The 144,179-nt window shown below is 48.1% G+C and overlaps 3 protein-coding genes across 3 annotated transcripts in view; all 3 read left to right on the top strand.

Moving 5' to 3' along the window:
• Positions 1-4,111: 4,111 nt before the first annotated feature.
• On the top strand, positions 4,112-22,304 carry LOC120944466 (protein mono-ADP-ribosyltransferase PARP14-like). Its single transcript, XM_040358524.1, has 5 exons — positions 4,112-4,454; positions 8,145-8,269; positions 15,767-15,800; positions 19,648-19,836; positions 22,141-22,304. Exons 1-5 carry the CDS (start codon positions 4,265-4,267, stop codon positions 22,302-22,304), a joined length of 702 nt encoding a protein of 233 aa, XP_040214458.1. The 5' UTR covers positions 4,112-4,264.
• LOC120944285 (protein mono-ADP-ribosyltransferase PARP14-like) lies at positions 19,651-82,369 on the top strand. Its single transcript, XM_040358310.1, has 14 exons — positions 19,651-19,836; positions 22,141-22,377; positions 25,525-27,779; positions 38,466-38,702; positions 41,799-42,020; positions 50,623-50,689; positions 52,253-52,402; positions 53,885-53,947; positions 58,390-58,566; positions 71,724-71,927; positions 74,365-75,000; positions 78,258-78,397; positions 79,300-79,474; positions 81,860-82,369. The coding sequence occupies exons 2-14, from the start codon at positions 22,329-22,331 to the stop codon at positions 82,147-82,149; spliced, it is 4,665 nt and encodes a 1,554-aa protein (XP_040214244.1). The 5' UTR covers positions 19,651-19,836; positions 22,141-22,328; the 3' UTR covers positions 82,150-82,369.
• A 26,219-nt stretch (positions 82,370-108,588) lies between these two features.
• The window catches only part of LOC120944290 (protein mono-ADP-ribosyltransferase PARP14-like), a 77,041-nt gene continuing 41,450 nt past the window's right edge, over positions 108,589-144,179 (top strand). The window contains exons 1-7 of the mRNA XM_040358315.1: positions 108,589-108,889; positions 110,491-110,624; positions 113,060-113,093; positions 118,993-119,199; positions 124,454-124,690; positions 138,508-140,753; positions 141,957-142,193. Coding sequence (XP_040214249.1) covers positions 108,700-108,889; positions 110,491-110,624; positions 113,060-113,093; positions 118,993-119,199; positions 124,454-124,690; positions 138,508-140,753; positions 141,957-142,193 — 3,285 coding nt within the window. The 5' untranslated portion in view covers positions 108,589-108,699. The remainder of the gene's footprint in view (positions 108,890-110,490; positions 110,625-113,059; positions 113,094-118,992; positions 119,200-124,453; positions 124,691-138,507; positions 140,754-141,956; positions 142,194-144,179) is intronic.

Here is a 144,179-nt window from a genome sequence, read left to right on the forward strand (position 1 = left end):
TAAAATCCATACCAGACCGAAGGGACTGGTATCGTCCGATGGGGGAACCCCACGCCATTTTTTTTTTCATTTTGGCAGGGGGTGCCCCTTCATCCTCAGCGCACAAGTCTCACCGCAAGTCGGATCATGATGATCAACTTCTGTTCAAATCAATGGGCTCCCATAGGAAACCATTGATTTTGAATAGAGCCAGAGAAACGCGGCTGAAAGATAGCGCCGATAAACGTACATTGACGGCATTGCAAAAAGCTGATAAAATCGCAATTTTAAAGCAGCGTTTTCCTGCAAGCAATACGACGTTCAGAACAACTTTTTTGAGCGTCCTGTGTGCATGGAGCCTTAGGGCCGGATTCACAAAGAGTTACGCCGGCGTATCAGTAGATACGCCAACGTAACTCGGAATCTAAGCCCGTCGTAAGTTTAAGTGTATGCTCAAACTGAGATACACTTAAACCTAGCTAAGATACGATGGCCTGCGCCGTCGTATTTTAGGGTGTAATTTTTCCGCTGGCCGCTAGGTGGCGCTTACGTTGATTTCGGCGTAGAATATGTAAATTACTAGATACGCTGATTCACGAACGTACGCTTGCCTGTCGCAGTAAAGATACGCTGTTTCCGTAAGAGATACGCCGCGTAAAGATAAAGCTGCCCCCTAGGTGGCGTAGCCAATGTTAAGTATGGCCGTCGTTCCCGCGTCAAAATTTGAAAATTTTACGTCGTTTGCGTAAGTCGTCCGTGAATGGGGCTGGACGTAATTTACGTTCACGTCGAAACCAATACGTCCTTGCGGCGTACTTTGGAGCAATGCACACTGGGATATGTACACGGACGGCGCATGCGCCGTTCGTAAAAAACGTCAATCACGTCGGGTCACCAATAATTTACATAAAACACGCCCCCTCATCCTCATTTGAATTAGGCGCGCTTACGCCGGCCCCATTTACGCTACCCTGCCGTAACTTAGGAGGCAAGTGCTTTGTGAATACAGCACTTGCCTCTCTGACTTACGGCAGCGTAGCGTAAATACGATACGCTACGCCGCCGTAAAAATGCACGGATCTACGTGAATCCGGGCCTTAGTGTAGGTACATTTCCAGGCTTGGCTGGGTCGGGTGAGAGACTCAGGGAGAGCTGGATGACTCAGCAGCAGCTTCTCTGGTAACTCCCCTTGCTGTCTGGATACTTGGAGAAGAAGGTTCCAGAAGCGGTTGGGAGGGGTTCAGGAGGAGCTAGTCGGAGTGTTCTGAGGGCCCAGACCAATCCCCAACTTGGGTTAGCAGGGGGCCAGCCCCATCAAATACTCTGTATCAGCCCAGCTGGGCAGGAGAGTTTGGGTGGAAGCTGGAGATGGAGTGTTCGGCTGTTGTGGCCTTGGAGGTAGGGTTGCCACTTCTTCTTCAAGCCAAACTTGAACACAGTAAATGTATTGGTTTTGGTATACACTATAGCAGGGATATGTAATTAACAGACCTACAGCTGTTGCAGAACTACAAGTCCCATGAGGCATAGCAAGATTCTGACAGCCACAAGCATGACACCCAGAGGCAGAGGCATGATGGGACTTGTAGTTTTGCAACAGCTGGATGTCTGCTAATTTCATATCTCTGCCCTATAGGATTCTAACAGATCTGGCACACCTTTGGGTACGCCAAAGAGAAGAGTAATGTGGCGCACACCTTCCTGTCAAGCCCTGTTCCGAGAAACATTCCTGTCTGAATAATGTGTCCGGGTTTCAGGTAGACTGAAACCTGGACACATGATTCAAAACCCAGACTGTCCGGGTGAATCCCGGACAGGTCACAACCTTGCGTGAAGGGAGCTCCCCAGTCTGCGGGGGGAGGCGGGTGACCTTGGGCCTGGGTGCGGACAGGACCCTCTTCAAGACACACAGAGGTGTCCTGACCAGGAGGCATGGGAGCAAGGCAAAGACAGCGGGAGAACAGTACCGGGCAATTCTCCAGGAGGAAAGGAACAGCCAAGAGGGCTGGTGAGTGTTCACATAGTCAGGAGGACTGTGAGGCATGCCTGGGAGAACTGGGATGGAGCAGTCTGGGATGGATGTAGAGCCAGTCAGGAGGACTGTGGTGTCATGGACAGTAGTAAGAGGCAGCTGCAGCCAGGAGGGCTGGCAGGGCCTAAAGAGGTGGTACTGGGAGCAGTACAGTAGCCACAGATAGGACAGCGAGCACCAAGGACTTCTATTTTTGCTACACATCAGGGGCCCGCGGTCCCTGCCTGCAAAGGGCATTCAGATTCAGCTGAGACTGTGCTGAACCTGCAACCCCCACCATGACGTTTTTGAGCTGTAAATGGCTGAGCCGTTTTTAAGCTGCAAATAAAAAGAAAACCCGAGGACCAGTGCGTTCTGGAGCTTCAGCGTTAGAGCTGTAAAGACGTCAGACGCCAGCAAAAGGTGTTAAACGCGATTTAACGAGGCTTAACGCTATGGGGAGCCCATTGTTTTGAATTGAGGTTGCACCAGAAGTCGGATCCGACTTGCAGGGCGACTTGTGTGCTGAGAATCTTGAAGGGGAACCCCCCCACAAAAATAAAAAATAAAATTGGCGTGAGGTTCCCCTCAGGACGATACCAGACCCTTCGGTCTGGTATGCATCTTAAGGGGAACCCCCCACACCAAAAACAATGGCGTGGGGGTTCCCCCAGGATCCACACAAAACCCTTATCCAAGTACGCAGCCTGGCAGGTCAGGAATGGGGGGGCGAGCGAGCGCCCCCTCTCCTAGACCATACCATGCCCTTAACATGGGGGGTTAGTGTTTTGGGGCAGGGCGGCATTAAGTCCCCCATCCCAAAGCACCTTGTCCCCATTTTGATGAGGACAAGGGCCTCTTCCCGACAACCCTGGCTGGTGGTTGTCGGGATCTGAGGGCGGGGGGGCTTATTGAAATCTGGGAGCCCCCTTTAATAAGGGGGCCACCAGATCCCGGGGCATGATGTGATTAAAGTGGGCTCCCAGATTCCGATAAACCCCCTCGCCCACAGACCCTGACAACCAATGGCCAGGGTTGTCGGGAAGAGGCCCTTGTCCTCCTCAACATGGGGACAAGGTGGTTTGGGGTGGGGGACGCAATGCCGCCCTGCCCCAAAACACTAACCCCCCATGTTAAGGGCATGGTATGGTCTAGGAGAGGGGGCGCTCACTCGCCCCCCCTTTCCTGACCTGCCGGGCTGCGTACTTGGATAAGGGTCTTGTGTGGATCCTGGGGGAACCCCCACGCCATTGTTTTTGGTGTGGGGGGTTCCCCTTAAGATCCATACCAGACCGAAGGGTCTGGTATCGTCCTGGGGGGACCTCACGCCAATTTTTTTTAACATTTTTGTGGGGGGGTTCCCCTTCAAGATTCTCAGCACACAAGTCGCCCCGCAAGTCGGATCATCTTGATCCGACTTCTGGTGCAACCTCTATTCAAAACAATGGGCTCCCCATAGCGTTAAGCCTCGTTAAATCACAGTGCCCCCCTGCCCCAAAGCACCAACCTCCCCCATGTTGAGGGCATGTGGCTTGGTATGGTCTTTTCTGACCAGCCGTGCTGCATGCTCGGATATGGGTCTGGTATGGGTCCTGGGGCAATTTTTTTGGGTGTGGGGGGTTCCCTTTGAGATCCTGGGGGGGAACCTCACGCAAAACATTTTTTAACATTTTCGCGGGGTTCCCCTTCAAGATTCTCAGCACACAAGTCGCCCCACAAGTCGATCATCTTGATCCGACCTCTTATCAAATCAATGGGCTCCCATAGGGAACCATTGATTTTGAATAGAGAAAGAAAAACGCGGCTGAAAGCTAGCGCAGCGAAACGTGCCTTGAATTCAATGCAAAAACGCGAAAATAAATTGCATTAAAAAACGCCGCTTTTTTCCTGGCGTCTGTACTAGCTTTACAGCCCGTTTTTTAAAACGTCCGTGGGCATGAGGTCTTAGAAGTTACAATCTTTGTATTTCCTCTTTCTGAGGATGGAGGAGGAATTTCTGTACCAATATTGGGTTAAATCCTCCACCTGTCCAATCAGCCCTGAGGGAGGAGACAACCCAATGGGGTCGTAGGACTGACACACACCAGCTGGAACTTTTCCTGGAACTCTCTCCAGCAGAAAGTTATCTGATCTGCCAAACCGAAAGTGAAAGGGTCTTCAGAGTTCTTTCTTCACAAATATCCGGTCCTCAACCAGAAAAACACCGACCTCCACACCCTGCCTGGCTGTACTACCGCGCCTTCCGCTAACCGACCCCACTGAGTGTCACCCACCATGGGGGACAGCAAGTACCTGCACCCTGTGGCCCTAACCTGGAGCCAAGAGACAGAAAAACTGAAAAAGCTCAAAAATAAACTGCAGATTTATTTCGGGAAACAGAGCAAATCAGACGGAGGAGAGTGCGAGATCCGAGACACCGACTGCACCCGGGGGTACATCCTCATACACTTCAAGGAGGAGAAAGGTAGGTACTGGGGTGGGGAAATTATATTATACTACTAGGGGGAGGCACTTAATTACTGAGGACTGGAGGCAGGGCCGTCTTTAATATGGTTTGGGCCCAGGGCAAACATTTTTTTTGGGCCCCCCTCCAGCTTATTTTGGGCCTGACTGGTTCACATGTATGTTTTGGCGGTCCTCATTTGTGCAGGTACAGCAGCCCATTGATTTGAATAGGCTGCCATGCCTTTGTTTCCTGCAGAAAAAAGGTGCATTCAGCATTTTAAAAATACAGTTGCCTTGAAATCCATTCTGCTTTTGCACCATGCTACTTACCTGCAGTTCTTGCACACACAAACGCACTGTGTTTTTATAAGCGTGACCTAAACGTCTAAAAATGCAGCAAGTTTGACAGTGCGGGAACTGCAGATAAGTCACAGCAGACAGCAGAATGGACAGACAGTGCTGTATTTCAGTGCTTGATGGGCATAGGCATGCCGTGTGCGCAGCCTATTACATGAGGCATGCGCTTTTCTTTGCAGGAAACGCAGGCATGGCGGCTCATTCAAATGAATGGGCTGCTGTGCCTGCGCAAATGTGGGCCGCCAAAACACATACATGTGAACCAGCCAGGCCCAAAATAAGCCCGTCAAGCAGTTAAATACAGACAGTAATGTCATCTGCTCTGAGGCTTTACTCAGCCTGCACTGCAGGTCTGGTCTGTTATTTAAAGAGTTCCTCTATTTTACACATGGCATGGCATGGGGTCCCATGGTGCTAAAGCAGAATGGACAGACAGTGCTGTGACCCCCATGCCATGCCATGTGTAAAATAGAGGAACTTTTTAAAACACTGACCAGACCTGCAGTGAATCATCAAATATTATAAACTTTGGGCACACTCTACAGAAAACTTCTATATACAATATAGATTAGCAAACAGTGACATACCTTGAGGAGCAGGACATGAAGAAGTCAGCCTCAGGAAGAGCAAACTGGGGATGTTATAAAATCACATTCTAATTCACTTTTATATGCAAGCAGCACCCAGTGGCAGGAAGGGAGAAGAGCACGTCTAAAGGGAAGCCAGGGGTGCTGTACATTTTAAAACACTGGGAAGGGAAGCAGTACTGTCACTGGCTGCGTGCCGCTAATGATTTTCAGCCTGATTTGTGGGCAGCACAGGGGCTTAACGGGAGGCAGGGCCGCCATCAGGAATTATGAGGCCACTTACACAGCTTCAGGCATGGGCCCCCTGGAGCAGAGAACAGGGATGGGGGGTGCTGCCGCCTGAAATTAATAAAGCAGGGGGGGGGCTGCCGCAAATTTAGAAGCGGGGGGCCATTTACAAAAAAAAAGAAAGAAAGAAATAAAGAAAAATATATATAAAAAAGGGGTGTAGCCATCCGGGGCCCTGGGGACCTCTGGGCCCTTTAATAAAAAGAAAAAAAGAAATAAAAAATATATATAAAAAATATATTTTAAAAAGGGGGTTGCCATCTGGGGCCCTGGGGACCTCTGGGCCCTTTAATATTTTTTTTTTAATAAAAATAAATTACAAAAAAAAGGGGGTTGCCATCCAGGACCTCTGGGCCCTTTAATAAAAAATATATATAAAGAAACATTTATAAAAAAAAGGGGGGGGTTGCCATCCTGGGCCCTTAAATAAAAAATAAATAAAAAAATATATAAACAAAAATAAAAAAATAAACATTTATAAAAAAGATAAAGGGTGTTTGCCACATGGGGCCCTGGGGAACTCTGAGCCCTTTAATAAAAAAAAAAAATATATATATATATATATATATATATATATATATATATATAAAAAGAAAAAAAAGAAATAAAATATATAAAAAAAATGTTTTTTATAAAAAAATAAGGGGGGTTGCCATCCGGGGCCTCTGGGTCCTATAATAATAATAATAATAATAAACATTATATATATATATAAATAAAAAGATTTTTTTTATAAAAAAAGGGGGGTTGTCATCCGGGGCCCTGGGGAACTATGGGCCCCTGGGGACCCCCAGACCTCTAAAAAAAATTGCCCCTTTAATAAAAAATAAAATAAAAATATATTAAAAAATTGTCCGTTTAATAAAAATATATAATTTTTTTTTTTAATTTAAAAATAAATAAAAAAAAGAGGGGGTTGCCATCTGGGGCCCTGGGGTCCTCCGGGCCCCTGGGGGCCTCCGGACCCCTAAAAAAAAAAAAAAAAAAAAAAAAAATTTTTTTTTTTTTTTTTTTTTTTAAAGGGGGTTGCTTTGGGCCCCCAACAGTGACAGGGCCCAGGGCACCTGCCCCATTTGCCCTGCGGTAAAGACGGCCCTGACTGGAGGGAGATCCTCATACACTACAAGGAGGAGGGAGGTAAGTACTGAGGACTGGAGGGGATCCTCATACACTACAAGGAGGAGGGAGGTAAGTACTGAGGACTGGAGGGGATCCTCATACACTACAAGGAGGAGGCAGGTAAGTACTGAGGACTGGAGGGGATCCTCATACACTACAAGGAGGAGGGAGGTAAGTACTGAGGACTGGAGGGGGATCCTCATACACTACAAGGAGGAGGGAGGTAAGTACTGAGGACTGGAGGAGATCCTCATACACTACAAGGAGGAGGGAGGTAAGTACTGAGGACTGGAGGGGGATCCTCATACACTACAAGGAGGAGGGAGGTAAGTACTGAGGACTGGAGGGGATCCTCATACACTACAAGGAGGAAGGTAAGTACTGAGGACTGGAGGGGATCCTCATACACTACAAGGAGGAGGGAGGTAAGTACTGAGGACTGGAGGAGATCCTCATACACTACAAGGAGGAGGGAGGTAAGTACTGAGGACTGGAGGGGGATCCTCATACACTACAAGGAGGAGGGAGGTAAGTATTGAGGACTGGAGGAGATCCTCATACACTACAAGGAGAAGGGAGGTAAGTACTGAGGACTGGAGGAGATCCTCATACACTACAAGGAGAAGGGAGGTAAGTACTGAGGACTGGGGGGGGGGGGATCCTCATACACTACAAGGAGGAGGGAGGTAAGTACTGAGAACTGGAGGGGGATCCTCATACACTACAAGGAGGAGGGAGGTAAGTACTGAGGACTGGAGGGGATCCTCATACACTACAAGGAGGAGGGAGGTAAGTACTGAGGACTGGAGGGGGATCCTCATATACTACAAGGAGGGCAAAGGTAAGTACTGGGGACTGGAGGGGATCCTCATACAATACAAGAAGTAGGGAGGTAAGTACTGAGGACTGGAGGGGGATCCTCATACACTACAAGGAGGAGGGAGGTAAGTACTGAGGACAGAAGGGGATCCTCATACACTACAAGGAGGAGGGAGGTAAGTACTGAGGACTGGAGGGGATCCTCATACACTACAAGGAGGAGGGAGGTAAGTACTGAGGACTGGAGGGAGATCCTCATACACTACAAGGAGGAGGGAGGTAAGTACTGAGGACTGGGGGGGATCCTCATACACTACAAAGAGGAGGGAGGTAAGTACTGAGGACTGGAGGGAGATCCTCATACACTACAAGGGGGAGGGAGGTAAGTACTGAGGACTGGAGGGGATCCTCATACACTACAAGGGGGAGGGAGGTAAGTAAAAGTAATTCTGAATGCTGACATGTTTCCCCCCCTGGGGACAGAATTATCTGGATGGTAGAATAGAATATACAATAATCTGTAATCTTCTCTATTACAGCACGGGATCGGGTTCTGCAGAGGAAAACTCATGAAGTGAAATTACCGGATGGAACAACATTACAGCTGGAAGTCCGATTACCGGAAGACATACGAAGGAGAGAGACCCCCCCACCCGAGGTTGGGGTAAGTGTTGGGGTACAGAGAAGGGGGGAGGGGCTCACAGGGGTGCAAAGATTTTCAGTCTCTGCCGATATTCATGTCACCTCCAGTCTCTGCGCTCCCATCCCCCATCTGTATGAGAGATAAATGACTTTTATTATGGCCCCATGTAGGGAAGGGGCTCATTCTGTATATCAGTCAGAGGGGGGCGCTCATTTCCTGAGCACATTGTACACCAACCAAGATCCCACATACCACCTGTAACGGCACCCCAAATGCAAAAGGGGTTAAAGCCGTTTAGGACATTCCCTTTCCGAACACAAGGCAGCTACCGACACGCCACAGTCAGGCGAACGAGACCCATAAGGATAATTCACCCCATTAACGAGACACGGCTCTGTTTGAGGTTCAAGCAGGAATAACTTTATTGGAAGGAAGTCCCTTTTTTATACACTTGAGAATACTGAACAATGACCCGGATTCACCCACAACATCACACACCGGTTACCTAACGAGCCCCCAATACACATTATTCTCAATACATCTCTTAGCAGACAAAATGACTCTGACCTAATTTACATGAGCTAATTAACTACAGCTGATGACCCATACACATGACCTTTACGTTTCCCAGACATGCTGTCTGCTAACTTACAATACACATTATCATAAATACACCTTCACACAATTACAGGGTCAATTAGCACAAGCCACGATTAGATGCAGGGCAGCCACACTAGAAGGAGTCACTATTCTAATATGGCAAATTATCCTGGGAGATATTGTGAATAATCATCACTTTCCAATCTCAGGTAGTCCAAGATATCATTTCTCAGTCATCCTATGCCCCTAGTGGACATAGGATGATTTTAGACATAAGAGGGTCCGGGGAAGCTGAAGCAAGGGTATCTTCTACTTTTCCCCGTTACACCACCCTACTGACACCGGATTCCGCCCTCCCCCCCCCCCCTATATACACAGCAATGTATTGCAGGAAGAATGTCAGAGCGATGTAACGATCAGAAAGAAGTTCCTCCATGCGGCCCCATCACTTCCCTAAAGCCTCGTACACACGACCGAGAATCTCGTCATAATAGAAACGTCGTTTTCCTCAATGAGATTCTAGTCAAGCTTTCCTTGCATACACACTGTCGAGACAAAATCTCGTCGTTCTCAAACGCGGTGACGTACAACACTTACGACGGCACTATAAAGGGGAAGTTCCTTTCCACTGGCGCCACCCTTGGGGCTGCTTTTGCTAATCTCATGTTACTGCATGTTAGTAAAAGCTTGGTGAGAGACGATCAGGGCCACCATCAGGGGGGTACAGGCAGTACACCTGTAAGGGGCCCGGATGGCAACCCCCTTTAAAAAAAAAAAGGTCCGGAGGCCCCCAGGACGCCGGATGGCAACCCCCCTTTTTTTATTTTATTTTTTATAAAAAAAATATATATTTTTTTAATATATTTTAATTTTATTTTTTATTAAAGGGACATTTTTTTTATTTTTATTTTTTAGGGGTCCCAGGGCTTTTTTTTATATAATTTTTTTTATATATAATATTATTATTATTATTATTATTATTATTATTATTATCCCCAGGGCCCTGGATGGCAACCCCCCCTTTTTTTTTATAAATGTTTATTTTTATAATTTTTTTTATTTTTTTTTTTTTTTTTTTTAAAGGGCCCAGAGGTCTCGGATGGCAACCCCCCCCTTTTTTTTTGTAATTTTTTTTTTTTTTTATAAAAAAAATTATTAAAGGGCCCAGAGGTGCCCAGGGCCCCAGATGGCAACCCCCCTTTTTTAAAAAAAATAAATATCTATTATTTCTTTTTATTAAAGGGCCCAGAGGTCCCCAGGGCCCCGGATGGCTACCCCTCTTTTTTTTATATATATTTTTCTTTATTTCTTCTTTTTTTTTGTAAAGGGCCCCCCCCACTTCTCAATTCGCGGGAGCCCCCCCTCCCCGCTTCTGAATTTCAGGCGGCGGCAGCACCCCCCCAGTTCTCTGCTCCAGGGAGGGTGCCCATGCCTGAAGCTGTGTAAGGGGCCTCATAATTCCTGATGGTGGCCCTGGAGACGATTTGCGCTTTTCAGTCTGTTACAGCGCGACGAATGTGCTATCTCCGTTATGAACGCTACTTTTATCAAAGGTGCGCCCTCGTCTCATACTTTATTCTGAGCATGCGCGAGTTTCTAAGCATACACACGAACGTGTTTCTCGTCGTAAACCAGCCCGACGAGAAACACGACGAGGAAATAGAGGGCATGTTCTCCAGGGGCGGACTGACAACTCATGGGGCCCCCGGGCAACAGGAGATCATGGGGCCCCCTGTATCCCTGCCCACACTCAAGCTACACCCACACACATCATGGGGGCACACAGCGGGGCCTAGGGGCATTGAGCAGGGCCTAGGGCCATGGGGGCAGATAGCTGGGCATGGGGCAGGCACAGAGAAGGGCATGGGGCAGACATCAGGGCATGGGGGCACAGAGAAGGGCATGGGGCAGACAGCAGGGCATGGGGTCACAGAGCAGGGCATGGGGCAGACATAAGGGCATGGGGGCACAGAGCAGACAGCAGAGCATGGGGGCTCAGGACACATCACAGGGCCAAAAGGAGGGAACTGGGCACACAGTGGGACATATAGTAGGGCATTGGGCACACAGTAGGACACATCATGGTGCACACCGTAGAGCACATCATGGGGCACACAGTAGGGCATATCACGGGGCACACAGTAGGTCATGGGGGCACATAGAAGGGCATGGGGGCAGGCATCAGAGCATGGGGGCACACATCGGGGCATGGGGCACACATCAGGGCAAGGGGGCACAGAGCAGGGCAAGGGGGCACACAGAATATGAGGCAAAGAGCAGGGCATGTGGGCACAGAGATGGGCAGACATCAGAGCATGGGGCATATATCAGGGCATGTGGCAGAGAGCAAAGTATTGGCAGATATCAGGGCATAAGGCAGAGAACAGGGTATGGGCAGATAGCAGGGCATGGGACAGACAGAGAGCAGGGTATGTGCAGATAGCAGGGTATGGGGCAGAGAGAGAGTGAGAGCAGGGTATGGGGCAGAGAGAGAGCAGGGTATGGGGCAGAGAGAGCAGGTTATGGGGCAGAAAGAGAGCAGGGTATGGGGCAGAGTGATAGCGGGGTATGGGGCAGAGTGATAGCGGGGTATGGGGCAGAGTGATAGCAGGGTATGGGGCAGAGTGAGAGCAGGGTATGGGGCAGAGTGAGAGCAGGGTATGGGGCAGAGTGAGCCGAGTCCGCCCCCCCACCCCCCTTTCGGTTCGCACCAGAACCTGCGAACAGACCAAACTTTAGAACCCTGTTAAACTGTATGGGACTCGAATGTTTGAAATCTAAAGTGATAATTTTAAAGGCTAATATGCAAGTTATTGTCATAAAAAGTGTTTGGGGACCCGGGTCCTGCCCCAGGGGAGTGTTTGGGGACCCGGGTCCTGCCCCAGGGGACATGTATAGTTTTTTCGGGAGCAGTGATTTTAATGATGCTTAAGGTGAAACAATAAAAGTGAAATATTCCTTTAAATTTTGTACCTAGGGGGGGGGGTGTATAGTATGCCTGTGAAGTAGCGCTTGTTTCCCATGATTAGAACAGTCCCTGCACAAAATAACATTTCTGAAGGAAAAAAAGTCATTTAAAAAAAAAATGCTATTCATGAATTGTCGGCTCCCGGAAATACAGAGAAGAGTAATTCATAAAAATAAAAAAAATGTGTGGGGGTCCCCCCAAATTCAATTACCAGGCCCTTCAGGTCTGGTACGGATATTAAGGGGAACCCTGCGTCAAATTAAAAAAAAAAATTACGTGGGGTTCCCCCCAAGTATCCATTCCAGGCCCTTCAGGTCTGTTATGGATTTTAAGGGGAACTCCACCTTAAATTTTAAAAAAATGGCGTGGAGTTCCCCCCAAAAATCCACACCAGACCCTTTATCCGAGCACGTAACCTGGCCGGCCGCAGGAAAAGAGGGGGGGGACAAGAGAGCGTATTTTTAACTTTTTTTTGCATTGATACATGTCCCCTGGTGCAGGACCCGGGTCCCCAAACACTCCCCTGGGGCAGGACCCAGGTCCCTAAACACTTTTTAGGACAATAACTTGCATATTGGCCTTTTAAATTATCACTTTAGATTTCTCCCATAGACTTTAGCAGGCTTTTCGAATTTTCCGCGAACACCCCAAATTGTTCGCTGTTCGGCGAACAGGCAATGTTTGACTCGAAGCTCATCCCTAATCACCATCACAATATACAGTGCCTTGCAAAATTATTCAGCCCCCCTTGGCATTTTTCGTGATTTGTTGCCTCACAACCTGGAATAAACACGCTTTGTTTGAAGATTTGCATCATTTAATTTACAGAACACGCCCACAACTTTGAATATTTTTAATTTTTTTTTATTGTGAAGCAAACAACAAATAGGACAAAATAACAGAAAAAGTCAATGTGCATAAGTATTCACGCCCCTGAAGTCAATACTTTGTAGGGCCACCTTTTGCGGCTCCAAGTCTCTTTGGATAAGTCTCTATGGGCCAGATTCTCGTAGAATTACGTTGCTCCACGGCAGCGTAACGTATGTGATTTACGTTACACCGCCGCAGGTTTACAGCGTAATTGCCTGATTCTCAGAACTCTTACCTGTAAACTTGCGGCGGTGTAACGTAAATCCGATCGGCGCAAGTCCGCCTAATTCAAATGGGGCGGACACCATTTAAATTAGGCGTGTTCCCGCGCCAAACGTACTGCGCATGCTTCGTCGGGTAAATTACCCGACGTGCATTGCGCTAAATGACGTCGCACGGACGTCATTTGCTTAGACGTGAACGTAAATGGCGTTCAGCGCCATTCACGGACGACTTACGCAAACGACGTTGTTTTTTAAATTTCGACGCGGGAACGACGGCCATACTTAACATGGCTTAGGACAACTAGGGCTCAGCCCTAATTTTACGTGGCGTAACTCGACGGAAACTACGTAAAGTTAGATCGACGGGCAGCGCGGACTTTCGGGGATCGCCGTAACTATTCATTTGCATATTCTACGTCGACCCCAATGGCCTCGCCACCTAGCGGCCGGCCTAGAATTGCATCCTTAAGATCCGACGGTGTAATTCAATTACACATGTCGGATCTTAGGGCTAGCTATGCGTAACTGATTCTAAGAATCAGTCGCATAGTTAGGACGGCCCTAACACATTCTCTTTTGTGAATCTGGCCCTAAGATCTTGCCCCATCTTACCAATGGGATTTTTGGTATCTATGTAATGACAGGTCATGTGACACTTAGATTGCACACAGGTGGACGTCATTTCACTAATTATGTGACTTCTGAAGGGAATTGGTGGCACCAGAGCTTTTTATGGGCTTCATAACAAAGGGGGTGAATACTTGCGCACGTGCCAATTATCATTTTTTTTATTTCTGAAAAATAGTTTTATGTACTGTATATATTTTTCTAATTTTACTTCACCAACTTAAACTATTGTGTTCTGATCATCACATAGAATTCAGATTAAAAAAAAAACATGAAACTAAAGACTGTAATGTAACAAAATAGGTAAAAAGCCAAGGGGGTGAATACTTTTGCAAGGCACTGTAAATTGTTTGTTGGGAGAAAAACAAGTGTCAGATACTTCGGCCCAGATTCACAAAAGAGATACGATGGCGCATCTCCAGATACGTCGTCGTATCTCTGCGTAGCGCCGTCGTATCTATGCGTCTGATTCTTAGAATCAGTTACGCATAGATATTCATTAGGTCCGACAGGCGTAAGTCTCTTAACTGCAATTTTTTTTTGCCCGCTAGGTGGCGCTTCCGTCGATTTCCCCGTCGAGTATGCAAATTAGCTAGATACGCAAATTCCTGAACGTACGCGCGGCCGACGCAGTAAAGTTACGACGTTTACGTTAGGCTTTTCCCGGCGTAAAGTGGTCTCTGAGGCGCAGCCAATGTTAAGTATGGCCGTCGTTCCCGCGTCGAAAATTTAAAAAATTATGTCGTTTGCGTAAGTCGTCCGTGAATGGTGCTGGACGTAATTTACGTCCACGTCAAAACCAATGACGTCCTTGCGACATCATTTAGAGCAATGCACGCTGGGATATTTTAGGGACGGCGCATGCGCAGTACCTTCGGTGCGGGGACGCGCTTCATGTAAATGAAGCGCCCCCTACCCGCCGAATTTGAAGTCCGCCGGGTGATTTACGCTACGCCGCTGCAACTTTACACGCAAGTGCTTTGTGAATAAAGCACTTGCTTGAAAAACTTGCGGCGTAACGTAAATCTGATTTACGTTACGCCCGCCCAAATTTACGCCCATCTACGTGAATCTGCCCCTTCATATATAGAGCTGTCAGTGGATGGTAGACATGTGCAGCACATTTAGTTCCGAATTCGTTTTTTAACAAATTTTGACAAATTTTCTAATTCCGAAATCTCTGAATTTTCGGAAATTCTGAATTTTGGAAATTCGGAATTTTGGAAATTCGGAATTTCAGAATTTTGGAAATTTCAGAAATTGGAATTTTGGAATATTTAAATTTCGGAAATTTGGAAATTCGAGATTAGGAAATTCCAAATTTCGAGAAAATTCTAAATTCCAAATTAGAAAATCGGAGATTTGAAAATGAGAAAATCAGAAATTCCAAAATTCAAAGATCCGAAAATTCATAACTTCAAAAATTCGGAATTCGGAAATGCGAAATTGGAAAGTTTGGATTTTTGAATTTCCAAATTCTAAATTTTCCAATTTCCGAAATTCCGAATTTCGCATTTTTTAATTTCCGAATTCCGAAATTTTCGAATTTTACGAAAAATGCAAAAAAAAAATTATGTAACGAAAACGAACAAATTTTTCGGGAGTGCACATGTCTAGTGGATGGGTTGTGGACCCCAAGCCAAAAGAGGTGTAAACTTAAAGGGGTTGTAAAAGTAAAAGTGAAAAAACTTCAGGCAATACCTGCCCTCCCCGGCCCCCCGTTATACTTACCTGACCCCTCGAAAGTCCCACGCTCGGCCCCGACATCCTCTTCGCCGCTCAGCCTGGCCGTTGATTGGCTAGAGCAGATGGATTTGAAAGCAGCGCAGCCATTGGCTGGCGCTGCTGTCAATCGCATCCAATGATGTGGCGTGCCGGGGGTGGGGCCGAGTGATACAGCGAGCTGCGGGAGCGTGCCCGCAAGGGCTCCACACCGAGCGAGCATGAATGTGTGGAGTTCTTGCGGGGAGGACCAGAGACAGCCGCTGAGGGACCCCAGAAAACGTGGATCGGGGGGCCACTCTGTGCATAACGAGCCGCACAGTGGAGGTAAGTATAACATGTTTGTTATTTTAAAAAAGAAAAAAAAAATCTTTACAAACCCTTTTAACTTCTAATAAGATATATTGGACCCCCAAGAAGGCTCCGGGTTTGGGAAATAAAAGAAGAAGCTATACACACAAATGCAATGATTGTGATTTGGTGTTTTTATTTTAATTTTTTTTGCAGGCTTCTAAAACCGAGAAGAGCCGGAACCTCCCAGGTAACTGAACAATATTGAGTTTACAGAGAAGTAAACTGCAACATATAAGCCTTTCTCTACCAGGGTTCCTGCAGAGGTTGCATGGGGTTCAGGGATGGACTGGCCATTGGGACTACTGGGAGTTTCCCAGTTGGCCGATGGCTCAGTGGGCCGGCTTCAGTGACAGCAGACCACCGCGCTCCTCTGGCTCTCCCTCCCCGCAGCGCTCACCTCCTCTCCCTCCCCGCAGCGCTCACCTCCTCTCCCTCCCCGCAGCGCTCACCTCCTCTCCCTCCCCGCAGCGCTCACCTCCTCTCCCTCCCCGCAGCGCTCACCTCCTCTCCCTCCCCGCAGCGCTCACCTCCTCTCCCTCTGCGCAGCGCTCACCTCCTCTCCCTCTGCGCAGCGCTCACCTCCTCTCCCTGGCTAGTTCACATGAATACAGACATGCTCCTCGGGAGTCGCACTTAGAAGCTCATCATACGATCCGGGAGGACGGCGGCCACACACAGCTGTGACATAAGCTTCCTCGACATTCGTTCCCCTGGTCTTTCCTTCCCCTGCTCTCCAACCTGCTGTCTGCTGCCGCGGAGAATCTATATGGAGAGCGGGGAAAGGAAAGACCAGGAGAACGAGTGCAGAGGAAGCTTAGGTCACAGCTGTGTGTGGCCGCCGTCCTTCCGTTTATTTTGGCCGCCATGGGAGAGACCTGTCAAAGTGGGCCAGTCTGGATGAAGTCTAGGGCCACTTTGTCCCAGTCCAGCCCTGATGGGGTTCCTTGAGTTATGAGTAGTGATGGATGGATCTCCCACCCGATAGTGCCCATATAGTTCTGACACTAAAACTTATAACTTTTTCCACTCACTACCAGCTCAAGGAAGCCCTTCTCTCAGTGACCACCAATGTGGGGAGGCTAATGTACCATGAGCTGTAGCTATAATCAATTTTAGCAGGGCTTCCCTGGGACCAGAATATTATTTCAAGGGTTTTTCCATGGTAAAAGGGTTAACAAAGGCTGATTTATATACTTGGACAATTTGGGCCGGATTCAGGTAGATCGGCACATTTTTAGGCGGCCGTAGCGCATCACATATGCGCTACGCCGACGTAAAGCAGAGAGCCAAGCATCAAAATCACAATGCAAATGCTCCCAACGTTGCGCCGGCATAGCGTAAAATCGTTGGCGTAAGCCCACCTAATTCAAAGTAGGTGGAAGGTGGGCGTGATCCATTTAAATGAAGCGTGACCCCATGCAAATGATGGGCCGAACGAACGGCGCATGCGCCGTCCCGTGGACGTATCCCAGTGCGCATGCTCCGACTCACGTCGAATATACTCCCTAAGATACGACGGCTCAATGCCTACGACGTGAACGTAACCTACGCCCAGCCCTATTCACGTACTACTACGTAAACGACGTAAAATGCGACGGCTGTTCCCTGGCCCATACCTTTGCATGACTTACACCTGCTTTGAGGCTTAACTTTACGCCGGACGTACGACTTGCGTAAACAGCGTATATTAATGCGCAGGGCACAAGTACGTTCGTGAATCGGCGTATCTCACTCATTTGCATATGGGAATCGAAATTCCCATATGCCTCCAGCGTAAATATGCGCCCAAGATACGCCGGCGTAGGAAAGTTACGTCGGTCGAAAGAAGCCTATTTTCAGGCGTATCTAGTTCTATGAGCACAGCGCACAGATACGGCGGCGCACATTTACACTTACGCGGCATATCTGTAGATACGTCGGCATAAGTGTTTTGTTAATCCGGCCCTTTCACTTAGAGGTGTACTGACTTTTGTTGCCAGCGGTTTAGACATGAATGGCTGTGTGTTGAGTTATTTTGAGGGGACAGAAAATTTACACTGTTATACACGCTCACTACACAACATTGTAGATACAAATAGCTAGATTCAGGTACATGTGTGTATCTTTACGGCGGCGTAGCATATCGTATTTACGCTACGCCGCCGTAAGTCAGAGAGGCAAGTGCTGTATTCACAAAGCACTTGCCTCCTAAGTTACGGCGGTGTAGCGTAAATGGGGCCGGCGTAAGCGCGCCTAATTCAAATGAGGATGAGGGGGTGTGTTTTATGTAAATGGGTGGTGACCCGACGTGATTGCGCCGTCCGTGTACATATCCCAGTGTGCATTGCTCCAAAGTACGCCGCAAGGACGTATTGGTTTCGACGTGAACGTAAATTACGTCCAGCCCCATTCACGGACGACTTGCGCAAACAACGTAAAAATTTCAAATTTCGACGCGGGAACGACGGCCATACTTAACATTGGCTACGCCACCTAGGGGGCAGCTTTATCTTTACGCCGGTGTACCTCTTACGGAAACGGCGTATCTTTACTGCGACGGGCGCACGTACGTTCGTGAATCGGCGTATCTAGTCATTTACATATTCTACGCCGAACTCAACGGAAGCGCCACCTAGCGGCCAGCGGAAAAATTGCACCCTAAGATACGACGGCGTAGGAGACTTACGCGCTCGTATCTTAGCCTAATTTAAGCGTATCTGGTTTCCAGAATACGCTTGAATTTACGTAACCCTACCTGAATACAGCTATAAGTGTAATTTCTTCAGTGTTGTCACATGAAAAGATACAAGAAAAGATTTACACAAATGTCACTGAGGGGTGTTCTTACTTTTGTGAGATACTGTAGATATAGATGTAGTAATAATAATAATTTATTATTATTTATTTATTTGTATTATTAAAAAACATAACAAAAACAACATAATAAATGTAATATAAATAAAAATAGTAATATAAAAAATAAAGATAATAATAATATATTAAATAGACAATTAATAAATAATATTAATTCTAATAAATAATTATTATGAATAATAATAATAATACTACATTAATAATAAATGACACAACAAAATTATTCTTATTATTATAAATTTACACTGTTATACAAGCTGTACACTCACTACTTTACATTGTAGATACAAAGGACCAGATTCTCAGAAGAGTTATGCCGGAGTATCTACTGATACACCGGCGTAATTCGAATTTCCCGCCGTCGTATCATTGTTATGTATTCACAAAACAAGATACGACGGATTTAGGCGAGGATCCGACTGGTGTAAATCACTTACACCGTCGGATCCTAAATGCAATACAACGCCGACCGCTAGGTGGCGTTTACGTTCAGGTCTCATTTGTTTATGCAAATGAGCCTGATACGCCAATTCCTGAACGAATTCACGTCGTTTGCGTAAGCGTAAGGTTACCCCTGCTATATGAGGGGTAACCTTACGCCAGTCCGCCGTATGCCATGTTAAGTATGGCGTCGGGTCCGCGTCGTCTTTTCCCGTCGGGTACGTCGTTTTCCTAAGTCGTTCTTGAATACGACTTTACGTCAATGACGCACACGTCGACGTCATTGACGTTTTCCGTCGAGAACTGGAGCATGCGCACTGGGCTATTTTAAGCCCGGCGCATGCGCAGTTCGACCGGCACGGGGGCGCGCTTAATTTAAATAGAAGCCGCCCCCTTTGAATTACGCAGGGATACGCCGGGCCTTTTACACTACGCCGCCGCAAACTACGGAGCAAGTGTTTGGGGAATACAGCACTTGCTCCTGTAAGTTGGGGCGGCGTAGTGTAAATAGCTTAGGCGGCGCCACCGCAGGATCTTAGAGAATCTGGCCCAAAGTGTAATTTCTTCAGTGTTGTCACATGAAGATACAAGAAATGTGACTGAGGTTGTACTTTTGTGGGTTACTGTATATGGACATAATTGGAAAGATAAGCATGGGTGGTTGGAAATATTTGGGATAGAGCAATAATATGTAGATGTTTTAATGCAGATTTATAATTTGTTTCCACTTTTCCTCACAGAGAAAGAAGAGGCGTCACCCAGCCGCTCGTCCTCTCTGGTTCTGATTGAGAACGTCCCGGACAGCTTCACTCCGGATATGATAAACCTCCTGGTGGGGAATATCAGTGAGAGATCCATGGACACGGACTTCTACATAGAGAATATTCCAGAGATCCAATCAGCTGTCATCACCTTCACATGTGATATAGGTCAGACCCCCGACAAAGACAACGATTTCCAGACCAGAGTACAACAAAAATGGCGCTACTGTCCATAACAACTTATCAAATTCCATATTTTATCTTCTCAGTGCGGGTTAGAGAGCCAAAGATGATATGTGATTGGTTGGTATGGGCTGCAGGAATATTTATCTTTTCCCTCCGTTTCACATTAATCAGACTGACTTGATGTGAGGGGAGTTTCAGGGCCAACATTTGGAGAAGGACCCTCCTATGAACTGGTCACTGTCTCTTTAACACACTAGTTACTCCTGTCAAGACGCACATAGCAGGTACTTATGGAGCCATGGATACGTAATATGCTAATGATGGTAAAGCAATGCATATTATCAGGACTGTCTTAATGAGAGGGCACATCTGGGCACTGCCCAGGGGCCCCAGCTGCATGGGGGGGCCCCTGCACTTTCTCTAAAGCAGCTGGTCCTTGAGCCCACGCTGCCCCGAAATTGGGGGTCCCATGATGGCACTGAGAGTGATGAATACACAGGGGAGACTGGCTGGCTTGCTGGGGGGATAGAGTGATAAGGGGGATATCTGGGGTGTAGAGAGGTCAGAGTGCTGAGAGGATATCTGGGATGTAGAGGGGTCAGGGTGCTGGGGGGGATATCTGGGGTGTAGAGGGGTCAGGGTGCTGGGTGGATATCTGGGGTGTAGAGGGGTCAGGGTGCTGGGGGGGATATCTGGGGTGTAGAGGGGTCAGGGTGCTGGGTGGATATCTGGGGTGTAGAGGGGTCAGGGTGCTGGGGGGGATATTTTTTGGTGTAGAGGGGTCAGACTGCTGGGGGGATATCTAGGGTGTAGAGGGGTCAGAGTGCTGGGGGGATATCAGGGGTGTAGAGGGGTCAGAGTGCTGGGGGGATATCAGGGGTGTAGAGGGGTCAGAGTGCTGGGGGGATATCTGGGGTGTAGAGGGGTCAGAGTGCTGGGGGGATATCTGGGGTGTAGAGGGGTCAGGGTGCTGGGGGGATATCTGGGGTGTAGAGGGATCAGAGTGCTGGGGGGATATCTGGGGTGTAGAGGGATCAGAGTGCTGGGGGGATATCTGGGGTGTAGAGGGGTCAGAGTGCTGGGGGGATATCTGGGATATAGAGGGGTCAGAGTGCTGGGGGGATATCTGGGGTGTAGAGGGGTCAGAGTGCTGGGAGGATATCTGGGGTGTAGAGGGGTCAGAGTGCTGGGGGGATATCTGGGGTGTAGAGGGGTCAGAGTGCTGGGGGAATATATGGGTTGTAGAGGGGTCAGAGTCCTGGGGGGATATCTGGGGTGTAGAGGGGTCAGAGTGCTGGGGGGGATATCTGGGGTGTAGAGGGGTCAGAGTGCTGGGGGGGATATCTGGGGTGTAGAGGGGTCAGAGTGCTGGGGGGGGGATATCTGGGGTGTAGAAGAGTCAGAGTGCTGGGGGGATATCTGAGGTGTAGAGGGGCAAAGGTGCTGGGGGGATATCTGAGGTGTAGAGGGATCAGAGAGCTGGGGGGATATCTGGGGTGTAGAGGGATCAGAGAGCTGGGGGGATATCTGGGGTGTAGAGGGATCAGAGTGCTGGGGGGATATCTGGGGTGTAGAGGGATCAGAGAGCTGGGGGGATATCTGGGGTGTAGAGGGGTCAGAGTGCTGGGGGGATATCTGGGGTGTAGAGGGGTCAGAGTGCTGGGGGATATCTGGGGTGTAGAGGGGTCAGAGTGCTGGGGGGATATCTGGGGTGTAGAGGGGTCAGAGTGCTGGGGGGATATCTGGGGTGTAGAGGGATCAGAGTGCTGGGGGGATATCTGGGGTGTAGAGGGATCAGAGTGCTGGGGGGATATCTGGGGTGTAGAGGGGTCAGAGTGCTGGGGGGATATCTGGGGTGTAGAGGGGTCAGAGTGCTGGGGGGATATCTGATGTGTAGAGGGGTCAGGGTGCTGGGGGGGGGGATATCTGGGATGTAGAGGGGTCAGAGTGTCGTATCGCTACAACTGATAGCCAAGCAGTGCCAACCCAGGCAGGTGGTAGACATGATTATAGATAAGAGGGTGATGGACTTTGTCCATTTTATGATGCCTATCTGGTCCAGTAATGGGGCCTCTTCAAGGCTGTATTCACAAAGCACTTGCCTCCTAACTTACGGCGGCGTAGCGTAAATGGGGCCGGCGTAAGCGCGCCTAATTCAAATGAGGATGAGGGGGCGTGTATTAATGGTTCTTTCAGTAAATGGCAGCAAAGCCAGGATGCCAGGCTTGGCTGGGGAGATGTATGTATCCACTTATTCACTGCGATGTGATGTCTCTATTTTCACAGATATTGACGACTTCATTGGAAAGTTCTCAAGGAACCCGAGAGTAAAACAGCAGAAAATAATGGCAAAGAGTCTGGAGGAAACCAGAAGTGTCCGAGTGGAGGGGATCCACCCCGACACCCCGGAGGACATGGTCACACTTTACTTCGAGAGCGCAAAGAACTGAGGAGGGGATGTAGAAGATGTGGCGATGTTATCAGATGAAGGATCCGCGCTGGTCACATTTCACCAGGCAGGAGGTGAGAGGGATCGACGGGGTGAGAGGGATGGACGGGGTGAGAGGGATGGACTGGGTGAGAGGGATGGACTGGGTGAGAGGGATGGACTGGGTGAGAGGGATGGACGGGGTGAGAGGGATGGACGAGGTGAGAGGGATAGACGGGGTGAGAGGGATAGACGGGGTGAGAGGGATAGACAGGGTGAGAGGGATGGACGGGGTGAGAGGGATGGACGGGGTGAGAGGGATGGACGGGGTGAGAGGGATGGACGGGGTGAGAGGGATGGACGGGGGTGAGAGGGATGGACGGGGGTGAGAGGGATGGACGGGGTGAGAGGGATGGACGGGGTGAGAGGGATGGACGGGGTGAGAGGGATGGACGGGGTGAGAGGGATGGACGGGGTGAGAGGGATGGACGGGGTGAGAGGGATGGACGGGGTGAGAGGGATAGACGGGGTGAGCGGGAGATACGGGGTGAGCGGGAGATACGAGGTGAGCGGGAGATACGAGGTGAGCGGGAGATACGAGGTGAGCGGGAGATACGAGGTGAGAGGGAGATACGAGGTGAGAGGGAGATACGAGGTGAGAGGGAGATACGAGGTGAGAGGGAGATACGAGGTGAGAGGGAGATACGAGGTGAGAGGGAGATACGAGGTGAGAGGGAGATACGAGGTGAGAGGGAGATACGAGGTGGCGTATCTCTTACGGAGGCCGCAGATGAAGGAGAATCTTGTCTTCTGGTTCTGTTGGACCTGAGCGCAGCCTTCGACACAGTAGACCACAAGCTTTTATTGACTCGGCTAGCTGAAGTAGCCAGAGTCGCAGAAGGCGATTTATCTTGGTTCTCCTCTTTTTTGGAAAACCGATCTCAAATAGTGACTTCTGAGAAACGCACATTATCGTGCGGAGTCCCTCAAGGATCCCCCCTGTCGCCGGTGTTATGGACGGGGTGAGCGGGATGGACGGGGCGAGAGGGATGGACGGGGCGAGAGGGATGGACGGGGCGAGAGGGATGGACGGGGCGAGAGGGATGGACGGGGCGAGAGGGATGGACGGGCGAGAGGGATGGACGAGGCGAGAGGGATGGACGAGGCTAGATGAGAGGGATAGGCGAGATGAGAGGGATAGACTGGCCATTGGGACTACAGGGAGTTTCCCTGGGGGCCGATGGCTCAGTGGGCCAGCATCAGTGACAGCGGACCGCCGCCCGCCTCAGCTCCTCTTTCCCGCAACACTCACCTCCTCTCCCTCCCTGCAGCGCTCACCTGGGGGGAACAGAGAAGCAGGGGGATGACAGAGGAACATGGGGGAGGGGACAGACAGCTGACTCAACAGCTATGGCCTGGGAGTTTCTCACTTCTGCCTAATTTTGTCCCATAAGGGGGGTCACCGAACTGATTCTTTGCCCCGGGTGAAATAATGTCTAGCTTCCCCACTGGTACTGCCTATAAGAGTACCAGTACCAGCCGTTCTACTCTAATAAAGTAGAATGGCTAGTGGCTAGGGGGAGAGGGGGCTTGGGTGGCCGGGGGGGTGCGGGAGTTGTCTGGCCGCCATGGGAGAGACCCGTCAAAGTGGGCCAGTCTGGATGAAGTCCAGGGCCAAATTTATGTCCCAGTCCAGCCCCTGGCGAGGGGGATAGACGAGGCGAGGGGGATAGATGAGGCGAGGGGGATAGACGAGGCGAGGGGGATAGACGAGGCGAGCGGGATAGACGAGGCGAGGGGGATAGACGAGGCGAGGAGGATAGACGAGGCGAGGGGGATAGACAAGGCGAGGGGGATAGACGAGGTGAGAGGGATGGATGATGAGGGTTCTGGGGGTGGTGGATGCTAAAAGCTACTATATCTACAGCTCATGATACATTAGTGGTCAGTGGGAAGAATGCTCCTTACAGAAAATATAGATCTAAAAAGATCAATGGCATCGGTAGTAATTATTTGCTGCGCAAATTACGGTGTGACAAAAAGTATTGTTATGACCGCTATTTTATTCTCTAGGGTGTTAGAAAAAAAAATGTATAATGTTTGGGGGTTCTAAGTAATTTTCTAGCAAAAAAAATGTTTTTTAACTTGTAAACAACACATCTGAAAAAGTGGCTTGGTCCTTAAAGCGGAGGTTCACCCTTAGAGGGCACTTTTCCCCCTTAGATTCCTGCTCGTTGTGTCTAGGGGAATCGGCTATTTGTTTTAAAATATGAGCAGTACTTACCCGTTTACGAGATGCATCTTCTCCGTCGCTTCCGGGTATGGGCTTCGGGAATGGGCGTTCCTTCTTGATTGACAGTCTTCCGAGAGGCTTCCGACGGTCGCATCCATCGCGTCACGATTTTCCAAAAGAAGCCGAACGTCGGTGCGCAGGCGCAGTATAGAGCCGCACCGACGTTCGGCTTCTTTCGGCTACGAGTGACGCGATGGATGCGACCGTCGGAAGCCTCTCGGAAGACTGTCAATCAAGAAGGAACGCCCGCTCCCGAAGACCCATACCCGGAAGCGACGGAAGAAGATGCAGCTCGAAAACGGGTAAGTACGGCTCATATTTTAATACAAATAGCCGATTCCCCTAGACCGAACGAGCAGGAATCTAAGGGGAGAAAAATGTTTTTTTTTTAAATGGGTGAACTCCCGCTTTAAAGGGGTTGTAAAGGTAAAAAAAAAAAATTTCCCTTAGTGCAGTCCTCCTTCACTTACCTCATCCTTCCATTTTGCTTTTAAATGTTCTTATTTCTTCTGAGAAATCCTCACTTCCTGTTCTTCTGTCTGTAACTCCACACAGTAATGCAAGGCTTTCTCCCTGGTGTAGAGAAAGCCTCTTGAGGGGGGAGGGGGCGAGCAGGATTGTCAGGACAAGAGGCTTTCTCCACGCCAGGGAGAAAGCCTCGCATTACGGTGTGGAGTTACAGACAGAAGAACAGGAAGTGAGGATTTCTCAGAAGAAATAAGGACATTTAAAAGCAAAATGGAAGGATGAGGTAAGTGAAGGAGGACTGCACTGAGGTAAAGGAAGCTATTAAGGGAATTTTTTTTATTTTTACCTTTACAACCCCTTTAAGTGGTTAATTATATTCTATTTGCTGCTATGGGGACAATCACTCATTCTGATGTATCCCTGTGTTCTGCTACCTCCCATATCTTCTAACTAACAAGCACTATATTTCTCTTTACTGCAGTCCTGAAGACGGTGATGACAAAGCGGCATGTGCTCAATAATAAGACAATATCGGTGTACCCATATTACCCATCCATTGGACATTGCTTGTATGGAAAGGACGGCCCTCGTATAGAAATACCCGATTCGGTAGAAATCCTCATCAGTCCACATATACTGGCATTTATTTTGAAGGATGAACAGATAAAACAAAATGTTGAAAAAGCAATGGCAGATGTTTCCTGTGATATCACATGGCCGAATGTGGACCACCCCACTCCTGTCATCAAACTGTCTTTGCCCAGTACCCTCTCCAGTCATCTCCGAACCTTGGCAAAGATCGTTCCAACATGGAGCGATAACGTCTACAAAACATTTAAAGCTTTTATTTCAAAGTATAAAGCCGCAGAGTGCGACCTGAAGCCACCAGTGTGGGAAGCCATCAAAGAAAAGATGTCTAGCCCCCAATATGATGGAGTCCTCATAAAACCTGACTTAGCTGTGGAGAAGGCTTTCATTGTGGGTATTTCAGAAGATGTTGAGAAGATTGAGCCAATATTCAGAAAACTGGTAGAAGAAACCACCAGACAGCTGAGCAGAGTGGAAGAAGAAGTGCCTCTTGAGCCCGAAGTTTATAAATTAATGGAGGCTCATGGTCTGGAGAAAAGCATCCTGGAAGATTCTCCACATGTGAAGATTAGTTACGATGGAACTTCTAAGGCCGTTAATCTCTGTGGGCCAAGAGATGAAGTTCACACTGCCAAATGTGAAATTCTCAATACTCAGCAAAGCCTGAAGTCCAAATCCATTCCCCTCGATCCACACATCATCCAGTTTCTGAAGGCAGCGGACAATCAAGAATTGTCATGTAGTCTTCTTATGAAAACCAACATAAAAGCAGCTTTTCATGTGGAAGATAATGCAGTCATGTTAATTGGTTACTCCGATAAAGAGCTGAGAAATGGTGAAGAAGCCATGAAGAAGGAATTGGCCTGTAAGAGGATTTCTGTTGAGGATAAAAGTGTCACTAAGAGTCCGGAGTGGAGAAATCTGAAGAGCTTCCTGAAGAAGAAGTTTAATGCCGATGGGATGACAGTTTCCATAGAGGAGTTCCCGGTGAGGGACGGAGCTGAGGTGGTTATCACTGGTCTATCCTCACCTGCAGAAGAAACCTACCAGCAGATCCATGACTTTGTGGAGAAGAACACTTTGGTGGAGAAGGACATCAAGCTGAAATCAATGGCGGTGTTGCAGTTTATAGAGGAAAATAGGAAACCGGAATGGAATGGAATAATACAGAATGTGAAGGTTGCGAAGAAACAGAACTTCATCTCCTTGTCTGGCCCAAAGTTCTATGTAGAGGAGGCAGAAACCAGCATAGGAAAATTGATTTCCAAAATATATCCTCACACCCTATACATTAATAAACCCGGGGCCAAAAAATCCTTTATTCAAAATGAAGACATGTATGTTACTACAGTATGGAACAAACACAACTGTGTGATGCACTTACAGAAGGAGGTAGATGTCAGGATTTCCCATCAAATTGAACCCCATTGCCAAGTCAGCCTCCAGAATGGAGCCACAATGGTTATATATAAAGGGGACCTCTACAAACACAATGCTGATGTCATCATAATTGCCTCAAATGAGAATTTAAAGCCCACTGGGGGACCAGCACTGGCTTTGGTGAAAGCTGCAGGACCCGGTCTTCAGAAGGAATGTGATCACATTGTTCAGAAGAAAGGGGCGCTAAAGCCGGGAGAGTGTGTCATGACAGATGTGAGTAATTTACCGTGTAAGAAGGTAATTCATGCAGTTGCACCCAAAGTGGATAAAAGAGGAAATTCAAAATGTGATCGTCTTCTACGGAAAGTGATAACCGAGAGCTTGGAGAAGGCTGCAGAGATTGGCCAAAGTTCGGTTGCACTTTCTATTGGTGACTTTGTTATTTCTGGGTGTCCCTTGGACCTGTGTGCCCAAAACATTGTAAAATCCATAAAATCCCTCACAGAAAACCAAGAAGGAAGAGCCAACACCATCAAAAACATCCATCTTGTGGACAGTGACGAAGGCGTTCTAAAGACTATCACCGAATTCTTAAATGAAGAGTTTGAAGATAAACATGTCCAGGTTCCTTTCAAACATGGAACGAAAAAGCAAAAGAAGACGACTCCTAAGGAAGAAAAAATGATAAACAAACCCAACGACCAAATGGTGACCACCAAGGAAGGGTTGAACATCAATATAAAACAAGGAAATATTGAAGATGCAACGGTAAGTTCTATGCAGTTCAGGTTTCCTCATCATATTAAACATCCAAGGTAAAGAAATATTAACCTCCGTATCAAATGGGTGGCTATGTATAGGCAGTAGATCAGGCATGTCAAACTCGGATGAAACAGTGGGCTGAACTGTGACTCAATCTTTAACCCCTTCAATACCGGGGCTTTAATACCCACCTCCATGCCGGGCCTATTTTGGCACTTCTCTCCTACATGTACAAATCATCATTCTTTTGCTAGAAAATTACTCAGAACCCCCAAACATTATATATGTTTTTTTTTAGCAGACACCCTAGGGTGGGGATATGCAATTAGCGGACCTCCAGCTGTTGCAGAACTACAAATCCCATGAGGCATAGCAAGACTCTGGCAGCCACAATCATGACACCCAGAGTCAGAGGCATGATGGGACTTGTAGTTTTGCAACAGCTGGAGGTCCGCTAATTGCATATCCCTGCCCTAGGGAATAAAATGGCGGTCATTGCAACTTTTTATCTTGCACGGTATTTGCGCAATCATTTTTCAAACGCCTTTTTCTTTTGGAAAAAAAATGGTTTCATGAATTAAAAAATAACAAAACAGTAAAGTTAGCCCATTTTTTTTGTAAAATATGAAAGATGATGTTACGCCGAGTAAATAGATACCTAACCTGTCACGCTTTAAAATTGCGCACACTCATGGAATGGCGCCAAACTTCGTTACTTTAAAAATCTCCATGGGCGACGCTTTAAAAATTTTACAGGTTACCAGTTTAGAGTTACAGAGGAGGTGCTAGTGCTAGAATTGTTGCACACGCTCTAACGCATGCGGCGACACCTCACATGTGTGGTTTGAACGACGTTTTCATACGTGGGCGGGACTTATGCGTGTGTTCGCTTCTGAGCGCGAGCTACCGGGGACAGGGGCGTTTTCATTTTTTATTTATTTATTTTTTACTTATTTATTTATTCTTTACACTTTTGTTTACATTTTTTTTTCGATCGCTTTTAATCCTATTACAAGGAATGTAAACAGTGTGTGACAGGTCCTCTTTAAGGAGAGATGCGGGGTCAATAAGACCTTTCCCTCCCCCCACATCTCTCTCCTCCAGGCTGGAAAGCATGAGATCGTGAAAAGAAATTCACAGATCTCCTTCTTACTAGCCGCAATTGCGGTTTGTTTACTAACGGGTACCCGGGCGTGACGTCATCACATCGCGCCCGGGCCTCCGACGGTCATAGAGATCACCAGTCATCTCTATGCTTCCCATCTGGCGCACCGCGATCATCTCTCCTGGCCCGCGATGGCACGGGAGAGCCCAGAGAAGCACCGGATGGCGGTGGGGGATGTCCCCTCCCGCCGCCTATAAGAACGATCAAGTGGCGGAACCGACGCTATGATCATTCTTATGGTGCACAGGATCGCCGCCGGGAACACAATGATATCTGAATGATGCCTCTAGCTGCACCCATCATTCAGATATCACCGCACAGAGTACAGGACGTCATATGACGTCCACCCGGGATAAGAGATCCCCTTTTTGGACGTCATATGACGGTTTGCGGTATTGAAGTAGTTAAGGGGCCACAATAGAGCTGCACGATTCTGGCCAAAAGGAGAATCACAATTTTTTTTGCTTAGAATAAAGATAACGATTCTCACGGCGTAAAATCTTTCACATTATACAAAAAACAATTGCGCTAACTTTATACTGTGTTTGTTTTTTTTTGTTTTTTTTTTTTTATTCATTAAAGTAATTTTTTTTAAAAAAAATGCATTTGAAAGGCCGCTGCGCAAATACAGTGCGAAATTAAAATATTGCAACAGCCACCATTTTATTCTCTAGGGTAGGGGTAGGCAACCTGTGGCTCTCGAGCTGTTGCAGAACTACAAGTCCCATCATACCCCTGGGAGTAATTGTAACTGCCAACCCCATCATACCTCTGGGATTGATTGTAACTGCCAACCTTGCAATGCCTCATGGGAAATGTAGTTCCACAACAGCTGGAGCGCCACAGGTTGCCTCCCCCTGCTCTAGGGTTTTTACAAAAATATATATATATTTATAATGTTTGGGGGTTCTAAGTAATTTTCTAGCAAAAAAAAATTATATATTTTAACTTAAACACCAAACCTTTTCCTGACAGTTGTTGTTTTAAAGTGGTTAAACTTTCCTAATTTACATACAGAAGTCTATTCCTTTTGATATAAAAGACAAATTGATACAATGTTTAGACTTCACATTCCACTGATGGAATGTTTTCAAAACTTGGCAGACTGCCCAGACTTTGACTTTTGACTGAGAGAAAATTCTCTGCATACCAAAGATCGGGAAATACTTTGTCGCAAGATCGCAATGCGTAAAAAAATCGCGATAACGATTCTTGACAATTAATCGTGCAGCTCTAGGTCACACCTAATTAAAGCCAGTAAAATATTATGGTACTTTGAAAGTTGAATTCCAAGTATGGCAATTTTTACTTACCGTATTTATCTTCATATAGCGCGCACCCCCAACCTAGAAGGAAAATTTCAGGAAAAAAAAGAAAATACTTAGTTTGAATGCCCCTCGTCGGTGTCTTGCCCGGCGTCCATCGGCGGCCTTGTCCGGTCCGGCGTCCGTCTGCGGCCTTGGTGGTGTCCTCCATGCTTCCTCCGCGCTTCCTCGCATAAAGGCTAGGAGGCGGCACAGGGTGCGACCGCGAGCGGAGTCGAGCCTGGCCGAGTGTACCCGAGTGTACTGCGCTCGGTATATGTCTGCGGCGGCGTTCAAACACAGCGCGGGTATCGGCGTATATCGCGCACCCACGATTTTAAGGGGAAAAAAGTGCGCGGTATACGCCGATAAATACGGTAGTTACGTTGGACCAATGTAAGTATGAACAGTATGTGCTAAACCTGTCAGATCCCCATGGAAGCCTCTGATTATGTTGTTTGAAATGTTTTTTTGCCAATTAAATAGCCACGTGCGACTAGCCACATGCGAAATGGTGCCCATCTTGCCTGTGGCTAGATTAGGGACAGGTCACCTGCCCATCAGGGACAGTGCTTAGGGAGAGGTTCCAGCTAAGTAGGGAAAGTGCAGGGACACGCTTTCCTGCCTGGAAGACCTCCTACTACTGGACTCCCCAGAGAGTTTGTCGCACAGCACGCCCGGGGGGAGGGTGGATCTGGCGGGGGAGCTCGGGAGCTGGGAGGGAGCCTCTTCTTACGCGGCCATGGAGAGGTCTCCTGGAACAGGAGCTAGGAGAGACAGTTGGTCTTCACCAGTGGCGATGCGTCCATAGGGACGCAGGAGCACCGCCCCCTCTGGCTCGCTCACAGCCAGTAAAATATACAGATTCATACACTGTATGAATCTGTATATTTTCGCCGCTGCCGTCCACTATTCAGCTGGCCGGAAGTTGAGCGCCGGTCAGCTGAATAGCGGCAGCTGACTGGCTGTGTGGAAGTGCCTATCAGGGCCCTGAGGCTGTAGTCGGCTTCCTGAAGCTCATCCTCGGGGCGTACCGGCTGTACGTCCGAGGATAAGACTGACAGGCGTCTCAGCCAATCAGGTAACCTGATTGGCTGAAGCGTCATCGAGGGCGGGACGAGGGACATCGAGGGACGTAGAAGCCATAAAGGTACGTGCCGGGGGGGGGGGTACGGGGCACAGTGGCTACAATTGGGGGCACAGTGGCTACAATTGGGGGCACAGTGGCTACAATTGGGGGCACAGTGGCGACAATTGGGGGCACAGTGGTGACAATTGGGGGCACAGTGGCGACAATTGGGGGCTGTGTTTGATGGCATAGTGGTGACAATTGATGGCACAGTAGCTGCGTTTGATGGTATGGCACAGTGGCTGCGTTTTGATGGCACGGTGGCTGCGTTTTGATGGCATGGCACAGTGGCTGCGTTTTGATGGCATGGCACAGTGGCTGCGTTTTGATGGCACGGTGGCTGCGTTTTGATGGCACAGTGGCTGCGTTTTGATGGCACAGTGGTTGCGTTTTGATGGCACAGTGACTGCATTTGATGGCATGGCACAGTGGTGACAATTGATAGGTACAGTGAGGCTGCAATTGTTTTTTTTTTTTTTCGTTTGCGCCCCCCCAAAAATTTTGAGCACCAGCCGCCACTGGTCTGCACGGTCCAGAGTAAGACCTTCAGGAAGGATACAGGCAGTGCCGATCCTGACCTCCCAGGGGCCCTAAGCAAAATGACACATTAAAAATGAGAAGCGGGGGGCGCTGACGACAGTGACATGTCACATTAAAGAAAGTTGAGAAGCGGGGGGGAGGGGGGGAGAGTTCTGCTGTAGGAAATTACATCTTACATTAAATTGAGAAGTGGGGGGGGTGCTGACTTCTTACCTCTTCACCTTCTCCCATGCAGCCAGCGAGTTGAGAAGCGGGGTGAGGGGGCGAAAATGACTTCTCACCAGGCGGGGCCTGTAGTAATTTGTGAGGCCCTTTGCAGCTTTACGGGGCCCTAAGCGCCTTGCATAGTGAGCCTATAGGGCGGATCGGCCCTGGATCCAGGGCTGGAGTCGGTGAGTGGAAGCACAGTGGAGATCTGGAAGAAGCACGCCAGGGGAGCTGGATGTAGAGCCAGAGGAGAGACTGTGGGGTTTGTGTCAAATCGAAGCAGGATTTGCAAGTCGGGCTTGCTGGGATCAGTAGTCCATCATCAAATATCCTCTTCAAATAACGTTTGCTGCCATAAAAGGGGAACTGCAGGCCTCTGGCCTATTCAGGAACAGCAATTGAAACCACTTGGACTTATTCAGAGTGAGGCCTAGTCAGCTGAAGATGGTGGGACAGGAGTAATAAGGCTGTGACAGAAAGTGATGTACAGAGGAGGAGGAGGAGTGTCCTGAGGTAAAAGTCTGCAGGGAGAGTGCAGAGGCGGGAAATGTTCTGAGGTAAAAGTCTGCAGGGAGAGTGCAGAGGCGGGAAATGTTCTGAGGTAAAAGTCGGTCTACATTACTGTCCGCCATTTTGTCCTATCTTAAAGGTGTAATGCACAATCTGAAGAATAGTGATGCATAAATTTCTATAACAAATTCCAGTATCAATTCATCATTTGGGCATCCCATGTCCCTATTCCCCAACCAAGTTAATCCCTGCTAATAAAATAACAAACAAGCAAAATAATTTTTATTTACTGAAATGGTGTGTCTAATGCAGGGCTCAAAATGAGCTACTAGCCAGGCCTCAAAGGTTACTCGCCACCAGTGCCCCACTCAATCCCTACCCTGCCCCTAGACACGTCCTCATAAATTATGTCATGAAATGACACTTAATATTTATTTTTGTAACTTATTTTTGCATAAAACATTTAACAATTTATCAGTGCAGCCTCACCTGTGCCCACCATTGCAGCCACACGGTGCACCCACCATTGCAACCACACTGTGCACCCACCATTGCAACCACACTGTGGACCCACCATTGCAGCCACACTGTGCACCAGCGGCGTTGTTAGGCCTGGGCTTGGGGGGCTGGAGCCCCGAATGGGACCCTGAAAACCCATAGTCTATTGAACAATGCTTTGTATTGTTGGCCCGAGCGCCGGGGCCCGGGACCGATCTCATCGTGGCTGTGGCCTAGTGAGGCCGAGTGTGGCCGGGGCCGAGTGTGGCCGAGTGCGGCTGGGGCCGAGTGTGGCCGAGTGCGGCTGGGGCCGAGTGTGGCCGAGTGCGGCTGGGGCCGAGTGTGGCCGAGTGCGGCTGGGGCCGAGTGTGGCCGAGTGCGGCTGGGGCCGAGTGTGGCCGAGTGCGGCTGGGGCCGAGTGTGGCCGAGTGCGGCTGGGGCCGAGTTCGGCCGAGTGCCATAGGTCCCGCCTTCTGGAGCCTGCAGCGCCAATGCCAGGAGGACCATGGGATGTGTGACGTGCTTCCATCATAGCCTGCAGACTCTCCAGAAGGCGGGAATTTCAAATGCAGCCGCCGAACAATATCCCTGCTCAGGCGGCTCTCCTCCTCGGCATGGCAGCTCCTCTCCTCCTCCATGGCATGGCAGCTCCTCTCCTCCTCGGCAGCTCCTCTCCTCTCTGACAGTGACGAGTGACTAAATGCCTGCTCTCTGCTGTGACCGCACACCATGGCTGAGCTCAGGTAAGTCACTGTGTGTATCTATGCCATTGTCAGTAGGTCAGTGTGTGTTAAGGTCATGCAGGTCAGTGGTCAGTGTATGTAGGTCAGATAGGTCAGTGCAGGTAGGTCAGTGGTCAGCATTGATGGGCACTGGTAAGTCACACAACCCCACCGCCCAGCCCCAAAAAAACGCTACGCCACATACAACACCACTAATCCCCCCCCCCCCCCCCCCCGGTTCCGGCCTTGGACTTCGGGCTGAAGCCCCTGGTCTTTTTGCCACCTAGCAACGCCCTTGCTGTGCACCCACCATTGCAGCCACACTGTGCCCACTATTGCAGCCCCACTGTGCCCACTATAGCCCCACTGTGCCCATTGCAGCCATACTGTGCCCGTTGCAGCCATACTGTGCCCGTTGCAGCCATACTGTGCCCGTTGCAGCCATACTGTGCCCGTTGCAGCCCCACTGTGCCCATTACAGCCTTACGGTTCCCATTACAGCCCTGTGGTGCCCATTACAGCCCCACTTTGCCCGCTGTAGCCATACTGTGCCCGTTGCAGCCGCACATTGCAACCATTCTGTGCCCATTGCAGCCATACTGTGCCCATTGCAACTTTGCCTGGGCTGAGGAATGCATTGCTGGAGGAAGAGGAAAGCGGCGGGATAGCATGCTGTTGCCCGCACCCACATTATGATTGTCTACGCTCTGCTGGAAAATTAGTTCTTGCGAGCTGGGCTGCCTGCCTGGGAGAGCACCGCTGGCGGGGTTGATCATGAGCATGGAGGAGAGCTGTGGGATAGCATGCTGTTACGGTGCTTACATGATGTCTCCGCTCTGCTCGACACAGCCCCGCCTCCTCCTGACCTGTGGCTGTCATAGATAGAACGCTGGTCCACTGCTGTGATGCGTTCTATCTATCACAGGCGCAGGTCAGGAGGAGGCGGGGCTGTGTCGAGCAGAGCAGAGACCTCATGTAAGCGCCGAAACAGCGTGCTATCCCACGGCTCTCCTCTTCCTCCATGCTCACGATCAACCCCGCCGGCGGTGCCCTCCCCCCCCCCTCTCCCTGGCAGCCCAGCTCGCAAGACCTCATTTTCCACTCGCAAAATGCAAGTAGGCGAGTGAAAAATTTGAGGGCTGGTCTAATGGATGTCTGGCAGCAGGGTAATATCAGTGGATGTAGTAACTAGTAGCAACCACACCTCTACATGTATGTAACCTCAGCTATATACAGTATACAGCACTGTGTTTCCATCCCACTCCTGGAACAAAATAGAGTGTAGCTGAACTCTGCTCAGCCATTCACAGGAAGCTTTGTATTCCAAGAATGAATAATACAACCTTTATATACGGTGTATACTCGAGTATATGCTGAGTTTTCAGCACATTTTTTTTGTGCTGAAAATGCCCCCCTCGGCTTATACTCGAGTCATCTTTTTGTGCCTGATCTCCTGGACTTTAGGGACCCGGTACCAAACTTGGCACACATGTAGCCCCACTCTTCCTCTACAAGTGTGCAAAGTTTTTTGTCCGGGGGACCTACGGCCGGGGAGCACCTATTTTTTCTAAGTCGGGCACCCCTTCCATAGACTCCCATGTTAAATGTAAGTCTAGTCATGGACATAGTGAGGCATGGGCACAGTGAGGCATGGGCACAGTGAGGCATGGGCACAGTGAGGCATGGGCACAGTGAGGTATGGGCACAGTGAGGTATGGACATGGGCACAGTGAGGCATGCAGATGGACACCCTAGGCTTATACTCGAGTGAATAACTGCGTTCCCCCGCATTCCCGCTGAAAAAAAGCCGTGGTTATAATGTAATAGAGATACCTCCAGGTGAATGTTGCAGCAAAGTCCAGTTGCAGGACCCCCTGAGGATGATGCAGCATCTGTTTTTGTGTTGGAAAACAGCGGTCACAGGGGTATCCTCCAAATGTTGTCCAGCTAGCCTGAAATGGGACTGCTCAGTAACTGTGGTGTAGCACTGGAGTCAGCGTATCTACTCTTCGCTTTAGTGCCTCCCTAGTAGTGTATAATAGTCTCTTCCGGTCTCAGTGAAAATACAACAGCAGCAACTCCATAGACAAGGCATGTGGCTCAGTTCTCTCTCAGTCTACTTCCTGGAAACACTGGACATGTGCATTCGTTTTCGTCCGAATTTCAGGGATTTTTGCATTCGTTTTACTGTAACAAAAGATAACGAACGTGCAGAATCCGAAATCCGAATGATCCGCCATAACAAAATGCTTTATTTTAGTTTAGTTGCGACAACAGTCTGATATAGATAGAAGATTCGACATGACGGTGACAATAGCGATCTGTGTCTATCGAACCTGCGGTGGAATGTGCCTAACCTAACTCTATTAGTCCGAGATTATTCGACCTAGAGAGAAAAGATTCGACATAGAGAGAAAAGATTCGATATAGAGAGAAAAGATTCGACATTATAGAGACATGAAGATTCGACATAGAGAGAAAAGATTCGACATAGAGAGAAAAGAGTCGACATTATAGAGACATGAAAATTCGGTGAAGCAGCTAAAAATATACGATCGCCACAAACGGACATTTATGGTCAAATGCTCCGCCCATAGGCTATAGAAGAATTCTAATGTTGGTTGACTAGTAATAATAATTAACAAATATAATTATTACTAGTGTCATACAACATTAGAATTCTACTATAGCTTGTGGGCGGAGCATTTGACTGGAAATGTACGATCGCAGCGTCGTACAGTTTAGCTGAAACTTCTTAGAACATTCGAAAGACACCATAAGCCTTCAATTGACAGATTTGACCTTAACCACTTAAGGACCGCCTCCTGCACATATACGTCGGCAGAATGGCACGGCTGGGCACAAGCACGTACAGGTACGTCCTCTTAAGTGCCCAGCCGTGGGCACGCGAGACCCGGTCCGAAGCTCCGTGACCCGCGGACCCGATCGCCGCTGGAGTCCAGCGATCAGGCCCCGGAGCTGAAGAACGGGGAGAGCCACGTGTAAACACACCTTCCCGTTCTTCACTGTGGTGCCGTCATCGATCGTGTGTTCCCTAATATAGGGAACCACAATCAATGATGTCACACCTACAGCCACACCCCCCTACAGTTAGAAACACAGCTGAGGTCACACTTAACCCCTTCAGCGCCCCCTTGTGGTTAACTCCCAAACTGCAATTGTCATTTTCACAGTAATCAGTGCATTTTTAATGCATTTTTTGCTGTGAAAATGACAATGGTCCCAAAAATGTGTCAAAATTGTCCGATGTGTCCGCCCCATAATGTCGCAGTCATGAAAAAAATCACTGATCGCCGCCATTAGTAGTAAAAAAAAAAAAATAATAAAAATGCAATAAAACTATCCCCTATTTTGTAAACGCTATAAATTTTGCGCAAACCAATCGATAAACGCTTATTTCGATTTTTTTTTTTTTACCAAAAATAGGTAGAAGAATACGTATTGGCCTAAACTGAGGATTTTTTTTTATATATATATGTTTTTGGGGATATTTATTATAGCAAAAAGTAAAAAATATTGCATTTTTTACAAAATTGTCGCTCTATTTTTGTTTACAGCGTTTTTAGCTGCCACTTCCGGGCTTTCCCTCCCGCGGGAGTAGGCATTCCTACTCCTTTCCCTGGCGCCACAATGTCTCCTGGGAGCACAGTGTCAGGTTTCCCAGAAGACAATGCAGAACGCCGTGATAGTTTTTTCTACTGTTGTGAATGCCTTTCAATGATGCCGCCCGTTGTGATGGCAACCATGATTACGTCGCTACTCGCCGTAAGCACTGCGCATGAGCGAGAAAGAGTGCTGAATGCTGGGAGATGAGCATTCACCGCTACCCTTGGAAATCAGTGCTTGTGGGCTTCACAATGCCCACAAGCAAAATGGAAAATCACTATATCGTTTTTTGTTTTTTAGTTCTTCTTTTGCACGAAAAAGGACAGGCGCTATTTCAGGACACCAAACAAGTGAGTTTTAATTTGTTGTGTAAAAAAACACATTGAATGCTCCAAAAAAGTAAAAAAAAAACGATTGGCCACGGAACCTCCGCTTTAATTAATTTGCATTTTCGGACGAATGCATTTTTTTAAACGGAACGAAAAAATAAATAAAAAAGAGAATTTCGGGAGTAACTAAAACAAGTTTATTTTTCAGACGAAAACTAAATTTCCGAAAACGAAATATTTCAGTGTGCACGTGTCTAGGAAACACCCCTTTATAAAGTATCAGAGTCCTCCAATCTGGGGTTTCTGACCCAGCTAGCAGGGACAGGAAGTGATGTACATAAATAACTCTATGACAGTAGGAAGTACAGGTGTTTACAATTACAGACAGGAGAGGGCAGCAGACCCCTACACTTATCTAGATGATAAGAATGAACTACCATGTGAAAGATGTCATTTGTTCACGTACAACATATTTTTCTGTAGTCAATGTTTGAATAAAGATCTAATGTCTGCCTGTTCATATATGTTGAAAAAGCCAAGAATTTCCATGGAGTTTACCCACCATTTTACATGAATGTAACCGGCCAATGTTTCGTATGTAATGACTTTAAACAATGCTTCCAATTGGACTTGTCAGTGATGATCTGTCTTCTTTCCGTAGACCAACGTGGTGGTGAACAGTGTGGGGACAGAGCTAAATCTCCGTTCTGGAGCCGTGTCCAAGGCTCTGTTCAGGAAGGCCGGAGCCAACCTCCAGGATCTTCTGAAAACAGAGAGACAAGGGAAGCAGGTGGAAGACGGCTCCATATTTGTTACCGATGGCTGTAACCTGTCCTGTGACATTGTTATCCACGTTGTGGTTCCAGAGTGGGACGGTGGAAATGGTTCTTCTGAGAAGGTATGGAAATGGAAGAGAGATTGTTCCTCTCGGCTAATAGAATGTGTGGTGATCCTTCAGACTGGACTAGTTTTTGTGATTGGCAAACATTCATTTCCAGTGACTACATATCCTCTAAATATGCAATTTAAGCCTCTCGGTAGCGGTGAATGACGTCACCCCAAGGGCTAGTTTACACTTGAGTCAAAACAAGGCTTCGGACATGCTTTGTTAAAGCTCTCTGAACGCCACTCAAAGCTCCTGTCACTATATTTTCTGGCGTATAAGACGACTTCTTACACCGGAATTTCACAGCCAAAAACCGGGGGTCGTCTTATACGCCCGGTATAGCAGCTGCTCACTCGATTTCAGCCCGCCAGGCGCTCTGTAAGTCTGTATTCTGTATTCTGCGCCGCTCAGCCAATCCCGATGCATTCTGTTGATGGCAGAGCATGCTAAGCCTGCTTGGATTGGAGTAATAACCTCTGCCAATCCGAGCAGGCTTAGCATGCTCTGTCATCAACACAGTGCATCGGGATTGGCTGAGCGGCGCATATACAGACTACATACAGCACCCGGCGGCGGCATTTTCGTTTTGAAAAGGCATTTCATACAGCATTACAAAGCACCCGGCGGCGGCGGGGGGTCGTCTAATACGGTGAGTAGACCATAAAACCACCGTTTTTTGCAGTGTATTAGGGGGTTGTCTTATATGCCGAGTCGTCTTATACGCCGGCAAATACGGTAAATAAAATGGTTCGCTAGCCTTACACTATGGCAAAGGCTTTGGGACTTTCAATGAGGCGCACGAAGACCTGCGCCTCCATCCCTATGGCGTTGCCAAAAAAAGGAAAAGAGTTAGATGAGGTGTGTGCCCAAAGATTGATGGGGTGAACATAACCTATGTATGAATACATTGATCCATAAAACAAAGGTGGATACACATTATCCACTTCAGCCCCCGGACCTTTAGGGCTCTTTCACACTGAGCGCCCGTACAGGTCCTTCTGTCAGTTTGTTTGTTTTTTGCGGACCTGTACTGGCGCTCCGTGCTCCTCTATGGAGCCACAGGTGTCAGCGGTGACATGCCCGCTGACATCCGACCCGCTCCGATCCGCGTGACGGAGGAAAAACCTACTTTTCCTTCCGTCTGGCGGATCGGGTGAACACGGACATACGGTCCGTGTTCATCCGATCCCCCCATAGGGGGGAGCGGAGAAAAGCCAGGGCGGTCCCTGCACAATGTGTGCGGGGACCGCCCTGTCATCCGCCGGCTCAGCGGGGATCAACGGAGCGATCCCCGCTGAGCAAGCGGAGGTGCACGGGGCGGATCATTACTGATCCGCCCAGCGTGAAAGAGGCCTTAGGCAGCTAAAGGACCCGGCCAGGTTTTGCGATTCGGCACTGCGTCGCTTTAACAGACAATTGCGCGGTCGTGCGACGTGGCTCCCAAACAAAATTGGTGTCTTTTTTTTCCACAAATAGAGCTTTCTTTTGGTGGTATTTGATCACCTCTGCGTTTTTAATTTTTTGTGCTATAAACAAAAATAGAGTGACAATTTTGAAAAAAATGCAATATTTTTTACTTTTTGCTATAATAAATATCCCCCAAAAATATATATATATATATATAAATATATATATATATATATATATATATATATATATATATATTCCTCAGTTTAGGCCGATACGTATTCTTCTACATATTTTTGGTTGGTTGGTTTGTGCAAAATTTATAGCATTTACAAAATAGGGGATAGTTTTATTGCATTTTTATTAATTTTTTTTTTTTTTTACTACTAATGGCGGCGATCAGCGATTTTTTTATTTATTTATTTTTTTTCTTGACTGCGACATTATGGCGGACACTTCGGACAATTTTGACACATTTTTGGGAACATTGTCCTTTTCACAGCAAAAAATGCATTTAAAATGCACTGGGGTAGATTCAGGTACGTGCGCTTCTTCTTACGGCGGCGCAGCGTATCGTATTTACGCTACGCCGCCGTAACTTACAGGAGCAAGTGCAGTATTGACAAAGCACTTGCTCCGTAAGTTGCGGCGGCGTAAGCGCGCGTAATTCAAATGTGGAAGGGAGGGCGTGTTTTATGTAAATGTATGATGACCTGACGTGATTGACGTTTTGCATGCGCCGTCCGTGTACATATCCCAGTGTGCATTGCTTCCAAGTACGGCGCAACGACGTATTGGTTTCAACGTGAATGTAAATTACGTCCAGCCCTATTCGCGAACGACTTACGCAAACAACGTAAATTCAAATTTCGAAGCGGGAACGACGTCCATACTTAACATTGGCTGCGCCTCCTAATAGCAGGAGCAACCTTACGCAGAAAAGGCCTTTACGCAAACGACGTAAAAAACTACCGCCTGGCGCACGTACGTTTGTGAATCGACGTATCTAGACAATTTGCATATTCTACGCCGAAAACAACGGGAGCGCCACTAGCGGCCAGCGTAATATTGCACACAATTCTACGCCGCCGCATTCAAGTTACGTCGGCGGAGGAAGCCTATTTTTTTAGCGTATCTGCCTTTGCGAATCGGCGTAACGATACACGGGCGCGGATTTCAAATTACGGCGGCGTATCTGGAGATACGCCGCCGTAAAAGGAACGTGAATCTACCCCACTGTTTACTGTGAAAATGACAATTGCAGTTTGGGAGTTAACCACAAGGGGGCGCTGAAGGGGTTATGTATGACCCAATCTGTGTTTCAAAACTGTAGGGGGGTGTGGCTGTAGGTGTGATGTCATCGATTGTGCATCCCTATAAAAGGGAACACACGATCGATGACAGCGCCACAGTGAAGAACGGGGAAGCTGTGTTTACACACAGCTCTCCCCGTTCTTCAGCTCCGGCGACCGATCGTGGGACTTCAGCGGCGATCGGGTCCCGCGGCTGGGCACTAAGCAGAGGACGTACCTGTACGTGCATGTGCCCAGCTGTGCCATTCTGCCAACGTAAATGTGCAGGAGGCGGTCCTTAAGTGGTTAAAGGAGCAGGAGCTTCTTTTATTTTATTTTTTTAATAACAAGCGCTTTAATAAACTTCCTTCCACGGAAACGTTTACCATCTGATCTTATTTGTTGGCAGATTCTGAGAAAAATTCTGAGTGATTGTCTGAGCGCCGCAGAAGCCAAACAGTACGGATCCATCACCATCCCAGCAATCGGAACTGGAATGCTGGGATTCCCCAGGAACATTGTGGCTGCCTCCATGTATGAGGAGATTCTGGAGTTCAGCAGCAGAAATCAACTCCAATATCTGAAACAAGTGGATTTCATGCTTCACCCAAGTGACCCGGAAACTATAAAGGTAATGAAGAGTTTTCATGTGATTGTGATTAGAAGAGTGAAGTAAGAGCATATTACAGTGGAACCTTGGATTACGAGGATGATCCGTTCCAGGAGAATGCTCGTAATCCAAAGCACTCGCATATCAAAGCGAGTTTCCACATAGAAGTCAATGAAAACTAAAATAATTTGTTCCGCATTGACTTCTATGGCATGCAGTACCGCATGTGGCCTGAGGTGGGGGGGGGCACTGGAGAGCCTCGGAAATACTCAGAAAGGCACAGGGACAGCTCAGCTGAACTTGGAAAAACCTTGGAAAGGCTCTGATTGGCTCCGATTGGCTCAGAGCGGCTCTGCTTGGCACACCTCTGGCCACATGTGGTACTGTGCCTCCCTGTTTCTTGAATCCTACTCGTTTTGCGCAACAACACTCGCAAATCGAGTCAGGATGTAAAAAAAAAAATGCTCTGTAACGGAATGGCCCGTGGGACCCAGAAGCTCTTCAAAAGTATGAGATACTCCTGTTTCAGCTTCACCGATGACTCTTATGTCTAAAATCATCCTATGTCCACTAGGAGCATAGGATGACTGAGAAATGATGTCTTGGATTGCTTTAACATGGGTCTGTAATCCACAATGTATTCCAGGATATCTGTAAGAACTATTTACAGGTTGTTGATTCTGAACTCAACAGGTTAATTGAAAGAGTGACTCCTTCAATGTGGGAACACCGACTGTTAGGTGTTAATGTTGTCTGTTGTGATGTAAATGAATTTAGTATGGCTTCTAAGGATCTGTCATTGTGTTGTGCTAATTGACCCTGTATTGTGTGAAGGTCTATTGATGATAATGTGTGTATTGCAAGTTAACAGACAGTCTAAAGGTCAGATGTCTGACTTATCAGCTGTAGTTAATTAGCTCATGTAAAGTATGTCAGGGCTGGTGCCAGAATGTCTACTAAAAGAATGTATATTGTATAGCGGGTGAGAGGAGCCGGGATGTCTACCTTGAAAAGTCATATCTCGGAGGCACCTTGTCTGGGTAAATTATTAGTTAATTAGCTCATGTAAATTATGTCAGAGCTGGTGCCAGAATGTCTACCAAAAAGATGTGTATTAGGCTCATTGTTTGATGATGTGGGTGGAGTCGAGTCATTGTTCATTTTGGTTACTAACTGTATATAAGAGCCTGATTTTCTCATTAAAGAGTCTATTCATTTTGAACCTCAAACAGAGCTGTGTCTCATTACTGGGGGAATTCGTATGGCTCGTGTTCGCCGGATTGTGGAGTGTCGATAGCTGTCTTGGGTTTGGGAATGGAATATCTTTTTTTTTTTTTCTTTTTTTTTTTTCTCCTTCCCTTCTTGTTGTCAATTTAAGTAAAAAGTAAGTTGACGTTTAGAAAAAGGAATAAAGAAATACATGAATTGAGCCGGCTATCCCCCCCTCCCTACTCCCTCCGCCCCGCCATCTCGTGACTCCACTTCCCTTCCTTCACTAATATAGACCTAATAATACTTAACCTTTCTGTAACTCTCTCAAATTTTCCGCATACTCCCTAGTTTTTTTGAACTCTTTCCAATTTGCCCATTTATCCCTGTGACCTACGCTCTCCTCGTCAACCCCGTCCTTCCACCCCTCCCTCCTATAGGTATCCTCCACAGATTCCATCCACTCCCACACTTGTGGGCTTTCTACTCCCCTACACTTTTTAGGTATCAATCGTTTAGCTGCGTTGAGCAGGTGGGGAGTCAGGGATCTTTTATATTCTTTAATGGTCTCTTCCCCCACGTGGAACAGAACTACCCATGGATCTTCTTTTATCTCTTTTTTGATTATTACCTTAATCAGTGACAGAATTTTTTTCCAATACTTTTTTATTTTTGGACAGTCCCACCACAGGTGAGCCATCGTCCCCCTTACGGCACATCCTCTCCAGCAGTCTGCTGACTGCCGTTCTCTATAGTTGCTGGTTTTATCTGGGGTAGCGTACCACCCCGTTAGGCATTTAAAATTCATCTCGGCGGTCCTTGCATCTATTGCGGAGGTATGAGTCATAATGATAATTCTTGCTGCTGACGTTTTCCCTCTCGGTGCATCCAATTCTCTTTCCCATTTTAAAATGTATTTTGGAATCTCTGACTCTTCCCCTTTCAACAGAAACCTATATATTTTGGAAATATTACCTTTTGAACTATCAATAGTACAAAGTTTTTCGATCGGTGTATATTCCTCACCTGGGCGCAGGGGTTGGGGTAGGTGCTTAATAAAAAGTGAAAGCTGTGAGTATCGCTATTCATCTAACTTTATAAATTCAATCTTGGCTATAATCTCGTGACGTGTCAAAATGTTTCCCTTTTGAATTGTATCCCTAACCTGAATTCTATTTCTAATCCAATTTCCACCTACCTCTTTAGTCCCTGGTGCAAAGTATTCATTATCTTTAAGATCCATCAGTGGAGAGTTAAATTTCGATTTCAATTGTTTGTGTAGTCTATCCCAGACCCGAAGTGCGTTAAATGTAATTTCGTGTGTGGAAGTGTATAAAGTTCTGTATTGTGGTGGGTTCCAAATTATTCTCCCCAATTGTGCCCTTGTGAGTGCGCATTCAATATTCATCCATCTTTTGTCATGGTTTTCTTTGGCCCACTCTATAACCCGTGAGAGGACCGTTGCATAGTAATATTTTCTGATGTCTGGGACCGCCAATCCGCCCATTTTCTTATTCTGTTTCAATACTTGGGCAGAGATCCTCTGTTTTTTATTTTTCCAAATGTAATTCATCAGCAGAGAGTTTATTATTTTAATGTACGTCTGTGGCAATGCTACTGGGACCATTTCAAATTTATATAATATTTTTTGGACTAAGACCATTTTTACAACGTTTACCCTTCCGAACCATGAAATTGGTCGGTTGTAGATCGTTTTTAATTTCTCGTTTAATTTCATTTAACAGGGGGATGTAGTTGATTCTATACATTTTCTTTAGGGAGTGTGCTAGTTTTATGCCCAGGTAATTTATCTCTTTTTGCCATGAGAAATTGAACGCCGTTTGAAGGTATCGTTTTTCCTCCTTAGAAATATTGACGTTCAAAATCTCCGTCTTAGAAATATTCATTTTAAAATTTGAGACCTCGCCATACTGTTTTTAGGTTTGCCATTAGATTAGGAAGTGTAGTTCTGGGGCTATTTATGAAGAATAGAATATCGTCCCAGAAGGCAGCTATTTTGTGCTCCTCTTCTCCAATTTTGACTCCTGTAATATCGTAGTTGTTCCGTACCATTGCCAGGAGAGGCTCCAGCGAGAGAACGAAAAGGAGAGGGGACAAGGGGCACCCCTGCCTGGTCCCATTCCTCATCTCCAAAGGTGCAGATAGGGTCCCATTGATTTTAATCCTGGCGCAAGGGTGATAGTACAGAGTTTTGATCCTCCCCATCATCCTCGGGCCAATTCCTATGTTTTCTAGCGTTTGAGTCATGAGCCCCCAGTCTACCCTGTCAAACGCTTTTTCGGCGTCCACTGACAGGAGTAGACCGGGGGACCCACTTTCTTTAATTTGCCGAAGGAGAAGGAGAGCCCTGACCCCATTGTCCTTACCCTCCCTACCTGGTATAAAGCCCACCTGGTCCGGATGTACCATGGTTGTCATTATCCCCTTCATGCGTTCGGCCAGATTCTTGGCATACAGTTTCGTATCTGCATTTAATAATGAAATGGGCCGAAAGCCTGAGCAAAGTGTGTTTATCTTTTCCCTCTTTTTTTTATTACGGTAATTGTTGCTTCCAGTGCCTCACGACTCATCTCATAATCGGTCCCCAGCCCGTTGAAATAGCGGCAGAGTCTAGGTATCAGAATGGAACTAAACTTTTGCAAATATAAGGTCGTAAAGCCGTCCGGCCCTGGACTTTTCCCCTTAGCTGAGTTTTTTAGGGCGTAGCCTATTTCCTCCTCCGTTATAGGCTCCTCCATTTTTACGATTACTTGGTCATCTACCTTAGGCAAGTTTGCTTTCTGTAACACTGCCCTTATTTTGGCCTCTTTCTCACCGGGGTTCCAATTCTTTTGTTGTACGTCGTAAAGGCCTTCGTAATAGTTTCTAAAGACTTCAGCTATATCCCTAGTTGAATTGGCTAGTTCCCCATTCTTTTTCTTGATCTTTTCAATGAAGTTTCTGTGAAGGATATGTCAGTGTAAATCTCCCTGCTTGGTTAAATTGTGGGTTAGAGGTAAAATGGATTCATGTGTTACAAGCTATTGACATGTTAATGACCCGTCTGCAGCTAGTTTCTTATTTCAAAGGGATGTTAACCCTGTTTGCTGTGACTAGAGATGACTCATGTTATGTATTCTGATTGCTTCATTATGCGGTGCCAGGCTGCCCAGCTAATGTGTTCTGTACACCTTGTAATTAACTTCCCTGATGTCATTATTTAAAGAAAATGTGTCTCAGGTCGGCTCCGAATTGTCTGGCTATATTCTGTATGAGAACTCCAGAGTGGGTGAAAAGGGGGTGGAGCTCCCATTGTTCCTTGATTAAGGATTTAGCTTGTAAAACTGTATTTATAACCAGCAGCAAGCTGCCAATAAATCAGTCTTGGTTCCAGCATCCAGTCTTGACTCATGTGTGGATGATTCTGTGATGTTCTTGTATGGAGAGGAGGGAATGCTTGACGGGGATATCATACCGATACCGTCACAAATTGGTTGGTAGCAGCGGGATTTTCCCTTCTACTCCCCTTCACACCCGGATTCCAAGCCGACACTGGAAGAACTACTGGAAGTTCGTGGAAGGATTGCTAGCAACAAAACCAAGCGGGTCATCATAGCAGAATCAATGGAGCTAGACCAGGAGGACGGGATTGCAGCAACGCCAGCAGTACAAGAGATGGAGACACCAGTGATTCAGGAGGAGGAATCGCCAGCCAACAAGCTAATGAGAGAGAAGCTAGCGTGGTTCGGCCCGAACCCAACGCCGGATGTGGTGCTGAAAGTGATGGACCTGTTAGTAAACGCAGAGCTACAGAAGGCTAAACAAATAAGAGACGCAGAGCTACAGAAGGATAAACAAATAAGGGACGCAGAACTACAGTTAAAACTGGCAGCAGTCCAACAAGCAGCCGCACCTTCTCCGAACAGTGAGTACAGCACAGCAGACACAAGGAAGATTCCGTTTAGCGCTTTTAAAGCTTTTGATGAAAAGGACTGTGAGATTGATAACTACCTGGCGGATTTTGAGCGACAATGTAACCTGCACCGAATAGCTAGAAGAGAGTGGGTTGCAATATTGTCAGGCAAACTGTCAGGCAAAGCTTCTGATGCTTTCCGGACCGTGCCAGATCAGGATATCCATAGCTACGCCAGGGTTAAAGAAGTGCTCCTGGCTCGTTATGCAGTAACCCCAGAGTCCCACCGACAGAAGTTCAGGGACTCACGCAAAACCACGAAAGACTCTTACGCGGAGTGGGCATGCCAGTTGTCCCTGTCGGCCTCTAACTGGGTTAACAGCAGCCAGGCAACCACCGCAGAGGACATTTTGCAACTAATGCTCCTGGAGCAATTTTACAATCACATCCAGACGGACGTCAAAGATTGGGTGAGAGATCGCAGGCCCATGACTCTACCAGAGGCCGCGAAGTTGGCGGATGAATATGCGGATACTCGCAAGACAAACCAGGTCACACCACGGGTACAACCTCCACGACCAACGGTGCCCTCACACCCACCAGCCGCTAGATACCAACCGCCTAACAGACCGATGACATCGAGCCCTCGCTATCCACGCCAGGAGGACAACGAACAACGCTGCTTCCGGTGCAAACAGCTCGGTCACTTCAAGCAGAATTGCCCCATGAGTGACAACACCAGGTCAAATTGGTCTCAACCTGGGTACCGCCCACCAGCAGCAGCCCATTGTGTAGACTCGGCTTGGGATCCCCAGGAGCTGGGTCAGGAAGAACCATTGGGCACCCCTTACGAAGCTCTCATGGTACAATCTGTTATTACGGACAACAGGGAACACCATTGTCAGCTGGTCATGGGCGACAGCCATGAGCCGGAGGGCCTTGGAGGGAGCTGGGCAGAAAGAGGCACCGCCAGCTACCCTCCAAGAAGAAGAGGTCCTGGAAGTCATATAACCAGCGGACCTGGGAGGAGAAGAAGCGACTGGAGGAGATGGAATCGCAGCGGGCGCCCCAGATGCGGGCCGAGATGTTCGCCAAGGGCCCACCGGTGGCCCCTTACACCACCACCCAGTTCCTGATGATGAAGGACCACGTGGAGAGCCTGCAGGACATGAGCAAGCAGGATCTGATCCGTGAGTACATAGAGCTGGAGGAGTGCATAAGCCGCATGGAGGAGGAGAACAACCACCTGAGGTCACAGCGGGCTGACCCCCCCAGGCTCCATGAACTGGAGATGGAGCTGGAGAAGCTCAAAGAGGAGAACCGGCGGCTGCGGAGGGAGCAGGGGGTGGCTGACCTTATGGGGCTCTGAGTCCCCTCCCCCCCCGGACTCTGAGCACCAGTGCTACAGCATTTCAACAAATATAACTTTTTCTTTTTATGAATCTTCTGTGACTGTCACTTCAGAGCCATAACCTGCCCCTCCCATAGCGGGACACCTAGATGGCGGCGCACAGACCCATTCGCTGTCTTCACACTGACTTCTGGTGACTCTGCAGATCGCACAAAGACTTGGGGACTGACCGGCGTGTGATCTGACGACCCGGTGGCATACCTGAGTCTGAAGCAGTTGCCAAGGGAGGTCAGTCACGCCAAACGGAGTTAACCTCGGACTAAAAGCTCTGAACCTGTCAACCCTACTGGACCAGGGAAGGTCCAACCGGGTTTGCTGGAGCAGGGAGAAAAAGGGGGGCCATTGTGAAGGATATGTCAGTGTAAATCTCCCTGCTTGGTTAAATTGTGGGTTAGAGGTAAAATGGATTCATGTGTTACAAGCTATTGACATGTTAATGACCCGTCTGCAGCTAGTTTCTTATTTCAAAGGGATGTTAACCCTGTTTGCTGTGACTAGAGATGACTCATGTTATGTATTCTGATTGCTTCATTATGCGGTGCCAGGCTGCCCAGCTAATGTGTTCTGTACACCTTGTAATTAACTTCCCTGATGTCATTATTTAAAGAAAATGTGTCTCAGGTCGGCTCCGAATTGTCTGGCTATATTCTGTATGAGAACTCCAGAGTGGGTGAAAAGGGGGTGGAGCTCCCATTGTTCCTTGATTAAGGATTTAGCTTGTAAAACTGTATTTATAACCAGCAGCAAGCTGCCAATAAATCAGTCTTGGTTCCAGCATCCAGTCTTGACTCATGTGTGGATGATTCTGTGATGTTCTTGTATGGAGAGGAGGGAATGCTTGACGGGGATATCATACCGATACCGTCACAGTTTCTAATTTTCTTTTTTGTACCATTCTAGCTAAGTTCTTACTAGATTTATTCCCCCAGATGTATCTTTCTCTGTACCTTCTATTTAGTAGTCTCCTTGTTTCTTGCTCTGAGAATGCTCTATATTCATCTCTTTTTAGAGTCAATTCGTGGAGTGTTTCTCTCTTTTGGCCCTGTGTTTTATGGTCTAGTTCCAACTTATAAATTTCTTCTATTAAAGTTTTAAATTTCCTGGTGCTTTCTTTCTTTTTCCTTGCACCCTCAGCAAGAAAGATCCCTCTTATATATGCTTTGTGAGCATCCCATAGGGTTGCCCCCGAGGTCCCCTCTGTGTCGTTCTCCCGGAAATAGAATTCCAGTTCCTTTTGGACTCTCCCTACCACCTCTTCGTCCTCAAGTAAACTTTTGTCCAGTCTCCACACCGGTGGGTTTGTTTTCTGTAGTGATGTACTAATTTTTATAGTTATAGGGGCATGGTCTGAGATTGTCGTAATCTCAATTCCCGTATTCATTACCCTCTCTAGTAATCTATGGTCTATGAGGATATAATCTATCCTTGAGTATGTCCCGTGCACAGGGGAGTAGAAAGTGTAATCGCAGATTTTGGGATGAAGGGTTCGCCATACATCTATCATTTGATTATGTAACATTTGTTGTTTCAATTCTTTTAACTGCTCACTACTAGTCCCCTGTGCCCGGGACGAACTATCAAGAACGGGATTCATACAAAAATTAAGATCCCCCATTAACACCACATGTCCTACTTCGAAATCTTTTAATTTCCTTCGAATTTTGCTTACATATTTGACCGGGTTCACATTGGGGGCATAAACGTTTGCCAAGGTGTAGTCAACCCCTCCTAATTTTCCTTTCAGAAATAAGAATCTACCTTCGGGGTCAGTCAGTCTATCTCCCCAATGTGAACCGAACACCTCTAGCAAATCCTATAGTGACCCCCGCGAGACCTCTTTGATATTGTGTCTCCATAGAACCATGTAGGATAATTCGGGGAGTACATCTTAATGTTGGACTGTTGGATGTTAAGTGGGTCTCTTGTAGGGAATGGAATATCTTAAACGGCGTTAACCCCTGTCCCATTTGGGGTTCCGTTACATGCTCGTATTGCAAAACGCTTGTTAACCGCCTTATTCGCAATCTAAGGTTTCACTGTATATGAATTCTTGTGGTTCTCCACTCTAAATACTGTATTGTTGATTTCAGGCTTTCTCCTCTGAGCTGGAGAATAAGATCAACACTGGAGGACAGAAGAAAGAACGAAAACCCCAATGTAAGTTATATCCGTGCTCTGTGCAGGAACATTATAGACTCCATAGACTGCCAACTTTGAATCTCATTGCCCTTACGGAATGTGCAAAGTCTCCAATGGGGCCAAATGTCCATGGTTACTTTTTTCTGAATGTAGATTGCTTTATTACATTTCAGCAGTATGATTTTTATAACAGGCCAAATTTATGCCAAACAAAAACTGATACCTATTTTAGGTGCTACACAGGCTAAATGTTTTTTTACGATAGCTGTTGGAAGTGCTATGCTCTCCAAACTATAGATGGCACTGTAGTGATATACTAGTGTCTGTGTGTTCATATATGCTTGTACATTCTGCGCAGGAAAGACGTTTGTTTTCTCTGCTCTCTTATGTAATGCTGTTCTCAGACCTGTAATGCGGTTCTCACACCTGTAATAATTAGTCAGGTTGAAAAGAAACACAAGTCCATCCAGTTCAACCATAAAAAATATCGTACAATCCCATATACCCAATTCTATACCTACTGTTGATCCAGAGAAAGGCAAAAAACCCCAGCAGAGCATGAGATCCAATTTACTACAGCAGGGGAAATAAAACCCTTCCTGATCCCCCGAGAGGCAATCGGATTTTCCCTGGATCAACTTTACCTATAAATGTTAGTAGTTATATTATGTACATTTAGAAAAGTATCCAGACCTTTCTTAAAGCAATCTACTGAGCTGGCCAGACCACCTCTGGAGGGAGTCTGTTCCACATTTTCACAGCTTTTACTGTGACAAAACCTTTCTGCTTTCGGAGATGAAATCTTTTTTCCTCTAGACGTAAAGAGTGCCCCTTGTCTTTTGTGTTGACCGTAAAGTGAATGCTGTTCTCACACATGTAATGCTGTTCTCAGACCTGTAATGCTGTTCTCACTCGTGTCAGAACGCGGTGACGTAAAACACAACGACGTGCTGAAAAAAACCAAGTTCAATGCTTCCGAGCATGCGTCGACTTGATTCTGAGCATGCATGGATTTTTAACCGATGGTTGTGCTTACTAACGATCGTTTTTTTCCCATTGGTTAGGAATCCATAGGTTAAATTAAAGCAAGTTGGCTTTTTTTTAACCGATGGTTAAATAACCTATGGGGCCCACACACGATCGGTTTTGGCTGATGAAAACAGTCCATCAGACCGTTGTCCTCAGGTTAACCTATCATGTGTACGAGGCCTAATCCTGTTCTCAGTTTTGTAATGCTGTTCTCACACCTGTAATGCTGTTCTCACACCTGTAATGCTGTTCTCACACCTGTAATGCTGTTCTCACACCTGTAATCCTGTTCTCACACCTGTAATGCTGTTCTTACACCTGTAATCCTGTTCTCACACCTGTAATGCTATTCTCATATGAAAGTAAAGCTGAATTCTACACTCCAGATCAAGATCCCAGTGCCTCATCTTATCACGTAACCAATAAGAGCCAGTAAAAATATAATATATAATCTGTAAAAATATAGTGGCCTAAAAATAGATTTTATAGTGATGATCTGCAATACAATAATGGGGCTTTGCTGACCTCTTGCCCTTGTGATCTGTTTTGTAGCTTTCTTCGGGAATGTGAAAAGCCCGGCGCAGAATGTTTATGAAATGAAGATTGGATCTCTCACCTACCAGGTGAAAACTGGAGATATAACGAAGGAAAGGTGTGACGTCATCGTCAACTCAACCAATAACACGTTCAACCTTAAATCAGGTATTCCCAAGAATGTTGCTGGGCCCATAAAAGGTGAAGATCGTTTTTGAGAACTGGGAGATGACCGGAGCAACCTCACCATAAGACCACATAGAGTAGAGCCCACAATACAAGCCACTGAGCCATTGAGTGTTTTCTACCTGACAGAGCAGGAGGGGGGGCAAATAATTTATTCAAGGGGCTGCATGAGAAACTGGGACTGTCGTGGAAGAACAAACCAAAGTTTTAGTTTATAGTAAAAAAAATTTTTGATTAAACCAGAAGTCTTAGGTGAACGACGCTGGACTGGGAAGGCCGGTAAGTATGGAAACATATAGAAGACAAAGACTTTGTGTTTGTGAAGGAGGGAGCCTGAGATGGGTACAGCGAGGATTTCTGCAGATTCTGACCCGGAGTGAAGTTCCGGTGCACCCCTCACGGGATTTGCAACATGCAGGTACCAACACACTCGGAAGTCTTTTCACCTTAATGCATTAAGGTGAAAAAACATTTTCCTTTACAACCCCTTTAATTCCAAGGGATTTTAAAGTGCTGTCAGTGACCTCTAGTGTTGATCTCCAAAACTGACGTTAAATGACAGCATATTGTATCCCAAGGGGCTCCAGCAGCGACATTTGGATCTATTTTAGGCGATACAGAAGGCTTGTACTTCAGAACTGGACAGCCTCCCCTGAAGAAGCCGGATATGGGCGAAACATGTTGGGAAATCCACCTTACAGTGCTGTCCTGCTGATACTGTGATATACTGTACTTGCCAACTGTTTTATTCTTAATACATTTTTTATTTTGTTTCTCCAAAAAAAAATATTTTTAACCACTTAAGGACCGCCTCCTGCACATTTACGTAGGCAGAATGGCACGGCTGGGCACATGCTAGTACCCAGCCATGGGTCGCGGGCGCGCGCCCTTGACCCGGTCCGAAGCTCCGGGAACCGTGGGCCCGATCGCCGCTGGAGTCCGGCGATCGGTCCCCGGAGCTGAAGAACGGGGAGAGGTGAGTGTAAACACAGCTTCCCCGTTCTTCACTGTGGCGCCGTCATCGATCGTGTGTTCCCTTTTATAGGGATACACAATCGATGATGTCACACTTACAGCCACACCCCCCTACAGTTAAATGAGGTCACACATAACTCCATCAGCGCCCCCTTGTGGTTAACTCCCAAACTGCAATTGTCATTTTCACAGTAAACCGTGCATTTTAAATGCATTTTTTGCTGTGAAAATGACAAGGGTCCCAAAAATGTGTCAAAATTGTCCGAAGTGTCCGCCATAATGTTGCAGTCACGAAAAAAATCGCTGATCGCCGCCATTAGTAGTAAAAAAAAATGATAAAAATGCAATAAAACTATCCCCTTTTTTTGTAAACGCTATAAATTTTGCGCAAACCAACCGAATAGGTAGAAGAATATGTTTCTGGTTCTCACGAAACAAATACTGAATCGCATTTTGGGAATGTGAAGCTGATATGTTGTGTTCTTGCAGGAGTCTCTAAAGCCATCCTGGAAGGAGCCGGGCCTTATATAGAAACTGAATGTGCCATGCTGGGTAAGAAACTTTATCAATCATTTTTTACATGGCTACGTATCTGCAGCAGGGCTGGACTGGGACAAAAATTTTGCCCCCGGACTTCATCCAGACTGGCCCACTTTGACAGGTCTCTTCCACAGCGGCCGGACAACTCCCGCACCCCCCCCCCCCCCCGGCCACCCAAGCCCCCTCTCCCCCTTCACTAGCCACTAGCCATTTATTAGAGTAGAACGGCTGTGTAACGGTCAGGGGTTAACACTGTTTACGATATTCCATTCCACCAACCCAAGACAGCTTATCCGACACTCCACAATCCAGCAGACAGTACCCATTCCATTCCCCAGAATAACGAGACACAAGCTCTGTTTCTGGTTCCAAACAAATGAATATTTTAATAGTAAACTCAGCTTGTTATATACAGTTAGAAACCAAATATGGACAATGGCTCTACTCCACCCACAACATGACACAAGGAACTTCAATACACATTCTGTTAGATAATGACATTCAGATGAGCTAATTACTAATCATTACCCAGACGTTCTGACTCCGCGACAAGCTGTTCTCACCTGATACACAATACACAGACGTCTGACCTTTAGAAGGAGCTAAGTCACATTCCACATCTTATCATCAATAGACTTTCACACAATACAGTGTCATTAGCATACACAATGAAATATCTTAGGAGCCAGGCTTAATTAACACAATAGACAATAGAATGCAATCACAGCAAGCTTTCCTCACTACAGCCAGGTAGCTGGAGGCGATTAACATCAATCAACATCTCAACAGTCTTATGTTCCACATTGAAGGAGACACTCTATTGACCTGTTGTGTTCAGAATTAAAAACTTGTAATATTTCAAGATATCCTGCAATACATGAATTATCATTACTGTCCCATCTCATGTAATCCATGATATCATTTCTCAGTCATCCTATGCCCCTATTGGACATAGGATGACCCTAGACCCAAGAGTCATTAGTGAAGCTGGCACAGGAGTACCCCGTATCCTTCAAAAGTCTCTGGGTATCACGGGCCATACCGTTACATCCTGGTACTGGTACTCTTATAGGCAGTACCAGTGGGGAAGCTAGACATTATTTCACGGGGGCAAAGAATCAGTTCGGTACCCCCCCCTTATGGGACAAGATTAGGCAGAAGTGGGAAACTCCCAGGCCATAGCTGTTGAGTCAGCTGTCTGTGCCCTCCCTCATGCTCCTCTGTCATCCCCCCTGCTCCTTTGGTACTCCCCCTGTTTCTTTGTGCCCCCCCAGGTGAGCGCTGTGGGCAGGGAGAGGAGGTGAGCGCTGCAGGAAGGGAGAGACAGAGGAGCGGAGGGGGGCGGCGGTCCGCTGTCACTGAAGCCAGCCAACTGAGCCATCGGCCCACCGGGAAACTCCCTGTAGTCCCAATGGCCAGTCCATCCCTGATCTGCAGTATAAAGTATGTAAGACATGGCTGCCTATGACTGCTAGTATTAGGAGATTTGATGACAATGTCACTGTGCTGCTCACTGTTCTCCTAGCTGGAGGCTCTGAGATGAGGAAGCAAAGCCTTGCCTCTACCAAAATGGCCACCTCCAAACAGTGAAACAGTGATCATTAAGCTATTGTAAGCAAGTAATAGCGAAAATATCAGCTGTAGGAAAACCAGAAGTCACCATTGTCAGAAGCCAAAAACCAAGATCAGGAATCAGAAGAAACGTCAGCCAGGCCAAGTCATACACAGGAACACAGCAGAGACACACTGGAGATGTTGACCACGCGAGGGCACAGAGGGAATGAGCAAAGCTGTTTAAATAGCCAGAAGGGGCTTGCTGTAGGCTGGACTAATGAGGCAGGTGATGTTAAACAGGTGAGTCACTGTGGAAAATAACCACTGGTAATTAACCGACATCTAAGCAGCCTTGAGCACTGAAAAAAAAGAGCTGCAAGTAACTAGCAGAAGCTCAGCCCTGACACAAGCCACACTGGCGGGGGGGATACAGGCTCACCCATGGTGCAGGGTCTAAGCACTAACCGGTGTTCACTAGAGTTCCCGATGGTGGAGATGGGTTTTTCTGCATTTTAGTACCAGGTTCGCAGTCCTCAGGATCGCCCCCACCAGGAGGCGAACAAGCCATGGTCCAGTAGCAGATAAAGCAGGTAGGGATCAAGCAGAAGCATAGTCAAGGAACAAGCCAAAGTTGGTAGTGAGTGGTAGTGAAGATTCGGACTGAAGCAAGAGAGACAAGAGTGAGATATTGGCTGGAGAGAGAGAGCACAATCATCTGGCAAACAGGAAGTGCAAAGGCATGGCTTAAATAGGAAGTTCATGGGAAGAGCAAGGAGTTGGCTTACATCTCAGCTCCATTAGCATGACTGCCCAGCGATGTGTGAGCTCGGCTTTTTATTCATAAATCACAAAAGCAAATGACAAACAGGAAGTGATAACTCCAGCAGCCAATCACTTCCTCCATGGGAAGTGATTTCACAGGAAGTAACCTTTACACAGGAAATTACCTAACAGGAAATCCTTCCAACAGGATGAGTTAATACAAACAACCAATGAATAACGGCTAAAGGAGTCCTATGGGTGTGTCTGAGCAGAGACAGGGTGTATGTCTTTACCTGGAAGCCATGTTGCTCAACTAAACAAAGGAATCCCCATGGCTGAACAAAGATGAACTCCGTCTCTGACCATAACAACTCAAAGACTCCCGTATTTACCACGGATAGGAATCCTTATTCTGAGTTGTTACAGAAAACAACGCATACCCGGATTATACTACCGTTCCTTGTGGATGGGAGGCTATCTGCAGGTGCATGCTACAAAACTCGAAGTGTGCTGATCAGACACAGCAGAGACAAGAGCGTACATCCGCCTATAACCAATAATGTCCTTGCGGAGCGAACATATCCCCCCAGACGATCGTTCTGTGCAATGCACAGTGGCCCTTCGCTGGCGGACATATCTCCACTCTGCAAACACCTCTCTCCAATCCCAGGAAGTTTTCCACTACCAGACGGGACTCAACCAGCGTCAGTCTGCCCCAGTCAGCTCTTTAGAGGGGGCTGCGGGAGTACTAACACTGTGCGACACTATGACAATACATATTAAATGCATCTTTTATAAAATTTCCACAACAGCATGAAAAGATTTCCATCAAATAGGGTTTTCGGCATATGATTCAGAACTGATGGGCCACATCTAATGCCTCGTACACACGTACAGGATTTCCGAGGGGAAAAGTTCCTGTCGAAAATCCCGAGGAGAAAGTCGAGAACCTGCTCAGTCAGTCTTTCCCCTACACACGGCCGTTTTTTTCTGACAGGAAAACTACCAAAAAACGCTGGGCAAAAGTCCGCCGGATTTCCCGGCTGGAAAAAAGAGAACTGGTTCTCTTTTTTTTGTCTGGTTGTTTTTGGGCAGTTTTCCTGTCCGAAAAACTGCGAGGAGCCCAGATTCCCGGCCACAAGCTCTTCTCACAGTTTTCCTGTCTGGAAAACTGATCGTGTGTACGAGGCTTCAGACTTATAAGAGTTTTTTTGACAATTTCTTTTTTTTAAATATAAAAAAACAATGTTCCCCGAAGTAGATCTATCGTCAATCATGACGCCCGCTGGCACTGCCAGACCCAAATGAAACTCTCCGCCGTCAGTGGAGGCTGACCGCCTACTGCAGGCTCCACCATTTGACAGTTCTTATATAGGTTAGGGCAGGGCTGGTGCAAGGAATTTTGACACCCTAGGAGAAACCTAATTTTGCCGCCCTAGGAGAAACCTAATGCAGCCTCACCAGCGCCCATCAAATGCAGCCTCACCAGGCTATTCACTGTGCCCTGACTGGACAAAGCTTTGCCCAATCAAGGCTTAGAATGCACTGTGCAGCATGCAGTGCATTGCAGGGCATTCGGCGGGGCGAACATCCGCAGAATGCCCTGCAAATTCGTATGTTCATCGAATGGGCAAACAGGCGATGTTAGGGCCAAACTTTTGCTCGGCCTGATCCACTCGCGTAACTCTACTAGCCAGGTGTGTCAGAGGGGACAGAGCAGTTCACAGAGTCATGGAAGAACAGAGAATCCGTCATACCAAGCGGCTCCTCTTGGGGTAAGCGCCGCAGTATAATAAAATAGATATTATTTTTTATGTCTTTGTGACTTTCAATGATCGTGGTCCCAAATTAATGAAGAATCATTATTTGTAAAATTAAGCCTTTCGAATTTCTGGTTCTGTTCATGTCAAAACTGATATTAATTTACAATTTTGTTTTTTTTAAAAGGCAAAAGATAGCGGGTAAAATGGGGTATCTTATCCTCCAGGTACCTCCAGCAGTTGAGCTAAAAAAAAAATTTGACTGTGGATTTTTCGGGGGTTCCTTTCTTTATTCATGTGATTTTTCTCCAGTTGACCCAGATATCCAAAGATGAACTCCTACATCATTGTTCACATATGTATTTCATTTTTTTCCAGGAATCCAACCCAACAATGGGTATGTGGTCACTAAAGGAGGAAACCTCCATTGTAAGAATATAATACATGTCGCCGGCCAAAATAAACCAGATTTAGTAGGGAAGTGCATAACGGATGCCCTGCACATGTGTGAGAGACAACGAGCGACCTCAGTGGCCTTCCCAGCCATGGGGACAGGTGAGAGACTCTCAGGTTCCTCTATATAGATCTGTATTTACCGCTAGAGGAAGGAGGTCCTGATTCCTCTATATAGATCTTTATATCACTAGAGGGGGTCTTCATCAGGGGGAAGGAGGTCCTGATTCCTCCATATAGATCTTTATATCACTAGAGGGGTCTTCATCAGGGGGAAGGAGGTCCTGATTCCTCTATATAGATCTTTATATCACTAGAGGGGGTCTTCATCAGGGGGAAGGAGGTCCTGATTCCTCCATATAGATCTTTATATCACTAGAGGGGTCTTCATCAGGGGGAAGGAGGTCCTGATTCCTCCATATAGATCTTTATATCACTAGAGGGATCACCAGGAGGAGGAGGTCCTGATTCCTCTATATAGATCTGTATTTACCGCTAGAGGAAGGAGGTACTGATTCCTCTATATCAGGGGTCTCAAACTCAAATTACCTGAGGGCCACAAGACAAGTTTTCATATGCCATGGGGGGCCGCATGCAAACTTTCAAACTTCAAAAACAACAGCACTGGTGTCAGCGAACACATTATTAATCCCCAGCACTGGTGTGAGCGAGCGCATTATTACCACCAGCACTGGTGTAAGTCAGGGTTTGACAAATTTGCTTGGAATCTAGGAGCCAGCTAAAAAAGTTAGGAGCCAGAAAACGCACCCCGTCCCGACGAGCTTGCGCGCAGAAGCGAACACATACGCGAGCAGCGCCCGCATATGTAAACGGTGTTCAAACCACACATGTGAGGTATCGCCGCGATTGGTAGAGAGAGCAATAATTCTAGCTCCTCTGTAACTTAAAACATGCAACCTGTAGATTTTTTTAAACGTCGCCTATGAAGATTTTAAAGGGTAAAAAAGTTTGTCGGCATTCCACAAGCGGACACAATTTTGAAGCGTGACATGTTGAGTATGAATTTACTCGGTGTAACATTATCTTTCATAATATTAAAAAAAATGGGGATAACTTTACTGTTGTCTTTTTTAATTAAACATTTTTTTTTTTTTTGCTCCCCCCACTTCCACCCTGCCTGCGGGCCATTTATAACTGGTCCGCGGGCCGCAAATGGCCCGCGGGCTGGTACTTTGAGACCACTGCTCTATATAGATCTTTATATCACTAGAGGGGTCTTCATCAGGAGAAAGGAGGTCCTGATTCCTCTATATAGATCTTTATATCACTAGAAGGGTCTTCATCAGGAGGAAGGAGGTCCTGATTCCTCTATATATATCTTTATATCACTAGAGGGATCACCAGCAGGAGGAAGGAGGTCCTGATCCCTCTATATAGATCTTTATATCACTAGAGGGGTCTTCATCAGGAGAAGGAGGTCCTGATTCCTCTATATAGATCTTTATATCACTAGAGGGGTCTTCATCAGGAGAAGGAGGTCCTGATTCCTCTATATAGATCTTTATATCACTAGAGGGGTCTTCATCAGGAGGAAGGAGGTCCTGATTCCTCTATATAGATCTTTATATCACTAGAGGGATCACCAGCAGGAGGAAGGAGGTCCTGATTCCTCTATATAGATCTTTATATCCAGAGTTACCATGGGCCTCTTGGCTGCTTCTCTGATGAATGCTCTCCTTGCCCGGCCCGGTCAGTTTAGGTGGACGGCCATGTCTTGGTAGGTTTGCGGTTGTGCCATACTCTTTCCATTTTCCGATGATGGATTGAACAGAAGCTAAGTGAGATCTTCAAAGCTTGGGAGATTTTTTTATAACCTAACCCTGCTTTATACTTCTCCACAACTTTATCCCTGACCTGTCTGGTGTGTTCCTCGGCCTTCATGATGCTGTTTGTTCACTAAGGTTCTCCAACAAACCTCTGAGGGCTTCACAGAACAGCTGTATTTATACTGAGATTAAATGACACACAGGTGGAATCTATTTACTAATTAGGTGACTTCTGAAGACAATTGGTTCCTCTAGATTTTAGTTATCAGAGTAAAGGGGGCTGAATACAAATGCCCCTCCCCCCCACACTTTTCACATTTATTTGTATCATTTATCATTTTCCTTCCACTTCACAATCATGTGACACTATGGGCCTGATTTACTAAGCTATGTGCGCTGCGCTGGTTCATGCATTAATTAGTACTCCGGGTGGAGGCTTAATCAGGCGCATGAACCAGCGTAGCAGCCGGCGCATTGAAACTAATATGTAAAGCCGCGCCGAACTCCCTATAGAAGTCTATGGGAGAAATCAAAAGTGTTCATTTTAAAGGCTAATCTGCAAGTTTAGTCCTAAAAAGTGTTTGGGGACCTCAGTCCTGCCCCAGGGAACATGTATCAATGCTTTTTTTATTTTTTAAAACGGCCGTTTTTTCGGGAGCAGTGAAATTAATAATTCTTAAAGTGAAACAATAAAAGTGAAATATTCCTTTAAATTTCGTACCTAGGGGGGGTGTAATGTCAGCATGTGAAATAGCGCATTTTTCCCGCACTTAGAACTCCCCCTGCACAAAGTGACATTCTGAAGGAAAAAAGTCATTTAAAAATTCACACGCGGCTATAATGAATTGTCGGCTCTGACAATTCTAAAGGGATTCATTCATAAAACAAACAAAAAAATGTGTAGGGGTTCCCCCAAATTAAATTACCAGGCCCTTCAGGTCTGGAATGGATATTAAGGGGAACCCCGCCGTAAAAACCAAAAAAAAAAAGACGTGCGGTTCCCGGCAAATATCCATTCCAGACCCTTCAGGTCTGGTGTGGATTTTAAGGGGAACTCCACCCCAAATTGAAAAAAAAAATGGCGTGGAGTCCCCCTAAAAATCCACACCAGACCCTTATCCGAGCACGTTGACCTGGCCGGCCGCAGAAAAGAGGGGGGGACAGAGTGCGGCCCCCCCCCTCTCCTGAACCGCACCAGGCCACATGCCCTCAACATGGGGAGGATGTCCCCATGTTGATGGGGACAAGGGTCTCATCCCCACAACCCTTGCCCGGTGGTTGTGGGGGTATGCGGGCGGGAGGTTTATCAGAATCTGGAAGACCCCTTTAACAAAGGGGACCCCCAGATCCTGACCCCCCCCCTGTGTGAAATGGTAATGGGGTACATTGTACCTCTACCATTTCACCCCAAAAAAAATGTCAAAGTGATAAAAATGACAGTAGCCGGTTTTTGACAAATCTTTTAATAAAGTCTTCTTTTCTTCTTTCCTTCGGGGTTCTTCCGCTGCTTCTTCTCGTCCACATCTTGCCCGACGTCTTCTTCTATCTTCTCAGTCCGTCCTTCCGCCTTCTGGTCCCGCATCTTGCCCGTTGTCTTCTCCGTCCGCCTCCTCGTCCGCATCTTGGGTCTTCTGCGGTCTTCTTCTCGGTCCGCCGCCTTCTCGTCCCCTGCGTTTGAATTGTAATTGGCCGCCGTTTTCCCCGCTCCTGGGACCCGCCCCCCTCTGACGCCACAAGTAAACTCCTTAGAAGGTCATGTGCGTCAGAGGGGGGCGGGGTCACATGAGTGTGACACGGCGGGAACTTCTTCTCCGGGCGGCGCGATTGAAATTGAATTCCCCCGCTGTGTGACGCTCTGCGACCCCGCCCCCCTCTGACGCACATGACCTTCTAAGGAGTTTACTTGTGGCGTCAGAGGGGGGCGGGTCCCAGGAGCGGGAAAACGGCGGCCAATTACAATTCAAACGCAGGGGACGAGAAGGCGGCGGACCGAGAAGAAGACCGCAGAAGACCCAAGATGCGGACGAGGAGGCGGACGGAGAAGACAACGGGCAAGATGCGGGACCAGAAGGCGGAAGGACGGACTGAGAAGATAGAAGAAGACGTCGGGCAAGATGTGGACGAGAAGAAGCAGCGGAAGAACCCCGAAGGAAAGAAGAAAAGAAGACTTTATTAAAAGATTTGTCAAAAACCGGCTACTGTCATTTTTATCACTTTGACATTTTTTTTGGGGTGAAATGGTAGAGGTACAATGTACCCCATTACCATTTCACACAGGGGGGGGGTCAGGATCTGGGGGTCCCCTTTGTTAAAGGGGTCTTCCAGATTCTGATAAACCTCCCGCCCGCATACCCCCACAACCACCGGGCAAGGGTTGTGGGGATGAGACCCTTGTCCCCATCAACATGGGGACATCCTCCCCATGTTGAGGGCATGTGGCCTGGTGCGGTTCAGGAGAGGGGGGGGGCCGCACTCTGTCCCCCCCTCTTTTCTGCGGCCGGCCAGGTCAACGTGCTCGGATAAGGGTCTGGTGTGGATTTTTAGGGGGACTCCACGCCATTTTTTTTTTCAATTTGGGGTGGAGTTCCCCTTAAAATCCACACCAGACCTGAAGGGTCTGGAATGGATATTTGCCGGGAACCGCACGTCTTTTTTTTTTGGGGTTTTTACGGCGGGGTTCCCCTTAATATCCATTCCAGACCTGAAGGGCCTGGTAATTTAATTTGGAGGGACCCCCTTTTTTTTTTTTTTTTTAATGAGCAATGACTCTATTCTTTATAGCCATGAGTACTTTAACCACTTGCCCACCGGGTTAATTCTGGCACTTCTCTCCTTCATGTGAAAATCACAATTTTTTGGCTAGAAAATTAATCAGAACCCCCAAACATTATATATTTTTTTTTAGCAGACATCCTAGGGAATAAAATGGCAGTCATTGCAATACTTTTTGTCACACCGTATTTGCGCAGCGGTCTTACAAGCGCACTTTTTTTGGATAAAAATCACTTTTTTGAATTAAAAAATAAGACAACAATACATTTTGCCCAATTTTTTTCTATATTGTGAAAGATAATGTTACGCCGAGTAAAATGATACCCAACATGTCACGCTTAAAAATTGCGCCCGCTCGTGGCATGGCGTCAAACTTTTACCCTTTAAAAAACTCGATAGGCGACGTTTAAAAAATTCTACAGGTTGCATTTTTTGAGTTGCAGAGTAGGTCTAGGGCTAGAATTATTGCTCTCACTCTAACGATCGCGGCGATACCTCACTTGTGTGGTTTGAATACTGTTTTCATATGCGGGCGCTACTCGCGTATGCGTTTGCTTCTGTGCGCGAGCTCGTCGCGACGGGGCGCTTTAAAATTTTTTTTTGGGGTTTTCTTATTTATTTTTATTTAGTTTTATAATGTTTTACACTGAAATAAAAAAATAAAAAAAAAATGATCAGTTTTCTTCCTATTACAAGGAATGTAAACATCCCTTGTAATAGGACTAGTGTGTGACAGGTCCTCTTTATGGAGAGAGGCGGGGTCAATAAGGCTGGAAAGCATGGTATTGAAAAAAAAAAAAATAGATCTCATGCTTTCAGCTGCAATCATGTTCGTTCACCACAGTGGTGTAGTGTATAGCACTTTGACCTAGCAGCAAAAGAGTCGTTGGTTCGAATCCCGCCCGTGACAGCATCTGCATGGAGTTTGCATGTTCTCCCTGTGCCTGCGTGGGTTTCCTCCCACAATATAAAAACACGCTGTAAATCGGTTCCGGTCTAAATAAGCCCTAATATGCAGTAGTATATTAAGGTTTGGTTCTGCCCTAGGCCTGACTACATATCTGCACCTCCTAATAGAAAAATGACCCACCCCTTCCTGTCAAGGTCACACCCTGTTTTTGTATAACCCCGCCCAGTAATTTTCAGGGGACACACACACTAGTTCTGGGGGGGCACTGGATTCCCTTAACCACTTCCATACCAGGCACTTACGCACCTTCCCGCCCAAGCCAATTTTCAGCTTTCAACACTGTCGCACTTTGAATGGCAATTGCGCGGTCATACAACACTGTACCCAAACAAAATTGGCGTCCTTTTTTCCCCACAAATAGAGCTTTCTTTTGTTGTTATTTGATCACCTCTGCGTTTTTTTTTTGCGCAACAACTAAAAAAAGACTGCAAATTTTGAAACAAAAAAACCTTTTTCTTTTTTTAGGTTAATTTTTTTGTAAATAAGTTTTTCTCTTTCAATTACGGGCACTGATATGGCGGCACTGATGGGCCCCGATGAGATGGCACTGATGGACATCGATGAGGTAGTACTGACGGCACAGATGAGGTGGCATTGATTGGCGGCGCTGCTATGCGGCACTGATGGGCACTCATAGGCGGCACTGATGGGCGGCACAGATGGGCGGCACTTATGGGTGGCACTGATGGATACTTATGGGCGGCACTTATGGGTGGCACTGATGGATACTTATGGGTGGCACAGGTGGGCACTGATAGGTGGGCACTGTGCATGGATGGGCACTGTGGGGTGGCACTGATTTTCCCAGTCAGTGCCCATTTGTGGGCACTGATTGGCATCTTTTTTCTTATTTTTTAATGCTTTTTGTTTTTTTGTTCTATAATTTTTTTTTTTTTGCACACCCTGGTGGTCCAGGGTGGGCATCCCTGGTGGTCCAGTGTGGTGATCCGAGGGGGGGCTGCGCTGATAAACAATCAGCGCGAACGCCCCCTGTCAGGAGAGCCGCCGATCGGCTCTCCTATACTCGCGTCTGTAAGACGCGAGTGAGGAAGAGCCATCGATGGCTCTTCCTGTTTACATCGTGATCAGCCGTGATTGGACACGGCTGATCACGTGGTAAAGAGTCTCCGTCTCCGTGAGAGACTCTTTACCGAGATCGGAGATGCAGGGTGTCAGACTGACACCCCGCATCACCGATCGCCGCGCTGCGTGCCCCCACAGGCGCGTGCGGCATGAAATCCTGCAGGACGTCCTGTCAGGATTGTGTAACCACTTCCCGGACGTAAATCGGCCATAGGCTGGGCGGGAAGTGGTTAATTTGCATAGTTTTTCTCTCACTTCCTGTTTGGCTATGGGGCAGGAAGTGAAGGCAAATCTCCCCAATTGGACACAGATAATCCAAAATAAACTGACAGGGCCTATAACCCTCCCTCACTCTATCCAAAATGAAAGAAAATAAAACTTGTTGATTATAGTTCTTGTCAGGGGCGGACTGACCATTGAGTCACTCGGGCACTGCCCGAGGGCCCCATGCCACTAGGGGGCCCCATCCGGGTTGCCAGGCTCAGTAAAACCAGGGACAGTATGTAAAAATCTGTGTTTTTTTTAGATCTGTCCCTGATATGTCCGAAAATGACATGCTTTTAATGTGAATATCCCAAGATTTTAGCTGCCCGCCTCTGCACTACCTCCTGGCGTGGTGGTCATCTGTAAGCCAGAGGGGCCCCATAATCTTCTATTGCCCGGGGGCCCCATGAGTTGTCAGTCCGCCCCTGGTTCTAGTTTAAGCACAAATTTCATAGAGTTTTATTGAGAGCCCTAAGAAAATATAACCATGCCAATAGGCCAGGATAGAGCGTTGCTAATATGTAGGAATGTGTGTGTTAGAGCACCCCACCCAATGTTAACTAAAAAATTATTAATTTGCAAATAAGTATTATCTGCTCATTTTTTTGGGGATGTGTGCACCCCTGATAGTGACAACATTTGTGAGGTGTCTTCACCCTTTCTAATTCATTCACTTCCTGTCACATAGCCAAACAGGAAGTGAGGGTAAAACCTTACTAATATATTTTCTTGTGGACACAGATCAATCTAAATAGTTTCCCATTATGTAAATTGCACTCTAGCATTTTGCTGTGTACACCCCAAATTATTAGGGATCTTGGACTTTGGGGTCCATTTACTAAAGGCAAATCCACTCCTACAAGTGCAAAGCAAGGAAGAAAACAAAACAACTTTGCTTCTACAGGATTGGATGTTAAAACCATCAGTGCTTCCTCTCTGATTTTCAGCAACTATGCTTGTACTGCAGAGTGGCTTTGCCTTTACTAAACCCCAAACTAAATAATCATTTGGGGCAGGGATCCTCAAACTACGGCCCTCCAGCTGTTGTAGAACTACACATCCCATGAGGCCTTGTAATGCACTGACATTCACAGACATGACTAGGCATGATGGGAATTGTAGTTCCTGAACAACTGGAGGGCCGTAGTTTGAAGACCCATGATTTGGGGTGTACACAGCAGTGCTGGAGTGCAATTTGCTTAATGGGGACACTAGTTAGATTGACCGGTGTCCCCAAGAAATGACACTGGTAGGGTTTTAACCTCACTTCCTGTTCAGCTGTGTGACAGGAAGTGAAGCCAATTTTAAGAAAAGGGACACAAAGCTCAACACAAAAATAAAAAAACACAAAGCAGGGGTTCTAACACTCACTTGGCTTCCCTCAAACACCCACAATTTGAATAGGATTGCCTTGCGCTAGATTTAAGCACAGTGCTGTAAATCAGCACGTCAAGCCTGTCCACCAATAGCAAACCCCCCCCCCCACAGGCCATGTTTGCAGGTTTTCCTTCATCTTGCACATGTGCTTTAAAATAGTCTGGACAGCAATTCTTGATAAGAGAAATCCCCAAAACATGTCCTGTCGGGGGTACTTGAGGGCTGAGGACCACTGCAGAATAAATAAAATACTTACCAGTTTTTGTCTTTAAAGTCAGGGAGAATAAACATGGCAAACATTTCATGATTACACACCAGGAAAGAAGCTTAGACAAAAATCACACATAATTTGTTAGGCCCAAACCGATTTCAGCTGCAGCTGTCAACATATGTAGCATGAAAAAGTAACAAAAGACAAACTTAACAATTTTAAAGTAATTTTTATTGGTCAACAAAACAAGGAAAGCAAAAAAAGACAAACAAACAAAAATACATTTCAAAATTCTAATTAACCATAGCTTTACACATTTTTCATAAAATAAGGCCACATAGACAAATACATCAAAGTGAACATTATTTAAAAATAAACCAAAACCATTGGCAAAATAAAACAAAACCCATGCAACAAACCACATTTGTGTTTAGCAACAGCATTTCTGCCAGCCTGCCCCTTCTGAGGGCAGCTGAGGAATGATCGATCCAAGCTTTTTATAACAGTGCTAGTAATGAAGCAATTGAAATCACATGACCAAATTGCAGTCTCTAGTTTGGGTGAGCTTGTAATTGGGCACACCTGCAATTAATCCAAACCACGCTCTATGAGCATCCAATGAGTGTTTTTCACCTTTTAAAAAGAAAGGATATTTTTTTTCTAAGTGTTTGAGCATGCTCAGTTCATCACACATGTAGGAACCAAGCTGCAATGGAATGAGAGCTTTTTTTTTTTTTTTGTTTCCCCTGATCTGATGCTTTCCAGCCTGAAGGGGAGGTGTTAAAGACAGAAGTAAACACGCACATTTAATAATCTATTTGTGTGAAAAAAAAGGTTGCCAATTTTGTTTGGGAGCCACGTCCCACGACTGCGCAATTGTCAGTTAAAGCGACGCCGCGCCGAATCACAAAAACTTGCCCGGTCATTGACCAGAAATATGGTCCGGGCTCAAGTGGTTAAAAATTAACAAAACACAAAAGTGAGCCCAATTTTTGGGGATAATGTGAAAGATGATGTTACACTGAGTAAATAGATACCTTACATGTCACGCTTTACTATTGGAAACACTCCTGCAATGGGGCCAAAATGAATTCCGTGAATATCCCCATAGGGGACCTTTTTCTTTTTTTTCCAGGTTACCAGTTTATAGTTACAAAGAAAGTCTAGTGGTAAAAGTATTGCTCTCGCTCTAACGCACGCGTCAATACCTCACATGTGTGGTTTGAACGATGTTTATATATGTGGGCGGGACTTGCGTAAGTCCCGCCCACATATGTAAAAATTCTTTTTACTTTTTGCTATAATAAATATCCCCAAAAATATATATTCAAAAAACTAAAAAACCCCTCAGTTTAGGCCGATACGTATTCTACATCTTTTTGGTTCCAAAAAATCGCAAATAGCGTTTAGTGTTTGGTTTTTGCAAAAGGTATAGCGTCTACAAATTTTTTTGTTTTGTTGTTTTAACTAGTTATTGGGGCGATCAGCGATTTTTATCGGTACTGCGACATTATGGCGGACACATCGAACACTTTTTTGGAACCATTGGCATTTTTCAGCGATCAGTGCTGTAAAAAATGCATTGCTTACTCAAAAAATGCCACTGGCAGGGAAGGGGTTAACACTAGGTGCGAGGGAGGGGTTAAATATGTTCCCTGGGTGTGTTCTAACTGTAGGGGGGGGGGGATGGGACTGACATGTGTAAATGACAGATCGCTGTTCATGAAGGGGAACTCCAGACCCCCCCAAAAAAAATAAGGTGGGTTCCCTCCAGGTGCATACCAGGCTCTTAGGCTTGGTCTGGAACATAAGGGGTTAAACCGGGGCCCAAAAAAATAGCGTGCCCCCCCCCCCCCCCAAGATCCAAACCAAGCCCTTATCCCAGGCACGCAGTCTGGTCAGACAGGAATGGGGGTGGGGACGAGCGAGCGCCCCCCTCCCTCCTGAGCCATACCAGACCACATGCCCTCAACATGGGGGAGTGTGTGCTGTGGGGGAGGGGGGCACTGCCCCCCCACCCCAAAGCACTCTTGCCCCCATGTCGATAGGGACAAGAGCCTCTTCCCGACAACCCTGGCCGTTGGTTGTCGGGGTATGCGGGCGGAGAGCTTATCAGAATCTGAGAGACCCCTTTAATAAAGGGGTCCCCAGATTCCGGCCCCCCACCCTATGTGAATGAGTATGGGGTACATCGTACCTCTACCCATTCACATGGGGGAAATGTAAAGTAAAAAAAAAACACCACACAGAATAAAATATTTTATTAATCAGCTCCGGAGCCCCCCCTTTCTTCTTTAGCTCTCTTAGAAGGGGGGGTTTCTTCTCTCCCGATCTTCCGCCGGGACCCTGGGCTTCGGTGATTTCTGCCGGGGGAGGGCGCCATCCCTCGGTCCTCTCCGGAGCCTTCCGCCGGATGCCCCCACCCCATTTAAGCTCTTTTTCATTAGGGAGGGGCATCCGGACTTCGGGGTCTTCTGCCGGGGGATGGCGCCTATCCCCCGGTCTTTCCGGTGCCTTCCGCCAGGGTTCCGGTCTTCCTGGTCTTCTGCCGGGGGTGCGCCAACTCCCAGGTCTTTTCTCTGCTCCCTCTTCTGCCTGGCTCCCCCGCGGAGCCAGGGCTTTCTTCCGTCTTCTTTCTTCTCTCTTCCTTCTTCTGCCTGTCTCCTCCGGGAGCCCAGGGCTTGTCTCCGCTGTCTTCTCCCTTCTCTTCCATTCGATGTTGACACGACGAGGTTCCGCGCTGACATGCCGTGTCAGCGGCGGGCATGGACTTATATAGGGCAATGCCACCATGTGACCTCAACCCATGTGACATCACATTCCCTGGGCATGATGGGAATGTGATGTCACATGGGTTGAGGTCACATGGTGGCATTGCCCTATATAAGTCCATGCCCACTGCTCAGACGGCATTCCAGCGCCGGACCTCGTCGTGTCAACATCCAATGGAAGAGAAGGGAGAAGACAGCGGAGACAAGCCCTGGGCTCCCGGAGGAGACAGGCAGAAGAAGGAAGAGAGAAGAAAGAAGACGGAAGAAAGCCCTGGCTCCGCGGGGGAGCCAGGCAGAAGAGGGAGCAGAGAAAAGACCGGGGAGTTGGCGCACCCCCGGCAGAAGACCAGGAAGACCGGAACCCTGGCGGAAGGCACCGGAAAGACCGGGGGATAGGCGCCATCCCCCGGCAGAAGACCCCGAAGTCCGGATGCCCCTCCCTAATGAAAAAGAGCTTAAATGGGGTGGGGGCCCCCGGCGGAAGGCTCCGGAGAGGACCGAGGGATGGCGCCCTCCCCCGGCAGAAATCACCGAAGCCCAGGGTCCCGGCGGAAGATCGGGAGAGAAGAAACCCCCCCTTCTAAGAGAGCTAAAGAAGAAAGGGGGGGCTCCGGAGCAGATTAATAAAATATTTTATTCTGTGTGGTGTTTTTTTTTTACTTTACATTTCCCCCATGTGAATGGGTAGAGGTACGATGTACCCCATACTCATTCACATAGGGTGGGGGTCCGGCATCTGGGGGCCCCCTTATTAAAGGGAGCTCGCAGATTCCGATTAGCCCCGCCCGCATACCCCGACAACCAACGGCAAGGGTTGTCGGGAAGAGGCTCTTGTCCCTATCGACATGGGGGCAAGAGTGCTTTGGGGTGGGGGGGCAGTGCCCCCCTCCCCCACAGCACACACTCCCCCATGTTGAGGGCATGCGGTCTGGTACGGCTCAGGAGGGGGGGGCCGCTCGCTCGTCCCCTCCCCCATTCCTGTCCGGGCCAGACTGCATGCTTGGGATGAGGGCTTGGTTTGGATCTGGGGGGGACCCCCGCGCCGAATCGGCGCGGGTTTAACCCCTCACGTTCCGGACCAAGCCTAAGAGCCTAATGTAGCCCTGAAGGGGGACCCGCGCCGATTTCAAGTTTGAAATTTGGCGCCGAGTTCCCCTTCAGGGCTGAAAACAGCTCGGAGATTCCCGTGCGCCGCGTCACGCAGCGCAATCACGGGTACGCCGCTTGGTATTTACCAAGATTTTCACGGCGTACTGACAGGGCGCACGGGAATCCCTGACTTTTCTCTCTGCGCATGCCCAGTATGCAAATGAACCTCCCGAGGTTCAGGCGCACTGTGCAAGCGTACGGGGATCTGTTTTCAAAAAACACTCCCTTTCAATTCGGCCCGCCAAACACTTCAAAACACATGTCACTTCACTTCCCCTGCATCCCCCCCTAATAAACTCCCGCCCAAACCCCCGCAATTTATAGTTTAATGTGCCGTGCGCCAGGTCTGTACTGGTGCACAATGCACCCTCTCCTGGGCGCACGGAGCACATTAGTAACTAGGGAAATACACTGCACTAGCAGCGTATTTCTTTAGTAAATGGCCAAACGGCTGCTACTCCTGCTTTTACTCCATGAGTCATGGAGTAAAGGCTTGGTAAATCAGCCCCTTTGTGTCTCTCACATAAAATCCCAATAAAATACATTTACGTTTTTGGTTGTAACATTTTAAGGGGTATGAATACTTTTTCAAGGCACTGTATATAGAGGGGTATGAATACTTTTTCAAGGCACTGCACATGAAAGTTCAGACGGACGATATGTGCTTTGAGTCTAAAGCTGAAATGAAGAACATGACCTCAAAACTAGAACAACGGGAATTTCAGAAACTGCTCGCCAAAGATTATTGATGTGATCGCTGATTAGATAAACTGCATTGAACTCTTTGTGGAACAATGATGATGACGACGAGGATGTCCTCCATAATGTGCCCTCTTGGTCACCCTCTGCTCTTATCTTGCCCTCTCTTTGCCCAGGTGCCGGCGCCGTGTCCTCTGCGGCAGTGGCTGACGCAATTCTAGACGCCGTGGTGGATTTTGTCAAATCGAAATCAGCGGTGACCGTCCAACACGTGACGATGGTAATATTCCAGCCACCAATGTTAAAAGATTTCCATACCAGCATGACGAAGAAGGAGCCGTCACCTGCAGCCAAACCGTCCTGGTTTTCTAGGTTAACAGGTAAGTGTCGTAGTTTTTAGAATCATCTCACATACTGAATTACTGTGCCAATCATTCAGGAATGTTCTTTTTGGGTAAGGCTGCAGGTTGTGTCCGGGTGTGAGCTGCTCATGTCATCTCTGTAAATGAAGATCTCCTGATGGGACACAAAGTTCTGGAACTCCTGATAGGACACAAAGTTCTGGAACTCCTGATAGGACACAAAGTTCTGGAACTCCTGATAGGACACAAAGTCTGGAACTCCTGATAGGACACAAAGTTCTGGAACTCCTGATAGGACACAAAGTTCTGGAACTCCTGATAGGACACAAAGTTCTGGAACTCCTGATAGGACACAAAGTTCTGGAACTCCTGATAGGACACAAAGTTCTGGATCTCCTGATAGGACACAAAGTTCTGGAACTCCTGATAGGACACTTCCTTTACCATTGACAATGTTTTATTGGACAGGAAGTCTTCCGCCAGTGTGCCCCATCAATAGCCGCCAGTGTGCCCCATCAATAGCCGCCAGTGTGCCCCATCAATAGCCACCAGTGTGCCCCATCAATTGCCGCCAGTGTGCCCCATCAATTGCCGCCAGTGCGCCCCATTAATAGCCGCCAGTGTGCCCCCTCAATAGCCGCCAGTGTGCCCCAATAATTGATGCCAGTGTGCCCCATCAAGTTCTGCTACTGTGGCCATCAAGCGCAGCCACTGTGCTCATCAAACGCAGCCACTGTGCCCATCAAACGCAGCCACTGTGCCCATCAAACGCAGCCACTGTGCCCATCAAATGCAGCCACTGTGCCCATCAAACGCAGCCACTATGCCCATCAAACGCAGCCACTATGCCCATCAAACGCAGCCACTGTACCCATAAATTGCAGCCACTGTGCCTATCAAACGCAGACACTGTGCCCATCAAGCGCAGCCACTGTGCCCACCAAATGCAGCTACTGTACGATCTGTACCCATCAATTGCAGCCACTGTGCCCATCAAGTGCAGCCATTGTGCCCCATCAATTGCAGCCACTGTGCCCATGAAACACAGCCACTGTGCCCATGAAACGCAGCCACTGTGCCCATGAAACGCAGCCACTGTGCCCATAAATTGCAGCCACTGTTCCCATCAAGCGCAGCCACTGTACCCATCAATTGCCACCAGTGTGCCCCATCAATAGCCGCCAGTGTGCCCCATCAATAGCCGCCAGTGTGCCTCATCAATAGCCGCCAGTGTGCCCCATCAATTGCCGCCAGTGTGCCCCATCAATTGCCGCCAGTGTGCCCCATTAATAGCCGCCAGTGTGCCCCCTCAATAGCCGCCAGTGTGCCCCAATAATTGATGCCAGTGTGCCCCATCAAGTTCTGCTACTGTGGCCATCAAGCGCAGCCACTGTGCCCATCAAACGCAGCCACTGTGCCCATCAAACACAGCCACTGTGCCCATCAAACGCAGCCACTGTGCCCATCAAACGCAGCCACTATGCCCATCAAACGCAGCCACTATGCCCATCAAACGCAGCCACTGTACCCATAAATTGCAGCCACTGTGCCTATCAAACGCAGACACTGTGCCCATCAAACGCAGACACTGTGCCCATCAAGCGCAGCCACTGTGCCCATCAAATGCAGCTACTGTACGGTCTGTACCCATCAATTGCAGCCACTGTGCCCATCAAGTGCAGCCATTGTGCCCCATCAATTGCAGCCACTGTGCCCATGAAACACAGCCACTGTGCCCATGAAACGCAGCCACTGTGCCCATGAAACGCAGCCACTGTGCCCATGAAACGCAGCCACTGTGCCCATAAATTGCAGCCACTGTTCCCATCAAGCGCAGCCACTGTACCCATCAATTGCCGCCAGTGTGCCCCTTCAAATGCTGCCAGTGTGCATCCCCTGCCCGGCACTTACCTGTCTCGGGTCACGGCGCTGTCCTCCACACTCCGAGTCCTCAATGTCTTCTTCCGACCTCTTCCTGTCCTCTGCTATGATTGGATGCCTAATAGGCATCCAATCACAGCGCCTGTCGCTTTAGCCAATCAGGTGACCCAAGCACCTGATTGGCTGAGAGGCGGGTCAGTGTTGGGAAAGAGGTTTATTCGCTTCCCCAACACAACACTGAGTAAACAGCGAACGCACAGCATGGTGCCCGCTGTTTACCAATCTGGACGCCTATTAGAGCCGACGGCTCCAGTCAGGCATTTCAAAAACACCCCCGCCGCTGTAACTCAGATGCCCGGCGCCCGACATGGGGCCGGACACCTGAATAGGGGGGCGGCAGCGGCGACAATAGATAGATTCATGCAATGCATGCATCTATTGGTGATAGAGCGGTGCAGGAGAGAGGGGGGCTGCGCTCCTGCGCCCTCTATGGACGCACCGCCACTGCTACATGGTATACAAATTCTGTAGGTGCTTTGTGTCTTATCCCGATATTCTTTACCTTCTCTTATAGCGGCCTTTTTTGGTACGAGCCAATCTGCCAAAAACAACAGTAAAGAAGAGGAAGAAGAAACAGAAGAAGTAGAAGAACCCAAAGTCTTTGAGCTGAGAGAAAACATTGAGCCGGCCATTATCCACCTGTGTGCCGAGCGACAAGAATCTGTGAAAGCCGCCTCAGACTGGCTCCAGGCTCTCGTAACAAAGGATCAGCATGACAATACGATCGCCGATCCCTGGATACAGGACTTGGATGATAAGGACCATGGCGTTCTGGCTCAGCTTCAAAGGCTACATGGAGTCTATATTATATTCGACTCACCGCAGTCCACCATACAGGTGACGGGCCTCACCAGGGACGTTCTGGAGGTCAGTAATAAGATCCAAGCCATGATAAAAGATGTGCGGGATCGGAAGACGCGGGAACAAGAGGCGGAGCTCTGCGGTAACGTGGTGGAGTGGGGATATTACCAAGGCACCAACTTTATTCCCTTCGACAAAATGACCAACTTGGAGCTGGAAAAGTCTTATAATGAGAAAGGTTCCGTATATATTCATATCGCCGGGGTAAAGTACAAGGCAATTGCAGAGGTGAAGAACGCAAACGATGGCAAAGGAAACATAATTAAGCTTCAACGGAATCCAAAACATGGTAATTTTCCTTTCTTTTCTTGTTCAGATCTTTATCAGTCATCTTCAGAGGCGGCTCTTTAATTAGGCAAATTAGGCGGTCACCTAAGGCCTCACACTCACAGGGGCCTCGTGGCCGCCTAACTTACCCAATGCATTACCCCAGTTTTGAGGGACGGGGGACCTTAACGCTGATGTGCTCAGGCACCGTTAAGAGCCCTGACTCGGGGCCGTCAGCGTCCCTAACAACCAGTAAATATCGGTGACACAACCCCTTGTGACGTCAATGACCCAGCATGCCCTCAGTCAATGACGTCACAAGTGGGCGGGTTCACCAGGGTGGCCCCGCCCCTTAGTTATTAAAGAGGATCTGGGGGCCACCTTGTTAAAGGGAGCTTCCAGATTCCGATAAGCCCCCTTTCCGCAGACCCCCCACAACCACCAGCCAGGGTTGTGGGGAAGAGGCTCTTGTCCTTGAATTATTTTTCCCATCATGGGTATGAGTGGGGGTCCCATGTCAAGTTTCGCCTAAGGCCTCACAAAGCCAAGAACCGCCTCTGGTCATCTTGTTAAATTTTATTGGGCCTTTCCGGCTAACAGAAATATAAATGAAATGGCAGCCTTGGGAGTTCTTGGTGGTCAGAGACTTGAAGGTTCTCTTTATTACCCTGGAGAGATTTTGGAGACTTCCAGACAGGGCCGTCTTTAAGGCAGGGAAAAAGGGCCCTGTCATTGTTGTTGGCAGGGCATCCATCACAAATTTTGGGGCCCCTTACACCGCTTTAGGCAGGGCCCCTAAGGGTGCTGACAAAAAAAAAATCATTAAAAATAAAAGGGAGGGGAACCAGCCGGGCCCGTAAGTGGCCCTGGGGACCATCGGACCCCTTACAGGTGTAATGTAAAAAATATATAGGGAACATTGAAAAAAAAAAAAAACGGGAGGGGGGCCAGCCGGGCCCCTTACAGGTGTAAAGCCTGTACCCCCCTGATGGCGGCCCTGGTTGTGGGGCCCAAAGCAGCTGCCTTATACTTGCCAACTCTCCCAGTTTAAATTCCCTTGTCCCTTGAAGTTTTCGTCCTGTGCTGTGTCCTGACATCTCAGTGTGAAGTGCTGCTACTAAAGCTTTCCCTAGCTCTGCCCTATTTTTGTGTACAGACGACTCACCTGCAGACCCTGGGCCGGATTCAGATACCTCAGCGTATCTTTATATCGGCTTAACGTATCGGAGATGCGTTACGCCGCTGTAACTTTGGGCGCAAGTTCTGTATTCAGAAAGAACTTGCGCCCTTATTTACGGCGGCCTAACGTATGTGTTGCGGCGTAAGGCCGCGTAATTCAAATGGGGATGTTGGGGGCGTGCTGTATTTAAATTTGACTTGACCCCGCATTTTTTATGTTTTTTTTTTATGACCTTCATGTCTCCGTCCATAAAATATCCCAGTGTGCATTGCGCCAAAGTACGCCGCAAGGACGTATTGGAATCGACGTGAACGTAAATGACGTCCAGCCCTATTCGCCAATGACTTACGTAAACGACGTAAAATTTACAAAATTCGACACGGGAACGATGCCCATACTTAACATAGGATACGCCGCACATACCCCTCATATAGCAGGGGTAACTTTACGCCGGAAAAAGCCTAACGCAAACGATGTAAAAAAAAAAGCGCCGGGCTGTCGTTCTTTTCTGAATCGGCGTAAATGCTAATTTGCATATTCCTTGCCTAAACATACGGAAGCGCCACCTAGCGGCCAGCCAGAAAATGCAGCCTAAGATACGACCGTGTAAGACAATTACACCTGTCGGATCTTAGGAAGATCTATGCGGAACCTGATTCTATGAATCAGGCGCATAGATCCGACCGAGCGCACTCAGAGATACGACGTCGTATCGTGTATCTGAATCTGGCCCCCTGTGTTTACATGTAAATAACCGGCATGCATATTTAAGTAGCAGCGGCATTAATATGTACATTTTTCTGCGGCCGGCGGCATTCATATGTAAACAAAGGCGGTATTCATCTCCTCCTTACAGTGAGGAGATGATGTACTGTAACCTCTAGCAACCAATCAGTGAGCAGTATTACTGTACAGTAATCTCTAGCAACCAATCAACAAGAAGAAATCATGTGCTGTAAACTCTAGCAACTAATCAGTGTGTCGTAATGTGTGCTGTATCCTCTAGCAACCAGTCAGTAAGCAGTAATGATACACTGTAACCTCTGGCAACCATATCAGGACACAGCACTGGACAAAAACCTCAAGGGATGAGGGTATTTAAACTGGGATAGTTGGCAAATATGGGGCAGCTGCTTTTTGGCCCCACAATAATGACGGGGCCCAGGGCAGCTGCCCCCTTTTGCCCTGCCTTAAAGACAGCCCTGGATTTTTTTTTTAATACTCTGACTATTATATTTCTTCTGGATGTCAATCCTCTCCTTCCTGTACTTCTGATATGGGTGACGGGGGGAGGTGTTACCTGCAATCCATTCTGCAGGGTGTGACCATGATCGTGTCCTATTGGTCGGCACTCCGAGATACATATCAATGTACACTGATGGGTGATAATTGTGTTCTTCAATGAAACCAAAATATTATTATTATATCTGCAGTCTCTGACCATCTCTTATACTGTGTCTGCAGTCTCTGATCATCTCCTGTACTATGTCTCCAGTCTCTGACCATCTCCTGTACTATGTCAGCAGTCTCTGACCATCTCCTGTACTATGTCTGCAGTCTCTGACCATCTCCTGTACTATGTCTGCAGTCTCTGATCATCTCCTGTACTATGTCTCCAGTCTCTGACCATCTCCTGTACTATGTCAGCAGTCTCTGACCATCTCCTGTACTATGTCTGCAGTCTCTGACCATCTCCTGTACTATGTCTGCAGTCTCTGACCATCTCCCGTACTATGTCTGCAGTCTCTGACCATCTCCTGTACTATGTCTGCAGTCTCTGACCATCTCCTGTACTATGTCTGCAGTCTCTGATCATCTCCTGTACTATGTCTGCAGTCTCTGACCATCTCCTGTACTATGTCTGCAGTCTCTGATCATCTCCTGTACTATGTCTGCAGTCTCTGACCGTCTCCTGTACTATGTCTGCAGTCTCTGACCATGTGGGGGTGCAAGAAATATTTCTGCACCCAGGCGCCTGTGACCCTAGGATCGGCCCTGAGGTGCACACCCTAATGCAATAGGCTGCGCACACCTATGATGTACCCTGATGGGTGATAATTGTCTTCAATGAAACCAAAATGTAACTCTTCATATTACAGCCGAGTCTCTGGTAATCCCCCCGTTTTGGGATTCCATGGACAACACCCAGCTGAAGGTGGTACCTCTGACCAGCAGAAGCTCGGACTACTCAGAGGTCGAAGGGCTCTTCACACAGACGTGTCAGATGAGAATAATTAAGGTAACGCTGAAGGGGAAACTTCGCTCCACATCACATATGTAGAATTTTGAGAAAAATTTTAGCCTCCTGCTTCTGTAATGTAGATAATGGGGCATGGCGGGTCCACCTTAATTCATGGACCCCCCTGGGCAGTGCCCCAGGTGCATGAGTGGCCCCTGCAGTTTCCCTCTCCCCTTATTAAGGTCAATTGCATGTGGACAGAGCGGGTGATCAGTGTGTCTGACGGGGGAGATTACGGGAACCGATCTTCTGTGTGGCTCTCCCTGCAGCAGCTGAAACCCCGCCTCTCCTCCTTCCCGATTTCAGCTGCTGCAGGGAGAGCCACACAGAAGATCGGTTACGGCAATCTCACCCCATCAGACACACTGATCGCCCGCTCTGTCCATGTGCGAGTCTCCCTGCTACCTAACCCCCCCGCTGTGTGCCAGCCATGATTTCCCTGTTCTGCCTAGTGACAGGACACTGATCGTCTGCTCGCTGAGATCGGGAGCAGCGATCAGTGTCGTGTCACTTGTAGCCCATCCCCCACACAGTTAGAATCACTCCCTAGGACACACTTAACTCCTTCCTCGCCCCCTAGTGGTTAACACCTTCCCTGACAGTCACGTTTACACAGTAATCAGCCGGTCATTAACCGGTTAATGATGTAAGGAGAGGAGGTGTCAGAGCTTCCACTGTGCCTCAGAATGTTCTGGGGGCTTCCATGGTTAGTTCATGTTGTTTGCTATACTCAATCCGCCCCCCAAACTGGAAGTAGTGTCATCTTGCCAGCCTGGGTTCCTTTAGCTGTACACAATCCCATGCAGTGCAGGTATACTTCCTATGGTATCAGATGTGATTGGGGGGGGGGGGGGGATCGGTGAACACAGATGATGATTTTGTTTTATTTTATTTCCTCCCAGATTGAGAGAATACAGAACATTCATTTGTATCAGAATTACCAAATAAAGAAGGACAGTATCAATGCCAAGATCGGCACCAGGACCAATGAGAAGAGGCTCTTCCATGGCACCGAGAGTGGGATAACCAGTAATATAAATCGTAATGGGTTCAACAGAGCCTTCGCTGGGAGCAATGGTGAGAAGAGGACCCTCCCCCCCCCACACTATCCTTCTCCTAATCATACAAAATATTCATTGCACTGCAAAACACTCTCCACCTCCATCAATGGGCCTTCCCTCCCCACCTCCATCAATGAGCCTTCCCTCCCCACCTCCATCAATGAGCTTTCCCTCCCCACCTCCATCAATGAGTCTTCCCTCCCCTCCTCCATCAATGAGCCATCCCCCCACCTCCATGAATGAGCCTTCCCTCCCCACCTCCATCAATGAGCTTTCCCTCCCCACCTCCATCAATGAGTCTTCCCTCCCCTCCTCCATCAATGAGCCATCCCCCCACCTCCATCAATGAGCCTTCCCTCCCCACCTCCATCAATGAGCCTTCTCTCCCCACCTCCATCAATGAGCCTTCCCTCCCCACCTCCATCAATGAGCCTTCTCTCCCCACCTCCATCAATGAGTCTTCCCTCCCCACCTCCATCAATGAGCCTTCCCCTCCCCACCTCCATCAATGAGCCTGCCCTCCCCACCTCCATCAATGAGTCTTCCCTCCCCACCTCCATCAATGAGCCTTCCCTGCCCACCTCCATCAATGAGCCTTCCCTGCCCACCTCCATCAATGAGCCTTCCCTCCCCTCCTTCATCAATGAGCCATCCCCCCACCTCCATCAATGAGCCTTCCCCCCCGCCAACCTCCATCAATGAGCCTTCCCCCCCCACCTCCATCAATGAGCCTTCCCCCCCCACCTCCATCAATGAGCCTTCCCCCCCACCTCCATCAACGAGCCTTCCCCCCCCCACCTCCATCAATGATCCTTCCCTCCCCTCCTCCATCAATGAGCCATCCCCCCCCACCTCCATCAATGAGCCATCCCCCCCCCACCTCCATCAATGGGCCTTCCCTGCCCACCTCCATCAATGAGTCTTCCCTCCCCACCTCCATCAATGAGCCTTCCCTCCCCACCTCCATCAATGAGCCTTCCCCTCCCCACCTCCATCAATGAGCCTGCCCTCCCCACCTCCATCAATGAGTCTTCCCTCCCCACCTCCATCAATGAGCCTTCCCTCCCCCCACCTCCATCGATGAGTCTTCCCTCCCCCCACCTCCATCAATGAGCCTCCCCTCCCCACCTCCACCAATGAGCCTTCCCTCCCTACCTCCACCAATGAGCCTTCCCTCCCTACCTCCACCAATGAGCCTTCCCCCCCACCTCCATCAATGAGCCTTCCCTCCCCACCTCCATCAATGAGCCTTCCCTCCCCACCTCCATCAATGAGCCTTCCCTCCCCACCTCCATCAATGAGCTTTCCCCCCACTACCTCCATCAATGAGCTTTCCCCCCACTACCTCCATCAATGAGCCTCCCCCCCACTACCTCCACCAATGAGCCTTCCCTCCCTACCTCCACCAATGAGCCTTCCCTCCCTACCTCCACCAATGAGCCTTCCCCCCCACCTCCATCAATGAGCCTTCCCTCCCCACCTCCATCAATGAGCCTTCCCTCCCCACCTCCATCAATGAGCCTTCCCTCCCCACCTCCATCAATGAGCTTTCCCCCCACTACCTCCATCAATGAGCTTTCCCCCCACTACCTCCATCAATGAGCCTCCCCCCACTACCTCCATCAATGAGCCTTCCCTCCCCACCTCCACCAATGAGCTTTCCCTCCCCACCTCCATCAATGAGCTTTCCCTCCCCACCTCCATCAATGAGCCTCCCCCCACTACCTCCATCAATGAGCCTCCCCCCACTACCTCCATCAATGAGCCTCCCCCCACTACCTCCATCAATGAGCCTCCCCCACTACCTCCATCAATGAGCCTCCCCCCACTACCTCCATCAATGAGCCTTCCCTCCCCACCTCCATCAATGAACCTTCCCTCCCCACCTCCATCAATGAGCCTTTGCTCCCCACCTCCATTAATGATCCTTCCCTTCCCCACCTCTAGCAATGATCCTTCCCTCCATACCTCAATGAGCCTTCCTTATCCACCTCCATCAACGAGCCTTCCCTCCCCACCTCCATCAATGAGCCTTCCTTCCCTATCTCCATCAGTGAACCTTGCCCACCCTGGACCCTGTTGCCAGTTGGCCTGTTTTCTTTCCTTCGACCCCTTTTGGTCAGTCCTGACCACAGCAGACCGGGCACATCCCACAAGAGCTGCCGTTTTGGAGATGCTCTGACCCAGTCGTCTAGACATTACAATTTGGTCCTTGTCAAAGTCCCTCCAGTCCTTACACTTGTCCATTTTTTCACGTATTCCATCCACTTTCAGATGTAACCAGATAATCTTATTGGCTTTAGCTGTCAGTGGTCAGAATGTTATGGTTGATCGGTATATATTCTGTATTGTATCTGGTGATCTGTGATGAATACTTTTCTTTCTCTCTCTATGAATTCAGCTGCGTTGTTGGGAAAAGGAACGTATTTCGCTGCTGATGCCATTTACTCTGCGGACGACACATACTCCAAACCTGATACAAATGGATACAAGTACATGTACCTGGCCCGCGTCCTCACCGGGGTCTACTGTGTGGGGAATAAAAGAATGATCGTCCCTCCAGCCAAGAACCCATCAAACCCCACCGACCTGTACGACAGCGCCACAGATAAAATATCAGCACCCTCAGTGTTCGTGATATTCAATGACGTCCAGGCCTATCCGGAATATCTCATCACCTTCACCAAGTGACCTCAGAGAGCACAACGAGGACTATGGGGAAGTGTCAAGACTCTCAGCAGCTTTTCTTCTGACAAGATCACTTCTCTACGCTAGCCTATGGGGGAGATTTACTAAAAATGTGGCACACTGGTGCAGCTGTGTATGGTAGCCAATCAATATCTAACTTCAAATTCTTCGATTAAGCTTTGACAATAAAACCTGGAAGCTGATTGGTTTCTATTCAGAGCTGCCCCATATTTTGCATGCTCCAGTTTTAGTCGATCCCCCAGCCCCCCCCCCCCCCCTGTGTATCTATGCACACATAGGTGTATTAAAGAGGAGGGTTTACAAGCTGGAAAAAAAAACCCCATCACCAGCGCATTCAGGGGAGGAGCTTGTGAGCAGAAGAACACTTGACACACCCAGACGCATGTAGAAATATCTAAATGTATCTAGACTTACATTTAGCTACATTTGAGCATTAATACATTTCAATGGTCAGAATAAATAAATATCTTGGCCAATGGAATCCATTAACACCCCAAAGCTTAACTGGGGGGGGGGGGGGTTGGCTGCTTGCCGATAGGGTTGCTTTTTTTTCTGCTGGACACAGCTATATTATACGTAGGGGGAGTGGTTTGTTCTGAGGGGGTGGTTTGTACTAATAGAGGGGGGAGTTTGTTCTGGGGGGTGGTTTGTCCTGAGGGGGGGAGGGTCTGTACTAATGGAGGGAAGATGGTTTGTACTGAGGGGGGTCTATACTGATGGAGGGGGGGTGGTTTGTTCTGGGGGGTGTTTTCTTCTGAGGGGGTGTCTGTAGTAATGAAGGAGGGGGGTTGTTTGTCATTGGGAGCTTAAACTTAGTGGGGGTCTATACTGACGGAGAGGGGTCTATACTTAGTGTGGGGGGGTCTGTACTGAGGGAGAGGCATCTATACTGAGGGAGGGGGGTCTGTACTGAGGGAGAGGGGTCTGTACTGAGGGATGGGGTCTGTACTGAGGGAGGGGGTCTGTACTGAGGGAGGGGGTCTGTACTGAGGGAGGTGGGTCTGTACTGATGGAGAGGGGTCTATACTTAGTGCAGGGGGGTCTGTACTGAGGGAGAGGGGTCTATACTGAGGGAGGGGGGGGTCTGTACTGAGGGAAGGGGGTCTAAGTTGGTTCTGGGGGGTTTTGTCCTAAGGTTAGGTCTGTACTAATAGAAGGGGGTGGTTTCTACTGAGTGGGGGTCTATACTGATGGAGGGGGGGTGATTTGTTCTGGGGGGGGGTTTCTTTTGAGGGGGTCTGTACTAATGAAGGAGGGGGGGGGCGATTTATCCTGGGGGGTTTATACTGAGTGGGGGACTTCACTGATGGAGAGGGGTCTATACTTAGTAGAGGGGGGTCTGTACTGGGGGAGAGGGGTCTATACTGAGAGAGGGGGGTCTGTACTGAGGGAGGGGGGTCTGTACTGAGGGAGGGGGGTCTGTACTGGGGGAGAGGGGTCTATACTGAGAGAAGGGGGTCTGTACTGAGGGAGGGGGGTCTGTACTGAGGGAGGGGGGTCTGTACTGAGGGAGGGGGGTCTGTACTGGGGGAGAGGGGTCTGTACTGGGGGAGAGGGGTCTATACTGAGAGAGGGGGGTCTGTACTGAGGGAGGGGGGGTCTGTACTGGGGGAGAGGGGTCTATACTGAGAGAGGGGGGTCTGTACTGAGGGAGGGGGGTCTGTACTGAGGGAGGGGGGTCTGTACTGAGGGAGGGGGGTCTGTATTGAGGGAGGGGGGTCTAAGTTTGTTCTGTTTTTTTCCCCCCCTAAGGTTGGGTCTGTACTAATAGAAGGGGTGGTTTGTACTGAGTGTGGGTCTATACTGATGGAGGGGGGTGGTTTGTTCTGGGGGGGGGGGTTGTTTTCTTTTAAGGGGGTCTGTACTAATGAAGGAGGGGGTGGTTTGTCCTGGGGGGTTTATACTCAGTGGGGGTCGATACTGATGGAGGGGGGGGTGGTTTGTTCTGTGGGGGTGTTTTCTTTTGAGGGGGTCTGTACTAATGAAGGAGGGTGGTTTGTCCTGGGGGGCTTATACTGAGTGGGGGGTCTATACTGATGGAGGGGGGGTGGTTTGTTCTGGGGGGGTGTTTTCTTTTGAGGGGGTCTGTACTAATGAAGGAGGGGGGGTGGTTTGTCCTGGGGGGTTTATACTGAGTGGGGGTCTATACTGATGGAGGGAGGGTGGTTTGTTCTGGGGGGGGGTTCTTTTGAGGGGGTCTGTACTAATGAAGGAGGGGGGGTGGTTTGTCCTGGGGGGTTTATACTGAGTGGGGGTCTTCACTGATGGAGAGGGGTCTATACTTAGTGGAGGGGGGTCTGTACTGAAGTAGGGGGTCTATAGTTGGTGGGGGGGGGGAGGTGACACCATGTTTTACCGCACCGGGTGTCACCAACCCTAGTGACACCACTGTAAATGACACCCCAAATCCAGTGCGATTTTGCCATGATCAGAATTGCGCTGCAATCTCGGTAAAATGCGACTTTAAAACATTTGCCATGTAGGGTTAATTATTTTATCTGCCACATCACCTTTGAGCACAGTGCACTCACTGCCTTTTATTTTATTTTTTGCAATTTAACCCTGACGAAGCTTTTTTTTTTAAGCGAAACATGTAGGTTATTTTGGGCTTTTAGTTCCTTTAGGGAGTTTTCTGGCTGCGGCCGGGTATACATGGCTTCAGTGGGGGTATATTCCGCCGCGGTATATCTGCATGAGCTGGGCAGGAACCGGTTAAAGTTCACCTGTAGCCAGGCTACCCAACAGCAATACACGATAGAGACGGGGGGGGGGAGCAAGAACCCCCATTGGTCAAATGTAAATTTCTATCAATGTCTCTGTTGGAGATTTTCTCTCATTTCCTGTCTGATGAGAGAAAATCTTTAAGACCCCTTTCACACTGTGAAGGCGCCTTACAGGCGTTTTAGCGCCTGTAAACTGCCGCCTCCCCTGCTTTCACACTGGGGTGGTGCCAGTGCCGATCCTGACCTCCCTGGGGCCCTAAGCAAAATGACATTAAAAATGAGAAGCGGGGGGAGGGGGTGTTCTGCTGTCGGAAATTATATCTTACATTAAATTGAGAAGCGGGGGGGGCCTGTAGTAATTTGGGGGGCCCTTCGCAACTTTGCGGGGCCCTAAGCGCATTGCATAGTGAGCCTATAGGGCGGATCGGCCCAGCATCTTTGGGGCGGTGTATACACCGCTCCGGCACCGCCATGCCTATTGAAATCAATGTGCAGTGCTGCCGAGGCGCCTGCAAAGAGCTTCAGCAGCGGCGCTTTTCGGGCACTTTTATCCCCTTCTTCTTTGGGGTAAAAAGCTCCCCCTCCCACTCGCACATCGCCGGTAAAGCACCGCTAAAACGAGCGGCGATTTACCGCGAGCGTGGGCCGATCTTTAGTGTGAAAGTGCCCTAACTAGCAGTAAATACCTGTCAGAGGGCCAGATTCAGGTAGAAGTGCGGCGGCGTAACGTATCGTAGATACGTTACACCGCCGCAAATTTTCATCGCAAGTGCCTGATTCACAAAGCACTTGCAATGAAAACCTACGCCGCGGCCTCCCGTGTAATTCAAAGGGGCGTGTGCCATTTAAATTAGGCGCGCTCCCGCGCCGGACCTACTGCGCATGCTCCCTTTTGAATTTCCCGCTGTGCTTTGCGCGAAGTGACGTCATTTTTTCGAACGGCGACGTGCGTAGCGTACTTCCGTATTCCCGGACGTCTTACGCAAGAAGGAAAAAATTTCAAATTTCGAGGCGGGAACGACGGCCATACTTTATACAGCACATACGTGTGCTGAGTAAAGTTAGGGCACCAAAAACGACGACTAACTTTGCGACGGGAAACTAGACTAGCGGCGACGTAGCGAACGCGAAAAAACCGTCGTGGATCGCCGTAACTCCTAATTTGCATACCCGACGCTGGTTTACGACGCGAACTCCCCCCAGCGGCGGCCGCGGTACTGCATCCTAAGATCCGACAGTGTAAAACAATTACACCTGTCGGATCTTAGGGCTATCTATGCGGAACTGATTCTATAAATCAGTCGCATAGATACTCTGAGAGATACGACGGCGTATCTCCACTGTGAATCTGGGCCAGAGTTCCTAATCCATCCCCACTCTACCCCAAATTTTAAATAAAAGGCTTGTCTCTATGTACGCTTTAAGGGGCAAGTGTTGATTTCCTACGATCGTCAGCTCCATCTAGTGTCCATGATGTTGTATTTTCCTGAAATACCCCGTTCGAGAAAATACCGCATTATGGCCACTAGATGGTGCTGACAGTCAAAGGAAATAAACCCATTGGCCCCGGATTCACAGAAAGCGGGCGCACATTACGCCGCCGTAGCGCAAAAAATATACGTTACGCCGACGTAGCGCAGAGAGGCAAGCACGGAATTCACAAAGCCAGTGCTCCCAAAACTGCGCATGGTTTCTAAGGCGTACGCCGGTGTAGGTGGAAGTGGGCGTGAGCCATGCAAATGAGCCGTGACCCCATGCAAATGATGGGCCGAGCGCCAGACAGATACGTATAACGAACTGCGCATGCGCCGGGACGTGGACGCATCCCAGTGCGCATGCTCACAACCACGTCGGAACAACTGACTAAGATACATCGGATCGCTGAGTACGCCCTGAACGTAACCTACGCCCATTCACACACGTTCCAACGTAAATTACGCCAGCTTGGGTTCCCTGGTGCAGCCCTTTGCATGTATGTTGCTGAGTTTCACCTCCTTTATGGGGCAAAACTTTACGCCGGACGTATAACTTACGCGCACTGCGTCGGGTGCACGTACGTTCGTGAATCGGCGTATTTTCCTCATTTGCATATTTGAATGGGTGATCAATGTGAGCGTAAATATTCGCCCAGCGTAAATGTGTGCCCACCCTACGCCAGCGTAGGCAACTTACGTCGGCGGGATGAAGCCTGTTTTTAGGCGTATCCTAGTTTGTGGGTCCGGCGCACAGATACGACGGCGCATATTTGCACTCACGCGGCGTATCTCGAGATACGTCGGCGCAAGTGCTTTGTGAATCCGGGCCAATGAGCCTATACTGATAAAAAATAAACTAGTGAGCCAGTTATTCATGACGCTGGGTGAATGCTTATGCGTTTGTTTAGCAATTTTTTTTTTAAATATAATCCTAAGATTGACGGAAATACAGCGATCTACACGTGACACCCAACAGGGGGACAGATGTGGAGTAAAGAGGGGTTCAAGCCGGAGAGGGTCAGGCGGAAGCTGCGCAGTCCTGAAAAGTGTTGCTCACGAATATTCGTATTGCGAATATTCGGCTCGAATATGGCATATTCGAGTATTCGCGAATATCTCGAATTTCGCGGCCAATATTCGCTATTCCGAATATAAAAAAAAATTGCGAAATTTCGCTAATGCGAATTTATTGCGAACATTTTGCGAATTTTTATTTTTTTTTTCTGATTGGCTCTGATGCAAAAGAAGGGCGGAGAAAGTATTCTCGAATATTCGGAAATCGAATATTCGGAATATTTTATCAAAAAAAAAATGTTGTGAAATATTTTGACAACTGTGGTAGGAGAACTCTGATTGGCTCTGATGCAAAAGAAGGGCGGAGAAAGTATTCGCGAATATACGGAAATCGAATATTGGTGATATTTTATCAAAATTTCGCTAATGCGAATGCAAAATTGATTGCGAGATTTTGACAACTCTGATTGGCTCTGATGCAAAAAAAGGGTGGAGAAAGTATTCGCGAATATTCGATTTCCGAATATTCGCAAATACTTTCTCCACCCTTCTTTTGCATCAGAGCCAATCAGAGTTCTCCTACCACAGTTGTCAAAATATTTCACAACATTTTTTTTTTGATAAAATATTCCGAATATTCGATTTCCGAATATTCGAGAATACTTTCTCCGCCCTTCTTTTGCATCAGAGCCAATCAGAAAAAAAAAAAATTCGCAAAATGTTCGCAATAAATTCGCATTAGCGAAATTTCGCTATTTTTTTATTTTTTTTTAAATATCACGAATATTCGATTTTAGCGAATATTTCACGAATATTTGGCTATATATTCGTGATATATCGCGAAATCGAATATGGCGTATTCCGCTCAACACTAGTCCTGAATGAGGAAAGTTTTAGCTTTATTGGGGTTTGACTCAAACTTTGAATTTTTAACTTTTATTTTAACACCTAAACCATAAACAGGGCATGACTAACGATCTACCTCACACTGCCCATCATTGGTTAGATTTTTATTAACATGTTCGTAAGGAATTCAGAAAAATTCCTCGTTAGAGCGTTCGATGACGTCATCATCGGGTCAACGCATTTCAATGGAGGGTCCCCAAACATTTCATCCAGACCTGCTACTTGAATGGATTCCCAGAAGTATTAAAAACATTTATTTTATTTTTTATTTAATCAATAAAGGAATTATTCACAGCAAAGTTTATTTAAATTGATAAGTATATTAAATTTTAGAAGTATATTTAAATATATATATATATACACTCTGTACAGCAATGGATCTTAACCTCAGTCCTCAAGTACCCCCAACAGCCATGTTTTGGGAACTTCTAGAGCTGCACGATTCTGCGCTAAAATGAAAATCACAATTTTTTTGCTTAGAACAGGGGTCTCCAAACTATTCAAACAAAGGGCCAGTTTATTGTACTTCAGACTTTAGGAGGGCCGGATTGTGACCAGCGGGGGGCAGAAAATGTCCCGGGCCCAGTACCAGTGAGAATAAATTTGGCCTCAGGGTTGGTGGTCAGTAGGAGGAGGAGAAGTGGTCAGTAGGAGGAATACCATCAGTGGGGTAGATTCAGGTAGGGGTGCGCAAAACTGCGGCCTGTATGACATTTACGTTACCCAGCCGCAAGTTTTATGGGCAAGTGCTTGATTCACAAAGCACTTGCCTATAAAGTTGCGGCGGCATAGCGTAAAAGGTGCCGGCGTAAGCGCGCGTAATTCAAATGATCCCGTAGGGGGCGTGGATCATTTAAATTAAGCGCGTTCCCGCACCGAACGTACTGCGCATGCGCCGTCCCTAAAATTTTCCGACGTGCATTGCGGTAATTGATGTCACAAGGACGTCATTGGTATCGACGTGAATGTTAATGGCGTCCAGCGCCATTCACGGACGACTTACGCAAACGATGTAAAAAGTTCAAATCGTGACGCGGGAACGACGTCCATACTTAACATTGGCTGCGCCTCCTAATAGCAGGAGCAACCTTATGACGAAAACGACGTACGCAAACGATGTAAAAAACTACCGCCGGGCGCACGTACATTCGTGAATCGGCGTAAGTATGTAATTTGCATACTCTACGCTGACATCTATGGGAGCGCCACCTAGCAGCCAGCGTCAGAATGCACCCTAAGATACGACGGCGTAAGAGACTTATGCCAGTCGTATCTTCGGCTACAGTCGGCATATCTAGCTTTCTGAATACAGAAAGTAGATACGCCGGCGCTACTTAGCAATTACACGGCGTATCTATGGATATGCAGGCGTAATTGCTACCTGAATCTACCCCAGTGATATCAGTAGAAGAAATAGTTTCCCCTTGTTGGTGTCAGTGGGAGGAATAGTGCCCCGAGGGCCAGATAAAGGCTAGCAAAGGGCCAAATCTGGCCCTCGGGCCGCAGTTTGGAGACCCCTGGCTTAGAAGATAAATCACGATTCTCACAGCGTAACATCATCTTTCACATTAAAACAAAAGAAATGGGGCTAACTTTACTGTTTTTTCTTTTTTTCTTCATTGAAGTGTATTTTTCCCCCAAAAATTGCATTTGAAAGACCGCTGGGCAAATACAGTGCGACATAAAATATTGCAGGAATTGCCATTTTATTCCCCGGGGTCTCTGCTAAATGATATACAATGTTTGGGGGTTCCAAGTCATTTTCTAGCAACAAATATTGATTTTTAACTTAAGAAACAATTAACAGAAAAAGATTTAGGCCCAGATTCACAAAGCACCAGGGGCGGACTGACCATTGGGACTCTTGGGCACTGCCCGAGGGCCCCATGCCACTAGGGGGCCTCATCAGGGTTGCCAGGCTCAATAAAACCAGGGACAGTATGTAAAAATCAGTTTTTTTTTTACATCTGTCCCTAATATGTCCAAAACCGACATGCTTTTGATGTGAAAATCCTGAGATTTTAGCTGCCCTGCCTATGCAATGCCTCCTGGCGTGGTGGCCATCTGTAAGCCCGGGGGCCCCATAATCTTCTATTGCCCGGGGGGCCCCATGAGTTGTTAGTCCACCCCTGCAAAGCACTTATGCTGACGTACAGCATGTTCGTGAAACGCAGCGCCACGCCGCCGTACCTGTCTGGCGATCGGGCCATCATTTGCATGGGGTCACGCCCACTTCCACCTATGCCGGTGTGCGCCTTCGAACGACACGCCACGCTGGCACGGCGTTGGGTGCACTGGCTTGCTGAATGCAATGCTTGCCTCGCCGCGCTACGTTGGTGTGCCGTAGGGTGTGTGCGCTACGGCGGCGTAGCGCGCGCCTTGCTCTCTGTGAATCTGGGCCTTAGACTTTAAGGCCCCTTTCACACTGGTGCGTTTTTTGAGCGTTTTTCGAGCGAAGCCTCATCTGCAATCCCAATGTGCTGGTAAAGCACCGCTAAGACCCTAACGTTTTAGGGCGTTTTTGCAGTGCCTCAGTGTGATAGGGTAAGGCGTTTTTACAGCGCTTTCAATTAATTTCAATAGAGAGGGGCGTTTTTGGATCGTTTTTTTCAGCGCCCAAAAGCTGCTCCAAAGATGCTGCTTGCAGGACTCTAAAACGCTGTAAAAACGCTTCAGTGTGAAAGGGGTCTAAGTGGTTAAACTTCCTGCATTTACACACAGAAGTTTGATCTAAGAAGGAAGTTAGTTACAATGTTTCATGTTGTTAAAAACTTGGCAGAATGGATTTTTTTCTTTACACACAGAAGTTTATCCCTTTGATCCAAGAAGGAAGCGTTAGTTACAATGTTTCATGTTAAAAACTTGGCAGACTGCCGGATTTTTTCTTTTGACAGCTGAGTGAGCAGAGAAGACTCTCCACTTGTTATATGAAAGAATCGGCAAACTCTGCAATAGAGATCGTCAGGGGGGGTTGAATCGAGATCACGAGTTATTAACTAATTGAGCATCTCTAGGAACTTCCCTTAGATAAAATAGCTCTTATCAATACCATGTCATTGATATTGATTTAAAGCAGCTGTGCAAAGTAAAGGAAAACCTGAAATCATGGCCCGTTGGGGGTACTTGAGGACCGAGGTTGAGAACCACGGCCATACAGGATGCCGGGGATGGGTATATGTCCCCACTGTTTGGGTTTTGGTCCCTTTAAGAGGAATGGTTTGAAGACACTGGGCCAGATTCAGATAGGTCAGCGGATCTTTGGTGCATTGCTCCAAATGACGTCGCAAGGACGTCATTGGTTTTGACATTAACGTAAATTACGTCCGGCCGTATTCGCGAACGACTTACGCAAACAACGTAAAAAAATGCAAAACTCTGCGCAGGAACGACGGCCATACTTAACATAGGATACGCCGCACTTACCCCTCATATAGCAGGGGTAACTTTCCGCCGGAAAAAGCCGAACGCAAAAAAAAAATGCGCCGGGCGGTCGTTCGTTTCTGAATCGGCGTAAATGCTCATTTGCATATTCGACGCGTAAAAGATACGGAAGCGCCACCTAGCGGCCGGCCTGGAATTGCAGCCTAAGATCCGACGGTGTAAGTCACTTACACCTGGCGGATCTTAGGGAGATCTATGCGTAAACTGATTCTATGAATCAGGCGCATAGATACGAAGGCCGGACTCAGAGATACGACGGCGTATCAGGAGATACGCCGTCGTATCTCTTTTCTGAATCCGGCCCACTACTGTTGAGTTCTCAGGGATTCTCACCCTGGCCAGGTGAGGGGTTCCGGGTAGTCCGCTTGAAAAAGAGTGGACTTAGGGTTGCCACCCCATCCCTTTAAGCCCGCACACAATATGAATTACACGGGTCCTGTGGCTAATCTAATGCAGATAAGGCACCAAGTGACTTGATTTACCACCTTAATCAGCCCGAGAACCCGTGTAATTTATATATAGCTCCTGAAGTAGATGGAAACCCCACACCCTAGTGTGGGTCTGGTGTATTGACGGTGAGCCATTCCATTGTTTTCATTATACCAGAGTGATGCACTGTTTGTTTTTTCCTTTTGCCAAAGATACGTTGTTCTTATTTTGCTTGTTTTTAAAGATTAATAAAGATTGTTCACTTTTACAAGCAGCTTGCTGCTGATCTCAGGCTCTCTACCCTGTTTCCCTGAAAATAAAACCTACCCCTAAAATAAGACCTAGCGTAATTTTCCAGGAGGACTGCAATATAAGCCCTACCCCGGAAATAAGCCCTAGTTTAAAATCCTATAACCCACTCTATTACAGTAGTACACAATGTACAATGTGTGTGTTTCTATAACATAAATGCAGGGAAGAGAGCTCCGGCAGGTCACAAAAGCGCAGAACGGTGCTATAACGAAGGTATTTGGCACAATTATATTACAGAAACACACATTGTACATTATATACTACAGTAATAGAGTGGATTATAGGATTTTACAAGCATTTTAACTAAGTTCACACTGGGGATTCCTAACAGGCAGGGAGGGAGGGGGAAAAAGAAGACAGCACATTACATGGTAAGACCTACCCCAAAAATAAGCCCTACTGTGTCTTTTGTTTCCCAAATGAATATAAGACCCGGGCTTATTTTCGGGGAAACACGGTATATGTCAATACATTAAAAGAGAAATATGGGTTTTAATTTTTTTCCCCTCATGCTTACCTAGGTGGATGCAGCATATATTCCCCCTCTGCCTCCGCACTGAGAACCGAACGATTGAACACCGCCGATGACTCTGTTCTCTTGGTTCCCCCGAGCAGAGAGTTGCTGCTTGTCAGTCAGCGGCTCTCCTCTCTGCTCCTCCATGCTTATTGGAGCGCTAAGCTGTGGTGGGGGCGGGCAGCGGCCATCTCAGGCTCTCAGCAGCTCGCTGAGAGGCCAAGACAGCCATCAATCCAGGCAGCTGGCGGATACAAACTGTATTGTCGGGCTGACGTGGTGCCTGGACTGATCTGTGTGTGACGTTTGCAGAGTGTGGACTTCAGACCGCTCTCTGCTGAAAACGGGTCACAGGAGTACAAAACAAATTGCGCTCCTGTGACCCATAGGAGAAGCCCAGCCTAAAAAGCTCAGGCTGGACTTCTCCTTTAGCCTGGGTTCACATTAGTGCAATCTCTGACATCGCATGTGATTCGCACCCGCACCAGAGCTGCCGATCTCATGCAATGTCTGAACAATGGGAGTTCAGCTGTACAGTTATATGGCTGAACTTGCATTGGATTCGTACAGAAAAAGGTGTCGGGACTTGTGCGAGCCAGGCCTTCTCATCCAACATCAGCGCCTGACCTCACAAATGCGCTTCTAATTAGCCGCTAGGATTGCTATTACATGAAAGCCGACCACTGGCTGAAAAAAACGATACCAAGATGATGCTTAAACCTGCAGCAACATACCAGTACGTCGCTGGTCCTTGCTTGGCATATATTGCAATGTTATTTTTTTATGTAGCCTGTGGGCTGAACGAAAAAAGAGAACCTAACAGATTCCTCCATTCACATTGATCGATGTGGATGAAGACATCTCTGCCAAGAAAAGTAAATTAAAATATATGCCGAAGCATAGGGGCAGTCCACCCCTATGTCCACCCCTGCCCCAATGCTTCAGCATATATGCTCTTTTTTTATACTGTGGTGGTGAAATCTTCTCCTACAGCGGTGGAGTCATGGATTTGCGTATTGTGAGAGCAAACCCTGTTGCTGTCAAGATAAACAAATCAGTTCTGCAGATGAATGGCGTACCTGCAAAGCAAACAATGGTTAACAATAAATCAGAGTATCAATAAAACAACTTTATTTTATTGCAATGTGTGCCAAAAAAAGAGTAAAAATATATATGCCAAAGCATAGGGGCAATCTGCCCCTAATGTCCACCCCTGACCTCATGCTTCGGCATATATGCTCTTTTTTTTTAACTGTGGTGGTGAAATCACCTCCTACAGCTCTGGAATCGCTGATTTACGTATTGTGAAAGCAATCCCTGTTGCTGTCAAGATAAACAAATCAGTTCTGCAGCTGAATAGCGTACTTGCGAAGTAAACAATGGTTAACAATAAAGCACAGTAACATTTCAGTATAATAGTAGAATGACATACCTGCAACGCAAACACGAAAAAACACAGTAAGAAAAAACATTACAGTACAGTGGAACCTCGGTTTACGTGTAACGCAGTTAACAAGCGTTTTGAATAACGAGCAACCTTTTTTTAAATTCTGACTCCGTTTGTGAGTGTTGTCTTGCAAAACGAGCAGAATTCAAGCTAATGGGGTGTGCAGTACCGCATTTGGCCAGAGGTGCGAAGGTGGTGGTGACACTCGGAATGGTTCGCAGCCGCTCCGAGCCGTTCGGAAATACTCAGAATCACCCATAAATACTCTGGGCCATATTCTTAAACAAGTTACGTAGGCGTATCAACAGATACGCCTACGTAAGTCCCTTTCCTATGTTTAAGTGTATTCTCAAACTGAGATACACTTAAACATGCCTAAGATACACCAGCCAGCGCCGTTGTATCTTAGGCTGCAATATTTACGCTGACCGCTAGGTGGCGGTCAGCGTAGAATATGCAAATGACTACTCACGCCGATTCTCGAACGTACGCTTGCCCGCCGTAGTGTTTTAACGTCGTTTCCGTAAGCGATACGCGGCGTAAAGATAAAGATGCCCCCTAGGTGGCGTACTCAATGTTAAGTATGGCCGTCGATCCCGCGTCGAAATTTCAAAATTGAACGTCGTTTACGTAAGTCGTCCGTGAATGGCGCTGGACACCATTTACGTTACAGTCAAAACAAATGACGTCCGTGAGACGTCATTTAGCGCAATGCAAGTCGGGTAATTTACCCGACGGAGCATGCGCATTACGATCGGCGCGGGAGCGCGCCTAATTTAAATGATCCACGCCCCCTGCCTGGATCATTTGAATTAGGATGGCTTACATGGGTGGACTTTACGCGATGCCGCCGCAAGTTCACAGGTAAGTGGTTTGGGAATCCGGCACTTGCCACTTAAACTTGCGGCGGCGTAACGTAAAGTACATACGTTCCGCCGCCTGAAATGTATGAGAATATGGCCCTCTGTTCTCAAACCTTTCTGAGATTAGCAGAGCTGTCCCTGAGTATTTCTGAGGCTCTCCGGCGCCCCCGCACCTCTGGCCACATGCGGTATTGCATGCCAAAGAAGCCAATGCAGAACAAATTATTTTCGTTTCCATTGACTTCTATGGGGAAACTCGCTTTGATATGTGAGTGCTTTGGATTACAAGCATTCTCCTGAAAAAGATTACGCTCGTAATCCAAGGTTCCACTGTATGCTCTTTTTTTTTTAACTGTGGTGGTGAAATCACCTCCTACAGCGCTGGAGTCGCTGATTTACGTATCGTGAAAGCAAACCCTGTTGCTGTCAAGATAAACAAATCAGTTCTGCAGCTGAACGGCATATCTGCAAAGCAAACAATGGTTAACAATAAAGCACAGTAACAGTTCAGTATAACAGTAGAATGACATACCTGCAAAGCAAACACGATAAAACACAGTAACAAAAAAAACATTACAGTATTGCATAAAATAGAGTGGAACAGTAAGAACAATAAAACGACAACTATTTTTGGCTTTTTTATTTTTATTTTTTGTTTAAAAAAAATACACTTTTTCTGTAACTATAAACGTTCCAGGTTCGGGTCTCTCAAAATGCGATGGACATCTAACACCTTTCGAGACCCTGTGTGATAGTGTGCCCTAGGACTGTGCCATGCTGTACCCTATTCTCATACTCCACTAGTGTGTGGTAGCGATGGAAACAGTCACCGATGAAGAGACCAGGTTGGTCAGGACAGAAGGGACAATAAAAGCGGGTGTCGCGCCTATATCTGCGTTTTCTACATAGTTAAATAGTAGGTGAGGTTGAAAAAAGACACAAGTCCACCAGTGGGGTAGATTCAGGTAGCAATTGCGTCTGCGTAACCATAGTTACGCAGCGCAATTGCTTACTTGCCCCGGCGTAACGAGTTCTCCTGATTCAGAGAGCTTGTTACGCCGACTACAGCCTAAGATATGCGTGGCATAAGGCTCTTATGCCCTCATATCTTAGGCTGCATTCTTACGTTGGCCGCTAGGTGGCGTTCCTGTTGTGGTCAGCGTATAGTATGCAAATTGCATACTAACGCCGATTCACAACGTTACGCGAGCCCTGCTTACGCAGTTTACGTCGTTTGCGTACGTCGGGTTTCGCGTAAGGCTGCACATGCTAAAAGCAGGGGCAGCCAATGCTAAGGATACCCGTCGTTCCCGCATCGCGAGGTTTGAAATTTACGTAGTTTGCGTAAGTGAATCGTGAATGGCGCTGGATGCCATTCACGTTCACTTTGAAGCAAATGACGTCCTTGCGACGTCATTTACCGCAATGCACGTCGGGAAAGTTTCCCGATGGAGCATGCGCTCTACGCTCGGCGCAGGAACGCGCCTAATTTAAATGATTCCCGCCCCCTACGGGATCATTTACATTAGTCGCCCTTACGCAGGGCATTTTTGAAGAGCGCCCACGCAAATTACGTGGCTACTGCTTCATGAATGAAGCGTAGCGCAAATAATTTGCGTAGGCGCAGGGTAAAAAGGGTACACTGCGCCTCCGTAAGGAGCGCGCAGCTGTACCTGAATCTACCCCAATGTGTGTGTGATTATATGTCAGTATTACATTGTATATCCCTGTATGTTGTGGTCATTTAGATGCTTATCTAATAGTTTCTTGAAACTATCAATGCCCCTCCCCTGCTGAGACCACCGCCTGTGGAAGGGAATTTCACATCCTTGCTGCTCTTACAGTAAAGAACCCTCAACTTAGTTAAACCTCTTTTCTTTAAATTTTAGTGAGTGGCCTCGTGTCTTGTTAAACTCCCTTCCGCAAAAAAAGTTTTCTCCCTGTTGTGGGGTCACCAGTCCGGTATTTGTGAAATCCTCTCCCCTCTCATCGTCTCTTCTCCAGAGAGAATAAGTTCAGAGCTCACAACCTTTCCTCATCACTAATATCCTCCAGACCCTTTATTAGCTTTGTTGTCCTTCTTTGTACTCGCTCCATTTCCAGTACATCCTTCCTGAGGACTGGTGCCCAGAACTGGACGGTATACTCCAGGTGTGGCCGGACCAGAGTCTTGTAGAGGGGAGAATTATCCTTTTATCTCTGGAGTTGATCCCCTTTTTAATGCCAATATTCTGTTAGCTTTGTTAGCAGCAGCTTGGCATTGTTGAGCCTCTCATCTACTAGGACCCCCAGGTCCTTTTCCATCCTAGATTCCCCAGAGCTCCTCCCTCCCCCATACCTGAGTTCCTCCCTCCCCATACCTGAGCTCCTCCCTCCCCCATACCTGAGCTCCTCCCTCCCCCATTGCTGAGCCTCTCATCTACTAGGACCCCCAGGTCCTTTTCCATCCTAGACTCCCCCAGAGCTCCTCCCTCCCCCATACCTGAGCTCCTCCCTCCCCCATTGCTGATCCTATTATCTACTAGGACCCCCAGGTCCTTTTCCATCGTAGATTCCCAAGAGGTTCTCCCCCAAGTGTATAGATTGCATTCGTATTTTTGTCACCCAAATGCATTATGTTACATTTTTCTACATTAAACCTCATTTGCCATGTAGTTGCCCCCCCCCCCCCCCCAATTATTTTTTACAGATCTTTTTGCAAGGATTCCACATCCTGCGGAGAAGTTATTGCCCTGCTAAGCTTAATATTGTCCGCAAATACAGAGATTGAACTGCTTACCCCTCCTCCAGGTCATTTATGAATAAATTATATAGGATTGGTCCCAGCACAGAACCCTGGAGGACCCCACTACCCACCCCAGACCATTCCGAGTACTCACCATTTATCACCACCCTCTGAACTCGCCCTTGTAGCCAGTTTTCAATCCATGTCCTCACCCTATGGTCCATGTCCTCACCCTATGGTCCATGTCCTCACCCTATGGTCCATGTCCTCACCCTATGGTCCATTTCCTCACCCTATGGTCCATGTACTCCCCCTATGGTCCATGTACTCTCCCCCTATGGTCCATGTACTTACCCTATGGTCCATGTACTCCCCCTATGGTCCATGTACTCTCCCCCTATGGTCCATGTACTTACCCTATGGTCCATGTACTCACCCTATGGTCCATGTATTCTCCCCCTATGGTCCATGTACTCACCCTATGGTCCATGTACTCACCCTATGGTCCATGTACTCACCCTATGGTCCATGTACTCACCCTATGGTCCATGTCCTCACCCTATGGTCCATGTCCTCACCCTATGGTCCAGGTACTCACCCTATGGTCCATGTACTCGCCCTATTGTCCATGTACTCCCCCTATGGTCCATGTACTCACCCTATTGTCCATGTACTCACCCTATGGTCCATGTACTCCCCCTATGGTCCATGTACTCCCCCTATGGTCCATGTACTCACCCTATTGTCCATGTACTCACCCTATGGTCCATGTACTCCCCCTATGGTCCATGTACTCCCCCTATGGTCCATGTACTCACCCTATGGTCCATGTACTCCCCCTATGGTCCATGTACTCTCCCCCTATAGTCCATGTACTCTCCCCCTTTGGTCCATGTACTCACCCTATGGTCCATGTACTCTCCCCCTATGGTCCATGTACTCCCCCTATGGTCCATGTACTCACCCTATGGTCCATGTACTCTCCCTATGGTCCATGTACTCACCCTATGGTCTATGTACTCCCCCTATGGTCCATGTACTCTCCCCCTATAGTCCATGTACTCTCCCCCTTTGGTCCATGCCAGCGGACCTTACTTTGTACAGTAAACGTTTATGGGGAACTGTATCAAATGCTTTTGCAAAATCCAGATACACCACGTCTACGGGCCTTCCTTTATCTAGATACACCACATTTATGGGCCTTCCTTTATCCAGATACACCGCGTCTACGGATCTTCCTTTATCTAGATACACCACATCTACGGGCCTTCCTTTATCTAGATACACCACGTCTACGGGCCTTGCTTTATCTAGATACACCACGTCTACAGGCCTTGCTTTATCTAGATACTACGGGCCAGATCCACAAAAACCTGACGTAACTTAAAAAATCCAATTTAAGTTACACTGCCTTAAAGTTTCTACCTAAGTGCCTGATCCACAAAGCACTTATCTAGAAATTTCAGGCTGTGTAACTAAAATTCCGCCGGCGCAAGGCGTTCCTATTCAAATGGGGCGAGTCCCATTTAAATGAGGCGCGCTCCCGCGCCGGCCGTACTGCGCATGCGCGCCGGCCGTACTGCGCATGCGCGAAGTTACGTTACGCCGAGTTTTGAGGATCGCGACGGCTTAAAGTTGCGTCGGGGAAAAAAAAAATGACAGCGGCATGCATTCCTGAGGGAGAACTCCATGCCAATTTTCAAAGAAAAAACCGGCATGGGTTCCCCCCCCAGGAGCATACCAGGCCCTTAGGTCTGGCATGGGTTGTAAGGAGACCCCCCCACGCCGAAAAATTGACGTAGGGGGTCCCCCTACAATCCATACCAGACCCGTATCCAAAGCACGCTACCCGGCCGGCCAGGAAGGGAGTGGGGACGAGCGAGCGCCCCCCCCCCCTCCTGAGCCGTGCCAGGCCGCGTGCCCTCAACATGGGGGGGTTGGGTGCTCTGGGGCAGGGGGGCGCACTGCGGGCCCCCCCCACCCCAGAGCACCCTGTCCCCATGTTGATGAGGACAGGACCTCTTCCCGACAACCCTTGCCATTGGTTGTCGGGGTCTGCGGGCGGAGGCTTATCGGAATCTGGGAGTCCCCTTTAATAAGGGGGCCCCCAGATACCGGCCCCCCACCCTAAGTGAATGGATATGGGGTACATCGTACCCCTATCCATTCACCTGGAGGCAACAAGTAAAAGTTAATAAACACACAACACAAGGCTTTTTAAAATATTTTATTATTCTGCTCCGGATGCCCCCCCTGTCTTCTTTATTAGCTCTATTACCAGGGGGGGCTTCTTCTTCCACTCTCCGGGGGTCTTCCGCTCTCCGGGGGTCTTCCGCTCTCCGGGGGTCTTCTCCGCTCTCCGGGGGGGGTTTCTTCTTCCGCTCTCCGGGGGGGGGCTTCTCCGGACTCCGGGGGGCTTCTTCCATCTTCTCCCCTCTTCCGCTCTTGACTCGGCGAACCCCGGTTCTTCTGCAGCTCTCCGGTGCCTTCTTCTTCAGCGCTGGCTGCCTGCTATGTTTGTGTGTTAGCTCGATTTCAAACAGGCAGCCGGCGCAGTCTTCTGTGGCGTCAGGGTCTTCTGGTCTTCTGGTCTTCCGATGTTGCCTCGTCGCCTGTTGTCGCTGTAATGATGGAAGCGCGCCTTGCATCCCATTTATATAGGCATCACCGTCCCATCATGCTCCGGTAGGTACCCACGTGGTGGGTGCCTACCCACGTGCACCCACCACGTGGGTACCTGCCGGAGCATGATGGGACGGTGATGCCTATATAAATGTGATGCAAGGCGCGCTTCCATCATAACAGCGACAACAGGCGACGAGACAACATCGGAAGAACAGAAGACCAGAAGACCCTGACGCCACAGAAGACCGCGCCGGCTGCCTGTTTGAAATCGAGCTAACACACAAACATAGCAGGCAGCCAGCGCTGAAGAAGAAGGCACCGGAGAGCTGCAGAAGAACCGGGGTTCGCCGAGTCAAGAGCGGAAGAGGGGAGAAGATGGAAGAAGCCCCCCGGAGTCCGGAGAAGCCTCCCCGGAGAGCGGAAGACCCCCGGAGAGCGGAGAAGACCCCCGGAGAGTGGAAGACCCCCGGAGAGCGGAGAAGACCCCTGGAGAGTGGAAGACCCCCGGAGAGCGGAGAAGACCCCCGGAGAGCGGAAGAAGAAGCCCCCCCTGCTAATTGAGCTAATAACGAAGACGGGGGGCGTCCGGAGCAGAATAATAAAATATTTTAAAAAGCCTTGTGTTGTGTGTTTATTAACTTTTACTTTTTGCCTCCAGGTGAATGGATAGGGGTACGATGTACCCCATATCCATTCACTTAGGGTGGGGGGCCGGTATCTGGGGGCCCCCTTATTAAAGGGGACTCCCAGATTCCGATAAGCCCCCGCCCGCAGACCCCGACAACCAATGGCAAGGGTTGTCGGGAAGAGGTCCTGTCCTCATCAACATGGGGACAGGGTGCTCTGGGGTGGGGGGGCCCGCAGTGCGCCCCCCTGCCCCAGAGCACCCAACCCCCCCATGTTGAGGGCACGCGGCCTGGCACGGCTCAGGAGGGGGGGGGGCGCTCGCTCGTCCCCACTCCCTTCCTGGCCGGCCGGGTAGCGTGCTTTGGATACGGGTCTGGTATGGATTGTAGGGGGACCCCCTACGTCAATTTTTCGGCGTGGGGGGGTCTCCTTACAACCCATACCAGACCTAAGGGCCTGGTATGCTCCTGGGGGGGAACCCATGCCGGTTTTGTTTTTTACAAATTGCCGTGGAGTTCTCCCTCGGGAAAGCATACCAAATGCCGTCGATGGAATGGGCCTTTACATGGTGTGACTAACTTTACACTTTGTAAAACGAGCCCTAATTTTACACTTGCAAAATAACACTTACGGCGCAAAAAAGAAGCTAGAAAGCTTTGTGGATCGCCTTAAGTGCTAATTTGCATACTAGCAAGGCATTTCGACTCGAAATGCCCCCAGCGGCGGATGCGGTACTGCATCCTAAAATTAGGCAGTGTAAATCAATTACACATGCCGGATCTTCTGTGTAACTTTGGAAAAAGCCTTTTGAGGATCGTTTCCAAAGTTACACACAGACTGAACAGCAGTTAAGTCGGAGTATCTCTTTTGAGGATCTGGCCCTACATGTCTACGGACCTTCCTTTATCTAGATACACCACGTCTACGGGCCTTCCTTTATCCAGATACACCACGTCTACGGGCCTTCCTTTATCTAGATACATCGCGTCTACGGGCCTTGCTTTATCTAGATACTCCATGTCTACGGGCCTTCCTTTATCTAGATACATCGCGTCTACGGGCCTTGCTTTATCTAGATACATCGCGTCTACGGGCCTTCCTTTATCCAGACACACCACGTCTACGGGCCTTCCTTTATCTAGATACATCGCGTCTACGGGCCTTGCTTTATCTAGATACTCCATGTCTACGGGCCTTCCTTTATCTAGATACACCACGTCTATGGGCCTTCCTTTATCTAGATACACCACATCTACGGGCCTTCCTTTATCTAGATACACCACTTCTACGGACCTTCCTTTATCTAGATACATCACGTCTACGGGCCCTCCTTTATCTAGATACACTACGTCTACAGGCCTTCCTTTATCCAGATACACCACGTCTACGGGCCTTCCTTTATCTAGATACACCACGTCTACGGGCCTTCCTTTATCTAGATACACCACGTCTACGGGCCTTCCTTTATCTAGATACATCGCGTCTACGGGCCTTGCTTTATCTAGATACTCCATGTCTACGGGCCTTGCTTTATCTAGAAACTCCATGTCTACGGGCCTTCCTTTATCTAGATACACCACGTCTATGGGCCTTCCTTTATCTAGATACACCACATCTACGGGCCTTCCTTTATCTAGATACACCACTTCTACGGACCTTCCTTTATCTAGATACATCACGTCTACGGGCCCTCCTTTATCTAGATACACCACGTCTACGGGCCTTCCTTTATCTAGATACATCGCGTCTACAGGCCTTCCTTTATCCAGATACACCACGTCTACGGGCCTTCCTTTATCCAGATACACCACGTCTACGGGCCTTCCTTTATCTAGATACATCGCGTCTACGGGCCTTGCTTTATCTAGATACTCCATGTCTACGGGCCTTCCTTTATCTAGATACATCGCGTCTACGGGCCTTGCTTTATCTAGATACATCGCGTCTACGGGCCTTCCTTTATCCAGATACACCACGTCTACGGGCCTTCCTTTATCTAGATACATCGCGTCTACGGGCCTTGCTTTATCTAGATACTCCATGTCTACGGGCCTTCCTTTATCTAGATACACCACGTCTATGGGCCTTCCTTTATCTAGATACACCACATCTACGGGCCTTCCTTTATCTAGATACACCACTTCTACGGACCTTCCTTTATCTAGATACATCACGTCTACGGGCCCTCCTTTATCTAGATACACTACGTCTACAGGCCTTCCTTTATCCAGATACACCACGTCTACGGGCCTTCCTTTATCTAGATACACCACGTCTACGGGCCTTGCTTTATCTAGAAACTACATGTCTACGGGCCTTCCTTTATCTAGATACACCACGTCTACGGGCCTTCCTTTATCCAGATACACCACGTCTACGGGCCTTCCTTTATCTAGATACATCGCGTCTACAGGCCTTCCTTTATCCAGATACACCACGTCTACGGGCCTTCCTTTATCTAGATACACCACGTCTACGGGCCTTGCTTTATCCAGATACACCATGTCTACGGGCCTTCCTTTATCTAGATACACCACGTCTACGGGCCTTGCTTTATCCAGATACACCACGTCTATGGGCCTTCCTTTACCTAGATACACCACGTCTACGGGCCTTCCTTTATCTAGATACACCACATCTACGGGCCTTCCTTTATCTAGATACACCACGTCTACGGGCCTTCCTTTATCCAGATACACCACGTCTACGGGCCTTCCTTTATCCAGATACACTACGTCTACAGGCCTTCCTTTATCCAGATACACCACGTCTACGGGCCTTCCTTTATCTAGATACACCACGTCTACGGGCCTTGCTTTATCTAGATACTACATGTCTACGGGCCCTCCTCTATCTAGATACATCGCGTCTACGGGCCTTCCGTTATGTAGATACATAGCGTCTACGGACCTTCCTTTATCTAGATATACCACGTCTATGGGCCTTCCTTTATCTAGATACACCACATCTACGGGCCTTCCTTTATCCAGATACACCACGCCTTCCTTTATCTAGATGGCAGCTCACCTCCTCATAGAAGGGTAATAGATTTGTTTGGCAAGAACGATTCCTCATGAATCCATGCTGATTCCTGCTAATGATACCGTTCTCATTACTAAAATCTTGTATATAGTCCCTTATCATCCCCTCCAAGAGCTTACATACTATTGATGTTAGGCTAACTGGTCTGTAGTTCCCAGGGTTATGTCTCGGCCCTTTTGTAAATATTGGTGCTACATTGGCTTTTCTCCAATCAGCTGGTACCATTCCAGTGAGGGCCTTCTATTATCTAGATGGCAGCTCACCTCCTCATCATAGAAGGGTAATAGATTGGTTTGGCAAGAACGATTCTTCATGAATCCATGCTGATTACTGCTAATGATACCGTTCTCATTACTAAAATCTTGTATATAGTCCCTTATCATCCCCTTCAAGAGCTTACATACTATTGATGTTAGGCTAACTGGTCTGTAGTTCCCAGGGTTATGTCTCGGCCCTTTTTTAAATATTGGTGCTACATTGGCTTTTCTCCAATCAGCTGGTACCGTACCAGTGAGGGCCTTCTATTATCTAGATGGCAGCTCACCTCCTCATCATAGAAGGGTAATAGATTGGTTTGGCAAGAATGATTCTTCATGAATCCATGCTGATTACTGCTAATAATACCGTTCTCATTACTAAAATCTTGTATATAGTCCCTTATCATGCACTGGTCCAAATCATTTGGTGGAGGGGGGATTATGGTGTGGGGGGGAGGGGGGATCATGGTGTGGGTGGAGGGGGGGGATTATGGTGTGGGGTTGTTTTTCAGGGGTTGGGTTTGACCCCTTAGTCCCAGTGAAGGGAACTCTTAAGTCTTAACGTACCAAGACATTTTGGACTATTTCATGCTTCCAACTTTGAGTTTGGGGACGGCCCCTTTCCTGTTCCAACATGACTGCCCACCAGTGCACAAAGCAATGTCCATAAAGACATGGATGAGCGAGTTTGGGGTGGAGGAACTTGACTGACCTGCACAGAGTCCTGACCTCAACCCGATAGAACACCTTTGGGATGAATACAAGTGGAGACTGCGAGCCAGGCCTTCTCCTCCAACATCAATGCCTTACCTCACAAATGCTCTTCTGGAAGAATAGTTAAACATTCCCATAGACACCCTCCTAAACCTTGTAAACAGCCTTCCCAGAAGAGGTGAAGCTGTTATAGCTGCAAAGGGGGCGGGGCCAACTCAATATTGAACCTTACGGACTAAGACTGGGGGGTCATTAAAGTTAAAGGCAGGCGTCCCAATACTTTTGGTATTATAGTGTGTATCCAAATGACAGGGAGGGGGCAGAAGGTGGGGATTGGGGAAAATACTTTAGAGCCATCTGCAGCAACATTAATGAACTTATATGGGCTGCTCCTGTGCAGAAATCAACAACAAAATCACTTTTATTCTTCAGCAGGTGTGAGCGGGGGAAGGGTTGTGACCTATAAAACGTCAGGAATCTAAAAAAAGTACGTAAAATCGCAGCGAACGCCGCCCTGCCACACCCTGTCATGAATGTCGCTGAGCCCCGGGCAGTTTTTATTTCTCTAATAAGCTGTTTAAGGTGACAGAATTCAATCACTAAACTCTCATAGAAGGTTCATGTCATTGCAAGAGCGGGGGCGGACTGACAACTCATAGGGCCCCCGGGCAATAGAAGATCATGGGGCCCCTGTGTGAGGACACAGGGGGACTCTGTGGGGGGGGGGGGCCGTGGAGGGGAGGGGGACACAGGAGGACGCTGTGGGGGGGGACAGGGGAACGCGGTGGGGGAGGACACAGGGGGATGCCATGGGGGACACAGGAGGATGCCGTGGGGGGGACACAGGGGGATGCCATGGGGGAGACACAGGAGAACGCTGTGGGGGGGAGGACACAGAGGGATGCCATGGGGGGGACACAGGAGGACACTGTGGGGGGAGGACGCCATGGGGGGGGGGGCCAGAGAATGCTGTGGGGGGAGGACACAGGGGGATGCCATAGGGAGGAGGACACAGGGGGGTGCCATGGGGGGGAGGACACAGGGGATGCCATGGGGGGGGGGACACAGGAGGATGCTGTGGGGGGAGGACACAGGTGGATGCCATGGGGGGGAAACAGGAGGACGCTGTGGAGGAAGGACACAGGGGATGCCATGGGGGGGGGACACAGGAGGATGCTGTGGGGGGGAGGACACAGGTGGATGACATGGGGGGGACACAGGGGGATGCCATGGGGGGGACACAGGAGGATGCTGTGGGGGGAGGACACAGGGGGATGCCATGGGGGGACACAGGAGGATGCTGTGTGGAGGGTGGGACACAGGGAGATGCCATGGGGGGGACACAGGAGGACGCTGTGGAGGGAGGACACAGGGGGATGCCATGGGGGGGGGCACAGGAGGACGCCGTGGAGGGAGGACACAGGGATGCCATGGGGGGGGCACAGGAGGACGCCGTGGAGGGAGGACACAGGGATGCCATGGGGGGGGGGGGCACAGGAGGATGCCGTGGAGGGAGGACACAGGGATGCCATGGGGGGGGCACAGGAGGACGCCGTGGAGGGAGGACACAGGGATGCCATGGGGGGGGGCACAGGAGGACGCCGTGGAAGGAGGACACAGGGATGCCATGGGGGGGGGGGCACAGGAGGACGCCGTGGAGGGAGGACACAGGGGTATGCCATGGGGGGGGGGCACAGGAGGACGCCGTGAAGGGAGGACACAGGGATGACATGGGGGGGGGGGCACAGGAGGACGCCATAGAGGGAGGACACAGGGATGCCATGGGGAGACCCAGGAATCCTCTCCCCCCTCTATCATCACTCCTCCATGTGACAGTCCTCACATCATCAGCCAGCTCTAGCAATGCAATGTCCCCTGACCCCCCTCCTGTCTACACTGGAGCCGAGGAGGAGGGGGGTCAGTAGCACGGCGTGGTGTGCATGCTGTCCTGTTGGGGCACGGAGCAAACCCGGAGCGAACACGGAGCAAACCAAATATCCCATAATAATACACAGAGCACACCAAATATCCCATAATAATACACAGAGCAAACCGAATATCCCATAATAATACACAGAGCAAACCAAATATCCCATAATAATACACAGAGCAAACCAAATATCATGGATGGGCCCTCAGGATTTACATTTATCTTTATTTGTTACTTTCTGTGTCTCATAATTTGTTGCTTTTTATTTCTTTATCTGTAAATTGAAACTTCAGAAGAAACAATCTTTGTATTTCCTCTTTCTGAGGATGGAGGAGGAATTTCTGTACTAATATTAAGCTACTCCTCCCCCTGTCCAATCATCCCTGAGAGAGGAGACCCCCCCCAATCCACACTATGGGACCCCCCCCCAATGCACACTGTGGGGGACCCCCCCCCACAATGTACACTGTGGGGGACCCCTAATGTACACTATGGGACCCCTCCTAATGCACACTATGGGACCCCCCCAATGCACACTATGGGACCCCCCCAATGTAAACTATGGGACCCCCCACACTATGGGACCCCCCCCCCCAATGCACACTATCGGACCCCCCCAATGCACACTATGGGACCCCCTAATGTACACTATGGGACCCCTCCTAATGCACACTATGGGACCCCCCCAATGCACACTATGGGACCCCCCCCCAATGCACACTATGGGACCCCCCCCAATGTACACTATGGGACCCCCCCAATGCACACTATGGGACCCCCCACACTATGGGACCCCACCCCCCCAATGCACACTATGGGACCCCCCCTCAATGTACACTATGGGACCCCCCCAATGCACACTATGGGACCCCCCTAATGCACACTATGGGACCCCTCCTAATGCACACTATGGGACCCCCCCAATGCACACTATCGGACCCCCCCAATGCACACTATGGGACCCCCCCTCATTGTACACTATGGGACCCCCCAATGCACACTATGGGACCCCCCCCAATGCACACTATGGGAGCCCCCCTCAATGTACACTATGGGACCCCCCACAATGTACACTATTGGACCCCAACACAATGTACACTATGGGACCCCCCACAATGCACACTATGGGACCCCCAAAATGCACACTGTGGGACCCCCCCCCCACAATGCACACGATGGGACCCCCCCCCACAATGCACACGATGGGATCCTCCCAATGCACACGATGGGACCCCCCAATGTACAATATGGAACAGCAAATTCCATGAATCCTTCATAGAAAGTCAATGCAGATTGTGGGACATTTCCAGGAACTCCCCGCCGGAGGGGGAAAGTCATGTGATCTGCAGTAATAGAAAGTGAAACTATCTGTAGAGTTTCTTTTATCATAAATATTTCCTCCTCGCCCAGAAAACCACCGACCTTCACTCCCCGCCGGGCTGTACCACCGCGCCTTCCACAAACCGACCCTCACTAGATGTCATCGCCATGGGGGACAGCAAGTACCTGCACCCTGTGGCCCTAACCTGGAGCCAGGGGCCACAAAAACTGAAGAAGCTGAAAAATAAACTGCAGCTGTATTTCGGGAGTAAGAGCAAATCAGACGGAGGAGAGTGCGAGATCCGAGACCCCGACTGCACCCGGGGGTACATCCTCATACACTACAAGGAGGAGACAGGTAGGTACTGGGGGGGGGCATTATAATCTACTACTAGAAGGGGGCAGGTAAGTACTGAGGACTGGAGGAGATCCTCATACACTACAAGGAGGAGGGAGGTAAGTACTGAGGACTGGAGGGGAGATCCTCATACACTACAAGGAGGAGGGAGGTAAGTACTGAGGACTGGAGGGGAGATCCTCATACACTACAAGGAGGAGGGAGGTAAGTACTGAGGACTGGAGGAGATCCTCATACACTACAAGGAGGAGGGAGGTAAGTACTGAGGACTGGAGGGGGATCCTCATACACTACAAGGAGGAGGGAGGTAAGTACTGAGGACTGGAGGGGAGATCCTCATACACTACAAGGAGGAGGGAGGTAAGTACTGAGGACTGGAGAGTGATCCTCATACACTACAAGGAGGAGGGAGGTAAATACTGAGGACTGGAGGGGATCCTCATACACTACAAGGAGGAGGGAGGTAAGTACTGAGGACTGGAGGAGATCCTCATACACTACAAGGAGGAGGGAGGTAAGTACTGAGGACTGGAGGGGGTCCTCATACACTACAAGGAGGAGGGAGGAAAGTACTGAGGACTGGAGGAGATCCTCATACACTACAAGGAGGAGGGAGGTAAGTACTGAGGACTGGAGGGGGATCCTCATACACTACAAGGAGGAGGGAGGTAAGTACTGAGGACTGGAGGGGGATCCTCATACACTACAAGGAGGAGGGAGGTAAGTACTGAGGACTGGAGGGGGATCCTCATACACTACAAGGAGGAGGGAGGTAAGTACTGAGGACTGGGGGGAGATCCTCATACACTACAAGGAGGAGGGAGGTAAGTACTGAGGACTGGAGGGGAGATCCTCATACACTACAAGGAGGAGGGAGGTAAGTACTGAGGACTGGAGAGTGATCCTCATACACTACAAGGAGGAGGGAGGTAAATACTGAGGACTGGAGGGGATCCTCATACACTACAAGGAGGAGGGAGGTAAGTACTGAGGACTGGAGGAGATCCTCATACACTACAAGGAGGAGGGAGGTAAGTACTGAGGACTGGAGGGGGTCCTCATACACTACAAGGAGGAGGGAGGTAAGTACTGAGGACTGGAGGGGGATCCTCATACACTACAAGGAGGAGGGAGGTAAGTACTGAGGACTGGAGGGAGATCCCCATACACTACAAGGAGGAGGGAGGTAAGTACTGAGGACAGGAGGGGATCCTCATACACTACAAGGAGGAGGGAGGTAAGTACTGAGGACAGGAGGGGATCCTCATACACTACAAGGAGGAGGGAGGTAAGTACTGAGGACTTGAGGGGGATCCTCATACACTACAAGGAGGAGGGAGGTAAGTACTGAGGACTGGAGGGGGTCCTCATACACTACAAGGAGGAGGGAGGTAAGTACTGAGGACTGGAGGGGATCCTCATACACTACAAGGAGGAGGGAGGTAAGTACTGAGGACTGGAGGGGGATCCTCATACACTACAAGGAGGAGGGAGGTAAGTAAAAGTAATCCTGAATGCTGACATGTTTCCCCCCCTGGGGGACAGAATTATCTGGATGGTAGAATAGAATACACAATAATCTGTAATCTTCTCTATCACAGCACGGGATCGGGTTCTGCAGAGGAAAACTCATGAACTGAAATTACCGGATGGAACGACATTACAGCTGGAAGTCCGATTACCGGAAGACATACGGAGGAGAGAGACCCCCCCACCCCCACAGGACAAGGCTGGGGTAAGTGTTGGGGTACAGAGAAGGGGGAAATCGGTTCCTTTAATCTCGTGCATTGTGGGGTTCACTTACCTTTTCCTTCCATTTCCCTTCTAAATGTTTTTTTTTTCTTTGTCTGAATATCTCACTTCCTGTTCCTCCTCAGTAAGCTGTTCTGGCAGACTAACCCCCCGGCCAGAAAGTCTCGGATGATGGGGGGAAGCTTACAGAGGAGGAACAGGAAGTGAGAAATTCAGACAAAGAAAACATTTTTTTAGAAGGGAACAGTGGCGGTGCGTCTATAGAGGGCGCCGGAGCGCCGCCCCCTCTTGCTCTCGCACCGCCACTGATTCCGGAGCGCCGCCCCCTCTCGCACCGCCACTGATTCCGGAGCGCCGCCCCCTCTCGCTCGCGCACCGCCACTGATTAGAACACAAATAGGTAGATTCAGTAAGAGTTAGGTCGGCGTATCAGTAGATAAGCCGACCTAACTCTGAATCTACGCCGGCGTTTGTTTAAGCGTATTCTCTAACAGAGATACACTTAAACATAACTAAGATACGACGGCTTGCGCCATTCTATCTTAGATTGCTATATTGAGGCTGGCCGCTAGGTGGCGCTTCCATTGCGGTCGGCGTAGAATATGTAAATTAGTAGATACGCCGATTCACGAACGTACGCCCGGCCGCCGCAGTACATTTACGCCGTTTCCGTAAGCCATTATCAGGCCTAAAGTTATTCCATCTATTAGTTGGAATAGTAATGTTAAAGTATGGCCGCCGTTCTCGCTTCGAGATTCACAATTTTTACGTCGTTTGCGTAAGTCGTCCGCGAATATCGATCTACGTCGTTTACGTCCACGTCTAAATCAATAGGCCCGTGCGGCGTACTTAGCCGCAATGCACGCTGGGAAATGTAGGCGCCCGGCGCATGCGCAGTAAAAAAAAACGTCAAAAACGTAAGGTCAAGCCCCATTATCATAAAACACGCCCCCCTTACACACATTTGAATTAGGCGCCCTTACGCCCGCCCCGCTTTAGGCTACGCCGCCGTAACTTAGCAGGCAAGTACATTGTGAATCATGTACTTGCCTCGCTAACTTACGGCGGCGTAGCCTAAACTTACGCCGCCGTAAGTGTAGGCACATCTACCTGAATCTACCTAAAAGTTTCATGCAGTTTTTTGGTTACCGGTAACCTGATTGGCTGAAGCGCCATCGAGGGTGGGAGAAGACATCAAGGGACGTGGAAGGAGGATGGCCGACCCCAGAAAGGTAAGTGCCGGGCGGGGGGAGGAGCATTTTACAGGGCACAGCGGCGACAATTGGCACAGTGACTGGCGACAATGGTCACAGTGACAGTGGCATCAATTGGCACAGTGGCAACAATGGGCACAGTGGCGACAATTAAAGGGCACAGTGGCATCAATTGGCACAGTGGCGACAATTAAAGGGCACAGTGGCATCAATTGGCACAGTGGCGACAATTAAAGGGCACAGTGGCGACAATTGGCACAGTGACTGGCAACAATGGGCACAGTGACAGTGGCATCAATTGGCACAGTGGCGACAATGGGCACAGTGGCGACAATTAAAGGGCACAGTGACGACAATAAAAGGGCACAGTGGCGACAATTGGCACAGTTGCCGACAATTGATGGGCACAGTGGCTGCGTTTGATGGCATGGCACAGTGGCTGCGTTTGATGGCACAGTGGTGACAATTGATGGCACAGTGGCTGCGTTTGATGGCATGGCACAATGGTGACAATTGATGGGCACAGTGGCTGCGTTTGACGGCATGGCACAGTGGCTGTGTTTGACATGGCACAGTGGTGACAATTGATGGCACAGTGGCTGTGTTTCATGGCATGGCACAGTGGCGACAATTGATGGGCACAGTGGCTGTGTTTGATGGCATGGCACAGTGGCTGCGTTTGACATGGCACAGTGGTGACAATTGATGGCACAGTGGCTGCGTTTGATGGCATGGCACAGTGGCAACAATTGATGGGCACAGTGTCTGCGTTTGATGGCATGGCACAATGGTGATAATTGATGGCACAGTGGCTGCGTTTGATGGCATGGCACAGTGGTGACAATTGATGGCACAGTGGCTGCGTTTGATGGGCACAGTGAGGCTGCAATTGTTTTTTTTTTTCATTTGCGCCCCCCCCCCCCAAAAAAAAAAAAATTGCGCACCAGCCGCCACTGGAAGGGAAATGGAAGGAAAAGGTAAGTGACCCAACAATGCACGAGATTAAAGGAACCAATTTGGAAAATAAAAGACAAACCATTACAACCCCTTAAGGTCCTCAGTGGGTGGGCTGTAGACCCCAACCCCCACAGGAGTGCAATCTTAAATTCAAATAAAAATATATTGGACCCCTGAGGAGGCTCCAGGTTTTAGAAATAAAACGAGAAATTTACAGAAATGTGAAGATTTTTTTTGTTTTTTTCAGGATTGTAAATCCGAGAAGAGACAGAAACTCTCAGGTAACTGAACAATGTGGAGTGAACTGCAATATATAATGAAAAGTATTTATACCGGGGATTCCAGCCTTCCTCTACCAGGGTTCCTACAGAGGTTGCTAGGGGTGATGACGGGGCCCCCTAGTGGCATGGGGCCCACGGGGGAACTGCCCGAGTGCCCGAATGGTCAGTCCGCCCCTGATGGGGACGTACTAAACTGCATATTGGGATGATGGGATTATTGGCTGCAATACTCAGAACTCTCACTAGATGTCAGTGTACTTTATACACATTTATATGGTAAGGACTCTGTTGTTGTTTCTCAAAATATGTTATTTTTTCCTGCAGTGATTGATACAATGTTGCAAGAAGCAGTTGCTAATATTTAACTGTTCACTTGCTGATATATATATATATATGCAGCTGTATAACAGGATCATAGTAAATTATACAGAAGTAATGGGAAGTTACATTTGGCCTGTTTTTGATGGGGATATGGGTAGAATTATTATCATCCCAATATGCAGTTTCGTACGTCCCAATTATATGGGAAGTTTGGGCCAGATCCACAAATATCTTGCGTAACTTAAGTCTTCCGATTTAAGTTACACCGCCGCAAAATTTCTACCTAAGTGCCCGATCCACAAAGCACTTACCTTGAAATTTGCGGCGGTGTAACTTAAATGTGTCCGGCGCAAGGCGTGCCGAATCTAATGGGGCGAGTCCCATTTAAATTAGGCGCGCTCCCGCGCCGGACGTACTGCACATGCTCCGTCGGGGTAACTTACCCGACGTGCATTGCGCTAACAGACGTCGCTCCGATGTCATTTGCTTTAACGTTAACGTAAATGGCGTCCAGCGCCATTCACGGACGCTTTACGCAAACGACGTAGATTTTAAAATTTCGACGCGGGAACGACGGCCATACTTAATAGGGCTTAGTCAAATAGGACTTAGCCCTATTTTTACATGGCGTAACTCGACGTAAACGACGTAGATTTAGCGCGACGGGTTCGTCGGAACGTTCGTGGATCGCTGTAAGTGTTCATTTGCATATTCTAGGCCGGCCGCAATGGCCTCGCCACCTAGCGGCCGGCCTAGAATTGCATCCTTAAGATCCGACAGTGTAATTCAATTACACATGTCGGATCTTCTGCCTATCTATGGTAAACTGATTCTGTGGATCAGTTCCATAGATAGAAACAGGGATACGACGGCGTATCAGTAGATACGCCGGCGTATCCCTTTTGTGGATAACCCCCTATATGACTAATTATGGGCACTAAAAATATAAAAAATAATGTTGTGTTTCATAGAACTGTCTGCCAATAAATGGTTGACCACCCATCTTGTGCACCACTTATCTAGGGTGTAGAGGGGTCAGAGTGCTGGGGGGGATATCTGGGGTGTAGAGGGGTCAGAGTGCTGGGGGGATATCTGGGGTGTAGAGGGGTCAGAGTGCTGGGGGGATATCTGGGGTGTAGAGGGGTCAGAGTGCTGGGGGGATATCTGGGGTGTAGAGGGGTCAGAGTGCTGGGGGGATATCTGGGGTGTAGAGGGGTCACAGTGCTGGGGGGATATCTGGGGTGTAGAGGGGTCAGAGCGCTGGGGGGATATCTGGGGTGTAGAGGGGTCAGAATGCTGGGGGGGATATCTGGGGTGTAGAGGGGTCAGAGCGCTGGGGGATATCTGGGGTGTAGAGGGGTCAGAGTGCTGGGGGGATATCTGGGGTGTAGAGGGGTCAGAGTGCTGGGGGGATATCTGGGGTGTAGAGGGGTCAGAGTGCTGGGGGGGATATCTGGGGTGTAGAGGGGTCAGAGTGCTGGGGGATATCGGGGGTGTAGAGGGGTCAGAGTGCTGGGGGATATCTGGGGTGTAGAGGGGTCAGAGTGCTGGGGGGATATCTGGGGTGTAGAGGGGTCAGAGTGCTGGGGGATATCTGGGGTGTAGAGGGGTCAGAGTGCTGGGGGCATATCTGGGGTGTAGAGGGGTCAGAGTGCTGGGGGGATATCTGGGATGTAGAGGGGTCAGAGTGCTGGGGGGATATCTGGGATGTAGAGGGGTCAGAGTGCTGGGGGGATATCTGGGGTATAGAGGGGTCAGAGTGCTGGGGGGATATCTGGGGTGTAGAGGGGTCACAGTGCTGGGGGGATATCTGGGGTGTAGAGGGGTCAGAGTGCTGGGGGGGATATCTAGGGTGTAGAGGGGTCAGAGTGCTGGGGGGATATCTGGGATGTAGAGGGGCAGCCCGGGCTCAAGGACCAGCTGCTTTGAGGAAAGGGCAGGGGCCCCCATGCAGCTGGGGCTCCTGGGCAGTGCCCAGGTGTGTCCTTTCATTAAGACAGCCCTGCTCTAATGCCCTGTACACACGATTGGAGTTTTAGATTTAGATATCAGATATTTCAACCGCTATCAACAACAAACAAGACGATACTTGCTTGATTGCTGAACATGAACTGTTTATTAGAACCAAAATACAAGTCTTAGATACAGTAGAAGAGGAGGTTCCTCCCTCCTGCTCATATTACTCTAACAATACACCTGTAACCAGAAACATAAATTAACATGAGCTAATTAACTAATCCCTTAAAGCAGCCGATGTGACTCTGTGCCCTCCTGGGCATTGTTATGATAAATCAGGTTTTCACTACAGGTCAGACTTGTCGCCGACGTTATACGACGTTCTCTCGCGCGGGGGTCTCCAAACTGCGGCCCGAGGGCCAGATGTGGCCCTTTGCTAGCCTTTATCCGGCCCTTGGGGCACTATTCCTCCCACTGTCACCAGCAATATGACACTATGTTTTCCACTGATACCAATGATGGGATTCTTTTCCTCCTACTAATACCAATAATGGGGCACTACTTCTACTGACCACCAACCCTGAGGCCATATTTATTCTCACTGATGCTGAGCTTGGGACATTTTCTTACCCTGCTGGCCACAATCCGCCCCTCCTAAAGTCTGAAGGACAGTAGACTGGCCCTTTGTATGAAAAGTTTGGAGACCCCTGCAGTAGATGATACATTATCATAAGTATAAGGACACCTTCTCACAATAGCAGGAGCTCCAGCAGGAGTCGGCCCGTCTCCTACATTGTACAGAGGCCAATGTGATCGGCTCTCTCACCTAACATGTGGAGTTCAGAATCAAACAAACCAAGAATAGTCTTTACATCTATCCTGGGAGATATTGTGGAGAAATATTACTGTCCCATTTTAAGTAATCCAAGACATATTTTCTCAGTCACCCTGTACCAGGATGGACACAGGGTGACTTAGACATAAGAGGTGCATGGGGAGTTGAAACAAGGGTTTCCCAACCTTTCCAAGGGATTCTGGGTTCCCCCCCCCCCCCCCCCCCCCGTCACAGGAAGTCTATCCTGTCGCCTAAAAACGGAACTTTCACTTTCACTAATCCTGATAAGAATATTCTTCCTCTACAAGGGTTATCGTTTTCACACAGTCAGATTCTCCTTTAGAGAAAAGGATCCACTAAAGGTGGACAGAATAGGACAGGTTGTGGTAGAGAGTTCCAAAGAATGGAAGAGGCTCTTGAGAAGTCCTAAAGGCAAACTTGGGAGATGATGAGGTAAGAAGAGAGCCGGAGGTCATGGGAAGAGCAAAAGAGGACGTTTTGAGTGATATCTGGAGATGAGGTTGGTGATGTGGCTCGGGGTGGCTTTACATGTGGTTCTTAGTATTTTGAATTGTAATCATTGGCAAAAAGAAGCCAGTGGAGGGATTGGCAGAGAGGAGTGGGCACTGAATGATTGGTAAGGTGGAAGCCTGGCAGCAGCATTCATAATGGACTGAGGGTGGGATAGCCGGTGTAGAGGGAGGCCAAAAAGGAGGGAGTTGCAATAGTCGATGTGAGAGATAACAAGTGAGAAGATTGGTATATTGGTGGTGTGATTGGTTAGGAAGGAGCGTATTTTGATGCTTATGGAGGTTGAGGTGGCAAGATTTGGACATTGGCTGGATGTGGGGCCGGAAGGAAAGGTCAGAGTTCAGGATTACACCGAACATCCTGACATGAGAGGAGGCACTGAGAGTTGTGCTATTGATCCTGATGGAAAAGTTGGGGTAGGGGACATGGGGAGGGGGTAATATCATGAGCTAATTTTTAGAAATATTGAGTTTTAGGAAGTGGTGATATAACAGATATACCTGTCACCAGCATAGCGATGGTATTAGAATCCATACAAGGATATCGCCCTTCCCTAATTAGCAATGGTGGCGAGGCCATTCAATATCTGCAAATTTCAAGCAACGGTGAAAAGGGCAAATGGGCGATATTTCTGAGCACTCCACGTATGGCCAGGGTGGGGGGAGGAGGGAAATATGACAGGCAGAACATGTCCTTACAGAAAGGTGAAACCAACTGTCAACCGTTCTCATGGGGAATACAGACAAAGCTTGAATGAATGAGTGAGTAACTTGTATAGCGCTACAAATGCGAACTAAATCACCTCAAGGCGCATTTGCAGCCAGTGTCCGCCTGTGTCTTCAGAAGAGGTGGGTCTTAAGCTTCTTCCTGAAGGCCAAATGGTTTTCTTCCGATCGGATAGCCACGGGTAGAGCGTTCCATAGCCGTGTCCGCCTGTGTCTTCAGAAGAGGTGGGTCTTAAGCTTCTTCCTGAAGGCCAGATGGTTTTCTTCCGATCGGATAGCCACGGGTAGAGCGTTCCATAGCCGTGTCCGCCTGTGTCTTCAGAAGAGGTGGGTCTTAAGCTTCTTCCTGAAGGCCAGATGGTTTTCTTCCGAGCGGATAGCCACAGGTAGAGCGTTCCATAGCCGTGTCCGCCTGTGTCTTCAGAAGAGGTGGGTCTTAAGCTTCTTCCTGAAGGCCAGATGGTTTTCTTCCGAGCGGATAGCCACGGGTAGAGCGTTCCATAGCCGTGTCCGCCTGTGTCTTCAGAAGAGGTGGGTCTTAAGCTTCTTCCTGAAGGCCAGATGGTTTTCTTCCGAGCGGATAGCCACCGGTAGAGCGTTCCATAGCCGTGTCCGCCTGTGCCTTCAGAAGAGGTGGGTCTTAAGCTTCTTCCTGAAGGCCAGATGGTTTTCTTCCGAGCGGATAGCCACGGGTAGAGCGTTCCATAGCCGTGTCCGCCTGTGTCTTCAGAAGAGGTGGGTCTTAAGCTTCTTCCTGAAGGCCAGATGGTTTTCTTCCGAGCGGATAGCCATGGGTAGAGCGTTCCATAGCCATGTCCGCCTGTGTCTTCAGAAGAGGTGGGTCTTAAGCTTCTTCCTGAAGGCCAGATGGTTTTCTTCCGAGCGGATAGCCACGGGTAGAGCGTTCCATAGCCGTGTCCGCCTGTGTCTTCAGAAGAGGTGGGTCTTAAGCTTCTTCCTGAAGGCCAGGTGGTTTTCTTCCGAGCGGATAGCCACGGGTAGAGCGTTCCATAGCCGGGGTCCTTGGACTCCGAACCTTCATTTGCCTTCTGATTTGTAGCGGGTTCTGGGGATGTGGAGGAGGTTCTGGTTAGTTGACGGGAGGGGGGGAGGGGCTGGGGTATAGTGCTTTATTTTGTCGCAGAGGTATTGCGGGGCTTTTCCTTGGATACATTTGTGAGCGAGGCAAAGGGTCTTAAATGTTACCCGATCCTTCACGGCTAGCCAATGGAGGGTCCTCAGGGACGGGGTGATTGATTCCCAGTTTTTTTTTCGAGTTACCAGTCTGGCTGCCGTGTTCTGGACAACTTGTAGACGTGAAATTTGGTATTTGGGAAGTCCTAGGTAGAGTCCTAGGTCCTAGGTAGAGGGAATTTACGGCTTAGTATGGTCTGGAGGAGGAAGGAGGACATTACTCAGACCCCTTTCTGGGCTTTATAGGTACACAATGGGAAAGATAACTGTGGGTGGTTGGAGATATTTGGGATAGAGCAATAACATGTCTTATAATTATTTCCACTTTTCCTCACAGGGAAACCAACTCTAGAGAAAGAGGTGCCACCCAACCCTCCGTCCTCTCCGGTTCCGGTTCTGATTGAAAACATCCAGGACAGCTTCACTCCGGAGATATTGAACCTCCTGGTGGAGAACATCAGTGACAGATCCATGGACACCGACTTCTACATAGAGAGGATTCCGGAGATCCAATCAGCCGTCATCACCTTCACATGTGATACAGGTCAGACCCCCGACAAAGACAACGATTTATGAACAACTCCATAACAACCAATCACATTCCATATTTTATCTTATCAGTGCTGCTTAGAGAGCAGAAGATGATATGTGATTGGTTGGAATGGGCTGTAGAAATATTTATCTTTTTCCTCCGTTTCACATTAATCAGACTGACTTAATGTGAGGGAAGATGCAGGACCAATGTTTGGAGAAGGACCTTCCTGTGAACTGGTCACTAATTCTTTAACACGCTAGTTCAGGGATCTTCAAACTACGGCCCTCCAGCTGTTGTGGAACTATACATCCCACGAGGCATTGTAGAACTCTGACATTCACAGACATGAGTGGGCATGATGGGAATCGTAGTTCCTGAACAACTGGAGGGCCGTAGTTTGAAGACCCCTGCTCTAGTTAGTCTTGTCAAGGCGCTTGACTTAAACTGGCCTTACTTTGTGCAGCCGATGTTTGCGGCACTATGGGGGTAAAATAAATAGAATAATTGGGGTAGATTCAGAGATACGCCGCGTAAATTCAAATCTGCGCCGGCGTATCTTCTTTCTGTATTCAGAAAGCAAGATACGCTGACATTAGCCTAAGATACGACTGGCGTAAGTCTCTTACGCGTATCTTAGGGTGCATTCTCACGCTGGCCGCTAGGTGGCGCTCCCGTCATTTTCGGGGTAGAGTATGCAAATTACCTAGTTACGCCAATTCACAAACTAACATGCGCCCGGCGGTAGTTTTTTACGTAGTTTACGTTAAGGCTTTTTCGGCGTAACGTTGCTCCGGCTATTAGGTGGCGCAGCCAATGTTAAGTATGGACGTCGTTCCCGCTTCGAAATTTGAATTTTTTACGTTGTTTGCGTAAGTCGTTCGCGAATAGGGCTGGACGTAATTTACGTTCACGTCGAAACCAATACGTCGTTGCGGCGTACTCGGGAGCAATGCACACTGGGATATGTACACGGACGGCGCATGCGCCATCCGTACAAAACGTCAATCACGTCAGGTCATCACACATTAGCATAAAACACGCCCCCCTTCCACATTTGAATTACGTGGGCTTACGCCGGCCCCATTTACGCTACGCCGCCACAACTTACAGAGCAAGTGCTTTGTGAATACTGCACTTGCTCCTGTAACTAGGCGCGCAGCTACGTGAATCTACCCCACTGTGTACATGAACTGCCCTCCACAGATTGGAAGTCACTATTGGCGTATTACTACAACTGACATCCAATCAGTGCCGAGCCAGGCAGGTGGCACGCATGTATATAGATGGATGGGTGGGTGATGGCTTTTATCCATTTTATGATGCCCATTGGGTCCAGTAATGGGACCTCTCCGAAGCTTTAGACAGCAACTTTCAGGGTCAGTTCATGCCGTGATGTGCTCCTTTCCGTGTGTTCACTGGCTGCCTGCACTCCAGACCTTTCACCAATTGAAATGAAAAATACAACAAAGAAGACCCGAGGACTGTTGAGCAGTTCGAATCTTATATCTGGCAAGAACGGGACAACATTCCTCTCCCAAAACTCTGCCAACCGGTCTCCTCACTTCCCAGACATTTATAGAGTGTTGGTAAAAGAAGGAGGGGAGACTACATCATGCTAAACATGCCCCCGCCCCCAACTTTTTTGAGACGTGTTGCTGCCATCAATTTTAAAATCACTTGATTTTTTTTTCTTAAAATGGTCCATTTTCCCTGTTTAAGCATTTTATATGTTTTCTATTTTCTGTTGTAAATACAATAGGGGGTTTATGAGATTTGCAAATCATTGTATTCCATTTTTACGTAGGTTTTATACTGTGGTTGTAATTTTACACATCATTGGGCCTATTTAACCACTTAAGACCCGGACCATTATGTAGGTTAAGGACCTTGCCCCTTTTTGCGATTCGGCACTGCGTCGCTTTAAGTCACAATTGCGCGGTCGTGCGACATGGCTCCCGAACAAAATTGGCGTCCTTTTTTCCCCACAAATGGAGCTTTCTTTTGGTGGTATTTGATCGCCTCTGCGGTTTTTATTTTTTGCGCTATAAACAAAAATTTAACGAGAATTTTGAAAAAAAATCTATATTTTTTACTTGTTGCTATAATAAATATCCCCCAAAAATATATAAAAAAACGTATTTTTCCTCAGTTTAGGCCGATACATATTCTTCTACCTATTCCTATTTTTGGTAAAAAAAATCGCAATAAGCGTTTACCGATTGGTTTGCGCAAAATTTATAGCGTTTACAAAATAGGGGATAGTTTTATTGCATTTTTATTAATATTTTTTTTTTTACTACTAATGGCGGCGATCAGCGATTTTTTTTCGTGACTGCGACATTATGGCGGACACATCAGACAATTTTGACACATTTTTGGGACCATTGTCATTTTCACAGCAAAAGGTGCTATAAAAATGCTCTGATTACTGTGAAAATGACAATTGCAGTTTGGGAATGAACCACTAGGTGTCGCTGAAGGGGTTAAGTGTGACCTCATATGTGTTTCTAACTGTAGGGGGGGCGGGGCTGGACGTGTGACGTCATTGATCGTCTTTCCCTATGTCAGGGAACACATGATCGATGACAGTGCCACTGTGAAGAACGGGGAAGGTGTGTTTACACCTTTACACCTCTCCCTGTTCTTCAGCTCCGGGGACCGATCGGGTCCATGGGTCCCGCTGGTGCGGTCACTGAGCTTCGGACTGGGTCGCGTGCGCGCGCGACCCCACGGCTGGGCTTAAAGAGACACGTACAGGTACGTGATTGTGCCCAGCCGTGCCATTCTGCCGACGTATAACGGCGTGAAGGGGTCCTTAAGTGGTTAACAAACAAAAAAATGCATATCCATTCATCCATCCAATCTGCATGTACCTTCATTCTATTGGGTAAAAACAAATCTCCTTTTCTGGTCTGTTGTGGACAATAAACTACTGCATCATGGCCACTAGATGGAGCTGAGGAACATAGGAAATAAATACATCTTTGTAACAAGAGACATAGGGGCAGATCCACAAAAGAATTACGCCGGCGTATCTCTTGATACGCCGCGTAATTTAAAATTTTGTGCGTCGTATCTTTGTTTTGTATCCACAAAACAAGATACGACGGCATCTCGGATCGATCCAACAGGCGTACGTCTTAGTACGCCGTCGGATCTCAGGTGCATTCTTTTGGCGGCCGCTAGGTGGCGTTTCCGTCGATTTCCACGTCGAGTATGCAAATTAGCTATTTACGGCGATCCACGAACGTACATCCGGCCGGCGCTTTTTTTTTACGTCGTTTGCGTTCGGCTTTTTCCGTAAGTCGTTCGCAAATAGGGATTTGCGTAGAATGACGTCACCGTCGTAAGCATTGGCTTGTTCCGGTTTAATTTTGAGCATGCGCACTGGGATACCCCCATAGATGGCGCATGCGCAGTTAAAAAAAAAATTGTTTACGTCGGGTCACGACGTATTTACATAAAACACGCCCCCATCATATCCATTTGAATTACGCGCCCTTACGCCGCCAAAGATACACTACGCCGCCATAACTTACGGCGCGAATTCTTTGAGGATTCGAAAAAAAAAATAAGTTACGGCGGCGTAGTGTATCTTAGACCTCGTACACACGACCAGACATGTCCGATGAAAACGGTCCGCGGACCGTTTTCATCGGTCAGGTCTGGTGGGATCATTTAGTCTGATATGTGTACACACCATCAGACCAAATTCCCCACGGACAGAATACGCGGTGACGTGGCGGCAACGATGACGCGGCGATGTGCGCGAACCAGGAAGTTCAATGCTTCCAGCGGACATGTCCGATGAGTTGTACTAACCATCGGACATGTCCGACGGACAGGTTTCCACCGGACAAGTTTCTTAACATGCTAAAAAACTTTTGTCCGCTGGAAACCTAACCGCTAGGACGTACACGCGGTCGGACATATCCGCGGAAACTGGTCCGCGGACCAGTTTCAGCAGACATGTTTGGTCGTGTGTACGAGGCCTTAGATACGCTACGCCCGGCGGAGAGAAGCACCGATCTACGTGGATCTGCCCCACAATGTAACAATACTAGAGAACACTTGCGCAAATTAGCAAATAAATGTAGCTAATTGTTACAATGAAGTAAAAATAGGAAGCGAGCGATAGCTCAGCCGCTGCACACCTCGTCCCGTCCCTAATGGTTAGCAGGTAAAAGTAGCCTCAGCTTGATTCATCCAAGCCCTGCCCCCAACCTATTTCCATGATTAAGCCCCAGGGGCGGGGTGAAACATGTTGGGGGCGTGGCTTGGATGAATGAACTTGGGACGGGACGAGGTGTGCGGCGGCTGGGATTTTTTCTTCCTATTTCTACAGCTTTGGGTCTGGATGAATCTTTCCCCATCCCGCACCCTCACTAGTCAGTGGCTTCTCATTCATTGGACCTTGTTAGCCTGAATGGTGGCCACCAAGCCTTTTTTTTTCGTGGGTCACAATGGTTACGTGGGGCCATATTCTCACAAGAGTTACGACGGTGTATCTCAGGAAACTCCATCGTATCTCGGTTTTTTGACCCGCGTATCTATGCGAGTGATTCCTAGAATCATTTTCGCATAGATACGCTGAAGATCCGACAGGTGTAAGTCACTTACACTGTCGGATCTTAAATGTAATTCGCCGCCGGCCGCTAGGTGGCGTTTACGTTCTGGTCTCATTTGTTTATGCAAATGAGCCTGATACGCCGATTCCCGAACGAATTTGCGTCGCGTAGCAGTCGCTTACGTCGTTTGCGTAAGCGTAAACTTACCCCTGCTATATGAGGGGTAACCTTACGCCAGTCCGCCGTATCCATGTTAAGTATGGCGTCGGGTCCGTGTCGTCTTTTCCCGTCGGGTACGTCGTTTTCCTAAGTCGTTCTTCAATACGACTTTACGTCAATGACGCACACGTCGGCGTCATTGCCGTTTTCGGTCGAGAACTGGAGCATGCGCACTGGGCTATTTTAAGCCCGGCGCATGCCCAGTTCGAACGGCACGGGGGCGCGCTTAATTTAAATACAAGCCGCCCCCTTTGAATTACGCGGGGATACGCCGGGCCAATTACACTACGCCGCCGCAAACTACGGAGCAAGTGTTTGGGGAATACAGCACTTGCTCCTGTAAGTTGGGGCGGCGTAGTGTAAATGGCTTACGCGACGCCGCCGCAGGATCTACGAGAATATGGCCCGCGGTCTTTAGGTAAATTCCAAGCGTGTATCTACCTATTCACTGGGATGTGATGTTTCTCTTTTCACAGATATTGCCGATTTCATTGGAAAATTCTCCGGGAGCCCGAGAGTCAAACAGCATAAAATAACGGCGAAGAGTCTGGAGGAAACCAGAAGCGTCCGAGTGGAGGGGATCCCCCCCGACACCCCGGAGGAAATGGTCACACTTTACTTAGAGAGCGCAAGGAACGGAGGAGGGGATGTAGAAGATGTGACGATGTTATCAGATGAAGGAGCCGCGCTGGTCACATTTCACCAGGCAGGAGGTGAGAGGGATAGACGAGGAGGGCGCTGGGGGGTGGGGGTGGTAATATCAGGGGCAGGAGGGGGCAGACGTCATACTGTATTTTGTCACCCTATACAATGAATCAAGCACTTGCAGTGAGGGCCACAGAGTCCTGCCTACCGCAAAGAAATACAATAACCCATTAAAACATAACAGAGAAGAACCAGCTTTTGCTGCAATATTTACCTTCATTACAGAGATTTCCCCTGCTGTACTGTTTATTTTTTTTGGACCACTAGATGCGCTTACTGGGCCGGATTGAGATACATTGCAGTATCTGCCGGCGCGGCGTTACGTATGTCAGATACGGTATGCCGCCGTAACTTAGGGCGCAAGTTCCTTATGCAGAAAGAACTTGCGCCCTTAGTTACGGCGGCGTAACGTATGTGTGGCGGCGTAAGCCCGCCTAATTCAAATGGGGATGATGTGGGCGTGTTTTATGCAAATACACTGTGACCCCACGTATTTGACGTATTTTACAAACGGCGCATGCCGTGCGCATGCTCGAAATTCCGCCGCAAGTCGTCATTGCTTTAGACGTGAACGTAACTTACGTACAGCCCTATTCGCGAACGACTTACGCAAATGACGTAAAGTTTTCAAAACTCTGCGCGGGAACGACGTCCATACTTAACTTTGGCTACGCCTCATATAGAAGGGGTAACTTTACGCCGGAAAAAGCCGAACGTAAACGATGTAAGAAAATGCACCGGCCGGACGTACGTTTCTAAATCGGCGTAAATACCTAATTAGCATATTCCTCGCGTAAATATACGGAAGCGCCACCTAGCGACCAGCGTAAATATGCAGCCTAAGACACTTACACCGGTCGGATCTTAGGGAAATCTATGCGTAACTGATTCTATGAATCAGGCGCATAGATACGACGGCCCGCACTCAGAGATACGACGGCGTATCAGGAGATACGCCGTCGTATCTCGTTTCTGAATCCGGGCCACTGTATATTTAAGTGCTGAACACATTCTTTAACCACTTCAGCCCCGGACCATTTGGATGGCCAAAGACCAGGCCACTTTTTGGGATTCGGCACTGCGTCGCTTTAACTGACAATTGTGTGGCCGTGCGACGCGGCTCTCTAACAAAATTGACGTCATTTTTTCCCCACAAATAGAGCTTTCTTTTGGTGGTATTTGATCACCTCTGCGGCTTTTATTTTTTGCGCTATAAACAAAAATAGAGCGGCAATTTTGAAAAAATGCAATGTTTTTTACTTTTTGCTATAATAAATATCCCCAAAAAAATATATAAAAAAAAAACATTTTTTTTCCCTCAGTTTAGGGCGATACGTATTCTTCTACATAGTATTGGGGGAAAAAATTGCAATAAGCGTTTATTGATTGTTTTGTGCAAAAGTTATAGCGTCTACCAAATAGGGGATAGTTTTATGCCATTTTTATTAATATTTTTTTTTTACTACTAATGGCGGCGATCAGCGATTTTTATCGTGACTGCGACATTATGGCGGACACATCGGACGCTTTTGACACTATTTTGGGACCATTTTCACAGTAATCAGTGCTATAAAAATGTACTGATTACTGTGAAAATGACACTGGCAGTGAAGGGGTTACCTTAAGTGTGCCCTAGTGTGTGATTCTTACTGTAGGGGGGCGTGTGACATCACTGATCGTCGTTCCCTATGACAGACGATCAGTGACAGGCTCACTAGGAAGCATGGGGAGAGGTTTTTTTTACACTCGCCTCTCCCGTTCTTCAGCTCCTGTGACCCGATCGCAGGACACCAGCGGCGATCGGGTCCCGCGGGCGCGGTCACGAGGCTCAGGACCGGGTCGCGAGACCCACGTCTGGGCACTTGAAGGGCAACGTACCTGTACATGATTGATGGTGATTGGTGGTTAAAGAGGAATTACTATGGCTTCTTTTTTTATTGGTAAGCAAAACCTAATCATTTACCTCTCAGGGAGCTCTGTGAGATTTAGGTAATACCCACTTCAACCACTAGGTGACTCTGATAGTAGACACACGTGTTTTGAGCTTATCTTTTAATGAATATGTTACATTTTTCAAACTGTGTATCAGTTTTTATAATTTGTTCTGAGGAATATATATATAAGATTTGGGTATGCTGGTAACTGGCATAATATGAAATATGCTTAGTATAATTTTGATTCCTTTATACACATAAACTGGTTCTATATTTATATATAAATGTATATCTTTAACCACTTCCATACAGGGCACTTACGCAGCTTCCCGCCCAAGCCAATTTTCAGCTTTCAGCGCTGTCGCACTTTGAATGGCAATTGCGCGGTCATGCTACACAAAATTGGCATCCTTTTTTCCCCACAAATAGAGATTTCTTTTGGTGGTATTTGATCACCTCTGCGATTTTTTTTTTTTTTGCGCAACAACTAAAAAAAGACAGAAAATGTGGGGAAAAAAATACGTTTTAATTTTTTTCTGTAAATTTTTTTGTAAATACGTTTTTCTCTTTCAATTACGGGCACTGATATGGCGGCACTGATGGGCACCGATGAGATGGCACTGATGGACATCGTCAGACGCGAGTGAGGAAGAGCCATCAACGGCTCTTCCTGTTTACATCGTGATCGGCCATGATTGGACACAGCTGATCACGTGGTAAAGAGTCTCCGCCGGAGGCTCTTTACCGAGATTGGAGATGCAGGGTGTCAGACTGACACCCCGCATCACCGATCGCCGCGCTGCGCGCCCCCACGGGCGCGCGCGGCATGAAATCCTGCAGGACGTCCAGGAACGTCCTGTCAGGATTTCAAAACCACTTCCCGGACGTAAATCGGCTATAGGCCGGGCGGGAAGTGGTTAAAAACTGGTTTCTATAAGAAGGACACATGTTTGAGATATATATATTGTAAGGGGTTAGCGCGGTAGCGGGGTGTGTGACCCCCTGGATGGGTTCACTACCCACTGAATTTATACAGACAGGCAGTCGAAGACGGTTGAAAACAAAGATTTGGGTTTATTCTTCCATCTTGCTGGAAACAAGTGCAAGAATCCAAACAGCATAAACAAAATCAAACATAAAATAAACCCTGACCACTTGGGGCGTCTACCTTCACCACACAGGAGCCTATCTAGGGAGTCTGGCACAGCCTAGTGCTGGGCAGACACTGCTGGTCATACAGCAGAAAAACAATAGTCTCTTTTTGATTTTTATCACACAGAAAAATCAATCACCACCTCACCTCCTCAGAAGACTTTCAGCTACTGCTCTCCTTACTCACAAAGCCTCAGGATGCAGCAATTTGTGGTAATGCTCTGGATTACTTATAGAGGCCCTAATTGCCTCATTCTGAACAGCTGAAGTTTTCCAACGCCCTTAAACCTTTTCTGGCTACTTCTGCAGCCGACGCCTAATAACAATTGGTGTATTGTCTAAACAAGGCAGAAATGTATCTCCCGTCTGTGACAACACCCACAGATTTACCTGACTTTCTGTCACATACCCCCCCCCCTCTTGTTTCAACCCTAGGGTTGGGACACAGGTTGCCAGGCAGGCATGCACTCGGGACAACCCATCTGCATTCCCCATTTTAGCACCGGGGCGATGCGTTACCATAAAACTACATTCCTGGAGGGCCAGGAACCACCTATTTATTCTCCTATTGGTCTCTTTGTTCTGTGCCATCCACTTCAATGGGGCATGATCCGTCACCAGTTCAAACTGTCTACCCACGAGGTAGTACCGGAGAGAATCCAAAGCCCATTTCACCGCCAAACATTCTTTCTCAATGGTGGCATAATTCTCCTCATGGGCCTTCAACTTTCGGCTGAGGTACATAACAGGTTGTTCCTCCCCCTTGATAATCTGAGACAGTACAGCTCCTAAGCCCACATTTGACGCATCTGTCTGAACCACAAAGTCCTGTGAAAAATCAGGCGAGTTTAAAACTGGCTGACTACATAAGGCCTGTTTTAAAGCTGTTTCTGCTTCGGAAGTTCATTTGGTCATGACAGACTCCTCCCCTTTGGTCAAATTGGTCAGGGGAGCAGCCTGTGAGGCAAAATGGGGGATAAAGTGGCGATAATAGCCCGCGATCCCCAAAAATGCACAAACCTGTTTCTTGTTGGTGGGACGGGGCCAATCCTGAATAGCCTCAACTTTGTTTATTTGGGGCTTGATTAGACCTCTTCCAATGGTATACCCCAGATACTTAGCCTCTTCTAGCCCAAGGGTACATTTATTTGGATTGGCTGTAAACCCGGCTTTCCAGATGGGATCCAAAACAGCCTGAACTTTTGGCAAGTGTGATTCCCAATCCTCACTGTGGATGACAACGTCATCGAGGTATGCAGCAGCATAGGCTTGATGAGGCCGAAGGGTCTTGTCCATGGTGCGTTGGAATGTGGCAGGAGCATTCTGTAACCCAAAAGGCATCCTCCGATATTGGAAAGATCCGTCTGGAGTTACAAATGCTGTTTTTTCGCTGGCCGACTCCGAGAGAGGAATTTGCCAATAACCCTTGGTCAGGTCTAACGTTGTCATGAATCGGGCATACCTAGGCGATCAATCAGTTCATCTATTTATTCAGGCGGCGAAAGTCATTACAAAACCGCCAACTTCCATCGGGTTTGGGCACTAAGACAATGGGACTGGACCAATCACTATTTGACTCTCCTATCACCCCTAGCTCAAGCATTTGTTTTACTTCCTGGCAAATTGCCTCTCGCCGGGCTTCTGGAATTCTATAAGGCTTCAACTTGACCTTATCCCCTGGTGTGGTGATAATGTCATGTTCAACTCCGGAGACCCAACCTGGCAGGTCTGAAAACTTCTCCTTTTTACGGAGCACAAATTCTTTAACCTCCTGTTGCTGAGTTTTGGATAGAGTCTCCGCTATCCCAACTTCAGGGACAGCCAGGTTAAATGGAGCAGAAAATTGGGTAGTCTTAGCGACCAATAACTCTCTATCCTTCCATGGTTTCAGAAAGTTCACGTGATAGAGCTGCTCAGGTTTTCGTCTTGCCGGTTGGCTAATTTTATAATTCACCACTCCCATTTTTTCCAACACTTCATATGGACCCTGCCATTTGGATAGGAATTTACTTTCGACCGTGGGGACCAGCACCAACACCCTATCACCAGGTGCAAAGGAACGGACCTGGGCCCCACGATTGTAAATCCTTTGTTAAGCCAATTGGGCTTGGGCTAAATGTTCCTTCACAATCGGCATCACTTGGGAAATTCTATCTTGCATTTGGGCCACATGTTCAATCACACTTCGATGAGGGGAACTCTCACTCTCCCATGTTTCCCTGGCAATGTCCAGTAGGCCCCGGGGGTGCCTCCCATACAGTAGCTCAAACAGAGAGAACCCTGTGAACGATTGGGGAACCTCTTTTATTGCAAACAGGGAGCAGATAATCCCAATTCTTTCCGTCTTTATCCACCACCTTCCTCAACATTTGTTTTAAGGTTTTATTAAAACTTTCCATTAACCCATCTGTTTGAGGGTGATATACTGATGTAAGTAATTGGGTCACTTTCAGGAGTTTACAAAGTTCTTTGGTCACCCTAGACATAAACGGGGTGCCCTGGTCAGTTAGGACTTCCTTAGGAAGACCCACACGGCTGAAAACATGAAACAACTCTTTGGCAATGGTTTTAGCAGAGGTGTTTCGGAGAGGAATCGCTTCTGGGTAACGGGTGGCATAGTCCATTATTACCAAGATGTGCTGGTGCCCTCTAGTGCAGTGGTCCCCAACCTTTTTGGCACCGGGGACCGGCTGCATGGAAGAAAATTTTCCAAGGCCCGGTTGGGGGGAGGTTGGGGATGGCTTGCAGGGGGTAAGCGATTTTTCGCGGGCAATTTGTCAGCGCATTATTTCTATTTATTACATTGTAGTAAAAAATAAAGTTAAACCCACCATAATGCAGAATCAGTGGGAGCTTTGAGTGTGTCACTTGCCATGCTGCCTGCCACCAGATGCGGATTGTCACTTGCCACGCTGCCTGCCACCAGATGTGGTAAGGCCCCAACAGATGAAGCTAGTGCCCCCACTAGGCCCTCCTCACACTCACCCTGTCACTGGTAGTGTTGTCATACTCTGGGCTCACCCATTAACAGTACTGTCATCTGCCCCTATTTATATCATAACCCCACATTACAGTCCTCAGTCCCCCCCACACATTACAGACCTCAGCCCCCCCCCACACACACACATTACAGTCCTCAGCCTTCCCCCCCCCACACATTACAGTCCTCAGCCTTCCCCCCCCCCACACACATTACAGTCCTCAGCCTTCCCCCCCCCCCCACACATTACAGTCCTCAGTTCCGTCCCCCCCCCCCCACACACATTACAGTCCTCAGTTCCGTCCCCGTCCCCCCACACATTACAGTCCTCAGTTCCGTCCCCCACACATTACAGTCCTGAGTTCCGTCCTCCACACATTACAGTCCTCAGTTCCGTCCCCCACACATTACAGTCCTCAGTTCCGTCCCCCACACATTACAGTCCTCAGTTCCGTCCCCCACACATTACAGTCCTCAGTTCCGTCCCCCACACATTACAGTCCTCGGTTCCGTCCCCCACACATTACAGTCCTCGGTTCAGCCCCCCACACATTACAGTCCTCGGTTCATTCCCCTACACATTACAGTCCTCAGTTCCGTCCCCCACACATTACAGTCCTCAGTTCCGTCCCCCACACATTACAGTCCTCAGTTCCGTCCCCCACACATTACAGTCCTCGGTTCAGCCCCCCACACATTACAGTCCTCGGTTCATTCCCCTACACATTACAGTCCTCGGTTCAGTCCCCCACACATTACAGTCCTCGGTTCCGTCCCCCACACATTACAGTCCTCGGTTCAGTCCCCCACACATTACAGTCCTTGGTTCAGTCCCCCACACATTACAGTCCTCGGTTCAGTCCCCCACACATTACAGTCCTCGGTTCAGTCCCCCACACTGCTCTAGTGGACTTTAGTAAGGGGCCAACCAAGTCCATGGCGATCCTCTCAAAAGAGACCTCGATAATGGGCAGGGGTACCAACGGACTGCGGAAATGTGGCATGGGTGCAGTAATCTGACACACTGGACAGGAAGAGCAGTACAATTCCACTTCCTTAGTGATCCCAGGCCAATAAAACCTCTGGGTGATCCTCTCCCGGGTTTTTTCTGCTCCCAAATGTCCCCCAAGACTGTCCCCTTGGGCCAGTTCCAAAACCATCTTGCAGTACGGTTTAGGCACTACCAGTTGCTCAATGGTGTCCTCTATCCTCTGTGACACTCGATATAACATGTCCCTTTCAATAATGAAGTAAGGGAGGGCAACCCTCTCGTCAGGGTTAACTAACTCCCCATCTATCTTCACTATATTCTCCCGGGCTCTTAGCAATGTGGGGTCCCTCAATTGCTCAGTGATGAAATTTTCTCTGTGCACCTCGAGGTCATCAAACCCTATCGGCTGCTGTTCCTCTTCTGAGGTAGCAGGCTCCTCCCTGGGGACTGGTGTTTCCCCTGCTAATACTGATAATGGAAACTCAGGAGAATCCTCACAGTTAGAGGTTTCTGGAGTGGATGGTTCAGGCTCAGAAGAACCACCTACTGGGGAATCTGGGCAGTCCCAGAGTTCCCAGAATTTTGGGAAATCCCTTCCCACAATGGCGTCATGTGGCAGTTTGGGAACTAAACCTACCTGGTGACACAAGTTACCGAGGGAGGTTTCAAAGGAAACCGTAGTCACCGGATATTCTCGAGTGTCCCCATGTACACAAACTACAGCCATTTTCCTAGGATGTAAGGTTTTTCCCACCACTAGATCACTTTTCACTAAGGTGACCAGGCTACCTGAATCCAACAATACCACAACATCTTTACCATCTAAGCACATTCTATATAAAGGTTTCTCATTTCCCTTTACTGCAGTGCATGTGGTTGCAAAAAGGGACTGTCGTCTCTCTGTCAGAAAGTCACACTGCATGGGTTCATCACCCGCTGGGCAAACCGGTGCTACATGTCCCTCTTCCCGGCAACGGTAACAAATCAACCTTCTGGTCCTCTCCTGTGGGATGGGTCTTCCAGGCCGCTCTCGCCAAACATTAGCAGTAGTCCCGATAATTCCTCTAGTTGCTCCTTGGGCCCTCTCTCCACCCCCATCCCTTGATGCAGTCTTACCTATAGGTGGGGAGGGTCTGGTCTTGGGGTGAAAAGTCTGTGCGTCTCTGGTGGAAGAGGACAAATTCTCTGTTGTTAGGTACCTTTCGGCCAGGTCTACAAGTTTGTCTGCGGTTTCTGGACCACCATGGTTCACCCATTTCTGCAGGGTGTTAGGAAGAGACCTAAGAAATTTGTCCATGACTACTCGCTCCAAAATTTTTGGTCCGGACAGAGTTTCTGGCTGCAGCCATTTCTTAGCCAAATGGATGAGGTCATACATCTGCGACCGAGGTGGCTTCCTCTGCTGATAACTCCAATTATGGACCCGCTGAGCACGGACATCCAGGGTTACACCGAAACGTGCCAATATTTCCTCTTTTAATCGATCATAGTTTTTTGCGTCTGCAAGCTCCAAATCAAAATATGCCTTTTGGGCTTCTCCAGATAATAGGGGGGCCACTAGTCCAGCCCACTGGTCTTTAGGCCAACTCTCTCTTTCCGCTGCTCTCTCAAATGTGGTCAGAAACATCTCAGGGTCCTCATCTGCAGTCATCTTTGGCAATAAGTGTCTTACCCGAAAAGTCGGTATGTTACTGGCCTGACTCCCAGCCTCGGTCTGCTGTCTCTGAAGCTGTTTCACGATGGCCTCCATTTGCTGCTGGTGTCTCTCTTCCAAGCCTGCAATGCTCTCTCGGTGAGCTGCAAGGTTCTCTTGGTGAACCTGTTGTTGAGCTGCCATGCTCTCTTGGTGACCCTGTTGTTGAGCTGCCATGCTCTCTTGGTAAACCTTTTGTTGAGCTGCCATTTGCTATAGCCAGCTGTTTCAGTATCTCCTCCATTTTGGGTTTACTTTAACTGCCCGCATTCTCCACCATGTGTAAGGGGTTAGCTCGGTAGCGGGGTGTGTGACCCCCTGGATGGGTTCACTACACACTGAATTTATACAGACAGGCAGTCGAAGACGGTTGAAAACAAAGATTTGGGTTTATTCTTCCATCTTGCTGGAAACAAGTGCAAGCATCCAAACAGCATAGACAAAATCAAACATAAAATAAACCCTGGCCACTTGAGGCGTCTACCTTCACCACACAGGGACCTATCTAGGGAGTCTGGCACAGCCTAGTGCTGGGCAGACACTGCTGGTCATACAGCAGAAAAACAATAGTCTCTTTTTGATTTTTATCACACAGAAAAATCAATCACCACCTCACCTCCTCAGAAGACTTTCAGCTACTGCTCTCCTTACTCACAAAGCCTCAGGATGCAGCAATTTGTGGTAATCCTCTGGATTGCCTTAATTGCCTCATTCTGAACAGCTGAAGTTTTCCAACGCCCTTAAACCTTTTCTGGCTACTTCTGCAGCCGACGCCTAATAACAATTGGTGTATTGTCTAAATAAGGCAGAAATGTATCTCCCGTCTGTGACAACACCCACAGATTTACCTGACTTCCTGTCACAATATATATATATATATATATATATATATATCAATCAATATCACACCAAATGATTATCTATATGGATAAATGGATAATTCTGATATATCCGATGAGTATGTGTTAATCTAAACATTGGTTAAATTCTCATACAGTTATCATTACGATTATGTGTCTTTTATAATGCTAATTAGCTTTTTAAAACACCTATACTTATAATCACAACTTTTATATTTATACCTTATACCAAATTTGTTAGGTCCGCAGATACTAAAATTATAATCATCTCTGTGACCTAAAATATCCGATCTAATTGGTACGACTTACAATCACATACATTTTTAAAATATTCCTGACTGCACAAAATTCACATCTTTCTAACATGTGTTGAGATGAAATTTGAACAGTCTCAATGGATGTTTAGAGATGGGTTATCTAAACAGTTCCTCGCTCGAACACAATGGTTTATGCATAGGCGTGCGCAAGGGGTGTGGCAGGTGTGCCCGTGCACACCCTTATCCTGGCAACCTGTCAATGGTGGGCAGGTGCTGGGTAAACCGCAATCCTTCCTTGCTGACCCTCAGAACCTGGACAGGAGAGGTGGCGGGGGTGGAATTTAGTGGAACCGATCTGTATTTTCCTCCTGCAGCAGCTGAAAGTAGGCTTCTTCTCATCTCCCTTTTGTCAACAGCTGCCACAGGAGGAAAATATAGGGGATGGGTACTACTTTCCCTGTTATTCTTCCTTCTGTTGCTCGGGCCCCACATGTGCTCCCTTGCTCCCCCTTCCCCCCCATTGTTTCAGGATGGAGAGCGGGGAAGAGGCCGGTAAATACAGTGGGCCAGATTCAAGAAGCACTTGCGCCCGCGCAACCATAGGTTGCGCGGCGCAAGTGCTTACTTGCTCCGGTGTAACGAGTGCTCCTGATTCAGGAACCTCGTTACACCGACTGCAGCCTAGGATCTGACAGACATAAGCCTCCTTATGCCTTCACATCCCAGGCTGCATTCTTGCGTTGGCCGCTAGGTGGCGCGGCCATTGTGATCTGTGTATAGTATGCAAATTGCATACTACCACCGATTCACAAAAGTTGCGCGGGCCCTGCGCACGCAAGGTACGGAGTTTCCGTACGGCGACTTTAGCATAAGGCTGCTCCTGCTAATAGCAGGGGCAACCAATGCTAAAGTATAGCTGCGCTTCCCGCTCGTGAAATTTAAATTTCACGTCGTTTACGTAAGTGAACCGTGAATGGCGCTGGACGCCATTCACGTTCACTTAGAAGCAAATGACGTCCTTGCGACGTCATTTGCCGCAATACACGTCGGGAAAGTTTCCCGACGGAGCATGCGCTGTTCGCTCGGCGCGGGAGCGCGCCTAATTTAAATGATTCCCGCCCCCGGCGGGATCATTTACATTAGGCAGCCTTACGCCCGGCTGTTTAGCATATCGCCCGCGCAATTTACGGAGCAACTGCTCCGTGAATCGCGGGCAAAACGCAATATTTGCGTGGGCGCAGAGAAAAATCTTTGCTCTTTGCCCACGCAAATATTGCTCCGATCTACCTGAATCTGGGCCACTATGTCAAATGCATATGTGTTGGAGCTTTGGGGTGCACACCCTAATGCAATAGGCTGCGCACACCTATGGGTTTATGTGAGGTGAGGGTAGTTTTTATGTGATAGTAGTCCAAAAACCTTTTGTCTTTATGGTGATATTGGTGGCTGTTATTTATCCACTAAAGCCAGGTACATATCTTTTTGTTTTGTAATGAGAGAGCTACCATTGTTCCAGAAGTTTCTGTCTCAATACATGATTGTAAAAGTCTTCAATAGTTGAAGTAACAAAACAACTTGGAAAAACATGAGATCATCTCATTTGCTTTAACCTCTTCCATACAGGGCAGTTATACCCACCTCCATACCGGGCCTATTCTGGCACTTCTCTCCTACATGTACAAATCATCATTTTTTTGCTAGAAAATTACGCAGAACCCCCAAACATTATATATGTTTTTTTAGCAGACACCATAGGGAATAAAACGACGGTCATTGAAACCTTTTATTCTGCACGGTATTTGCGCAATCATTTTTCAAACGCCTTTTTTTTGGAAAAAAATTGTTTCATGAATTAAAAAAATAACAAAACAGTAAAGTTAGCCCAATTTTTTTGTAAAATATGAAAGATTATGTTACACCGAGTAAATAGATACCTAACATGTCACGCTTTAAAATTGCGCACACTCATGGAATGGCGCCAAACTTCGGTACTTAAAAATCTCCATAGGCAACGCTTTGAAAATTTTTACAGGTTACCAGTTTAGATTTACAGAGGAGATCTAGTGCGAGAATTGTTGCTGGCACTCTAAGGCCCCATACACACGAGAGGATTTATCCGCAGATACGGTCCAGCGGACCGTTTCCACGGATAAATCCTCTCAAAGATTTCCGCTGATTACGATGGGATGGAGTGTACACACCATCGCATTGAAATCCGCGCGGAAATCCTCTGCCGATGACGTGTCGCGCCGTCGCCGCGATTATGACGCGGCGACGGGCGCGACGCTGTCATATAAGGAATTCCACGCATGCGTCAAATCATTACGACGCGTGCGGGGAATCCCTTTGGACGAATGGATCCGGTAAGTCTGTACAGACGAGCGGATCCATCCGTTGGAATGGATTCCAGCAGATGGATTTGTTGTGCAGCACAGCAAATATCCGATCTGCTGGAATCCATCCCAGAGGAGATTTCTCCGCGGAAACAGATCCGCTGGCGTGTACACACCATAGGATCTATCCGCAGAAACCCATTTGCTGGGATTTATCTGCGGATGGATTCTATCGTGTGTACGGGGCCTAACGCACGCGGCGATACCTCACATATGTGGTTTAAACGTCGTTTACATATGTCGGCGGAACTTGCGTGTGCGTTCGCTTTTGCGCGCAAGCTACTGGGGACAGGGGCGTTAAAAAAAAAATGTTATTTCTTTTTTTTTTTTTTTTACATATTTATTTCTTTTTTTACACTTTTTTTTTTTTTTTTTATTATCACTTTTATTCCTATTACAAGGAATGTAAACATCCCTTGTAATAGGAATGTGTGTGACAGGTACTCTTTATGGAGAGATGCGGGATCAATAAGACCCCACATCTCTCCTCCAGACCTGAAAGCATGAGATCGTGAAAAAAAATTCACAGATCTCATGTTTACCGTTGCTTAGCAGCCGCAATCGCGGCTTTGTTTACTTACGGGGACCCGGGCGTGACGTCATCACATCGCGCCCGGGTCCTCCGACGGTCATAGAGATGACTGGTGACCATCTGGTCACCAGTCATCTCTATGCTTCCTGCGAGCGCCGGACGATTCGTTCTCCGGGCCCCCGATGGCACGGGAGAGCCCGGAGAAGCACCGGATGGCGGCGGGAGGGGGGGGGATGTCCCCTCCCGCCGCCTGTAAGAACGATCTAGCGGTGGAACCGCCGCTATGATCGTTCTTACGTTGTGCAGAATCGCCGGCAGAAGAGAAGGATATCTGAATGATGCCTCTAGCTGCAGGCATCATTCAGATATCCCCCCCACAAAGCCCAGGACGTCATATGACGTCCACTCTGAACGGCAGAGGTTCTTTGTGGACGTCATTTTACTATGGGCCGGTAGGGAAGTGGTTAAAGGTCTCCAAAAGGACAACAGTCCAATGATTGGAAATTCATGGCTCGTCTGTTTTTGAGGCCTAAGCGAATCTCACATTTCTGCCAGTAAATATAAAATGTATTATTTCTTCATAAATCCACAACAGGCCGGATAAAAGCAAGCAAAGGGCCGCATCCGGCCCCCAGGCCACAGTTTGGAGACCACTGCTATAGAGCAGTCTTTCTCAACCTTTTTGCCCAGATAAAACCTTGAATTTTTTTTTTTTTTACCAAATTCATTGAAGGTCAGTAGGAAAAAAAGCCCCTCCCATTGGTGGCCACCCTTTTACACAGCAAAAAAGATCATTGGTGTCATGAAGTTGGCTCTGTCAGGTGGCGTTGGACTCGTAACTAGGCAGGCATCATCAATATAGGAGTTTAATCAGCCAAAGTTCTAGGAACCCTAGTTGAGAATGACTGCTATGAAATAATAATCATATTATATGTGTTGCCAAGAGGGCTGACACTATTTCTGGTGTATCCCTGTTTTATTACTACATCTCTTATCTTCTAACTAACAAGCACTTTATTTATTTTTATTGCAGTTGTAAAGACGGTGATGACAAAGCAGCATGTGCTCAATAATAAGACAATATCGGTGTACCCATATTACCCATCCATTGGACATTGCTTGTATGGAAAGGACGGCCCTCATATACAATTACCTAATTCGGTAGAAATCCCCATCAGTCCACATATACTGGCATTTATTTTGAAGGATGAACAGATAAAACGAAATGTTGAAAAATTATTGGCAGATGTTTCCTGTGATATCACATGGCCGAATGTAGACCAACCCACTCCTGTCATCAAACTGTCTTTGTCTAGGAACCTCTCCAGTCATCTCCGAACCTTGGCAAAGATCGTTCCAACATGGAGCGATAACGTCCACAGAAAATTTTATGCTTTTATTTCAAAGTATAAAGCCGCAGAGTGCGACCTGAAGCCACCAGTGTGGGAAGCCATCAAAGAAAAGATGTCTAGCCCCCAATATGATGGAGTCCTCATAAAACCCGACTTAGCTGTGGAGAAGGCTTTCATTGTGGGTATTTCAGAAGATGTTAAGAAGATTGAGCCAATATTCAGAAAACTGGTAGAGGAAACCACCAGACAGCTGAGCAGAGTGGAAGAAGAAGTGCCTCTTGAACCCGAAGCTTATAAATTAATGGAGGCTCATGGTCTGGAGAAAAGCATCCTGGAAGAGTCTCCACATGTGAAGATTAGTTATGATGGAACTTCTAAGGCCGTCAAACTCTGTGGGCCAAGAGATGAAGTGCTCACTGCCAAATGTGAAATTCTTAATAATAAGCAAGGCCTGAACTACAAATTCATTCAGCTCGACGCACACATCATCAAGTTTCTGAAGGCAGTGGATAATGGAGAATTGTCATGTAGCCTTCTTATGAAAAACAACATAAAAGCAGCTTTTCAGGTGAAGGATAATGAAGTCATGTTAACTGGTTACTCCGATAAAGAGCTGAGAAATGGTGAAGAAACCGTGAAGAAGGAATTGGCCTGTAAGAGGATTTCTGTTGAAGATAAAAGTGTCACTGAGAGTCCGGAGTGGAGAAATCTGAAGAGCTTCCTGAAGGAAATGTTTAACACTAATGGGGTGACAGTTTCTATAGAGGAGTTCCCGGTGAGGGACGGAGCTGAGGTGGTGATCACTGGTCTATCCTCACCTGCAGAAGAAACCTACCAGCAGATCCATGACTTTGTGGAGAAGAACACTTTGGTGGAGAAGGACATCAAGCTGAAGTCAATGGCCGTGTTGCAGTTTATGGAAGAAAAAAGGAAACCAGATTGGAATGGAATAATACAGAATGTGAAGGTTGCGAAGAAACAGAACTTCATCTCCTTGTCTGGCTCAAAGTTCTATGTAGAGGAGGCAGAAACCAGCATAGGAAAAATGATTTCCAAAATATATCCTCACACCCTATACATTAATAAACCTGGGGCCAAAAAATCCTTTATTGAAAATGAAGACATGTATGTTACTACAGTATGGAACAAACACAAATGTGTGATGCACTTACAGAAGGAGGTAGATGACAGGATTTCCCATCTAAATGAGCTCCATTGCCAAGTCAGCCTCCAGAATGGAGCCACAATGGTTATATATAAAGGGGACCTCTACAAACACAATGCTGATGTCATCATAATTGCCTCAAATGAGAATTTAAAGCCCACTGGGGGACCAGCACTGGCTTTGGTGAAAGCTGCAGGACCCGGTCTTCAGAAGGAATGTGATCACATTGTTAAGAAGAAAGGGGCGCTAAAGCCGGGAGAGTGTGTCATGACAGATGTGAGTAATTTACCGTGTAAGAAGGTAATTCATGCAGTTGCACCCAAACTGGATAAAAAAGGAAATTCAAAATGTGATCGTCTTCTACGGAAAGTGATAACCGAGAGCTTGGAGAAGGCTGCAGAGATTGGCCAAAGCTCGGTTGCACTATCTCTTGGTGATTTTGTTACTTCTGGAGCTTCTTTGGACCTGTTTGCCCAAAACATTGTAAAATCCATAAAATCTTACGCAGAAAACCAAGAAGGAGCCAACACCATCAAAAACATCCATCTTGTGGACAGTGATGAAGGCGTTCTAAAGACTATCACCGAATTCTTAAATGAAGAGTTTGAAGATAAACATGTCCAGGTTCCTTTCAAACATGGAATGAAAAAGAAGAAGACGACTCCAAAGAAAGAAAGGGTGAACAAACCCAACGATCAAATGGTGACCACCAAGGAAGGGTTGAACATCAATATAAAACAAGGAAATATTGAAGATGCAACGGTAAGTTCTATTCATTTCAGGTTTCCTCATCATTAAATATCCAAGGTAAAGAAATATTGACCTTTGTATCAAATAGATAGGTGGAACTGAGACTAAATCTTCATGGGGACTGCATTATGTCTGCTTTAGGGCCACACCTAATTAAAGCGGAGTTCTACCCAAAAGTGGAAGTTCCGCTTTAAGCACTCCTTATCCCCTTCTATGCCACATTTGACATGTTGTCTGGCCTTTAATGAATCAGTCTTCAGCACATTGTTCTAGATGGTCTGGCCTTTGATAGATCAGTCTTCAGCACATTGTTTTAAATGGTCTGGTCTTTGATGGATCAGTCTTCAGCACATTGTTCTAGATAGTCTGGCCTTCAATGGATCAGTCTTCAGCAAGACTGATCCATTAAAGGCCAGACCATCTAGATCAATGTGCTGAAGACCGATCCATCAAAGGCCACACCATCTAGAACAATGTTAGTCTCCATCCTTACCTACCATTACCTTTTGGCTCACCACCATCAATCGTGCTATACCGCTGTATAAGATGACATATGAGGCCAGAGGGTGTCCAAAAAAATTCTTGAAGGTCTGGGGCTCTTGGGTTGATTCCGAGAGCACCATACCTCCTGCTCCTTGAACTTTGACTGATACCTCTGCCCGTTGAATAGATCTAAGTGAGTAAATTAACGATTCTGTTGTTTTTCTCCCACCTTTCTCTGTGCGTTTTTATGGAAATGCTCAATGTGTACCAGCTACCAAAGTTTTGTAAAATGATGTACCGGGCGATGTTCGCCTAGGATGTGTGTTTGTTGTATTGTCTGTTTTGTATGTACAAAAATTTCAAAATAAAAATTTACCTTTAAAAAAAAAAATCTAGAACAATGTTCTGAAGACTGATCCATTAAAGGCCAGACCATCTAGAACAATGTGCTGAAGACTGATCCATCAAAGGCCAGACCATCTAGAACAATGTGCTGAAGACTGATCCATCAAAGGCCAGACCATCTAGAATCTAAAGATACTAAAGATAGGCGATTCTACCTGAATCTGGCCCCTAATGTCTGCCTGTTCAAATATGTTGAAAAAGTCAACATTTTCCACAGAGTTCACCTACTATTTTACATGACTGTTATTGGTGAACTTTTAGTCTGTAACTTCTCTAAATGCTGCTTTCTATCGGACTTGTCAGTGATGATCTGTCTTCTTTCCGTAGACCAACGTGGTGGTGAACAGTGTGGGGACAGAGCTAAATCTCCGTTCTGGAGCCGTGTCCAAGGCTCTGTTCGGGAAGGCCGGAGCCAACCTCCAGGATCTTCTGACTACAGAGAGACAAGGGAAGCAGGTTGAGGACGGCTCCATATTTGTTACCGATGGCTGTAACCTGTCCTGTGACATTGTTATCCACGCCGTGGTTCCAGAGTGGGATGGTGGAAAGGGTTCTTCTGAGAAGGTATGGAAATGGAAGAGAGATTGTTCCTCTCGGCTAAAAGAACATATAACAATCTTTTTACAGAAGTGGACTCCAAGGAAGCCCATTACCGTATATATGCAATGTAGGCCACTCCATATAGTACCAGTGAATGATGACACACTTACACACAACAACAACAACAAAAAGGAAAAATACAATTATTACTTAACTCAATAGCAGATAATGGGTTGCAGAAATGGCAGTCTCAGGTCCTTAGCAGGGCTGACCGGAAGTCATCTTGCTCTGCAGCCTGTTGAGCTGCAGTGGCCATAATGGCAACCTAAGGTCACAGTTTGATTAGTACAAACTAACCCTCTTCCTTCACCTTTTAGACTGATTGCTTTCTCATCCCTCAATCTGACATTTAGCAGATAAGAGAAATCCTATGCAAGATGGTGCTGCATTTCTTGTGTTGTCAGTCCCAACAAGGACACTTTACACCAGGGCTCAAAATTTCAAGTCCTGAGCTACTAGCCAGGCCTCAAGGGTTACTCGCCACCAGTTGCCCAGCCCAACCCCTACCATGTCCCACCCCCTAATCCCGCCCCTAGACACGCCCTCATAAATTATAATTATAAAAATAAATATTAACAACAACTTTATCTGTGCCCAAAAATGCAGCCTGCCCATGTCTACCAATGCAGCATGTGTCCCCAGTGCAGCCAAGTGTCCCCAGTGCAGATTTGTGTCCCCAGTGCAGCTATGTGTCCCCATTGCAGCCATGTGTCCCCATTGCAGCCTGTGTTCCCGGTGGAGCCATGTGTCCCCAGTGGAGCCATGTGTCCCCAGTGGAGCCATGTGTCCCTATTGCAGCCATGTGTCCCCATTGCAGCCATGTGTCCCCAGTGAAGCCATGTGTCCCCAGTGAAGCCATGTGTCCTCAATGCAGCCTACCTGTGCTGGGTAAGAGAGAGAGGATAGGAGGCGGAGCCTGGTTGTTCAAAGTGCGGGGAACATAACAGCTTTCAATTCAATAGCTGTGTTCCCCGCCACAAGCCGTCATATACAGCCCCTCCCCCCTTGTCTGGGAAACTTTGATAGACAGATCACCCATCCAATCCTGGGATGGGTGATCTGTCTATCAAAGTGGCAGGACAAGGGGGAGGGGCTGTATATGACGGCGGGGAACACAGCTATTAAATTGAAAGCCGTTATGTTACCCATGCTCTGAACAACGCGGCGGCGGTGACTCTCCTCTCTCTTCCCCTCTATTCACTCCTTGCTCGCCCCCCCTGCTCCCAGGCAGCCCACACTCGCCAGCCCTCAAAATGCACTCGCAAAATGCGAGCAGGCGAGTGTAAATTTTGAGAGCTGCTTTACACTATGACTTACATCTAAAGTAGGGTGACCAGACATCCCCCAGGTTTCCGTGGACAGTCCCCGGATTGAGGACACTGTCCCCGGACCAAGTCTGTCCCCGGACCAAGTCTGTCCCCGGATTGAGGACACTGTCCCCAGACCAAGTCTGTCCCCGGATTGGATTTGAACGGGAGCTGGGGCTATTTCAAAGACAGTCAGTGCCGAATAAAAAAAGAAAAAATCTGAATTACACCCCCCCCCCCGCTCTGCCATTCCTACTAGCTTAGGGGGGGGTGTATTTTTTCCATTATCTGTGCCCCTTTCTGATGATTGTGTGCTGGTCGGAGCGGAGGGAATATTTCTTCAGTTTTGGGTGCATGCCCATTCAGCTCCACTCGCATGTTCTTCTGCCTTGGCTCAAGTCCTGGCCAGCCACCTGCCTGTTTATTGCCTTGCCTTCCCTGGCGGCGTGATCTTCCTCCGCTCCCAACCCGGTAGTAGCCGGGGCCCGGAAAGTGAGACTTGACAGGCTGTGAGGCGGGCGGTGGCGACGGGCAGAGAGTGGCAGATCCAGTTGCAGATCAATTACGAGTAAAAAAAAAAATATGTCCCCGAATTTAATTTAAAAAATCTGGTCACCTTAATCTAAAGTGGCTTCATACTAGT

Source organism: Rana temporaria, chromosome 6 (assembly GCF_905171775.1).
Source record: "Rana temporaria chromosome 6, aRanTem1.1, whole genome shotgun sequence".
Classification (NCBI taxonomy): Eukaryota; Metazoa; Chordata; class Amphibia; order Anura; family Ranidae; genus Rana; species Rana temporaria.

Excerpts from the sequence above, each read along its gene's own strand:
- LOC120944466 (XM_040358524.1), top strand. The coding sequence starts at position 4,265 with ATGGGGGACAGCAAGTACCTGCACCCTGTGGCCCTAACCTGGAGCCAA. Across the intron at positions 4,455-8,144 it reads ACACTTCAAGGAGGAGAAAG|CACGGGATCGGGTTCTGCAG; the intron begins GTAGGTACTGGG and ends TCTCTATTACAG. Across the intron at positions 19,837-22,140 it reads CACCTTCACATGTGATATAG|ATATTGACGACTTCATTGGA; the intron begins GTCAGACCCCCG and ends CTATTTTCACAG.
- LOC120944285 (XM_040358310.1), top strand. The coding sequence starts at position 22,329 with ATGTTATCAGATGAAGGATCCGCGCTGGTCACATTTCACCAGGCAGGA. Across the intron at positions 50,690-52,252 it reads GAAAGAACGAAAACCCCAAT|CTTTCTTCGGGAATGTGAAA; the intron begins GTAAGTTATATC and ends TCTGTTTTGTAG. Across the intron at positions 75,001-78,257 it reads TCAACGGAATCCAAAACATG|CCGAGTCTCTGGTAATCCCC; the intron begins GTAATTTTCCTT and ends TTCATATTACAG.